The 129,227-nt window shown below is 34.6% G+C and overlaps 4 protein-coding genes and 1 pseudogene across 6 annotated transcripts; 3 read left to right on the top strand and 2 right to left on the bottom strand.

Moving 5' to 3' along the window:
* The first annotated feature begins 34,327 nt into the window (after positions 1 to 34,327).
* LOC104600028 (Serine/Threonine-kinase) lies at positions 34,328 to 44,368 on the top strand. Its single transcript, XM_019198206.2, is given in 16 exon segments — positions 34,328 to 34,703; positions 35,176 to 35,214; positions 35,390 to 35,443; positions 35,625 to 35,688; positions 36,018 to 36,076; positions 37,543 to 37,580; positions 37,582 to 37,665; positions 37,778 to 37,837; positions 39,850 to 39,880; positions 39,882 to 39,909; positions 40,629 to 40,708; positions 40,953 to 40,991; positions 41,478 to 41,540; positions 41,622 to 41,669; positions 41,780 to 41,908; positions 43,830 to 44,368. Coding segments are annotated over 16 exon segments (1,032 nt in total). The 5' UTR covers positions 34,328 to 34,535; the 3' UTR covers positions 43,878 to 44,368.
* CPR5 (protein) lies at positions 42,923 to 52,162 on the bottom strand. Its single transcript, XM_088888956.1, is given in 5 exon segments — positions 42,923 to 47,122; positions 47,125 to 47,989; positions 48,114 to 48,188; positions 48,420 to 48,454; positions 51,695 to 52,162. Coding segments are annotated over 2 exon segments (813 nt in total). The 5' UTR covers positions 47,770 to 47,989; positions 48,114 to 48,188; positions 48,420 to 48,454; positions 51,695 to 52,162; the 3' UTR covers positions 42,923 to 46,954.
* An 8,092-nt stretch (positions 52,163 to 60,254) lies between these two features.
* Positions 60,255 to 61,491, bottom strand: LOC104600030 (nuclear transcription factor Y subunit B-1 pseudogene; annotated as a pseudogene).
* Positions 61,492 to 80,460: 18,969 nt separating this feature from the next.
* On the top strand, positions 80,461 to 104,496 carry LOC104600031 (histone acetyltransferase of the MYST family 1-like). Its single transcript, XM_010262826.3, has 9 exons — positions 80,461 to 80,820; positions 83,777 to 83,865; positions 95,980 to 96,039; positions 96,286 to 96,495; positions 98,124 to 98,192; positions 98,599 to 98,760; positions 99,570 to 99,663; positions 101,333 to 101,475; positions 104,031 to 104,496. Exons 1-9 carry the CDS (start codon positions 80,532 to 80,534, stop codon positions 104,232 to 104,234), a joined length of 1,320 nt encoding a protein of 439 aa, XP_010261128.1. The 5' UTR covers positions 80,461 to 80,531; the 3' UTR covers positions 104,235 to 104,496.
* A 7,038-nt stretch (positions 104,497 to 111,534) lies between these two features.
* On the top strand, positions 111,535 to 116,533 carry LOC104600032 (somatic embryogenesis receptor kinase 1-like). 3 transcript variants are annotated; one of them, XM_088887538.1, is made up of 7 exons: positions 111,535 to 111,766; positions 112,547 to 112,679; positions 112,812 to 112,883; positions 114,524 to 114,667; positions 115,805 to 115,830; positions 115,953 to 116,059; positions 116,147 to 116,533. In XM_088887538.1, the coding sequence occupies exons 1-7, from the start codon at positions 111,625 to 111,627 to the stop codon at positions 116,153 to 116,155; spliced, it is 633 nt and encodes a 210-aa protein (XP_088743664.1). In that variant the 5' UTR covers positions 111,535 to 111,624; the 3' UTR covers positions 116,156 to 116,533. The 3 variants fall into 3 exon arrangements, with proteins under 3 accessions (XP_088743664.1, XP_088743663.1, XP_010261129.1); XM_088887537.1 differs by having other exon boundaries at positions 111,536 to 111,766; positions 115,988 to 116,059; XM_010262827.3 differs by having other exon boundaries at positions 111,540 to 111,766; positions 115,805 to 115,876; positions 115,988 to 116,059.
* The last annotated feature ends 12,694 nt before the right edge of the window (positions 116,534 to 129,227 follow it).

The following is a 129,227-nucleotide window of genomic DNA, read 5'->3' as shown; positions in this document are numbered from 1 at the left end:
AGAAGTGAAGGTTTTGTGGCTTCTAACTTCTAAGGGGCCCATATGGAAATTTCTGAAACTATGTGAAAATCTGAAAAATTTAATAGAATAGACTCCGAAATCCGAATAACAATCGCATTTATGGCATCTACAACACAAGGATCAATTTTTCAGATTTTTACTAAATACAACTTCTGTAAATCCTATGTAACGCTCAGTTGGCCCTCCCAAACGGACTCCAGGCTTTCGTTACAAATACAATAACTGTCCCCCCAGCGGGGCCTTGGAATCAAATCCGAGTGTAACTAGGGTTGGGGTTCGATCTTAAAGTTGGAAAAAGTACAAATGACATTCTGTATAACCAAATGCACGTGCACTACCAGAATAGTAATTTGCGCAATCAGTGACACATTGTGGGTCCAAAGCAGTGGAAGATATTTTCAGATCGAAGCACATGTGATTGATACTGAGGAATATATTAGTAGTAAGCTTGTATATATATATATATGGACCTCGTTGGCCGGGGGAGGGGGATGTTTCAATATGATTTTAATTACTCAACACTTTGGCCTTCTTTAATAATCCCTAGAAAGGGACACCAAGAGTCACGATACTCTTCACATATTTAAGGGGTCTTTACAGAATATAGTGTTTTGAGCATATTTCAATCTTTTCTGTCGTTTGCAAAAGGTTTCTGAGATTTTTCTATTGGTGCCCAGTGGTTTGTCTCTGTTTCATCATTGTTCGGTTTTCTACGCATTTGTAAATGAAATTTGCCTTTTCAGGCTTTAAAAAAATAAATGTCTATATACATACTTTGCTTCAGGACAAAATTACCATGTTCTGAGTGGTTCAGGCCCAATCACAATTACATCAAGATTTATTTTGATATCTCTTGTTTGAAGGGTGGCAAATGTGCAATTGATTGTATAGCTAAAAACCATCAAGGCAAAATCCTAGAGTCTAAAGCTATTGGAATTGGAATTACGACTATCAATCTCCCAGAAGCTTGGGAAGTCATTAATATGACTATCAACTATAGAGATCAGAAAATCATCATAGAAGGTGACTCTAAGTTAGTAATCGGCTACCTCAATGGTAGACTTGTGCCTAGGGGTGGCAACCAGCCGAGCTTTTCACAAATTGTTCGAGCTCGGCTCGATTTGGTTTCAGCTGAGCTCAGCTCGTGAGGCTTGCGATATATATATATATATAATAAAATTGTATAAAATAATATATAATAAAAATATTATATTTCTTAATTTTTTAAATATAAAATAAAAAAAATTATATATAATTTTTATTTTTATAAAATATTTTTTCTAAATATTTTTATAAAATATAAAGCGAGCCAAGCCAAACTGAGCTCGAGCTTATGAACTTTTGACTTGAGCCAAGCTCGAGCTCAAGGTTCTGGCTCGAATCAAGCTCAAGCTCGAACTCGAGTCGGGTACTATTTGACTCAGCTTGGCTCGAATCCACCCCTACTTGCACCTCTATGGAGATTGGAAAGTGTTATCAAAGAATGTTAGAACCTAGTGGACTTCTTCAACTTAAATATCAAATTCAAGCATGCGTACTGGGAAGCAAATCAAGCGGCTGACTGGTTAACTCGTAAAGCTCTTAACAGCAAGGGGTGATAAGGAATTCAGGTTTAGTGATTTTCTTTTTATTTGTGATTTGGATGTAAGGGGAAGAGCTACCCCCAGGTTTGTGTAGCTCATCTTTTCCTATAAAAAAAAACTACCATGTTATAAATCTAATTCATTTATTTTCTATCACAATCATCTAATAGAAAATTGATTAAATCCATTATAAATTATAAGTGGTGTTTTAGTAAAATGCTAACTATAGGGTAGATTTTAATCAATTTATGAAACTATAAAGGGTATTTGAATAAATAACTCTTTCTATTATTTAGCTTTCGCTTAACAAATTCCGTGCATCGCACGGGTCCCCGTTAGTATATAATAATATCTGAATCTTTAAATTTATACTTGTATCTACATAAAGTTGCTATATAACTATTAGTAAAGTTGGTTTTTATGTTGTGTTCACTAGAACCATAAGTTCAAGTCATCAAGTGTCGTTATTCATAATATTTAATACAAAATTGATCATTTTAATTATTTTATTACTAATATGTAAATATTTTTATTATTTTAAGTTTAATTTGTTGATAACAAGTCGGAATGTGCTGAAATAGATTGTATTGACTACTCTAGATCTCCTACCCACAAGGACTCTACCCACTACTATCCACAAAATACTACCTCCATGTATTCGGAACGTTCGGACTCTTAATTGATAGGAGATTGATCTGGACTTTCTGATAACATATGCAATATCTCATTTCAATTCTAACCAAAATGAGATGAGATTTTAAATAGCATCAAATCAAATTTGGATTAAGCAAATCCTATTCGAGCCGACTCCTAGGGTGGGTTGGTATGACCATATGAAATTAAATATTATCCTAACAATTCATTGCAGTCGTACATTAGGAACATATCCTCTAGTTAGGAAAAGATTTTGGCTCCATATTGGCAAATAGACAAATCATTTAGCCCTTATTCAATGAGAGATGGTAGGTTGGATGTCAATATCAAATTGGACCTAGTTAGAATATGCCCTGCCCCACCAAGCCAAGTTGGGCCCTAATCCAACATTTAAAACTCAAGTCTTCTCCTCATAAAGAAGCATCAGGATATTATTCACGTGAATCGTCAATAATTATTATTATTATTATTATTATTATTATTATTATGTCCATAAGATTAACAACGGAGAATAGTCCATCCCTGAAATCCATATAACCCCCAACCTTAATACAAATAGGTAGGATTAGCTCCCAAATTTCTACTACAACCAGCCGGGGCTTACTAATCAAACAGTTGGCACATTGTTACTACAATTCAATTATGAAAACCAATGAAACATTACTTGGTATAAGTTGTAACTTCTTGGGCTGGCAATTATGAAAATGAAAATTAAGAGAAATCAGCCTATGCAAAGAAAAAGTTGATATCCAGTCTATTCCTTCCAAGAGTCCGGATAGATGGGGCCGACATTGGAAAATGGCCTTTTTTTCTCTATTATGAGGATTAGTCGGTGTATGATCATATGGTTTCAAAAGGGATCATGGAAAGCGTCGTGTCTTTTCTATCATTTTTTTCTCCATAAGCATGAATAGGTTTATTTGACCGGGATTGATGATTCGATGAAATGCTTTCATGTGAGGAAGCCATGTTATATGTTAATCATACTGTGTTCGATATCCACTTGCTCAAATTCAAACAAAAGAAAGAGGGGTGGTTAAGGCAAATCGTATTTTGTAAACAGGATATATTTGTGCGTCAGTGTGTACGCAAGAGAGAGATGGATAGAGAGAGAAAGACTGTATTATGGGTTCAAGGTTGTTCACAAATTTAGCCCAGCTAGTGGGCTCCTCAATGAAAGTATTCTCGTGCTATTCCAATAGGTGAGATGGTCACTCAATATCCCTTTAAATATAAAGCGGATGTTTGGAATCGTGGTTGTTTTTTCAAAAAAAATGGTGCAACGTTGGGATTCACATAGGTGTTTCAACAAACACTCATGTATCTCATTATTTAGTTTAGCCGATTATTGAAAAATTGGGCATGCCTCAAAAGTCGGAACCCACTGATGCATGAAATGTCAAATTTGATGTTTCATGCATCGGTGAACCATTTCCCCCAATAATTGACTGATGTGTGTCTTATGTGGTGCTTGCCTGTCAGCACATACATGAAAAAATAGTAATAAAAATCACCTTATCAAACAACATAATATTGTTCACTGCCTACGTGGCAAAAGCGTTTTTTTTGTAAAAAACGGGTCTTGGAAGTATGAACATTTTTTCTTAAAAATCAGTCCAAAGGTGTAAGATCAAACCCACTAATTGCTTATTGCATTTCACCGTGGTAAGGTCAATGGACCTCATGTGCACCCTGCCCTACTCCTTAACTCTTCGGTTGTATTTGGTTTGAAAGAGCAAAGGAGGACCAGGAAGGGATTCTTGATAAATGTGTGTGTGTGTGTGTTTTTATTGGAAGGTAAAAGGCTAAAAAAGCCCTTCATGAAAGTGTTATCCAAACATGATTTTAACTAATTAGATATTAAAAGTTTATTTTGATCAGAAGGGTGAATTGAAACCCAAGTACCCAACCCTGCAAACAAATTAGGGGTGTTCTAACATGAATGTTTTTGTTTCCACTTATTTTTGAAATTGCTACATGAGCAAAAAAATAAAAAATAAAAAAATCATGGGCTCTGTTTTTGTTTTGAAAGGCAAAAACATGTTGGTTCTGTTTTCAAAAATAATACACAATTTTTTAAACCATCAAAATATTGGTTTTTTAAACAAAAAACATTTTTTAGTGCAAGAACTAATTTAATTTATGGAACGTGTAATTAAATAAACAAATAAAAACATGTATTTGAAACCAAGAATTAAGGCTGCAATTGGTTGCAGTGCAACTTCATTTGTACTATTACAAATATATGGGTGTGCAAATAAAAAAAAAATGCAAACTTTAGTTTAATTTTGTTTTGAGTTATACTTTTATTCTGATTCATGTCTTATTTTACTTCATTTGTATTGCAATAAAAAAAAAATAGTGTAAAATTTGAAATAAAAATAAATCAAAATTTGCACCCAACATTTGCATTGCCATAATTTTGCATTAGTTCAAATAGATTACACTGCAACCAAAGACAGCCTAAAGAACTTTTTTTTTCAGTTTGGAAAACCAAAAAAAAAAACACACAACCAATAGCATTTTTCTTGTGTTTTTGTTTTGAGAAACAATCTATTGCCAATATAGATTTGTTTTTGAAACTGGAAACAAGAAAAACAATTCGTCTTGTAGAATGCCCCTTGTAGGGATGTTAGTGGGTTGGCTTAGGTGGTACCTTACCCTATCAGGTTAGAGTCGGGTTAGTTTTATTGGGCTTTGGGTCAGATTCATGTTGGGTGATCCGACCCAACCCGTTCACATCCTTACCCCCTTACTTTGCTTATTCCAATTCTTTTTTTTTTTTTTAACTACTACTCATTAAACAAATGCTAGTGGGTTTAAAAAAAAAAGAAAAAGACTTCCAACCAATTCATTAAAAAGGAAAAAATTGTTACTTTGTCCCGGAGCAGAGGCATGCTAACAATGCCATGCCTATGAAATGCAAATCATGCCTAGTAATCATAGGAATTAGTGGGGACCCGTGTGATGCTTGGGATTTGTTAAGTGAAAGCTAAATAATAGATAGAAACACACAAGAGTATACAATTGTTTTATATTTTTAACTTTTTAAATAACTAATAAGTATTTGTATTTTATATATTACTTTTAATCATTTTTTTACAACACAAAAATAACAATAATTAATTCCAACTATGGTTGTTCATCAAACTGATGAAACTAACCAACCCAACCAAGTTAGATCAAGTTCGCTTTGGCCATTTATAAACCAACTGAATATATAATTTAAGCTATGATATAATTTTTATAACCTACATTTAATTTTTAAATTTATTTATTTGATAATGGCACTATAATTTTTTAAGTTTAAATATTTTGAACAAACCGACCAAACCAAAAATTGACCCAAACCGATACCACCCAAGTTGGTCATTTTTCACTAATGGTCAGTTGATTTCGGCTGACCAGGTCGATTTGATTGGCCAAACAACCTACAACTGAACCACACCAACCCATGAACACTCCTAATTTCAGCTAAACTAATAGTTTAGTCTCTAATAAATAACAATAGTTTAATCTCCAATAGTTATTGAAAATTTATAGCAAAAATACACAATTCTTGAAAATATATTGATAATGAAAATACAATAAATAACTAATAAAAATACAATAATTACAATAATACAATAAATACTAAAAATATATTAAATTTGTCAATAAATAGTGTAATCTCAAATAATAGTTTAATCTCTAATAAATATTAATCAATAAATTATAACAAAAATAAAATAAAGACAATAAGTACAAAAAATTAAATTTAAAAAGTTAAATAACAGTAATTTAATCTCCAATAATTATTTAAAAGTTTCTGTTAAACAATGAAACAAAAGTAGATTTATATATAATTATTGATATATTTATCACAAAATATAATAAATAATTACTGAAAATAAAATAAATATTAATTTTCATATATATAAATATATAATAAATACAGATTAAGATTTTAAAATTATTTTTTTAAAGTTATTTTCTATAATTATTAATTGGTATAAGTGAATTTTTTTATTTACAATATTATTTAGTTATTTAAATAATATCATTATTTAAATTGTAAAATATTAATTATTTATAGAATTTAATAATCCATAAAATTATAATTTATACTATTATTACATAATTTCGTTACTATTTTTGTAATATATTAAGCTATCATTAATTTGAATATTATGTTATAATTATTTTTCTACTTTTAAGAATTTTTTTTAATTTATTACATAATTTTGTTATTTTAAATATTTAAAATCTATCTATGTTAAATATTTCATTATTTAAAACATTTAGTTATTTAAATAATATGTAAAATATTTAATAATTTCGTTATTTGATTTATTTATTTTAAATATATTACATAATAATGAATATTTTGTTATATAATTATTTAGCTATTTTAATATTTTTTTTATTTAAGATATTTAGTTATTAAATATTAAAATAATATTTTATTCATTTAATGTTAATTATTATTATTTGAACAATTTTTAAATTAAAATATCTAGAAAATCATAAAATTATAATTTGTTGTTAATACATAATTTCATGATGGATTTTGTAAAAATATAAATTGTTAATAATATGAATATTATTAAATCTGTTATAATTCTTTTGTATTTTTAATAAATATTTTAAAGTTATTATATAATTTCGTTAAAATATTTAAATAATTCTTAATTTTTTTAATTCAAACTTTCTTTAAACAGACATAGATAAAAAGTGGGGGAGAGGATAAATATGAATCAGAGATAGTTTAGGAGATAAATAGAAATTAGAGAGAATTTATGAGAAAGTGGGGGAGGTAGTATAGGAGAAAAAAGATTATTTTGGGTAGGAACGTGTGGGAGAGAGAGAGAGAGAGAGAGAGAGAGAGATTTTGGGTAATTTTTTATGGGGAATGAGAGCATCTCATTGGTTATTAAAAAAATGACATGGAATAAAAAATCAAAAAATAAAAAAAAATGAGAAAATTTCTAGACTATTGTATATACACACTAGCGGGGACCGGTGCAATGCACATGCTTTGTTAAAATAATTTGAGGCAAAAGGAGCTAAGGGTGAAAGTTGGGTGGACCCAATCCATGCCCAACCCTACTCAACCAAAACTTTTGCATAGGTTGGGCTTGCTAGGCTTGGGCCAAAAAGCTTAGGCCTAACTAAACTCGAAGTATGCTTAGGTTGAGGCCTTGGGTACTGAGCTATGCTTTCTAAGCTTGCCCAACATTTTATGTTATATATATCTATATATTACTAATATATTTTACATGGAAATTGAGCTACAAAGATTAATATGCCAAAGTCCAAGCCTAGCCCAAGCACGGATGGCAACAAAGTGGGTTCAAGAAAGGTCTTGTAAATTCTAGACTCTACCTGCCTCCATAAACCTCCCAACCCGTATCCACAACAAAACCCATAGTGGGTTGGATTTTGAGAATCCAAACCCTCCTTGCAAATGAAAATGTAAAACCCTCATCAACCCCACATTCAAGGATAGGGGTGATAGGGTTTAGAACCCACATCTAATTTCCTATTATTTCTTGTTATATATAACTAATAAATATGTAAAGTAACATAAATAAACAACAAAGTTTCCAAATATTTGATTAAGACGTAAACACACACACACACATAAACTATCAATTATTCTTCACATCAAAATCAAATATATTATTAAATTCAACACCTAGTATACAAAAGTTTATATGCTTTCCAACAATATGTGGGTTGGGGATGGGAGGGTCAGGTTTAGCCTATTACCATACCCTACTTGTAATGTATGGGTTGTAGAATCCCAAAACCCGACTTACCCCAAAACCCACCCCATTGGGGTGGGTACCCATCAGGTAGGTAGAAATTGGGCCTAGGTTGGTAAACTCGAGCTTAACCTTGAGTTGGGCCAAGCCTAAGCTCAAGGTTTGAGACTTAAGATTGAGTTGACCCTTAATCCGACCCAACCCACCCAAGTTGCACCCCAAAAAAGAGGACTGTGACATTCGTAATTGTATTAGTTTGTATTTTTTATTACATTGTTTTAACTTTTACTAAATTTTTATTTAGTATTAGTTTTTATTATTTTAAATGGATTAAAGGATTTTAAATTAATAATAATTGAATGTAAAACTAATATTTTTATTACTTTTTAAATTTTATAAAAAAATTGTAGTATCATTATCAAATTATAAAATTTATTTTTGAAACTAAAATTAAACATGTACTAATTTGGATTTACTTTCTTTTTAAATATAAAAACTTGTATTAATAAAGATTATTAAAATATTTTTATTCATTTGTATCATTTTTATATATAATTTTATATGGAAGAAACTTAATTAATAATTTGCTACTTTAACCAATAAAAGTAGATTAGCTAAATAAAAGTAAATTATTAAATAACCCAGGTTAGGCATACACAAAGTTAACTAACTACTAATTAATTAGTTTAACTAATTAACTTAATTTAATTAAGCTAATGAAGTAAATTAGTTAAGGTACTCAAGTTAATTTAATTTAACTAACATCTCTTTGATCCTAGCATGACCTACCAATAAAACAGAAGATCATGAAGAAAAAAATACCGACCTTCTAATGGCACTAAGAAAAATGTAAAACTTTACCAGAAAACCTTTTAAAAGAATAAAATGAAACATATCCTAAATTGTGCTTCAAAGAACAAAAGAATAAAATGACAGAATGCAACAAACAAAATGCAAATGTAGCACCAGCTATGGCACGTCTTCCCTCCATTGGATTTACCTGATCACCTTATATCAATCAATTGCTAAAAGAGAGCAAGAATGATAAAAAGAGAAGGAAAGAATACAGTAGAGTGAAAAGACGTTATAGGAACGGAACCGAGAGTATCGGAACTGGAGATTAGATAGAGGTGTAACTCAATTGTAGAAAGCTTTCCTACTGTATTGAAGATAAATAGAGAGAATAGATTGTAGAGTTTCAAGTGTGGAAAGATTTCCTACTATATTTGGATAGAGGTGAGAGTTTGAAAGGTGGGAAGATTTCCTAGTATATAGGGATTGGTTTCCTATTATATTGGGTTGGATTCCTAAAATCATGATATATATTATACGTCTAATTACTTGGGTCCAAAGAGAAGATTGTTAATTAATTAAATAAATTAAATTATTAAATAAATACCATAACGAATAAATATGGTATTTATTTTAAATTTTTAGTAATTATTATATAATGATTTCAAAATAACTATTTTAAATTTCAGTAATATTTTAAAATAATTTCAAAATAAATTTTAAGTAATTATTTTAAATTTCAGTGCTTTTTAGAAATTTTATAATTTTTGATAATTTTTAGCAATTTTTTCAGAAAATATATTCAACATTCTCTATTAATAAATATGGTATTTATTTTAAAATTTATTAAAAGATTAAAACTATTGAAAATATTAGTGAATGGAAAACATAATTTTTAAGTAAATAAATTAATATTTTTTATTAAATAGTTTACTGTAATTATGGTAAACAAACCTAGCTTAAGAAGTTTGTTTGGGATTAAAGTAATTAAACAAAAATTATTTTAAAAATTATTGAAGAACACAATAACAAAAATAACATAGTAACACATTAAATAACATAAAATGGGTCGGATATGAGAGGACAAAGCAATGATCCGACCCATTTGAATAATCTCTAGTACCCACTTTGCATCTATAGTGATCGCTATAACATACCTCTGCATATGGTAGCAAAATACCAAAACCGGTGCAATGAAACAACCCTTCTTCCACTACTACTGTGAGTCTGTGAACTGTGATCACCTAAATCAACTTAATGTAACAATGACAGTGGAGGGATGTTGGGGAAGAACTAAATGATTTACAGTAACGGTGAAATATAACAATAACTGAATGATTAACAAAGTGACTCACCTGTGAGGGAGGTTTTAATTGGTAGAGGTATGTTGGCAGTGATTTCCAACTGAACTTCATGAGAATCAAATTAAATGATGATTGAACTGCAAGAGGAGAAGATGGTGGTGTAGAAACATGATGGGGCGGATCCCTTGCTTTGCTACTTAGAAGAAGAAAGATGATTCCCCTGTTTTGGCAATAAGTTTTGCTTACTTGTAGAGCACAATGGGTTGGACTTTGTCGTGTCACTAGTATACCTTTTAATCCAATTATGGTTGAACCGCAATAGGAGAAGACTATAGGTTAGAAATACAATGGGGTGAAGCTCCTGTTTTGTGGCTTATAGGGGTGGATTCGAGTCGAGCTAGAATATCGAGCTCAAGCTCGATTTGAGAAAAAAAGGTTTTATAAAAATAAAAAATTATATATAAAAATATTTATTATTTGATATTTACAAAATAAGAATTATAATATTTTTATTATATATATTATTTTCTATAATTTTATTATATATATATATATATATATATATATATATATATATATATTCTACCTCAACTTGCGAGTCGAGCTCTATTAGGCTCGAACTCGGCTCATTTATTAATCGAGCCTATAAATTGAGCTCAAGCTAAGCTTATGGCCACCCTAGTGGCTTAGAAGGAGAAAAATGAAGAAACAACTCTTGCCTTACTTGCAGGATGGGTTCTCTTGATTTAATAGTTGGCTAAGCTGGAGAAAAGAGAAGATGTCGGTGTTTCACTTGGAAGAGAAAGACCGTTAGGAGTCCGATTTTGGGTTGAATGAAAATCACGATTTAGAATTGTGATTGATTCCAACTTTATTAAATTAGGAAGCCTTAATTGATATTTTCCATTATTGATTTGCCACATGGCCTAATGAAAATTTGTGAGTGGATTAATTAGAATAAGAGTAGAAAACTAAGAGGAGTATTGGCCCTGTTCTCCTACCCTATCATGCCTCCTCTCACGATTTGGAGTTAGGGAATGTGAAGTAGTGGGTCAGGCATGACAACATGGTTTCGTGAAAGAGGGAAAAGACATTGATGACATGGCTTCATGAGGGAACAAAAAAAACTAAAATGAGAGGGATTGAGAATTATCTATTAAAGGAGAAAGCTCAGGCCACCTACGTGGCACCTCCTACTTTAATATATATATATATATATATATATATATATATATATATATATATACATCCTTGGAACCTTCGAATATGTTTGGAACTAACAAAAGACCAATGGAAGGGGTGTTCGTCATCTGTATTATTTTTTTTTTGAAAATTAATTGCTGATGCGTCAATTGTTTTTGTTTTCAAAACAGAATCATAAGTTTCGACCAGTTCAGATCTCCTACCCACATGAGAGAGAGAGAGGGAGGTAGGTTAACGCCATGTATAGGTGCATATAAAACGAAGGAAGATGAATGGTTTTTTCAAAACAATGTTTATTTATTTGGTGAGAATGATATTTAGTATGAAGACTTGCTATTTGTTTTTGTTTTCAAAAACAAAATCATAGTTTTGCTTTTAGTTGCATATAACATTAATGATTTTTTAAAAATAATGGCAAACACTGAGTTCCCGTAATTAAATGAAGGAAAATGAATGATTTTTTTTTTTAATAATTAGGGAAAAACTGAGTTCCCGTAATACATTTTTTGGTAAAAAGTTCCCGTGATGCTGGAAACAAAAACATGGTACCTAAAAAACTTTAATCAACAAAAGCCCATATGAATTTGAATGAATATCAATTGATTTGTCACCAATTAGTTCAGCCCAACTTGGTGAACGTCGGATTTGGTCCCAAATCTTCTCTAAAGCCTACAACTAGCAAGGACCTTATCAGTTATCAACCAAGCTAAGTTTGCATTAGGGCTGTCACGCCGTTCCAAATCAATTAAAATCCAAAACAATTATATAGTTAATAATACAAAAGTTTTCTGGTTTTCTTATAACTTTTGTTATATTTATATGCAAAAGGGTGATTTTTGTAGACCGTATATAAGAAAATTTTGGTTAAAATACTTGTTAACAACATAATCATTTTTTTTATCAAGATTATATTATCAAAAATAATTTTAAATTGCTATTATCATAAGTAACTATATCAGACCCAATTGTCCCATTAGTCTGGGTTTATCATATTCAAATAAGGGTAAAAACATTATTTCTTCCTCTTTCAGACCATCGAATAAATCTCTCTCAAGATTAATAAATATTTTTCTCATCTTCCTTCTGCCTCAGCCCTGCAATGTGAGTTTTTGGATGTGATTTCTTCCGTTAAATGTGATTTCTTCCACTCAAGATCTTGAGTTGTTTCTTTGTACTCATTTTAGAATAAATCAAGATCTGAGTCATTATTTCTGAAACCAGAGATTGGGGGTATACCCCAAGAGGTGGAAGCAAGATGGGAAACCAGAGAATAAATCAACCAGAGGTGAAAGCAAGAGAATAAATTTTCTCTTCCTCTTGGGGTATTCCCCCAATCTCTGTACTTGCTCCAGAATAAATTTTCTCAGATGTTGGTCCAATCTCTGGTTTCCAGAATAAATTCTCACATTTAACAAAGAGAATAAATCAACGTAGTCGTCTACGACCTACGTTCCAGAATCAATTTTCTCACATTTAACGAGGTGATCTGACCAACATTTGATTCTCTGTCTCTCAACTCTAGATCAATGTTGCCGGCTTCATCTGGGTGCAGCTCATCGGTGATGGAGTGGGCTGGGTTTTGTTTGTTGCTTTACGCCTGGAGGAATTAAATTAAAAATTAATTGGTACATCCTCATATTTTCCTTCTGGTTTCTCCTAATATTATTTAGATTCTTAGAACAAAAAAGTAGAGATGTATGTTTAAGGGGTGTTCATTTTTCGGATTTTGAGAGGAGGAAAGTTGGTAAATGGGATTTTGGTTTTCATTGACCAACAATCTCATGTTCTTTTTTCAGATTTATGTGGGGACCAGAGAAAATTTATTTATTTTTGGTATCATTTATCCGGATAAGTGATATTCATCTCCTAAGTGGGTAAATAACTTTCCCACCTAGGGGTAAATAACTTTCCCCTTTTAATAATGAATTTTTATGGCTAAAATGAGTATTGCCTTATTTACATGAGAAATAAAAGAACATGGGTAAATGCACTTATTCGGGTAAATGTTTCCTACGAAAAACTTACCCAGATAACTACCTTTACCTAGGTAAATAACTTACCAAAAAATGAATGGAGCCTAAGAGAGATTTATTCATTGGTTTGGAGGAAGAAGAATATGAACGGTATTTTTACCCTTTTTTGATATATTTTTAAAAAAGTTAACATATTTTAAAAATTATATAAATAAGACTATTTTTATTGATATTAGGACTCAAAAATTGCCCTTATCAACTATGATCCCTTATAATAATTGGTTTGGAACTGATAACCTGTCCTGAACCAGAATGGAAATCCTTTCGGGCTAGCTCCAGAACCCAGTCCAGAGAGTCCTGGAAGAACTCACCACTTTCTCTAAGACCTCTAGCCACAAGGCTATGGCCGGCTATATTTGCTGCTCTATTTACATACGAAATAACCAGACTCCAGTTCTTGACATACACAGAAATATCCTTGACTAGAAAGCATCCCTGGCTGCTTCCTCGCTTCCTTGATTTATTACATTCACCAAATTCTGACAATCACTCTCGATCACAAAAGATGAAGCCTTCCACTGGCTAGAATCTTCAGGCCTTGTATGATAGCACACTCTTCAGCTTGGATGAGGGACCTAACCTTTAACTTCCCAAAAAGGGCTTCCAGCACAACCGGACTGGTCCCTCGCTGTGACCCCAAAGCCAGCTCTACCTTCGCACAGAAAGCTCCCATCTGTGTTGATCTTTATAGAGCCTGGACCAGGAGGCTGCCAATAAAACAATCCGTTCTTCTTTCTGGGCAAGGGAAGAAAGCGACCATTCTTGTGGGGAAGTCAGGTTCTTCTCCCTTCTCATCCTGACAAACAAAGAGATGATGACAGCAGTACTTAGCTCGGAATTTTCAAAAAAATAAACCTGTTTCTGCTCTTCCAGATGGCCCATAAAAGTAAGGCTGAAACATGAAGGAATAAGTCTTTGTTTTGTCCCAGAGACTTCGTCTCTTCTAACCACTATTTGAACCAATTTCTGAAAGAAGAAAAGACAGGGAAAGACTCTATTATGACATTTAGAACACTAGCAAACCAGGTCGCTTTAGCATGCTCACACAACAAGAGAGAATGAGTTATGGTTTCCTCTATCACAAAGAGGACAGTTCTACAGGAAAATTTTGATTTTCGGGTCTATTTTTAAATTCCAGAGTTGTTTCAATGCTGTTTTGCTAACAGCCCAGAAGAACTTCCTGTTGGCTCTGACACATTCCGTTTTGGTGTTGTAATTTGTAAGGAAAAATTCTATGTACATTGTGCCTAGTGTTATTTTGGTCTTTGACTTTAAAATAGGACAATTCAGTATCCAAAACTTTCAAAACGTGACAATTTAGTACATGCCTTCAATTAATAGTTAGTTTGTCATTAAGTGACATTTGAAAAGGATACAAAAGCCCTCGAGTGTCATTTAATTTTCTTTACCAACCATCTAAACATTGACAAAAATTTAACAGTCATAAGTCCTTGTTTTTTCCATTTAAGAAAGTTGTGTTTATGTTTGAGTGGGCATTTTGGTGTCCCCAACTTTCTTGAATAGAAGAGGCAAGGGTTTGGGACTAATTAATTTTTTTTGTCAATGCTTGGATAGTTGATAAAGAAAATTAGATAACACTTTAAAGGCATTTGCATCTTTTTAAAATGTCACTTAATGGCTGATTAACAGCTAGTTAACGACGAGTACTGGATTGTCATGTTTTGAAAGTTCGGAGACCAAAGTGACATTAGACCCAAAATATAAGGTGATAATCGGGAATTTCCCCTTTTTGTAATTAATTTTTAGGTAAATTGATGAAACCTCTCTTCAAGTCTGATAATTGCAATCACATCACTTGAACTTTTTGACATACTTGTAAGTAGATCCTCCTACGGTAAGAGGCATTAAAATGTCCAAAATACCCATACAGTTATTTTTAACCAAAATGTTTATTTTATAAACTTTATCTTCATATGAATTACTACCACAATTGATTTATTTTTCAAATTTACCCTTCATATCAATTGTGCAAAGGTAAAGTTACAGCTTTGAAATTTCCTTTTTTTAGTTGTTCATAAAATTAATATTGTATTATATCCAAATCAGTCTCAATAGTAATTGCATAGGTATTTTAAACATTTTCATGACTCTTATTAAAGAATTCTAACAACAGAATCCAATTGCAATTATATCAAAAAGTTCAGGAATGTGATTACAATTACCAAACCTCAGGAGATGTTTCAGCAATTTACCCAATACCACATCTATTGGTACCATAATCTCTCACTCCCTCTATCTCTCTCTTAACCAATTTGGTACCATAATGAGACTTAGTGGAGAAATATATAAATATCACAAGACTCCAAGAGAAGACACAATAACCATCCGAGACATCAAGTCTCCTCATAATTCTGTGGTCGATTAATTATTTCCTTTTTCTTTTTCTTTTCTTTTTTTTTAATTCATTGCTTCAGAAGATACATACAAAACATCGAGTCCAGAAAAAAATTTCTCAACCAGTCAGGTGGTGTCATCATATAAGTACATTTGTGATCCACTAATGTTGAGTGCCATGAGGACGGGAAGGAATTCATCAAATGAAATGAGTGTTTTCATTCTGGTTGGTACCATATACTAACGAAATCCTTGTGTGGATAGTCAATTGTAATAGTCTAACCCACCACATAATTCGTGCAGCGTAGGAACGAAAATACTTATAAGCTGGTCCCAAGAGCATGATTCTTGTCCACCAAACATCGTGTCAGAACTACCTGTGCAGGTGAAGAAGAGATGGCCCCCAAGCCTCTTATCAATTTCGATTTTCAGACACAAAAGGTTAGGTCCCATGGTTCACATTCAGAAGTCAGGTCGAATTTGGATTAGATTTGGATTTAATTATAGTCCAACTTATTATATGACTAAAATGAGTATAAAAGTTAAAACTTTCAAAATTTTTATTTGCATTTTAATTAATATAAAAATAATAAGTCTACATAAAATGTTCAAGTTATAAATTTTATATAATAGTTAATGTTTACATATATATATATATATATATATATATATGGTCCATATCACCATGCCTCTCCTTGTTCTAAACCTTCATTTCTAATTTCTTATCTTTTTGAATTTTTATATTTTTAGTTCCACATAATTATCCATTAAACCGACAATGAAATAATATAGGGTTAACTATTTCTAACAACCAAATTTGCTTTTATAATGTTTAGCCAGGTGCACCAATTTCCCCCATTTTTTCCTAAATTGTCTCTAATACCTATTTATCTCTTAAATTATCTCTAATTTAGTAGAGAGATTGATTCTCTCCAAAACTATCTTGATTTCCAATTTATCCTCTCCCCCATTTTTTATCTTCATCTATCTAAAGAAAGTTTCAATTAAAAATTTTCAGAATTACTTAAATATTATAACGAAATTATATACTAACCTTAAAATATTTATTCAAAACACAAAATTAATTATAATAGATTTAATAATGTTCATATTATTAATAATTCTATATTTTTACATAATTCATGAAGAAATTATGTAGTAATTATATAAATTATAATTCTACAAATTATTCAATTCAAATGATTCAAATAATAAAAATTCATCATTAAAAATAAAACATTATTTAAATATTTTAATAACTAAATATCTTAAATAACAAAACATTGAAAATAGATAAATAATTATATAACAAAATATTTAATATTACACAATAAGTCTAAAATAAATAAAATGAAAAAATTAAATATTTTACATATTATTTAAATATTTAAAAAACGAAATATTTGACATGACTAATTTTTATATAGTTAAAATAATGAAATTATGTAATAAATTTCTTAAAAGTAGAAAAATAACTATAATAGGTTTCATAATATTCATATTAATAATAATTTAATATTTTATAAAATTAATAACAAATTATGTAATAATATTACTAATTATAATTTTATGGATTATTAAATTTAATAAACAATTAATATTTTAAAATTTTAAATAACAGTATTATTTACATAACCAAATAATATTGTAAATAAATAATTTCACTTATATCAATTAATAATTATAGAAAATAGCATTCAAAAAATTAATATTTATTAGTAGTAATTTTACAATAATATTTTATATTCATTATATATTTATATATATTAAAATTAATATTTATTTTATTTTCAGTAATTATTTATTGTATTTTTGATAAATACATTTTCAATAATTATTTATAAACCTATTTTTGTTTTTTTATTTAACTTAAAATTGTCAATAATTATTGGAGATTAAACAACTATTATTTAAATTTTGAAATTTAATTTACTGTATTTATTGTATTTTTGTTATAAAATTACTTTTAGTAGTTATGTGTTTTTTAATAATTTATTGGTTAATATTTATTAGAGATTAAACTATTATTTGATATTACACCATTTATTGACTAATTTAATATATTTTCAGTATTTATTGTATTTTTATTAGATATCTATTGTACTTTCATTATAAATTTATTTTCAATAATTGTGTATTTTTGTTATAAATTTTCAATAATTATTAGAGATTAAACTATTTCTATTTATTAGACATCAAACTATTAATTTAGCTGAAATTAGGAGTACTCAATGATTGGTTCAGTTAGGTTGCAATCTCTGTTTTGCCAACCAAATCAACTTGGTCAGGTCAGGAGTTTGTCACCTGAAACTAGACCTGTTCATGGGCCGGGTGGCCCGATGGGCCGGCCCGGCCCGGCCCGACCCCCGGACGGGCTTGAACATGTATATAGGCCTGCGGGCTTAACCTTGGACCAAAAAGCCCGGCCCGCAATAAATTCGAACCGGGCTCGGGATTTGCCAAAATAGCCCGGCCCGACCTATAACTAAACCTAAAAACCCTAGTTGAATACCCCTCTTTTTTTCACCTCTTTCCCTTCTTTTTTCCAACCGAATTCTTCTTCTCCACATCCTCTTTCCCTTCTTTATATTCTTTTTTTAATATAAATAAATTTTGAATTTATATATTTTTTAATGTAAATAAATTCTGATTTATATTGATTATTGAATAGGGAAAATTTCTCATTTTTTTATTAGGTCAGGCTTCGGGCTTTTTATTAGGGTCGGGCTCGGGCCCAAGTTGTAGGCCCATTGGTCGGGCCGGGCTCAGGCTCGGGCCTAACATATTTCTGTTAATGAAGAGTAAAAGCCCGGCCTGGCCCTGCCCATGAACAGGTCTACCTGAAACTGACTAACCATTAGTGAAAACCCGCCAACACGGATTTTGTCGGTTTGGATCTATTTTCGATTTGGTTTGTTTGCTCAAAAGATTTAAACTTAAAATTTAAATTTAATTCAATAAATTACAATGACATTATTAAAAAATAAATTTATGATATAAATATTTTAGACTAAGAAATATGGGAATTTCCCACTTTCATATATTAAAAATTTATATTTAAAATATAAAATATTAATATATATATCTATGGTCAGGTCAGTTTAGTTTTGGTCAGTTTACAAATGGCTAAACCGAAATTGACTTAACTTGGTCGGGTTGGAAAATTGCTAAACCAAAGTCGGTTGAAAATGCTAGAAAGCCGACCAACTTAGGTTGAGTTCAGTTGAATTGGTTATTAAAAAGTTAAAATATAAAACAATTATATACTCTTATGTATTTCTATTATTTAACAACTTTAGTTTTCGCTTAGCAAAGCCCATGCATCACATGGGTCCCCGCTAGTGTATATATATATACACATTAACGTATGGGCCACTACTTTGCAGGGGCAACTAAGAAAGGAAAATGCATCTCTTAGAAAAATAATGTGAAAATAAGAGAAATATTTGATAGTAGCATATGAAAGTTGGTAGAGTTTAAAATATTACAGGAAACTTGTAAAATATTTAGCAACTTCAAGGCAACTTTAAGTTAACACCATTGTTCCTTGAAAAGGGGTAACCTATAGCAGAACTCTAATACAGGTTAGAGTTACCTATATTACCAACAACTAACATAGTAGCCAATAACTCTCAAGTGTAGCTGGAAACATTCATTAGTTCAAAGTAAAAATTAAATGAATTCATTAAACAGAGAACAAAGAGAGACATGCAACTGTAAACATATATATAGCTTGAAGTACTAAAGGATGTAAAAAAGAGAGACCGCTAGCAATCGCTTAAAGAGTAGCCAAAGGAGCATTTGATAGGACCAAGAGCATCTCATTCAGAAGTACTACTATCAATCACCCGTGCTGCCAGTCGACTGAAGAGATGGTACTTGCATGACATAAATTTAATAAAAGATTTATGAATAAATGGAGTTTGGATTAGCATCAAAGGCCAACACGTCCTATGACCTGCAAAATTATAATCAAATTACAATTATAAAAATCGGTATGCAAATTAATAGTGAAGTTTTCCATGTAATTAATAGAACAATAGTAATCAAGTTTTTTTTTTATTAAACATTTAGATCTAATAAAGAATTACAATAATCAAATTACAAAAATCAACCTAAAATCAAGTTTACAAATAAATCAAATAATAATAATAATAATAATAATAGCAATCAGATTGAAAGAATGAAATTAATAAAATATAAATAATCAAATAATTTTCATGGTTAACAAGCAAACCAAGAAACCAAAAATCACCACCAAGTCCAACCCTCTACAAAACCTGAGAACACAATGAAAAACCATCAAACAAATCACCAAATCACAAATCATCGGTAACCAACTACTTTCATGGCTACGACTCTGTCTTTGCCTCTAGCAACTGATCTGCAAGAAAAAGTCCTGAATCATTTGGGTTTGCACCAAATCCCTCTATTGAATCATATGCTTTTATCCACTAATCTATCCATTTCCCAAGAATCAAGTTATAAAGGCAGTTAGACTTTGATCTTAAAATTTCAATTTTAGAAAAAAAATCTAAAAATCCTCATTTTGCTAATTTTCAAGTTTTAGGGTCCATTTGGTTTGCAGGAATAGGGGTCTGGAATTGGAATCGGAATGAGCTATTCCGATTCCAACTGTTTGGGTGGGTGGAATTGGAATCCCATTCACTGGAATGGCATTCCCCTATTTGAGGGAATGGCCATTCCCTGCCCCTCTCTTGGGAATAAAATCCCATTTCTGCTGATTTTAATTCTCATTCCCATTCCTGTCTAAACCAAACAGACTATGGGAATATACCATTTCGATTCCGATTCCAATTTCGACTACGAACCAAATGGACCCTTAGATCGGAAAGCAAGCACCAAGCTCATCACAATATCATAATAGAAATAGTACCTAATTCCCATCTCCTGTCTTTGGATAAAGTCCCACTTGCAAATGTAATTACATTATCAAATCAAAAAAGAAAAATTATTGATCACAAAAAGGAAATATTATGAATGCATAGAGAGAAAAACAGAGAAGAGAGGTGAAGTGGAAAATTCATTAACCCACAATGAGATTATTGGTTGGTTTAGATGGGGCTCTTCTATCTCAATAGAAGCTGAAGTTGAGCCTTTTGACATTCTAATTTAGAACCCACATGCCTTCCTCTAGAATCAATGGCTTGAACCACTGCAATAATTTCCAAAAGCCTTGATCTATCTCTTTATGTGAGGAACTGCAACCCAAATGATCAATCTACAAACCAAATCCAAAAAGGTTTGAAGTTGTAAAATGGTTTCAGACGTGAACTACTGAATGATAACAAGGGAAGAAGAAGACATCTTTTTCATTAAATGAATAAAGTATTTATAGATACAATAATCACAGGGGTGAATGGAGATCAAGTTCAAGAAGGTTCGTCTCTTGTAACAAATCGACAGTCTGTTGTGACAAACCGATAGCTGTAACAAATCGACAACTGTAATATTTTCTAACACCCTCTTCAAGTTGGAGCATGGAGAAGTCGAATGCCCAACTTGGACAAGAGATGATGAAAGTGATTAGAATTGAGAGCTTTAGTAAACAAGTCAGCAGGCTAGTTACAGCTAGGTAAATGTTGGGGATGGATGGTTCCTCATTGAACATGTTCTTGAACAAAGTGGCAATTGATCTCGATATGTTTTGTATGTTCGTGAAAAACTAGGTTTGCTATAGTATGCAAGGCAGCCTTGCTGTCACAGTGGAGAGGCATAACATCAACAAAGATGGTGAGCTCAACAAGAAGTCATTTGAGCCATAAGAGTTCAGAAGTTGTGATTGCCATGGCACAATACTCAGCTTCAGTAGAGGAGTGTGAGATGGTATGTTGTTTCTTTGTTTTCCAAGGGATGGGAGAGTTTCCAAACATGGTAATGTAGCCTGTAGTGGAGCGTTGTGTTAGTGGGCAGCTAGCCCAATTTGAGTCACAAAGTCCTCGAAGAATGAGATCATTTTGATTTGTCATGAAGATACCAGAAGAAGATTTGCCTTTATATAGTGGACAACTCGTAAAGCAGCACCAAGATGTTCTTGCTTGGGGTCATGCATGAACTAACTTATGCAGTTAACATTAAAGCACAAGTCTAACCTAGTGATACTAAGGTACACTAGTCGGCCAACAAGTCTACGATATTAGGCTGGGTCAGCCAGAGATGGACTAGAAGAGTCAATAAAGTGTCTTTCGTACTCCAAGGGTGTTCATGCAAGCTTGAAGTCCATCATTCTTATATCTTGAAGTATCTCACGAATATATTTTTGTTGACTGAGGAATATTCCAAAATCAGAGTGGGTTACTTCAAGGCCCAAGAAAAAACTAGGTGGTCCAAGATCCTTGATTCCAAAGTGTTCATTGATGTAAGCTTTGAGAGAAGAAATATGAGAATGATCATTCCCAGCAACTATGACATCATCAACATAAACCACGGCAACAATGTAAGAAGTAGCATTTTGTTTGGTAAACAAAGAATAATTTGTCATAGATTGAGTAAAACCAAGGGAAACAAGAACTTAAGTGAATTTATGAAACCACATGCGAGAAGCTTGCTTGAGCCCGTAAAGGGATTTCTGCAATTTGTACACTCTACGATCACCTTGTTTGGCAAAACTAGGGGGAATAGTCATGTAGACTTCTTCATCAAGATCCCTGTATAGGAATGCATTATTGACAACTAGTTGATGAATGTCTTAATTTTTGGCTATGGCAACAACAAGTAGGAAATGCATCGTAACTAGTTTTGCTACAAGAGTAAATGGGTCATGAAAATCAAAGCTTTCCACTTGGTTGTAGCCCTTGAGCGTGCTTTGAATCGCTTGATGAAGCCATCAACACGATATTTAATGCGATAGATCCATTTTGAGCCAATAGCTTGTTTGTCATGTGGCAGTTCTATAAGGGTCCAAGTTTTGTTTTTTCCAAGGTTGTAATTTCATCATCCATGGCTTTTTTTCCATCGTAGATTAGGGATTGCTTGAGCATATGTAGTAGGTTTAACATCTGATGGACAGGTGGCATTATGAATGGATGATGTTGGATTGCAGGATGATGGGAGAGAATGTATGCAATCTTGTAATCGGGTTGGAACTTTGTGAAAGCATTGTGGTCATGTGGAAACAACTGGGCACATAGGTGGGTTCAAGTTTAGGTTCATAGAGATTAGGACTTGGAGGGATTAAGTTCTAAATAGATTCCACAATGATTTCATTGGAGGGCTGGAGTATAGTATCAATGTGGGTTTCAATGGATTGTGGTAAAGGAATGACAGAGGATGGCTGAGGATTCTGAGGCTGGGAGAAGGGGAAAATATGTTCATAAAAACTTACATCCCATGAAACAAAAATGCGACTAGTGGCTAGGTCAAATATACGGTATCCTTTCTTACCATGTGGATAGCTTCCAAAGATTCATTAAACAACCCTACTTGCAAATATTCATAAGATGGATGTGAATGAAATAATACTTCATAAGGAGAGCGCCCCGATAATAGTGTGGGGAGAAGGTTGATAATGTAAGTGGCTGTCAGCAAACATTCTCCCCAAAAAGTAGGGAGTGAGGCCTAGAACTTCAAAGCACGAACAACTTCCAGCAAATGTCGATGTTTGCGCTCAGCTATGCCATTTTGCTGGAGGGGAATCAATGCAAGTGGTTTGATGTTAGATGCCATGAAGAGAATATTCTTGTAGTGGGCGTGACATGAATTCAGAGCCATTGTCAAATGTCAAATATGATAGTTTGAACTAAACAGTTGAATTGCCTATGCACCATACGACAAAAATATATAAGAGAATTGAAGGGACTGCCTCTGATTTATTTCATAACAGGTATATCCAAGTACAACGTGTGTTATCATTTACATTTGTTAGAAAAAAATGGGTGCTAGAATGTGAAGGAGTTCGATAGCCTCCCCATATGTCATAGTGGAGAAATTTGAATGGTTGAGAAGCACATACAAGTTGTATTGATGGGAAATGGTACCCAAGCTTGTTTGGCGCGGTGGCAAGCATCACAACAAGAATTTCAAGAGGTAGGTTGAAAATCAAGAATAGAAGAAATACAACTATTAGAATCATGGACAAGTCGCCTATGCCATATGGTGGAATTATCTTTAGAGACAACCGAATGAGCGGATGAGGGTGTGTGATCCACAAACTTGAAGTGGTAGAGACCGTGATAGAGTTTACCCACTCCAATCACTATCTTGGAAACAAGGTCCTAGAGGACACAAAATGTTAGAAAGATCAACACCACATAGTTTAATTGAACAGTTAGTTTACTAATAGATAGTAAATTGCATTTGAATTGAGGCATGTATAAAATGTTATGAAGAAAATATCCATTTGCTAGAGAAACATAGCCTTGTCGGCTAGCTGGAACTATGTCACCAGTGGGCAAATGAACTGGTTTGGTGTGGCTGCAGTGTGGTAAAATTAAGGTCTGAAGAAACCACGTGGTTAGAAGCACCATTGTCCAAAATCCAAGAAATAGGGGGAAATGCATTACCAGATGCATTTGACGTTGCAAACTTAGGGGATCTCATATTTAGTAGAGAGTAGTTGTGTATATTGCTGCATGGTAAGGCCATTGATTAGAGAAGTATCAATAGTGTTGCAAGATTGTGAAGAAGGAGAACTGGTTGCAGCTGCACAAGAGTTCGATCCATTGCTAGACGAAGTAGTTGAGGACTTGCTGGGAGCATTTGTTGGGAGGGTGTCCATTTAGTTGGTAGCATTTGTCTTGGGTATGCCCTTGTCATTAGCAATGATCACATCGGATCTTGGTTTGAATCGAGCCATTTGAAGTACAAGGTGGCGGTTGAGTAGAGTCTTGTAGAGTCGATGCTTTAAGAACAGGCAGGCCACGAAGGGAAATTGATTGTTGATGGGATCTTCTTGCAGTATTAGTGAATACGCCTTGTTGAGATAGGGCAATGGATCAGATCCAAGAATGATGGACCATATGGTGTTGTAATTTTCATGTAATCCCAAAAGGAATTGATGCAACCCTTCTTTCTCTCATTCAACTGCAAGAATCTTTGTAGTAGTGCCACATGCACATTCTGGATATGTGATCAGAGTACCGAGCTCATCTCAGAGTGTTTTCAATCTAGTGAAGTTGGTGACAAAGAGATCAACCTGTTGTAACATGGCCAAATCTCGTTTCAGTTGGTGAATTCATGGAATATCATCTGAGAGTATCGAACTTCCAATTCTTTCCATATGTCAAAGGTTGAGTCTACGAATGCCACACTGTCATAGATTTCTTTTATCAACGAATTGAGGATCCATGCCACCACCATGGCATTGCATTTTTCCCAAGCAATCCACTTTGATGAAACACGGTCAGGACGCAACAAAGATCTATCTATGAAGTAGATCTTGTTCTTGGCCCGAAGTGCGTTTCTCATAGCCCTTTGCCAAATTGGAAAATTGTCGCTGGTAAGTGATTGTGAAACCAGGACGTTTCCTGGACTGTCGGAGAAAAATAGGAAGTAAGGAGAAGATGGATCAATGACTATCGATAGATGCTGTCTTGACGGAGAGACAAAGGGATATAGAGACTAGGTCAAACAAGAAAGCTCTCGATGATATTGTCTTGAGTCTTAACAGTGTTGCTTGTAAAAGGAGGAGATGACTCTTGAACACCAAAGAAGAAAGCTCTCAGTGATGTTGTCTTGAGTCTTGATAGTGTTGCCTGTAAAAGGAGGAGAAGATTCTTGAACACCTGTCAGAATTCGCACATTCAGATTGTTATCGCTGCAGTCTTTATCTACTCGTATGAGTAGATTCCATTTTCTGCACGAAGAGCATATATATATATATATAGCACTAGGATTTTAATTGGATTGGTGGGATTAATGGGATGCAAGTTCTAACATGAAAGTTGGGATAATCACATTGAATATTGATTCAGAGTGTCAAACATTCAGACTTCATTGACAATCCTATCCACATGGTTTTTATCTCAAATGTAACTCTCTTATGGAAAACATCAATGTTATTGAGCTTTTTTAAGGCTAAGTTTGGGAGTATTTAAAAATAAGTTTTTATTTGAATGAGCACTTATTTTGGACCGGGACCACACCAATAACTGTTTATTTGCGTTGGGGAAGCATGTCCAAATAAATGCTTATTCCTAAGAATAATCACTTAAAAACGAGCTCAAATTCGGAACTTATTTTAAGTGATTATTCAATAAGTGCTTCTTTTTTTTTTTCTTTCTGGCTTGTCTTAGATGGCCATATCATTTTGAAAATACCTATACTACTCCACTTAAAATAAGTGCTTTTCACTGAATGCTCATAAACACTTGTTAGAATAATCACTTATTTCAATAAGCATTTAATTTTCAAATAAGCACTCCCAAATTTAGCCTAAATCTAAACACGGTTAGCTGCTTAACATTTCCATTGGCTATGCATGATATTTAATTTCTTTCTATACTATAAATCTGCACATCAGTTTGTAGAGCGACTTTACTCGGTCTCAGTTTCAACATTCATGGAAGAAAAACCAGAGCATCACCTATAGTATACATAAGCCATCTCCTTACCTATTCTGTTCTTACGAGGCACACGGGACAGGAGAGATGCATTATGACAGACTATGAGTGGAGAAATCAGGTGCATATCATTGGATTGAAATTACCTTTTCAATGGGCCAAGCATATATTTATTTATTAGAAACCGTTGGAGGCAACATGGTCCAGGACTAGGAGAGCACTACAAAGTATGGGTGCCCATGGGCTGGCGGGCCCGCCCCATAGATGGATAAGCCTTTGAGTCTTTGACGGGCCGAGCTGAGCTGTTATGGGCTGGCATTGAGCCTGATATTGAAGGGGAATTGGGGAAAAAAAATAAGCTTCTTGCTTCAATCGTTTTCATTAAAAGGCTTAATTAAGAAAGAGTATAAATATAAATATGCACAGTACAAAGATATACAAAATATAAGTTTTTGCGCTACCTTTTCTAAATTGAGCCGAAGTGAGAAAAAAAAAAAGGGGACAGTGATTTAGGCTCAGTTTGGAAAGAGTATAAATGCAAATATGTACAATACAAATAGATACAAAATAAATTAAATAATATAAAATATCAGATTTTGCACTCTACATATTTGTATTTATACTCCTTCCAAACTGAGCCTAAAAGCAGTATAAATACCAATATGTACAGCATAAATACATACAAAATATAGAAAATATAAGGTTTTGCACTCTACATATTTGCATTTGTCTCCATTCAAACTCAGCCTTAGACTCAGTTTGAAAGAAGTACAAATACAAATATATACAGTACAAATACATATAAAATAATACAAAATACAAGGTTTTGCGCTTTACGTATTTGTATTTGTACTCCTTACAAATGAAGCCTTAGGGGTAAAGTAATCATGTCAACATGCCATGCAGCACTGCAGGGCCCAATCCAAATCAACCTCCAAAAATTCATTATCTGTCTAATATATTAGGAAAATCTTTCAAACTATCCCTGAAGCCTCCTTAGTGTTTCTTGGAAAATACTTTCCAGGCAAGTAGGTCTTGTTTGGAATGTTCTCACCTGTTTCTGTTTTTTAGAAATTTGTGCTAGAATAAAAATTTTATTTCTTGTTCCTCAGGAGCAACAGAGGCGTTTGGCTAATTTTTTTTGAGAACGGGTTTTTGTTCTACAAAAATGGAACTATTCCTTAACATCAGTTTTGCATATCTATCCACATTAAGCATAAAATTAACCATACAAAACATGCGTATGGTTAGTTTTCGCATAATACTTGTGAAATTGGACTTGAGAGCAATCAAACAATCTGTTAACATTTGTTTAATTTTTTTCTTATTATTTTGAGGACTCGGGGGGGGGGGGGGGGGCGCTGGAGGCCAGGGGATCTAAATCAACACTCCAATCACTTCTTGAGACAAGATTTGTGCAATAGTCGTAGATGTTTCACCAAATCGGCATATAGTAACTTGAGTTTGTACGTGAAGATAACAACAAAGAAGGAGATGTGTTTAGGAAGAAAAAACAGAGCATGGAAAATTTTTTAAGACAAAAAATAGAGCATACAAAGTTAGAAACGCCAACAACTAAGAAAACCTTACCTATGTATGAGATTTTGATTAGAAAATGGTCGTCAGAGTTGATAAACTGGTCATTCGCCATTTGTCCTTGACGCACAGTGGGTTTGCAGCGGGAGCATCGGGAACAAATGAAGAAGATTGCTCGAGGACTAGGGCTTGGAGGGGTGGAGAGTTTATGTCATCAATGCAAAATGACGATATTGCCCCTTTTCTCACGTGGGAAGGGCGAATACGTATTCGTAAATAAACTGGGATGATGTGGGAATCGTGCATTCCTTGAGAACATGTTCTCCGGGAGTGTCGATTTGTCACTCCCAAATAATACATTTCTTGGGCGTTATTTTCACTTGGGAATGACTTGTTTCTCCTGTTTTTTTTTTTTTTTTGCCAAACATGTTTATATTCTATAGGAGCATTGAGAACGAGAGAAACACTCCCGTGGAACGTTGCCAAATAGGCCATTTATCCATGTTCTTTTATTTTCAATTTTTCGCGTATCCCACATAAATCTAAAAACAAAAAGAACATGAGTATCTTGGTTAATGAGATCCATTTGGCCAACTTTTTCCCAATCTCAAAATCCAAAAAACCAATAGGCCCTAAGTTTTAGGAAATGGGCTAAATTACCCTAATTGTTTGCAAAATCTCTTAAGGCTACATTTGTTTGAGGTGTAAATTCAAAATTTACACCATGGAAAAAATGAACCAATTTAGTGATCGGTGGAAATTAAAACTGGTTGATTTTGAAAATTTACACCTACCTTGTTTGGTTGTCAAGGTGTAAATTCAGTGAGATGGTGTAGAGGAGGAGAAGACACTCTAGAGAAGAGGAGGAAAGCAGTGGAAGAAGAAAAAGGAAGAGGACAAGACGACGCGGTTCTGTTCGAGGAGGCTGGTGATAGGGGTGTAAACGGATTGAATTCGAATTGGATTAGGCAATATCCAAATTCGAATCCGATTAGAAAATCCGATATCTGAATTCGATTCGTTATCCGACGGATATTGAAAATTAATATCGGAATTCGAATCCGATTAAATATTCAAATATTCCGATTCAAATTCAATTAATTAATAAATATATAAAATAAATATTTTATTGATATAAAGTATATAAATATATAAATTATTTATATAACTTAATTATTATATATAAATTATATAAACTATTGTATATATTATATATAAGAATTAAATAATCGGTTGAATTCGGATATTTATTGAATTGAACAAGGTCATATCCGAATTTGAATCTGATTAACTATTCGATGAGAATAGGATATGCGAAGTCGATGGATTAGATATTCATATTATCCAAATTTGATTCGATTATGTCGAACACTCCTTTTTCAGAGCTGGGTCGATCGCCATAGTGTCGAAGGTCGAGGGATGTGAAAAGGGTACAGACGACCAGAGCCATCCGTCTTCATCGGCGGAGTGGTTGGTGTACACCTTCCTCTCTCTGTTTTTGAACCTGATGACCTCAGCAACCTCCATTATGTGTGGGATGTAAGAAGATTGAACCCTGTGCTTATACTTGTGGTGGAAAGAGAGCTCGAAGTATTGATTCTCTTGGGGTTTGGCGTAACCCAGTCCACTGGATTTCTTCTCGACACAGTGGAAGGACCACTTGACTTTGATGTCCTCGAAGGTCTCCTCGAGCTTCTGGTTGGCATCCATGGAGAAGGTGAGGTTCTTGGAGTTCCTGGATTTGGAGAGTTTGAGGACCTGAGCTGCGGAAAATCATTTGGAGCTGAGATAGAGCTGGACAGAGTCGTAGATGTTGTTGTTGTAGGAGTTGTCGTACTCTTCAATAAGAATGGAGATTTTGGGTTGCAGAGAAGTGAAAAGGTTTAAGAAGAGGCGTTTCAAGACTTGATAGACTTCCGGAGGGAGGAAGTCATGAATTGCAGTTCGGAGGTGGGTTTAGATGACGGAAAGAGAAAAAAAGGGAGGAAGAGGAAGAAGAAGAGAGAAGGAGAAGAGAGAGATCACTTGCAACTTCTGCGTCCTCTCCGGCTCTCCCTTCAGAGGTGGGTTCAGATCTGTTGTTGCCACTGGTTGCAGCGGCTGTGATGGAAAGAGAAAATAAGGGGGAAGAAGAAGAGAGAAGGAGAGAGAGCGAGCGAGAGAGAAGGAGAAGGAGAAGAAGAAGAGAGAGAGCGCGAGTGAGCAAGCGAGAGAGAAGGAGAAGAAAAATAAGAGAGAGAGAGCGCGATGTAATAAATACATCAAAATTTTCAATATATTTATTACATCGATATCGATGTAATTCAACGATAACATATAATTTACATATTTACCAAATGCTTGTAAAATTGATCCGGGGTATAAAGTTTACTCTGGTTCGATTTTACACCTCTACCAAATTCAGCCAAAAATAATAGGTTTTCTCATAATTGACTAACCTTATCACCGCATTCTGTCCTTTCTTAAACCCAATTTTGTCCTTCCAGCTTTCGTATGTGATTATGCATGACCGAAGTCTTGGTTAAGGACCTTTGCAAGGCAATAAAGCCCAAGTCTCAATCTAAACTTGGAAATTACTGCTGCTTTTTTCTTCTTCCTCTATGTGGATGGACAAGACAGGGCTTCGTCTCTTAGAAATTGGGTTATCAACAGTACCAAGATGGCCAGTCTTCATGATCCTACGAATTTGAAATGCAATTATGTATTCTCTGCGATTCAGAACCACTACATCTGGAGCGGATGATGAGTTATCTAGCTATTAGATAAAAAAAACTTTTAACAGTCACCTTGATACAATCCAAGTTTAAAGCATCCCTACCCACTTAGAATAGAGTTGTGGCATTATCCCTTAGGAATGGGAAACAATGCTTATAAATTTGTACATTTAGTCCTTGGTGCTGTACTTTCATTTGATCTTTCTTGTTTGTACTAAGCAAACAGCCATTGCACGATTCTCTTATGTGTTAGAGCACTAGCTGAAATCTCTGTGTGAGTGAGTGCATGGGATACCATCAACTATACTGCTAACCACCAACTAGTGGTGGTAGGATCTAATTCATTGTAGTAGACATTTGGGATCAAATTCCACTGCCACCTGGGTAGGGATGACAATAGGGCGGGTTTGGGAGGGTTTTGTAAAATTTAGACCTTACCCACCTCCTTAAACCTCCCAACTCGTAATTGTCCCAAAACTCGTAGCAGGTTGGATTTTCAGAATTCAAACTCTATCCGCACACGAAAACACAAAACCCTCCCCATATTCAAGGATAGGGTGGGTTGGATTTAGATCCTGTATCTAATTTCCTGTTATTTCTTGTCACATATAAATAATAAATAAGTAAAATAACACAAATAAACAACAAAATTTTCAATTATTTGATTAAGACATGTAGAAAACACATGAACTATCAATTATCTTTCACTTAAAAGTCAAAATAATATTAAATTCAAACACTTGGTACATAAAGTTCATATGCTTTCCAACAATTTGTGGGTCAGAGAGGTCGGGTTTAGCCTAATACGTACCTTACCCGTACCTGTACGGGTTGTAGAATCCTAAAACTTGTACCCGCCCGAAAACTCGTTCTTCAAGCAAAAAAACCCACCCCATCGAGTAACTATTAAATTAAGTAATAATATTTTATTACTGAAAACAATAATATTTTCAGTAATATTATAAATTCAGACTTATTGTAACAAATATTCAGTATTATAATATTTAATTATTCAGTATAATAATTAATGTTATTATTGCTGAAAATAAGTATAAAAACTAAATATTCAATAATCATTACTTATTTTAAATGCTTATAAATATTAAAAATTTGGTTATTATTATTAATAAGTGATGATTATTTATTAAGTAATGTAATTAATAGTTATTTAGTTATTAATTATTAGTTAACTTAGTTAAATACGTTATTTAATTGTTAATGTAATTAATAAATGCTAATAAATGTAATTAATTAATTAATTAAAATTTAATAAAACCGGTGTAAATCGGTTTTAAATATCATTCATTAATAATTAATGATCAATTATTAATTAAAGTAATTAGTATTAAATTATTATTAATTAACATTTTATGTAGAGTCATCTACATCAGTTCAAGAAGTCTAAACTGGGCTGGTTTAATATCGAAATTGGCTTGAAAATGTGCCAATTTAATAATCGATCGGAACCTGTGTAGACCAGTTTTATTAATAATAATGGGTTGGATCTATGTCAGAATGCACATAATCCAATCCGAATAGTTCATCTTCTTAACCCGGATAGATGAACAGTGGTATTCGATACAGTCGAGGTTAACCGACCGTGGAGTGAGTTCTACAGCCGGTCTTTCTGTCCCATTCAGGCCAAAAACATGTCGGAAAAGTCTTCGGCGACTGTAGATAGTGAATGAGTGTAAAAGTTGTAAAAAACAGCGAGAAAATGAAAAAAAAATGGCACCATGTGAACCTAAACACAGTGGCAGGAAAACCAAACTTGGGGTGAGTTTTTGTATCCATTTCACTCCCAAGAATACGTGGGAGAACGTCTACAGTAGAACTGGGAGTCTGAGAACAAAAAAAAGTTTGAGAATACCTACCTATGTTTGAGTTTAAAATGGCGCCCAGTGACTCAGTGAGTGAGATTTCAGCCGACCAAAAATGAACGGAGATGGTGATCGGTCCAAAAACGACCGAGAGCTAAAGCTGGAGATTCCAGCCAACCACTTCCTAGCTACCTAAAGGGATCGCAACAATCATCCCTATTTTTGCCTGTTAAATTAAGTTTCAAAACACAGATTTAGAATATGAGAAGGAATACTGCAACAAACAGTGCAAAGAGAACACTATACATACCTCTTGGAGTGAAAATAACATAGAGAAAGCGGGTACAGGAAAACAAAGCAATTGGAGTGAAAATAACAAAGAGAAGCTGATCTGATGAAAAAAAAGACATAGGAGAGAAAAAATGTAAGCAATGGTGGAATGGAAAGAAGAGAAAGCTCATGCCATTACTGGAATGGAAAAAAGTAATAGATGCAGTTTGGGTTCTATTACTGTAATGGACCGAAAAAAAACTAACAGTTTGGGTTCTATTACTGTCAGAGGAGAAAGCAATAGATGCAGTTTATCAGCAATGGTTTCTAAACAATATACTGACCCGATTCTCAGACTTTCAGAGATGTACAGTTCGGTCATTAGCAAGTTCTCTGAAGTTCCAAACGAATCTGATTTGCAGATTTCTCTGACTTGAAGATTTGCACAGTTCTCTCGTTAGAGACTTCTCTAAAGTTCCAAAATAATCTGAACATGAAGAAGCACTCAAACATCAGTTTTATGACACTTACATAAGAAGAAACATACATTCTTGGGAGATCAGGAACTAAATGAAGAGTTCTCAAAGTTCTCTGAGTTGCAAAGTTGTGTGACTTGCAGATTTTAAAAGTTGCAGTTCTTTGTGAAAAAAATTTCTATTTTGGTGGAATGAATTGCAATATCACAAATTTCCATTTTTTTAGGAAGGGATTGAGAGTGGGAACTTCCCACTTATCATGTTGCATGGTGGTGGATCTAAGTTTGCAACTTAGCGGTCTCTTTTATTGGAAGGACAGTTGTCTGAATATAAGGGGGCTACGTGTATGACTGTAGGGGGCTTTGGCCCGAAAGCCTTCCTTTAATATATATATAGAGATTTGTTAGGTCCCATTTGGTTCTCAAAAATATCGAAATGGACTATTCCAATTCCAATTATTTGGTTGGGCAGAATTGAAACTCCTATCCCCCATTTGAGTGAAAAGGGTCATTCCCTGCCCCTCCCTTGGGAATAAATTCTCATTGCTGTTGATTCTAATTTCCATTCTCATTTCTATTCCCGTCTGAACCAAACAGATTATAAGAATAGAATATTCTGATTCCAATTTCTAATTGTGATTCCAATTCCAATTCCCACTATAAAACAAATGGACCCTTAATTAATTTACTAGATATTAAACATCTATGTATGAGCTGATATCTATTTTGTATTTATTTTCTCTCTTAGGTTTCCTTTTTTTTTTCATTCATTAATAAAATTTAATGGTGGCCCCCTTCCACTGGGAGCAAAGTTTAAGGGGATTAAAAAAGGTATTTGGATTTAATTACTACCTATGGAACCCAATACAAATTTTCACTTTATAAATTTATATTATATGGGTTCGGCTGATACTGGAAAAGACATCATATCCAAAAAAAAAAAAAATTGTAACCAATTAATCAGTTATCAAAATTTACAGGCGGCTTTGATTGGTCATTCACTTGTAAATGAATTTCTAAATTGAGCCATAAAGCCCAATAAACATAACCAATACGAAAAAATATATTCATAATTTGTTTCAAACTCAACCAAACCACCAAACCGCTCAAGCCTGACTGAGCCTGGTTAAGCATGGATTGGGATTGGATTGATAAATTTGGACCTCGTATTGGGCCAGGCCCGAGCCCGAGATTACACTTTTTAGGGTTGGACCTGATTAATCCTTGACCCGAACCAAAGTCCTTACGTTGTTTTTTTCGAATCCTCGCCTCGCTCAATTTGAAATATTTCAGAGCTTGTCTCGACACCATAAATAACAACACTCACCGCTCTCTCTTTCTCTCGCTCTCTTCCAGTAACCTCTACCTTCTATTTCCTTCAATTCCGGACCGACCACGTTCTCTTCACGCCGCAAATCCGTTTTCTCTTCTCTCTCTCTGTCCGTGTCTGTTCTATCTCTTTCCATCTCTCTGTTGCTGTCTCACCTGTCTCTATCTCAATCTATACGATGAGGAAAGGTTTGAAGAGAAAGGCCAGCAAGAAGGAAGAAAGCAATTCACCTGAGGAGTTTCCAAAAGGATCGACCAAAGCATCGAGCGGAGGAAAGCGAGTTAAAGCTCCTGCTGCTCCAAAACCTAAAGAAGAGCCTGAATTCTTCCCTGAGAAGCGTAATCTGGTGACTCTTCTTGCTCCTCGAGCCTTTCGACTCTCGGTGTTTTTCATTGTTCATTTATTTGGTCTGATTTCATTTGTGTGCGTTAGGGATTTGTTTTGTAGCTTTGTTTTTCTAATTTGCGGATGATTACGCTCTTTTCTATGTTAATATATTGGTTTTGAAGTCTTATGGGGAACGCGGAGCTTGAGTTGAGTTTTTTCATTGTTGACTTCGATTGTTTGGTTCTTTTTCCGTGGAGTCCAAATAAGGATTCAAATACAGTCTCCTTTCAATTTTTTCTTTATTTAACTCTGTTTTCTATATATTTTTATTGAGCTAGAAACTTTTCTTCTTCAAAATTATAGCACATTAAGTCGTAAGACTTTCAAGTAATATTGATGGAAGTAATCAATTCAGTAAAAAAGGAAAATGGTCCCGTCGTTGACATGGATTTTCTGTTATTCTGATCCAATTTCCGGCCTCTCTTTTGTAGGAAGATTTATGGCAGGCTGCATTCCCAGTTGGTACAGAGGTTTGACGTGAGATTTCCTATTTTATTTATTTATTCAATTCCATTATTTTATAATGTCTATACGTAATCATCAATTGCTTGAACTAAATTTTAGAACATAAGCAGAAATTTGGAAATTCACACTGTTCTCCTGTGTCTTTCTAGCTTCTAAGAAATAATGATGTATTAATTGCAGTGGGATCAATTGGAATTGCTTTATCAGTACAAATGGGAGTTTTCAAATTTAGAAGTGAGTTATCCCATCTACTCTGTAAGCATTTTTTGATGATATGAATCCAACATTGTATTCCTTTTGTTGCCTGAGTAATTGTGTGGATGGCAAGTAATGGTATATATCTCATGCTCCTTGCATACCCAAAGGGGAAAAGACCACAGAATACATTAATAATAATCACTCGTTTTGTGATCAGAATGCATTTGAAGAAGGTGAGGAACTTTATGGGAAGAAAGTCTACCTTTTTGGAGCTACAGAACGTAAGTAGTTTAGAGAACTTAGTCCTTTAGTTATTCTTCTTAGAGTTTGTGTTTACTTCATCAAAGATAACTAACATTGGGTGGCATCTATAATGTTGCATTTGATTTATGCTTTGCCTCCAGTTTTTGGCACTTGACGTGCAGCTCTTTAACTTCATTGGCCATTTTTTTTTCTTTCATTTTTTTTCTCATGTTTGCTTCAAGTTAATTTCTTTGGAAAAAGATGCATTTTTATCCACTTTCAAAACTTCAAATCTAAAATAATTGGTATAGCTCTTTTTATATTTCTTTTCTTAATTTATGTTGCTTATATTTTCTTTCTTCCCCAGCTCAAATGGTCTTCTTCAAGGGTGAAGAAAAGTTAATCTGTATTCCTGTTGTTGTGGCAGTAAGTTTACTTACCTATTGTTGTTTTCATATCGGTTTAAGACTTTTAGCTTTTCATCTCTGTTTTAGGCTTAAGTTAATCTAAATGGTCTTGAATTGCATGATAGGTTCTACTGAAGCCCTGATCTCCAGCTTTTTCGTTGACAATATTACTTCCCCCCCGGATGATAAAAGCCAATACTTTTAAAATGACTTTGGCTTCATTTGGATGCAATTGAACCGAGTCATTATGGATATGGAGATCTTTTGATGGCATGACTGGATGCTTTTCTCTTGGCTCCTATTTTAGACCTACACCTACATCCCCTTATCTAGGGGCCATTACTTGGTGTAACGGTAAAACTTGGAGCTGTCAAAGAGTCTGAATGCAGCCACTTTGTGCGAAATAATGCCAAAGGTTAGGACCGTATCCAGTCCGCCACTCCCAAGACCCCAGATAGCTGGGACCAACATTGGGTAATGGCCTTTTTTATCTATATCTCTTTATTTGGGCAATCAAGGTTTGCTGCATGTTGACCTTATGGATGAAACTACCTAATTATTTTTTCCTTTATTGTTAGAATTTACTACTTGGGATTATATGCTTATTACCAATATTTAACTTGAAAACCGAGCATTGGAACATTTATACAAGTTCACTAGATAGGAATATACTTACCACCATAATGGTAGAAATTAAAACTTGTATTTATTCTAAGAATGATTTTTGTGTTCTATGTGTTTATTCGATTTGTATCTTTTTTTTGTTTTTTGAGAAGTTTTCAATAGAAGTTTACTGTTTCAAGGGAAAGTTTCTCTTTCTCCTTCCTGAACTACTTTTTCACATTGGCAACATGTAAATTGCTATTATCGACTCCCCAAATCACATGATAGTATGTGCATATTTATGGTATAAATGTATGCTATGCAATGCTTATTCATTTTGTATCTATGTCCATATATGTCCGGTTGTGAATGTAGTAGTGGTTAAAACCATAATTTTATCATCATCATCCTATCCTTATCCCAACTATATGAGGTGTTAACTCTTAAAGAACCATTCAACCTAAAAGCTTAAGCTGTTAGGTGAGGTCCTTGAATAGGTTGATATTCTCTAACACGCCCTCTCACATGAGGGCCCATTGGGCTTGAAGTGTGAACAAGCACAGGCCCACCCATACTTTATGCTGAAACTTAATTAATTATAATGGGGGTAATAAGGATTGAACACTAGACCACTTGGTCAAAGTGGCTCTGATACCATCTTGAAGAACCATTCAATCTAAAAGTTTAAGCTGTTAGGTGAGGTCCTTGAATAGGTTCATATTCTCTACCATCTTGTGACCTGGACACTTATCTGCATGCTTGCTTATCCTTGATTGCCTGGATTGGTTCTTCTTTAGTATATTATGATATGGTATAATTTGTTGCATTAGTAATTTATAGGTAATTCTCTTCTTGTTTTATCCCTCCCCCATTGTTAAACAGGTTGTATCTCCATTCCCACCTTCTGATAAGATTGGCATATTCAGTCCAAAGAGAAGCTGAGGAAATAGTGCCAATGAAGAAAATGAAAATGGATTGGGTTCCATATATCCCTTTAGAGAATAGGTTTGTTCTCTTCATTAGTTGGTGCCTTCCTAGATTATTGTTTCTTATGGAGGGGGTTTTACCTTTTTGAATGATAATGTCATTATGTAGTTTCTCTTGTGCTATTTTGCAGGGATAGTCAAGTAGACAGATTGAATTCTCAGATTTTTATTTTAAGCTGCACCCAGAGAAGGTGCTGATGCTTTTTTTGTTGTTTAAATTTTCTCATGCTATATTTGCTAAGTAATGTATTTTATGTCACTTGCTAAGCTGCTATACTGTAGATCATGATGGTTGAAAATTTCAACAAAACGAAACAATATGGTTGTGAATAATCCACTAGGATTAATTTAATCTATACTTGTTGGCATGCTATCTTATTTTGCCACTAAATATGGTTACTTTTTTCCCCTAATTTTGTTTCTGTATGTACTTGTAGTCTTTTCAACAAAATCTCTAACTTGTGAAGTTCACTGTGGCATATCCAAGCCAGTGTCAAATATCAGCATATCATCTAGCTAAACTTGAATTTGATGTCCTGTAGCTTTATGACATATTTCATGATGTTAATATGCCCTGGAATTTGCTGTTTAAGCTTGATACTTGTGTTAATTTGCTAACAGTTGGCTAACTACATTCAGTGCAGTGATATTCTTACATGGTTATGGATATTGAATTTCTTTGAAGTTTTGTCTGCACTTTATCTGCTTGTACAGAATAATTCTGAACCCACCGTTTTATTTGTTGATGCTAGTGACCAATAATTCCATCAATATCTCTTTTCTTCCCTACTACATGGATATCATCTTCTGATAGAACACGAAACTCTGCTCATGAAATCTTTTGCCATTTTCCTTCCAATAGTTCCATGTGGAAACTTATAGGTTTCTTTGTGAGATGTCTAGAAAAGGAAAAGGATGGACTATGTTTAGTGATTTGCACTAGAATGCTGCTAATATGATAGTATATAAAAAATGAGCTAAAATGGTTTCATTCCTTAAAAAGAATTTTCTTGATAGTGAATTATTTGCTAAGATCCTCTTTTTTGTAACTTTTTAGTCTTCTTAACTTATATGGTGTACAATTATCTGAGTTCATGGACAACCATGTTGACTAGGAACTACATTAATTTGAGACTTCATTCATCAGCCAAAGTTTTGTTAAAGCAACCAAATCAGACCTCTTTTTTTGTCTTCTGTTAGCATTACTGCATTACTGCATTACAAATTATAAATAAAGCAGTTTAAACATGGTTGTGGAGTTTGTTCTGGTAACTCTCCAAATAGTTCCATTAAACTTTGCGAAGATGGTGGGCAGACTGGTTATAGCCATATGATTACATTGTATACTTAACTGTAAACAATAGCTCCCAAGTAAGAGCTTTATTAAATAATCTAGATGCCTCCCACGACTTTTGGATGCTCAGTATGAAAGGATTGTATGTTAGAATCTATTAAAGAACTTCATTATTGAGTATTAATCATTTGGCAGAATATGAAGGCAAGACACTTGATTAAATGTTCCTTCTAGAGGTCTATTTTTAATCTAAAAATAGAAACATATAGATATTCTAATTTTGGTTGGAGTTGAATAGGGAACTCTTAGTCATAATCTTGGGCAACAACTTACCTTGACGACCCAAAATGCCTAGGTCTCACCTAGATGCCTTGATTACACTGTAATAATCAAAGCTCTCAGCATTCAACAACAGCTAATTGTCTGAGCCTCTGAGGGTGGTTCTGAAATTCTAAATATGGATCCATCCCAATCCGCTCCAATTAAGGTCTGAATCAAATAGTGTTTTTATATGCATTTATGTGTATATACGTTTGTACATAAAGTGTTAAGTTGTTGCATGGAGCCTCCCAAATGGATGAGGTGTCTGTGTTGGATAAATGTCAGATTAAGATGTATGTATTAGAAGTGAACAACTATTATTGATTATCTCAACTCAATCCAACTCATCCTTAAACCTAACTATTTGGGGTCAACCATATGAAACAAGTTCCACCATTCTGCCATATCAAGAGCGGTGCTTCTTTAGAATGATAACTTTTTAGTACATAGTGAACCATCCATAAATATTTTACATGCTTGGCTGCATTCTTTTGAGGGTTATTTGGGTGCTGATGGGTCTTCTAACTTTCTTTTGTTGCCATATTTATTTTGTGGGAATTTTGTATTTATTTGTTCTGTTTTCTGCAGGGCTGCTTTAAGTCACCTGAAATTTGAATATTGTCAAGAAATTTGAATATTGTCTTCCTTGTGAGTTATTCTAATTCTTCTACCTGATATGTCTTGGCATATTGACTTTACCCTAACCTTCACCTAATGGTAGTCTATTGTTAGTAATAATCTTCTGTGCTTTGAAATTTATTTGTGTGAAATTCTTTTGACACTCCTTCCTGAAAAAAGTAGATAAACGAATAAATACAGTTATACTTTGTCTGGTGTTCTTCATTCATAGTGTCTGACTTTTTTATGATGTTGATGGTTTCTTTATATGATATATTCTGAGTGGGTAAAACAATTTGCACCCCATTACTTTTATCTTTTTTCCCCCTTTTTTTCTCTTGTTTGTGTCTTATGCAATTGAATTTCCTTCAAAACATCAAGATGTGAACCACTTCCTTGGCATCTTATTATCTTTATCAAATTATATCTTACTTTGGAATTAACTTTAAACAGCTTTTAATTAAGTAATTATTTTATTGATGCAATTTTTTTCTTATGTTGCCTTGCTTGGGCAGCGATTTTTCTTTGAGATATTTGGCATTTTCCAATAATGAAAAGTAATTGTGTGGGTATTGTAGAAATATCAATTCCTGAGTCCTGATGTAATTTATTCTTCCATAAATTTGTCCTACTTCTGCTGCATCTGAAATTGAAAATTACAAAAAGTACACATACCAATTCCTGAATCTGGTACTGATTATTTCAATAAATTCCTGAATCCTTATATGTAATGTTCTGCTCTTTTGCAGATTTCTACCACCCCCTGAAGGAAGATGAATTTGAGCAAAGCACTGAAGTTAATATTATTTTCCCAGTGGAACCAAAACCAGTAAGCATACACTGTCTGCATGATATGTTATTTTCTGAGCTTCTGCACTTTTCCTTCCACTTTTTCTTTTTCTTTTTTTTTTGACTTCCCCATGTCCTTTTACATATGTTCTTTTTTTGGCAATCCTTTACTGTGTTTTTTAACCATCTGTGAATTCCATCCAAAGGACTTGAGTAAGGTGTCTTCCAGAAGCTTTGTATAAAACAAGTAACTGATGGCTGGTTCTGCTCATTTTCACCTGCAGGTTGTATGCCAGTTCGATTGGGAGCTTGATGAGCTTGAGGTACAGATTGGGTCTCTTTTCTGTTTGCCTGCCTTCTAGTATAACACAGTTAAACTTGGTTAAAAACAAAAGGTTATAGACAAGTTCTTACAAATCATCTAGATTGTTAGAATTAATTCCAAGCAATCTTCATAAATTTCTCAGCATCCAAAAGAATTGATTTTCATAATATGGGTATAGCTAAATGATTTGGAGATTTCATGGGTCTCTGGATTGTGGGTTTACCCTTCATCTCTCTCAGATCATTGCCATTTATATATTGTTTCTTTTGATGAAATCTTAAGGGGCTAATATGCCTTAATGTCTCAATACCAATCAAAAAAATAATAAAAATGAAATCATTAGGGGTTTTCAAGAACCGAGATGTTTTCTGATTGATTACTTAGTAAGGTGCAAGGTGTAATAAATAATAATGGTTATGTAGCAACCATTATCATATCATGTTTACCTAATCCTTCTCTTAATTGTTGTTTATGCAATCTGCAGGAGTATACTGACAACCTAATTAAGGAGGAGGAATTATCTGAAGATCAGAAGGATGCCTTCAAGGTATATTTAGTGAATGATGAACGTGAATACTTAGCACATTCTCTTCTATGACCAACTTGATACATCTTTTCGTCTTCTCAGGAATTTGTTAAGGAGAAGGTCAGAGAAGCAAAGAAAACTAACAGAGAGGTATTTATTAAATATATGTAGCTCAATCTCATTTTTCTTTTCTGATTGAAGGTTTAAATGCTGTGTATATTTGAACTGAGCATTATTTTTCAAATTTTTTTTTCGTTTAGGCAAGGGAAACTCAGAGGAAAGCCCTAGAAGAAATGAGTGAGGAGACTAAAGCTGCATTTGAGAACATGCGGTTTTACAAGTTCTATCCTGTGCAAACTCCAGATATACCAGACATATCCCAAGTGAAGGTAAAGTTCTGATTACTACTGCCCTACATGTTTCTTATAAGCAATTGATAAATTTTGAAACCCAAATACTTTAATTTTTTTGAACTATAATTGTGTTTTATTAAATTACCTTTTTCAGTTTGTTTTTTGAGTACAAACCAATCCTGAACTGATTTTTATGGACACTGTTGTGTACTATGCTGTTCCTTTTGGTCCTGTTTTGTCCCCACTTCCCACTGGTCTGGGATTAAAACTAGGTGTGTATTTTTCAATTTTATTTGGTTTTATATTTGTTGTAATAAACAATTCAGTGCATTTAGGGGGTGTTTGAGAATATGGTCGTTTTGTTTTTAAAAACAAAAACAACTGCCAAACCAGAAAAAAAACAATATAATTTTGCTGATGTGGCTGTTGTTTTTGTTTTCAAAAACAAAACCAACCATGTTGTCGAACACCCCCTTATATTATTAAGTTGTATGCATTTTCATCAGCGTTTGTATAATGTAGTCATTTTTCTCCTCTGTGGTCATATTTCCAGAGAAGTTATGAGGTATTTGATGGGTGTAAGTATCATGGAAGAATTAGCAAAATGTCATCCCCCCCCCGAAGAGTCATTGTTATCACTGAAAACCACAAATCTGTTATTCGTTTTGGTCTTTGGTTTCTGTAGCTCTTCTTGTATGCTGCTACATATTTCTTCCATCCTATAATGAAAGTTTAGCTTCTATGGTTCCTAAAACTCTAATCCCTTAACAGGTGTTGAATAAAAAGTGTATAGGATCAAACATGCTCCTTGATGAATTCATTAGCAGCTTGAATATGCTTATTCAAATGGGTGCCTAGAAGTTCAAATGCTACTAATCACAAAAAAAAAGAAGTTTGAATGCTGGGGCGGATTCATTAGCAAGGACAGGAGTTGTAAGGGAGCAGCTGGAGTGGCCTGAGTGGGGGTGTCCAGGGCCAGGCAGCAACTTGTAACAGCTTAATAGTTGTTTGTTTCGGGCTCTCCATTTATAGGAGCTGGCATTTTAGTCATTTAGCCTGCTGCCCACTTTGGTAGGCAATTAGGTGATTTGTTCCAATGAAATCTTAGTGTTACTTATCAAAATAGGAAAAAAAAAACTCCTTGACAAGGTCTCTAAGTACTGTTTGTCCAGACTAGTTAACTATATGCCCTTAATGAAAATTATAATTATCTTAAGTAAACTCAATTCTTTCCATCTTTCTGTAGATGCAATCTAGCCATGTGAGCTGTCCCTCCAAGTCTTCCTAACCCTGGTCAATAAGCTCAAAAAGAAGAGCTGAAACGGCTAATTTATATCTTGCTGGAACTGCTAATTTCTTGGGGTTGAAGGTGCTTCCCCTCTCCCTATATCCTTTTTCTGGGGCTGCAAGCAGATGGGATCAAATTGGATTTGCCTATGTATAACTCCCCCCCCCCCCCCCCCCCCCCCCCCCCCCCCCCCCCCCCAAAAAAAAAAAAAAAAAAAAAAAACAAGGAACTGGATATGCTTATCTCCATATTTGATTTATTAATATTTAGATTTAAATCAAATCTTATCTGTCAGATTCAGATCGAGTATAGTTGAGTGGGGGAAGAGGAAAAAAAGGGTTTTAGCTTTTGGGATGCTTGTTTTGATGTAAGCCAAGGCAAGTATTGGGATGCTTGGGTCAGATTGTGGTTTATCAAATCATAAATGGATTGAATTTGTATTCAAATTCTGACAGATGGATACCATTGCAGCCCTGTCCTTTGCCAGTTACCCTTCAACCTTTTAGTGCAATAGAAATGGAGATACATGCGTTAGGAAACCTAAGATTGAGGTTATTGTTGATTCAGGGAGAGGACTTTCTAATCCATTCTACTAACATTCTTGATTGCAGTTTTGTATTGTATGGTATGCTAATCTTTGAGCATTTGCTTGGTGGTTTCATGGTGCAGTCTCCCTTCATAAATAGGTACTATGGGAAGGTCCATGTAATTCTTTGATGGACCTCTTCAAGTAGTAGTAGATATCAACTTCAGAAATTCTCTTCCAAGAGATTGTCTTGCTTTTCAGCTGTCAAAAAAATTGAGCAGAAGCTGAAAAATTTTGATGTTTGAGAAAGATTAGGTTGTGATCTTCATGTCGTTGATGACCTGATCCCGTGATCAAGCTGGGCATTGCAGGACGAAAGCTGTACCCTGTAATTCATTAGATAATTTTGTAGGAAATTCTGAAAGGCTTATAATTCTCGAGGCCATTGAGATTGAGTGTTCCAGAGCTTCTATTCCAAAATTCCCCCTTCAAGTGTTGTTTGTCAACCTTTCTTTCAACACTTTTTTTTTTTACTGTAAAAAGAGATAAAAAATACAAAGATCTCTAGGTTTACCAAAAAGATTACATACACTTGTCTATGATATTTCTTGTGTAACATGTGGGATGTGGCTGTTACGATAAATAATAATGGTCTACAGATATTTTTACTTCCAACCTCAAATTTGGGAATCTACCAGTATACAGTTTATATTTTCTACTTGATTTCATATATTTCATAACCGAATCTGAGGACTGAGATGTCACGAGTATGTACTTGTATAGTATTCGCTTTGGTGGTTGTCAAGTTTGTCATTTTGGATGGAGACTGGGTATTATGGATCTAGTATTTCTTAAATTTAGGAGGAGAACGAAGAGTTTCGGGTTATGCCAATCCTATGTTTGATTGGAGCTTTGATTGAACTGTATTTATGTTGGCATGGTTGGGCTGGAGTGGACGGTTGGACCATTGGAACCAAAAACTAGCTATTAAATTGGCACATTGGGGTGGCTATGGCATATGAGCCAAGCTTTTCATGAGTTATTCGATCTTGTCTTGTGAGGTTCATGAGGTTGATCAAGCTTTTAAATATGTATGAACTTATGAGCTTTTGACTCGAGCTGAATTTGAATTCAAGTCTTTAGCTCGAATCGAGCTTGAACTCGAGCCTCATAATGTTTTGGCGAATCAAGCTCGAATGACAAGATATCTGGCTCGGCTCAGCTCGGCTCGAATCCAACTGGCACAGCATGGTTTTATCCCGCATTGTAGCAGGCCATACTAACATGGCCCATGGGCCTCAAACACCTAGCCCAAATAGAACCGGGCCATGCTGGCCCGAAGCGGCATGATCCGTTATACACCTATAATATGAAGATGAAGGTTGTACAAAGAATCAGTTAAGTTTTTGGTGCTGGACACCTCAAAATTCTTGTAAGACTGAAAAGCTAGGTGTACTGAATGACCTTGCGTTTCCCATACTCACCACTGAGAGACGTGAAAAATGGAAATCAATTCATTTTCAAACCGGACCTTCACAAAGCCAGTAGTACACTAGAACCCCCAACTATCCACCTCCCAGAAAAATTAGGTAGTATAACTTAGAGGATGCTTGGGATAGTGGCCCCACAGAACGCATCTGAATTGTCCCCACAAGTTTATCTAACTGATTTCTTTTTGCAAGATTGCATCAATCTAAACAACGGAGGAATCTTGCATAAAACTTGTTAAACAACTCCTCTCTTCACCCTTTTTCCTAATGCCAAATTGCCAATGGTTGAAAAAATATTCAGAAAAAACATTCTCGCATCTCCGAAGTCATTTATCCCTGAACAGCAAACAGTAACAATAACTTTAAAGGATAATGGCATTCAAATAGGGGTGCAAGTCAGATTGGCCCGAGTTAGCAGTTTACACTGTTTCGGGCTTAGGTTTTGGATTGGGCCCCGTTTGATTTGTGGGAACAAGGGTCAGGAATTAGAATCGGAATGGACTATTCCAATTCCAAGTGTTTGGTTAGATGAAATCAGAATCCAATTCCCATTCCTGCTGGAATGACATCCCCAATCTGAGGGAATGGCCATTCCCTGCCCCTCCCTTGGGAATGAAATCCCATTCCTGCTTATTTCAATTCTAATTCCCATTCCTGCCTGAACCAAACAGACTATGGGAATGGATCATTCTGATTCTGATTCCATAGGATTTCAATTTTAATTCTGACTGCGAATAAAATGGACCCTTGATTTTTTTTTTCTTTTTTTGGATAAGTAGTTCTCAAGTCAAAATGCAAAGAGGGGCCATGCCTTATATAAGTTATAACCATGTGTTTCTGTTTGCAACAAATGATGGCAGACTACACGATGCCAACTACCCTTTGTTCTTTCTAGTTATTGACATGATCCAGAAACGCTAAATCTATAAATATAGAAGCAAACCATTTACAAACCCACTCCATTAATGCATATAAACAGTGACTGCATATATTCACATAACCTACAACAGTATCTAACCAGTTGTGAGAAGTGATCTTTCCAGTCATTGGGACTCCTAATAGCAAGAAGTCACCGGCATAGTCTGGTTTGAAGCTGAAGAACGTTGCATAAACAAATGTGCAATTGTAATAATCATGAATACACCAAACAGCATCCAGCTCACAACAATAACCTGGCATCATAGCATCTCTAATCCAGAGTAGAAAGATGACAGTCTTTGGGATCCACCAAGATTTAGATTCCTAAAAACAGAGGCTCAGTTTGGAAGAAGTACAAATACAAATATGTACAGTGCAAATACATAAAAAATAATACAAAATACAAGGTTTTGCACTCTACATATTTGTATTTGTACTCCTTCCAAACTAAGCCAGAAATAAAATCATGATATCATTTTCAAACCTCAAAGGAAATGTTGGGAGGCTTAATCTGAGGAACTGCCTACCACGGATGATATGACCTAGTCTCTCATCCTTTTAATGCAGCATGTTTTCATTGATTTGGTTAGCTCACATTCATGGACAAGTGAAACAACTCTAGGCAAGCCACAATCCAAAAGTTGCATATACACATAATGGTCCAATTGGGGAAGCTTCTCCTTGACATGCATTGGTAATTAATCAAATGTTCAGTATCGTCCAGTTGACATGATGGCAGCTACAGTTTACTGGTTGGGATAAAATGGCTTACTCAGCACATATAAAGTTCATTCTTAGACGAACAAGGTCACAGCATGCAGGGTGTTATACAATGCTATTATATAATGTTTTTAAGCAGTTCAAACTGCACTAACCTTGGGAGAGGAAGTACAGGATTCAGTGGCCTCCATGATCTGTTCATAGGAATAAACATAAGCACCATATACAAGAGAAGCCAACATGATAATCAGACCAGCTATGAGACAATCCACACACTTCTTGAGCAGCTCAGCAGCTCTGCACATCTTATGTCTTCCAACTGATTCTTAAATTTCTTGGCATTGAAGGATGCTTTTGAAATACCCATAGATAATTTAAACCTCTCTAAATGATTTGACTCAGAGTTGAGAGCCAGTTGTGATTTATTTAAACCTTTCATAATCAGACCTATCTCTAATGTCTTCAGGTCATTGAAATGGGCTTGCTCCATGACAGATTTTTCAAAGGTGCTAAGCATAGACTGATTAAATTGAGAACCCATTGTGCTTGAAGCAGCACAAGCTAGCTGGTAGTTTATTTGTCCATTGAGAGCAAGCTCCTGCTTCATAGAATCTGACATCACAGTCTCTTGTATTTCCTCAACATCAGAAAATAGTTTGTACGGAAGGATGGCTTCAGAATGACAATTTTTCATGTCACTGTAACAATTGCTTAAAGGATCTTGTTGCTTGTTAAAAGAAGCAGGGTGTACCATTTCAGGACTACAATTTTGCATACTTGAACCAGTTAAGTCATCTCTTTCTTTGTTGAGAGATGCTTCACTGAGCTACTGTAGGGTCCACAGGGTGCTCCGAAATTATCTGTCAAAGTTCCTAGCAAAACTGTCAAACTGTTTCTCAAAAATCTGCCCAAAGATGGTCCATACAATAAAAGCCATATGGTATAGCTTCAGCATCTAAAATGCTATGACACATCAAGTGTTTGACACTAAAAATGTAAAATTTAACTAAAAACCTAAGAACATGTGGATTATCCAGCAGTTAAATTCCCTTCCACCCCACCCCACCCCACCAAAAAGAAATGTCTACCAGAAAAAGTAGATGGATGAGTTAGCAGTTTAGGTTCTGGTTTTGCCTTACGTTGGCTAAGGATTCCTTCAATGCCAGGGTGAAAATCTGCAAGCATATTAATATATTCAAGTCAGTTGATATGCCGTACTTGTCAGATCAATAAAATTAACGAGTGCACAGTCATGGAAAAAGAAGTACAGAGAAACATAAGGTGGGAGTGGGAAGCAACCGTGACTTGCAGGCTTCATCTTTCAAAGCACCAATTATTTCAACAATCTGGATAGAGAACCTCCTGGATAGGCAGCTGAAAAGAACAGCAGCTAGGTGATACAAACCATCCAATCTGGTTGACCCTTGGTCAACAAAAATGTACATGACATCCACTAGAAATTGCACTAATCAAATCAATGTGATATATGCAGAGCAATCCAGCAGATCATAGTACACAAAATGCCCTTAATTGTTGGCCAAAGATGAACTTGTAGGAACCAAAAGCAATAAATACAGGTATTGAAATAGGGATCAAAAAGAGTACCTTTGAAAGGTGATCTACAGAAATCCTATCCCCTGCTGCATCATTAGTATCCAACACCTAAAACCAACATTAGTAATGTCCTCAGAATCAACAAAAATGACATTTATTGTGTGTGTGTGTGTGTGAGTGAGAGAGAGAGAGAGAGAGAGAGAGAGAGAAATCGTTTTTCTTTTTTTGATGAATAAATCAAATCTAAATCACAAGGAAGGTTTAATCTTTAAAAGGCCAATCTCAGGGGAAACATTAGCCATTTACAAAGGAAAAAAAAAAAAAAAAACAGGTATTGTTGGAAATTTAATGTCAGTATATTGTAAAAATTGTGGGTTTTGTAAACACTGCCAAACCTATAAAAATATTCAATAATGTCATAATGATTTAATAAATGAGGAAAGAAACATAGAGATGCACTTTGAAATTACTATATCACTCTAAAAGTGCCTAATAAAGCTAAAAACAGTTGTCAAATAGACAAAAATACTTGTTATTTATAACCAATGTGGCAAATACTTTCATTTTTTATATCAAAGGAAAGTCGTAGATATTAAAATGATTTTATCATGACATATTTATTTATTCTTTTATAGGAATGTCTGAGATAATGGGAAGATGATGCCACAACTAATTAAATTATGCACATATTACAAGAATATTTCAGAAAAAAAGGAATAACGTTTTAAACTTATAGCTTTAAACAACAACAACAATAAAGAGGGAGTCTTGCAAGCTTGACTCTTGAATATAATTGTTTAGACAATGTTTCTCTCCATGTAGACCAAAATATGATGTTTGTACAAATAAGAAAGTAAGTCATCAGAACAATAGAAAACAAATCAAAGTGTTAGGGGGCATGTCCAAAAGATATGACATGTATGATAGTTTTTAATCTCAATTTCTTCATGCATGCCCTTAAAATTTTTTCTTAATTGATAATACGGGATTGTGTTAATTGGACATATATATATATAGTGTGTGTGTGTGTGTTTAAAAAGCTGTACATTCATTGTGAAAACATATTTATCTATAGAAAAGTCACCAATACTCTTCTCCACAAAATTTTTCCTGAAATAAACCTTTCAATTTGATAAGAATGTCATCTTACATACCAAGTTACACCCCTATACTTGATCTATTACTGTAATTCTATGGGCAATATCCTTTTTCTAAAGGAAAATATAGAGTAACTTGAAGCTCATAGAAGATGAAATCTACAGTACAAACAAAAGCATGATAACTTGGAAATAGAATGATCACTATATTTTTCATTCTTTAGATTTTTATAGCTATGTCTGAAGTTATCACTTGAGGTGCATGAAAGAAGTGGAATCTCTAACTATGACCTGCTCAGGTCAGTGCAGTTCACCACACCTCATAGGAGGGTATATCCCTCCCTTTCCTTTCACAAAAACATTCCCTGCCTTCCTTCAATAACCTACATAGCCCCCAAATGGCTAAGAAGGGAACCATTCGTAATACCAAAACAACACAAACTACTAAACCTGATCACTTTCTAGCATAGGTAGCACACATTTAGTAGGTTACAAAGTGTAAGAAAATGGACATATAAAATAACATAAACCCAAACTGATCCAGACCAATCCAACCCATTCGGCCCAACAAATATAAAAATAGGGATACACGCTCAAATGGGGACCCAAAACCTAAGGAAACCCAAATTCTCTTCTCTCTAGTCTCTACAACCACCATTGCCTTGAACTTTCGGAGGCTTGACCACCACCTCTTCAGAGTTGATCCTCTTACACAAACAAATACACTTTTGCTTGGCTTCAAACCCACCTCACCCTCACCCCTCAACAAAACATGCACACAAAAAGTGAAGAACATTGTATTCAATTAACATATCCTATACATTTTTTTGAATTGTAATATAAAGTATTTCATTAAATCAAAAAGCCAACAAAGAACCCCTGTACATTAGGTTTATGAAAACTTATTTTCACTTTTTTGTTCCTTTTTTCCCTTTTTCCTCTGTGCTTAATACATCATGCTTTATTCTTTAACAAACACAGTTCCTCCATAGTTGGTTAACCTTGGCCACCTAATTTGAATAAGGAGATGAAGGATCTAGAGACATTAAAAAGGAGCAACACTTCTATTTTTTGCCATTTGCTTAACTGTAAATAAGAATAGATTGTAAGTAGGAGGATACTAATATCATGAAGCATGGAACAAACTAAACAAAAGATACTTCGGCACATACAAAGAGGTTTACTTAGACATGAGCTGTAAAAAGCATAGGGGAAAATAATGATGAAACTATTTTTATTATAGTGATATTCCTGTTACTGCAGTAAAAGTCAATCACTTATGTATAAATAAAGCATTTTCTTCTCAAAACCACTCTTTTATGCTTAATGAAATATTAAATTTTTCTTCTCAAAATCTAGAATAAGTTTTCAGAACTCCAGTCCTCCTCGGAATGGTTGTGGCTGGATGTGGTTTATCGGATTCAGGAATTTGATAATCAGGTTACACATGCTTGTAGATGAAACAACAAAGGTGGTGGAGATAATCTAGTGGTACTCGAGCTGCAACATTGAGAGGGAACTAGATAATTAAAGAGTTAAAACCAACAGCTTTCTTGATAAATTGGACTATGTAGTTTTCCATAGTTTTTTACTGTCTGTAGGGACTCCAGGAGTTTCCAATCATATGCTAAACTGACACTCTCAAAGTTAAAACCAACAGCTTTCTTGATAAATTGGACTATGTAGTTTTCCATAGTTTTTTACTGTCTGTAGGGACTCCAGGAGTTTCCAATCATATGCTAAACTGACACTCTCAAAGTTAACATATTCAGTTCAAGGACCATACTGTTAAAGGGATATGTACATAACGCAAATTGAATAAGAACCTAGACGGCTAGACCTGGAACATATTTGCGCCGATCTAAGGATTTGACAGTTCTGTCTTCAACTCTTTAAGTCTTTATACGTCCTTTAATGTGATTCCAATTTAAAATAAAGTATAACAAAGCAAAGCCCGGACGAACTCTGTTTTCTTCAACTCTGCCCAACCAAAATGCTCCCTATGTTTGTATGACCATAAAAGTTTTCGCGTTGAAAGCTCTTTTTTTTATTCTAAATTCATCCCTATACCAATCTCCAACGATAAGTATAGTCTCAAGGAGCGAAAAAGAGAAAGGCGTCTTCAAGAGTATATGCAGAGTTGCAGACAACATTAAAAAAAAGTGCACTGATCAAGATTACAACCTTATAAATGTTCTAAAACAAAAATGAGACCTAGAATATTCGAACCTACAAAACAACGGAGGCAATCGACATCCCCAGAGGAAGCGCCAGTGCATCGAAATAGTTCTCATCGCGCCGACTACATCGAATAAATGCTTGAGGAGTTCAGCTTTTAATTGTGATGCGCAAGCCTTTCTGTTGGGATGAAAAAGAAGATAGAGAAAAAGAAGAACTAGAGAAATGTCTCGATTCCTTCTTCTTCCTGACAATTTGTCCGCCATTATCGATGCTCGAGTTCCGACGAGGAGGCGAGGGGAGTTCCGGGTTTGCATTGGCTGGGGATAAATCAACTGTCCGATTCGAGTGACAAGCAGTCGACTCGACGGTAAGCAGTGAAACCAGCACGATTGGAACCAAGCGCTTGCGAAGGAGACGAAGACGAAGACGATTGGAACCAAGCCTACCTCTACAGGAAACGAAGAGTTGACTTTTTGAAATTTGTTACTTAAACTACCGCTATAGGAAAATTGTCCGATTAGTACCCTGTAATTGGGGTTGGGCCTACTGCCACTTTGGTGTCTCAACTTGGCTGTGTATGGTTTGAAGGAAAAGTAGGGAAAGGAAAGAAAATGTAGGAAATCTTTACAAATCTTGTATGGGTTTTCCTACCTTTCCTTTTTTTTCTTTACCTTTTCCTTCAAACCAAATATAGCCTAAAATTCGTCGATTCAATATTTGAACTTTCAAAACGTGTTAATTTAGTATTTTTCATCAATCAGCCCGTTAATCAGTCATTAAATAGCATTTAAAAAGATAAAAATGCCCTTTGAGTGTCATCTAATTCTCTTTATCAACCATCCAAAATATTGATAAAAAATAAACAGTTCCAAATCCTTTTCTCTTCTATTCAAAAAAGTTGGGATCACGACTCATGCATTAGTGGTTATTCTGGTGATCCCAACTTTCTTGAATAGAAGAGGCAATGATTTGGGACAATTCATTTTTTTATCAATGTTTGGATCAAGGTTTTAAAAACCGATCCGAAAAAAAAAAAAAAAAACAACTTTGACCACCAATTTCTAGGTTAACGGGTTTAACGATTTGGGCAAGTTGATTTATTTGACCTATTAGGGTAAGAGGATGATGCATATATTTCATTACTCATTTTATGAGAAAAGAGAGAAGTTGTTGTTGGTCGGGAAAGGAAAGAAAAGAAAGAAGGAAAAGGGAAGAAAGAAAATGAGGAAGGAAGGATGAAGAGGAGTTGGTGGTTGTTCACCGGCAATGGTAACAAAGTAGCGGTAATGGCGATGATGGTACCAAATAGCGGCGACGGCGGTGGCAATGACGTTAACAGACCAATAGCGGTGCAAATCTCTCTCTCTCTCTCTCTCTCTCTCTCAGTAGTGATATCAGATCTGAAATCTCATATCTGAGATCTAATTTCAATCCCTCCCCAATCTCTCGATCCCCTCTCAGTACATGCTCCCTTAAAAAATTAAATAACAAATATTTTATAAGACCATGAGCTGATATTTGGGTCGAACAGTTTAACGGTTTGATCGCCCAAGTTAGTGGTTTTCTAACTAATTCAATGGTTTGTTTAGAAAAAAGCAGTCCACTTGAAAACTGGACCCAAAAGTATGATCATTCTTGGGTTAAACGGTTCAACCGCCTAGTCTGCTCCGGTTTTCAAAACAACGGTTTGGATAGTTGATAAAGGAAATTAGATGACACTCAAAGGGCATTTGTGTCCTTTTCAAATGCCACTTAATGACTAGTTAATAGCAGGTACTAATCGGGAATTTTTCCTTTATTTTCTAGAAAATGGAAAATAAATTACCCTATTGTTTCAATAATTATTTAAAGAATTCTTAAGTTTTTTGACAATTATAAAATCATTCCATGTTGTTCAATGCTCTTCCAATATAATGTGATTTATATAATTTTTCTTAATTCCAAAATTATCCTTTGCGATCAATTTTGCCCGTTATTGTTCTTCAAATTTTCAAAATAAAACCGAAGGACAATGATAAAGAACCTTACACTAGATGAAATGAGAGAAATTAATATAGAAAAAGAGAAATTCCATCCTATATATTCAGGTTGGAACAAAGTAAGGCCTCTTAAAGAATATCGTCCAAAGGATTCTATGTTTAAAATATTTAGAAAAGGTCCAAACCCCAAGGGGGGGGACCCATGTATTTCCCTATCCCTATCTTCTCCTATTTAAAACCTCTAACACCGTTAAGAGAAAATAAACACATGTAGTGTGGGCCGTGCTGTTCTGGCATGGCACGGATTGAAGGCAGCCCGGACACCACCCTCTCGAGTTCAAATCAGCCCCCCACAACATCCCACAGCACATCCCTGCCGTGTATTGGGAACATCTCCCGATGATGATATTATTATTTTTTATATCATCATCGGGAGATGCTCTCAATACATGGCGGGGATGTACTGTGGGACGTTGTGGGGGACAATCTTGTGGGAGGCTGATTTGATCTCCACCCTCTCGCTGTTGATGCTACTTAACATGTGAAAGTCTAAAGGTATTTGAAACTTTTCATAGTTCATGTAGTAAAGTAATACACCTCCCATATTTGTGGGGGGTTTGGAGTTTACCCTAAACAAGGAAGAAGGGATTCATGTCTTCGCAACCAGGCCGAAACTCTAGAAAAGGATAAAAGCAAACCTTGTTACCAAGTGAGTAGCAATGTTGGTATGAATCCCATTATTTAGGTGGTGTTTGGCACAATGGTATTGTGTTGTTGTTTCATTTTGGGCTGATTAATACAAATTTGTGAGAAATACGTATTGCCACATTATATATAATTGTCATTTCAAGTAAAGAAATGCATGTGCTTGAGAAAACATAATATTAGATGTTTTAGAATAAAAATAGCAATTTATATTGATAAACTCGAACGTTTTCAAAACATCTCTCAATTTTGTATTGATCAACCCAAATCAACGTAAACACAACACCACTATACCAAATACATCTCCTTAAGATAATATCGGGTTGTTATTTATAAATAAAATCTGATTTGATCTTTTAAATCAAATAAAAAACCTAATCTACATGTTTAACTTTGTGTTTTCAACCTAGCGTTCACTTGATCGATTTAACTGTTAGAATAGTCACTCCTATCTTTGGTTTTGGTCCTCTTAAAACCTGACATTTGATAAAAATGTTAATCTGATAAAAAATTGTCCACCTTGGGCAGTTGAACCATTGACCCATTCAACAAAATCAAAAGTTGCATACTTAATGTATGTGCAAATTTTCAGAGGTCATAATTTTGCACTTAGCTGTCCAATTAAGGTGATTTTTTTTGGGGGGTAACTTTTCTAGATCCATGCATTGCAAGGTGCCAAAGCCCTACTTATTCCCCCAAAAAACCACTTATTTGGTCTCAAATTGTAATTTTTAATATTTTTATAAATAAAAAGTTAAATAAATTAAAAAATATAACTTAAACATAAAATAATATTTATATGTACATATACTACATCTACAAAATATTTGTATTTTTTATTGATAAAATACAAGTTTATACACATACATACATATATACATGCATACATGTTTTGTTAATGTGTTATGGTCTGACCAATTCGACCCAAACGGTCGAACCGATGACCTACAACCTAGACGCAAGAACAATTTGGCCTTGATGCTGGTTTTTAAAACATTGGTTTTAGTTTAACACTAACGGGGACCCGTGCAAATGCACAGGATTGTTTTATACATGTGTTTTAAGCAAAAGCTAAACTATAAAAACACATAAGAGTATACAATTGTTTTATATTTTTAACTTTTAAAATAATTAATAATTATTTATATTTTATATACTACTTTTAATAATTTTTTACAATACAAAAATAACAATTAATAACTAATTTTAGTTAGCTAGGGCTGTTCATCAAACTGATGAAACAGACTAACCCAACCAACTCGACCCGAGTTGGTCAGTTTTCTAGTATTTCCAATTGGCTTTGGTTCAACAACTTTCCAACCCAACCAGGTTGGATTAATTTCACTTTTCCTACTTCTAAATCGACCAAAATCAAATGACCTAACCATAGATATATTAATATTTTATATTTTTTATATAATTTTTTAAAACAGAAAAGTGGAAAAATTCCCATATTTCTTACTCTAAAATATTTTAATCATAAACTTAATTTTTAAATTATTTCACTATAATTTTTTAAAATTTAAGTTTATTTTTTAAGTTTAAATCTTTTGAACCGACCGACCAAATCGATACAACTCGAGTTGGTTGATTTTCATTAATGGTCAGTTGGTTTCAGGTGACCAACTCCCTAACCTAACCAGGTTGGTTTGGTCGGCCAAACATCCTACAACCGAGCAGAACTAACTCATGAGCACTCCTAATTTTAGCTAAATTAATAGTCTAATCTCTAATAAATAATAATAGTTTAATCGCCAATAATTATTGAAAATTTATAGCAAAAATACACAATTATTAAAAGTATCTTGATAATAAAAATACAATAAATACTAAAAAATATATTAAATTAGTCAATAAATAGTTTATTCTCAAATAAATATTAATCAATAAATTATAACAAAGATACAATAAGTACAATAAATTAAATTTAAAAACTTAAATAATAGTAGTTTAATCTCCAATAATTAGTGAAAATGTTCTACTAAATAATAAAACAAAAATAAATTTGTACATAATTATTGAAAATATATTTATCACAAAAACAATAAATAATTACTAAAAATACAAAAAATATTAAGTTTAGTATAGATAAATATATATATTAAGATTTTAAAAATATTATTAATAAATATTATTTTTTCAAAGTTTCTTTCTAGAATTATTAATTGAATAAGTGAAATTAGTTATTTAAATATTATTTATTTAAATAATATCATTATTTATATTTTAAATATTAATTATTTATTGAATTTAATAATCTGTAAAATTGTAATTTATGCTAATATTACATAATTTCGTTATTAATTTTGTAAAATATTTCATTATTATTAATTTGAATATTATGTTCTAGCTATTTTTCTAGTTTTAAGATTTTTTATAAATTCATTACATAATTTCATTATTTTAACTATTTAAAATCTAGTTATGTTAAATATTTCATTAGTTAACATATTTAGTTATTTATATATTTAAATAATATATAAAATATTTAAAACTTTTTGTTGTTTGAATTTTATTTATTTTAAAGTTATTACATAATATTATATATTTTGTTTAAATAATTATTTAGTTATTTTTATGTTATTTAAGATATTTAGCTATTGAAATATTTAAATAATATTTTATTGTTAAATGTTAAATTTTTATATTTAAACAACATTTGAATTGAATAATCTGGAAAACCATAATATATATTGTTAGTACATAATTTCGTGATGAATTTTGTAAAAATATAAAATTATTAATGATATGAATATTATTAAATATATTATAATTATTTTTTTGTATTCTTAATAAATATTTTAAAGTTATTATATAATTTTTTAGAATATTTAATTAATTTTTAATTCAAACTTTAAATAGATATGGATAAAAAGTGGGGGAGAGGATAAATAGGAATTAGAGATAATTTAGGTTGCGTTTGGAAACGATGCAAATAAGTGTGAATGCAAATATGTAGAGTGTAAAACAGTTCATATAAATTGCAAAGTTGGGTTAGTTTTGCACTGACAAATTTACCTTCTTACCAAACAGACTTTTAGCTGTAATGGATGCGAACATGAATTCCAATAAAGTATATGTTTTTTGTTTTATCAAAAGCCCATTTTAATGCAAATTTACTCCTTTTTTATTGATGTACTTTTACATCTTATTATCAATGTAAATATACATTGGATTGTCATTTGTCAATGCATAAATGTAATGTTGCCAAACATAGGCAAAAGTAAACCAGAGTGCAAATTTACCCTAAATAGGGATTTACACTCCATTTGCATCATTTCCAAACGCAACCTTATAAGAAAGTGGGGGAGGTAGTTTAGGAGAAATTTTAGGAGATGATATTATTCAGATTATTGGGAACGTGCATGCGTGGAATAAAAAAATAAAAATTCAAAAAAGGAAAAAAATTCTAGACTGTTGTGTTTTAGTGTGTGTGTGTGTATAGAGAGAGAGAGAGAGAGAGAAAGAGATAATTGGTTAGAGTCTAACATAGATAGTGGGTCCCAAATAAAATGAATATATAGGAGTAGTTTTCCCCGTACTCAACACAATCTGGTCAATAGAACAAAGCTGGAACAGCCCAAATTAAACTATTCAAGAAAAGTCACTTATGCTAGTGCAATGTAAGTTCTTTAAATCCAGCATCCAACTTGCACCCAATACCTGATGAGTTGGATCAATATAACCTTACTCCCACTCTCCAAAGGTGTGCTGATGTATAAAGACCCGCAATCCTTCCATGAAGCACAACTTATACTGAGAATTACAATCCAAGAGTTTTCAACATTGAAGAAAAAAATATAGTTCCACAATGTATGTATTTGGCACCGCGGGTGTTTATTAACTAAACATTTTGTACTTGATTTGTTTGAAAAATCGAGAAAAGCAATGATGAACCCATTTATTGACACTTAGGCGCTATTAGATGCCACATCAGCAAAATAGTGAATAAATGACTACCCATTTGGGGAAGCGCTAAATTGAAGCTTTTCCCAATAATAGGCACGCACATAAACCAAAGTCTACTTTTGCAAGTCCCTATGCGTATGGATTCATATAATGGGGGAAATGTTGAAGTGGTGCCTATGTGGCAGCGTTTTTTCAATAAACACCCACAATTCCAAACACATACAACATTGTTAGTGAAAAAACTTGTATACAATATTTTAAACCTTATATTTTGAACTATACATATTACTATATTTTTAAACCTTTTATTTGTATCGTCCATCTTTGCTTTTCTAAATTTTACAAGTGTGCATGTACTTTGTATGTGAGAAATTTTGATGATGATGATGATGATAGTAAATTATATGTTTTCAAAATTTTCTAGAATTTTATTTTTATTAAGCACACTTGGTTTTGTTTAATATGATAAATATGTGCCTAAATGTCTTTTACTTTTTTTTTGTATTGTTTATACTTTTGTTTGTTTTCATCCTTTTTAATTTGTATTATTATTTAATTATGACATCAAGGGCTTACACATTTAACCTAAAAGGTTGAATTGCTGACTCGCTACCAAATAGGGAAACAACTCCATTTTGGGCTGATTTTAAATTTGTATTTTATTTCTATCATCAATAAAACAATTATTCTTTGGTACACTTATTTTTCTTTTTTAATATGGTCAATTAATATAAAAAAAAATAAAAAATGGGAGTTAATACCCTAAATATAAGACTTAATGAGAGGGAATTGAATGAGGAAAAATGTAGTAGTTAAAATTACATTTTATGCCCTCATAATTGGAGAGACCAAATTCAAAAATAGGGGTATTCTACTTAAGTATAGAATTCAATTAATGTTATTGGGAATTATTATGTACCTTAAATATAAGACTTAATGATAAGGATTCAAATGAGAAAGAATGGTTACTCAAATTACATTTTAGTCCTTGCAATGAGATAGGGTGCAAATTAAAAAATTGGGGTATTTTAGGCGGTGTTTGGCATCAATGCTGTTTTCTAAGAAAACGATGCCACATCAATGCCATGTTAGAAAAAATGATGCTTAAAAAAATGGTTATAAAGCATTGGTACCAAACAAAACCAGTGTTGTTATCCCATAAAACAGCCTATGTGGTAGCATCAATGCCAAACAAAAAAAGGAGCCACTTTCTAAGAAAACGGTGCAACAGACCCTCTTGCATACAACACTGTTTTCTCATAAACATCTTTGAAGCAACAACATTGATGCCAAACACCTACTTAATCAAACAAAACATTTCACTTCCATTCACACTTTTAATAATAGTATAGATGCGGTCTTAAAGTTTCTATTAATAAATGTTGTTCATCTGGTTTATTATCTCAATTAAAGCTTTTTTATTAAAATATAAATTTGCCCTCATATTATCTCAAGATCAAAGGGTAAATTCTATCCAATAAGAATAAGACCCATTCACACTTTTATAAATAATATAGATATAAATATAATATATAGACTGCAAATACAAATATTGTATAAATATAATATATGGACTGCAAATAAAAATCCATACAGTGCAAAATCAAGATTTAAAAATATTGTATACAAGTTTATGCATCAAACATATTTGTATTTAATTTGCATTCCTCCTAAACCGAGTCCAAGGGATTTTACTTTGTTTTCTCTTAAGGGCCTGGATGGGTCCATAATAGGAAAAAAAAAAAAAATTCCCAGACCAGCCTGGCCCAGGTCCTGACGAGTTGCTAGTTTACCAGTTTACCACTACTTCGTTCTTTGTTCCATTAATTTCCCTGGCCAAAAGGCCCAAAACCCATATAATTGCAATGCCATACTACTAATATAATCTGAAGATAAACGCCTACTATCTCATAGAAATCCCTACAAATCCCACCATCGCTACTTTCCCTGTAAACGTCTAAACCAGAACTGATAAATGCAGTTTGAAACATGTACAGAATAGCAAGTAAACGCTTGATCTCACCCAGCTGGGCTCCTTTAGTAGTCCTCTCTTTCTTTTCATTTTTCTTCTTCTAAGAAACACAGAGAGACGAAGAATGTCGCAATAGAAAACAGTAGCAGAATTACAAGATACACACAAAGTATTGAAACATCAATTAATTAATACCCACATATCGACTAATATGTCGAAACATATGCAGTTCCGGCTATGAAAATCTCCATATATTATATTCCACCAAGTTACAGAATGGAGAAAAATGAAGAGAACCCTTAATTTAAATCACCCCTACTCAACCCCACGATGATTTTACTCTATCTACCTCCAAATTTTCCTAGATTTTACCAGTGTAGAGAGTACCCATCCTCGAGTTGTCTCCATAGTCAACCATTCTCCCTTCATCTCCGTAGTTCTTCGCAGCTACTTGAGCCCCCAGCGAATAAAACCCGCCATTAAAACTCTGGAAGGTCGCCCTGCTTGCCATCGGATCAGTAACGACCTTGTCAAGTACAGTAACAGCATAATTATTATTGCTGCAGGTATTCGCCGTCTCCTCAGTTGGGGATTGATCTCCTTGTCTAAGCATGGAATTCTTCTCTCCTTCGATCTCCCGATACTTGTTAAGATAAATCTTCAGAGGCCCGACATAGTTCTCGAACCCCAGAGTTGTCATGGCCCATAAGAGATCGTCACCGTTTATAGTCTTTCTCTTCTCTCTCTGGCACTTGTCCGAGGCTTCGCCGGTGATAAAGCTGATGAACTCCGACACACATTCTTGCACGGTCTCTTTCGCTTCCTTCGATATCTTTGCGTTGGCTGGGAGCGATTTTTTCATGATACGGCTCACGTTGGCTATGGGGAGGAATCGGTCTTGCTCTTTAGAGGAGCTATCCGATGCATTCTCAGTCATGGCTGCAGACTCAGACCCAGATAGTTGGCTCTTGACTGGGCTATTTTGCTGTTGTATTCCTTAATTTCATAGAGGAGAAGGATTTTATAGAAGAAGAAGATAAACAAGAGGAAGGAGATAGAAACAGGGAGATGGGGAATCAGATAATCTGATAGGAGAAAGAGAGAAAAAAGAAGCGGAAGTCGGTCTGATGTGGACGGAAAAAAGAAAGCTCACTTGTTAATAAGAACCATTGCAAATGAGATTGTAAGAGGCATAGAATATTGGAGGAAAAAGTGAAGATATGTAAGTGTGTCTAAATAATCCTGTGCATGACCATCCAAACTAGAATCTAGACTCAATTGCATCGGCCATATACTTGTCTGAATCAACTCAGTTTGTGGGTGGGTTCCATTGACTCACAACTTTAAGAACTGGATGGTAAATGGGTAATGCCCGCATATCCAAGTTTTGAATTAACTAATTACAGATTTAGAGGAGCCTTAAAATGTGATCGAGCAAGGCATAATATGAAACGTCCAAAAGAGTTCACTTCATTAACTCTTCTCAATCCCATAGGCCAAGTCAATGAATAAAACTTTCGCCATTTGGCTAGATGAGAGATAGACTCTAGGGATCACTTGAGTAGATGGGGACTACTCTGAATGATATTCATCCAGGATTCAATGTGAGTCTAGTCCTTTGAGCGAGTGAAGTCAATTGCCTTCATTTCATGTGTTGTCAAGTTACAGTAGTTGAAGTATTATTTTACTCATGAGTTGTAGACTTCTGGGGTGTGAACTGAAGGAAGAAGAAACACTTCCCCAGAATTAATCAGATGTATTCAGGGAACCCGACTCGGCACTGGATTGGTGGGTTCCAACTAGCTATCAACCATCCATGGAAGCTGGTTCATTATCTCCTGCTAGGAGCCAACCCCCAAAGCAGGTACTCCCTAGCTAGTCTCTATCTCTTTTGTTATATTTGATTTTCTAGGGTTTTTAGTAGGGTTTTGATCTAATCAACCTTTGCATTATTTTTTACCCTTTGACAAGGTATCTTGAATGGCCAAAGGAAGGAAGAAAAAAGGTGGTGGCACATATGCCTATTATCCTGTCATCTTGCTTGCTGTGTGTCCAGGATTCTTCTTGTCACATCCATGGATATTTGAAGACAAAAAAGTATCACAAGTCCATGGTTTACCTTCATTCACAATCAAATATCATTCTTAAGGTGAAAGTGAACCAGATTTAAAAATAAAACCTCAAGGAACATTTCAAAGAAGTGTATACAGTGACAGATGTGTCTTCACTTGGAACTACCCTAACCCACATCATATCACAAAGTACAAATATACTTTATATGTTTAAATATGTATTTATTTTTTTACTTGGTCTACCCTAATAAAATAGATGCTAAAGTCTCAATTTGTAAGCTAAGACTATTTTTATTAAATGGGTTTTCCTCCCATCACTCATGAAATTTGATACTTCAAAAAAAGAAGGAAAAAAAAAAAGAAAATGCTGTTGATTGATGAATTGGGTTTTGAAAATGGATAGAAGCCTCTAGGTCAAGCATAAAATTTTTCTCTTTTGGGGTGGTGGAGGGATGATCTTTCTTGAACAGACATGCTTAGCTATATAACATGTAATTGAGACAGGATGTGGCCTGTCGAATATAGATATGTAGAGGTGGATCCAAATGAAAAAAGATTGCTCACCTGGGACAAGCGCAGGCTAAGCCTACTACAGTCACATGATACGATGGAAATGGCTTTTTCCTTTCTTCCATTCTCTCACTATCATCTGAAACTTAAAAAGTAAAATAAGAGTTCTCTGCAAACTAGAAACTGTACTGTAGAAGATTCTTTTTTAGTAACTTTCTTACTAGTGTACATGTACATTTTTTTTATATGTATGTAATATAAGCTATTGGAATTTATTCTTTTAAATGTTCTTTATTTGTATAAAGGAAAGTACTTGTACGCCTAAATAGTGTTCTATCTTAAGGGATGGAATTTCTTGTCTTGAACTTCTGAACCTGTTTGATAATTGGGTATTTGGGTCAAGGTCGATTTAGGATCTTTGCTCATTGAAAAACTGGCTGATCACTCATGATTGACCCATTTTCAAGTTCTGCCTAGAACCCTTAAATTAGACCAACACTGGATCAGATTTGGTTGAATGTTTCTGATATAACCAAATTACGAACGCACATAATTTGGTTATCTTATCATCATCTGAGTCATGCTCGAACTATATGGAGTCAGTTATATGAATTTTGTTTCACCATTCTATAATTGTTTAAGACAAACTCATAGTGATAGAATTACCAACATAACTTGTCAATAAAATTATAGTTGTTGAAGCATGAGAGAGATGGTTTAACAAATTCATGGGCAAATCACCATCAACGAGTAAATGAATTTAACCAAGGGAAAATGTTTAGAAGATCTCCCTGTCGGCTCATTAGGTAGCCTTGTTACAATCATGCATGCAACATTTTTGGATTGCTTCTTTGAACCATTTTGCATATAAAGGGACTGAATATCTGTTTACCAGTTCTTTTCTAGTTTTCTTTCAATGAAAAAAAATAAAATACATAATCTTCCATTAAGGCAAGTCCACAAGTAACTGTCTCTCCATAATTGTCATGTGAGATGCCCTTCTCCATGTCCACAATATGCACTTTTTTCTTCAAAAGAGTAGTAGAAGGAGATTCAATATATATATACACACTAGTAATTAAGCACATGTGTTGTACGTGAGAAATTTTTTTTATATTAATTACTTGAATTTCAAATATTTCATAGTTAAAATAGAAATTAGAAATTAACAATATGTTCAAAAATAAACTTAAATATTTATTATTCAATTATGACATCACGCATTTCTTTGAAAAGTTAGATCATTGACCCACCATTTATATAAGAAAATAGCATTGCTTTTGGATTAATTTTAAATTATGAAAAGTTATAGTCGGAGCCGGCTGTACATTGAAAATTAGGTTACGAGTTGGTCCATAATCCAACAAAACTCTAACAACCGAGTCTACGTTTTAGGTTATAAAAACCCTTGCCATGTCATTGGAGGGTTATGTGGCTATTGCCGACATGAGACTCTTAATCCATATTGGACACAACAAAAAGCTTATACTGAAATTGTCTTTAATGTTAGGTGATTGGAAAACAAAAAAAAAAGGTTTTTAGTTTCTCTCTCTCTCTCTCTCTCATTTTTATTTGCTCAACGGCTATGTGATTTAAAAATAAATAAAAATGTTTTTGGTTTCTGTATTTACATTATCTATATCAATTTCTCTCATTCTCTCTCTCTAATTATCGTTCTCCCTCAATCTCTCTCATTCTCCTTCTTGGTCAATCTCTCATTCTCCCTTAATTTCTATCGTTCTCCCTTAGTTTCTCTCCATTTCCCTCTCTCATTTTTATTTTTTTTTATTTTCTTACACGTTTATATGGTATTAATTAGATTGTATAAAAGAAAATTAGAACAACTTGGTATGGTTAAAAAATTATTACACCAATTTGATAAAAATTCACAAGAAACTCTTGGCTATGAAATTTACACCAACTAGAGAATGATAGAGATTGAGGGAGAATGAGATATTGATTGAGAGGGAGAGTGAGGGAGAAGAATCAAAAAAATTAAGGGAGAACAATAAAGAGAGAGGGAGAGTGTGTGTGTGTGAGGTTTTGATTTGGCTATAAACCGAAGCTGAGAGAGTGGGAAAGACAGAGGAAGGGTGAGATCAAGAAATGACTGTGAGAGTGAGAAAGAAGGGAGGGAGATTGAAAGACACAGGGAATGTGAGAGAAATTGAAAACCTATTTTAGATATAATTTTTTTTATTGTGTCCAACATGGAATAAGAGTCCCATGTTTGCAACAACCACATAAGCCTTTAATGACATGGCAAGGTTTTTATAATTTGAAATGTAGAGCCGATCGTTAGAGTTTTGTTGGTTTCTAGACCAACTTGCAACCTAATTTTAAATGTATAATCGACTTTGACTATAATTTTCCCTTTAAATTATATATTTCATTTATATTATATAAAATGTTTTTCATTTATCACACTTAATTTTTTTTTGTCTATGGTATCATTTTACTCAAATCACTAACCCACCATCTAAAAATAAAAATTGTTTCATTTCTAGGTTGACATTAAATTTTGTATTACATTTTCATCATTGATAAAATTATTTCTTATGTATAAAACTTATTTTTGTTCAATATAATGAATGTACAATATTATAGATGCACCCAATATTTTATTTTTTGTAAATATATAGCATTATATATGTGCCAAAAATTTTCTCTATTTTTTTTTATTTTTGTGATTCTTTGTATGTTCTATTATTAAAAATTTATTATTTGACTATGAAATCATTTAATTTCTTAGTAGATTTTGAATTTGGCATTCCATTTTCATCATTAATAAAAATATTTCTTACATTTCATAGTTATTTGTTTTAGTTTTTTATTATTTAATTATGACATTATTTATTAATCCATTTGACCCAAAATGGTCAAATTGCTTGCCCACCACCGAAAGGGAAGAAAATAGTTTTGTTTTCAAAATATTTATTTTTATACATTAAAATTAATATTATGGATTTAATTACAAGAATTTAATGATGAGAAAAATATATCTTAAATATATGATTTAATGACAGAGAATAGGAAAATATTTTTATTTCCAATTGGTTTTAAATTTTACATTCCATTTTCATAATTAATAAAAACATTTCTTATTTATCATACTTATTATTGTTTAATATGTATGCTAAAAATGTTCCCATTTTTTTAATTTCTATTTTTTTAATTTTTTTATATTTTTCAATTTTATTATTTAATCGTGGCAACATGGATTAACCCATTTGACCCAAAATGATTTAATTTCTTACCACCATTTAGATGAAAACACTATTTTTTCTATGTAGATTTTAAAAGTATATAAGCTTTTATGTTATTGGAATTATTAATTCATTAAGTATGGAATTATCTAATAGAACTTAATGATGAGAAGAAATAAAAAATGACTTAAATATATGATTCAATGAACATGAATGCAAGTTAATAACTTAAATATTGGATTTAATGAGAGAGAATTAAATGCATTGAATATCTTTAAATTACCTATTTTCAACTCATCATTTAATATCAAGAACCGGTTACCCTATTTGCCCTCATTTTTTATCATTAAATTTAAATATAGAGGGGTAAATATTGTCCTTAGAAAATTCCAGAAATATTCTTGAGGTCATACTTTTTAAAGTAGTATATATATATATATATATATATAGGAATATATAAGATCTAGATGTTGAATGATCATAAACAATTTAAACTTTTAGCTTAGTTCTCTTTAATAGTTTGAAATTTGCTTCTTTTTGAAAATGCCATTATCCAATTGTGGTCCCACTCCCAGCTATTTGGGTAGTTCACATCAGCTAGGGGTGGATTTGAGCTGAGCCGAGCCAAATAGTACGAGGCTCAAGCTTGGCTCGACAAGGTTGTACAAGGCTTGAGCTCAACTCGAGTCAAAAACTCATAAGCTCGAGCTCGATTTGAGAAAAAAGGTTTTATAAAAATAAAAAAATTATATATAAAAAAATATTTTTTATTTGATATTTAAAAAATTAAAAATTATATATATTATTTTCTATAATTTTATTATATATATATATATATATATATTCAAGCTCAGCTGGCGAGCCTCATGAGCCGAGCTCTATTAGGCTCATTTATTAATCGAGCTTATAAATTGGGCTCAAGCTCGACTCAAAGCTCGGTTGAAACTGAGTCGAGCTGAGCTCGAGTAGCTCATGAAGAGCTCGGCTCGTGGCCACCCCTAACATCAGCTCCCCACAACACCCCACAGGACATCCCAATTGTGTATTGAAACATCTCCTGATGACAGTATGAGAGATGATGAGACATCATCGGAAGATATTTCCAATGCACAGTTGGGATGTGCTGTAGGGTATTGTGGGGCACTAATGTGAATTCCTACTTGGGGTCATGGGAGGGATAGATTGTATACAGTCCTAACCTTTGACATTTTAAATTAGTATAATGTCCCCTCAAACTCGAATTTGCATTCTCACACTTGCAAGCCTAAGATTTTATCATTACATCGAATAGTGTGCTTCTTCTTGAAGTAATGATAAAATTATTCGCGGTTCAAAATAGACAGCTACAAATAAATAGTGGCTTTGAATTAGAGGTATCCTAGACCAACTCTTGCATGCTGGAAAAGACAAATTGCTTGCTGTCTCGTTGGAGGTAAATATATACCCATCTAGAGGTGAGAAAGCAATAACTTATTAGGCCAATACACACACTCAGTTGGGAAAGTATTAGAATTAGAAGATAGGTTCCATTTTGTTGATGCAAACAACACTGCAACACTCACATTCCTCGTTTAGTTTGAGAGGAAAGATTTGGAACACTATAATCCATATGAATGGATCACTTGTTCTAGACAAAGCACTATAATTCATTCGTATGGAGATTATCATTTGTCTTAGGTCATTGGCAATATTATCAACACTACTGACAAGAGAAAAGTATGAACCACGAAAGGTATGGGAGAATCTGATTCCATTAGAGTCTATGTTGATAAACAAAAGGTTCCACAGTAGTAATATTTCGAGTCCGGATCTGCTCCCAAAGAAAAACACTTCCAACACGTTATAGCATGATTTATATCCACACATCTCAAACATATTTTGTAGAACTTGATGAAATATGTTGAAGATGTGCAGGCAAAGATCATGTTGGAAGCATTTTTTGTTGGGAGCAGATCCAGACTATAATCAATTTAATCATAGGAAAAGTATGGACAGGTCCAATGCAAATTTCTGATTTTCACTGTAAAATTATAAATATTCAAAATGTCAAAAACCCCACTTTATACACCGATGCCACCCCAATTATACTTTGGGCCTAAAAATTCTGACCCTGAGCTGAACCGTCATTCTCCCATTAAACTTTAGATGTTAAACTAGGCAGTCATCCACAACCACAAATTGCCAAACTGCAAAGAGGTACTTGGTAAATTAAAATTGATGATCATACTGAGTAAGCACACAATCAATGCATGACACTTGTCCAACGCTTTTGTTTAAGTGATGGCATAGGTGAATCCGAAGGCATGCTTGTGGGACATTGTGTCGTATACTTTTATGTGTGTGGGGTGGGTGAAGAGTCGTTTACTGATTTTTTTTTTTTTTTTCTGATACAAAGAAAGATACTTACTGACATCTAGAAAAAGAACACCCTAAGGCGTCTAGAGGGAAACAATATATTCTAAGTCTAAGTGAGTGGCCTCCACTTCCAAGATGTTGACGCCATGGCCTTCATTAGCCAATCACAACTTGATTTTCTTCTTTGTGAATATGCAAGTAGCCGACCTTGTACCATTCAATTATGCCAATCAAAGCTCTAAATATCGATACAGGGGTGTATCGGTCTGTATTGAATATTTTTTTTTTTATGCCGATCTTACTGTAGAAACACATCAAGAAAACCCTGATATAATACATATCAGTTGATATGAGCTGAACGATATTTTGAACCTTAATGCCAACAAAATTGGGTTGTACTTACATTTTTTGTTTTTTGCCCATAATTTTAACTCTTATTTGATGAACTTACAGATTAGGTTTTAGGAGTAGAACATGATGAACTACAAACAAAAACATGTACATGGATTACGGAACCAATCAAAATTGAACATACCAGTGTTCACTGTTCAGTACACGCCTTTAATGGACTTATCTTGATGTAAGATTATGCTCCTTTTGGTAAAAGGAAGTCTAGCCAAGCTCATAATGACCGTATTATTGTAAATTGTAATGTACTAGACTAGTACATTTGGATCGGGAACACTGCCCGAACCAAACCCGACGTGTTTTCCCTTTCTGCTTCACATTGATCCAACATGATGTCAGAACGAGCCCAATAAATAATAGAATGGGTTCCATTTTTTTTTTCCTATAAACCATTGAATGGATTTTCTCTAAGCCCGGATGACCGTCTTTAAGTGATAATAAAGGAATCACATAACTGCCATGAAAGTTGCCCTTATTCATATTCACAATATATACCTTTTTCTTTCTAAAAGGAGCATTAGTATAAAGCATGGTTTTTAAAATCGAACCGGTCAGGGTTCAGTTATCAGTCGAACAGTCCGACCATTCGGTCCTAATGGTCAGTCTGTTTTGACAAAAAAATAAAAAAATAAAAAAAATGAAAAATGGTCAAAACCGTTCGAATGATTAACCAGTCGGTTTAACGGTTTGTTGATCAAAATCAACAGTTTTGAAGAAAAATGAAACCAATCAAATGACTGATTCCCGGTTTTTCTGGTCCAACCTGGTTTTGAAAACCATGATATAAAGTAATATGAAGTAGGCATTTTCTTTGATCTAGTACAAAAAAAAGTTAAATCCAATTATCATGTATTATATATCACTCTTGATTATTCATAAGAACTCTACCTGTACCTACCCACAAAGCACTATAGCCATGCATCGAGAACATCTCCCATGCATAATAACATACAAGCAAGGAGATGTTCCCCTGTCTGGTTGTGATGTCATTGTGGGTAATTGTGGGTGTAGAGTTCTTATAGGTAAGTGATCCAAGCTGGTCAATACTTGCACACATGCATAACACGTACTCTTACAGTAGCAGAGATGTGTGCTATGCATGGATTGATGTTAAAAGTATGTCATCCATTCAATTTCTTAATTGAATTGGTTGTGGGTGACTTTGAATGGCAGTATATTTATTTTTTATTTTTAAAATTCAAAAAAAAACATCACAAAATTCTAAAAGAATTAGGAAACAATATGAAAAAAAATCTTTTTTTCCCAAACTTACTCCAAGTGGAGGGGTGGCCACCTAAAACTTTTTGGGGTTTTAACTGTTCAGTCCACCCCTAGAAATCTTAGCTTCACCCTAGGGGTGGAATGAATCTGACCATGGATTGATGTCAAATTCACAGGCAAGATCCGATTTATAGGGGGGCTAGTAGTAGATTAAGAGGTGGCTGTAATTTCAGATTTCTGAGGGGGAGTACAGTCTACTTATCCCAAACTTTTTTATTAATCAGCCAACATCAAAAGGAAAATCATTTACAAGGGAAGATGTAGCCCACCTAGCCCCAAGACCTAAAATACAAACAGACTTCCTTTCCCACTCAACCCTACCCAACAACATTACACAAAATAGAAGAAAACAAATAAAAGACCATAAATACCTCATTAATCAATTCTAATTCTTAAGATTGGCAGTCGCATGCAATCCTCCCTCAAATAGGTTAAGAGATCACGAGGAAGCTCAATGGGGGAATTAAACACATGATCGTGGTTTTCAAAATTGGACTAGACCAGACGGTCAGACCGGAAAAATCGGGAACCAGTTAGGTGACCGGTTCCGTTTTTCCCCAAAATCAGATTTTCTTCAAAAACCGTTGATTTTGGTCAGCAAACTGTTGACCTGGACAATTAACCGTTCGAATGGTTTTAACCATTTTTATTTTTTTAATTTTTTATATTTTTTATCAAAACAGATTGGCCGTTCAACCCAGGAACCAAACCCCTGACCGATTCGTTCTCCAAGTCAGTTTTAAAAGTCTTGCACCATGATATCTCATTCCTTCAATACCCAAATTTGCAAGATAATCTGCACATCTATTACCTTGACGAAGAGTATGACAAACTTTATACCTCATAACTAAACATATAAATCTGATTTTTCTTAACATATAAGTGATACACCAAGGAGGCGACAGGATATTCACAAGAATTTTGTTATCACTTTCTATTTCCACTTCTGTCAATCCCTTTCTATAGCAACGATTTAAGCCAGAAGCGCCCAACACATGGCCTGCATTGATGTGCCATCACCATAAAAGTTATAAAAAGCGCAAACCATTACACCATTGCTATCTCTAATAATCCCACCTCCAGCACAATCACCTGAGTTCCCACGACAAGACCCATCAAGTTCAGTTTAAGGGGGAATTTGTGCTAATAGATCCACGGAAGTTTTCTTTCCTAATAGATCAAATAGGAATGTTCAAGTAATATAAAATATATGGATTGATCTCACATATAAAATATATGGTTTGATCTCATGAGAGTCGAATTTACCTTATGACAAGTTGATCTCCATTATCCATTTACAAACTTGCTTAACGAGCATAGTAGAAGGAAGCTCTTTACCTTCAAACCTTTTTTTGCATCTTTCTTTCTATTAGTAAATGTGTACATGCATTTGCAGGTGGCAGTGCCTTTGATGAAGGTAGATTTGTTTTGTTTTATATTTTCATGCATTTTATGTGTTTATTTAAACATTATCTATCTATTGATGATAATGTATGGGGGCTGTAGGTGTTATTTTTCTTTTTAATCCTCGTAAAGACTCTTTAGTAGACTTTTTTTTATATATGATTATAAGTGGGCAGTTTCTAAATGGTTATGTGGACAATTTCTGAAGTGAGAGTAAATGACATATATGCCCTCTTTATGCCCATTGTATGCTTAGAAAAAAGAGAAAAAAAAACATCTAGTGAAAATTCCAAAGAAAAGAGGCATTCACTCTTTTATAGGTAGTATAGATAACATCCAAAGTAATAAAGAGGGGAGAACTCTCTTAAGATATTGAGGTTCCACCACAACTAAGTCCTATTCATTATATTTTGATTGAGTGATGATGATAGGAACATCAAAGATGCTATTAAAATAGGTCCAAAGTTTGTTTGCAACAGCGCCATTAATGAAGTCATGGCCTCAGAGTTTCAGCGCAAGACTGGCCACAACAGGAGCACTTTGAAGCAAGTTGAACACCTCGATTTCTTATTGGAGAAGTACAGATTTGTCCAATGCAAATTTCTGATTTCCATTGTAGAGTTATAAACATTTAAAAGGTCAACAATCCACACTCTATGCCCCAACGTCCATCCGTGAATTGGCATCAATTCCGAGCTGGCACCTACCCCAATAATACTTTGAGCCTACAAATTCTGACTCTGGACTGATCGATCATTCTCTCATTTCTTATCACACTGTCAACAGGAATCGCACCATTAAAAAAATTCCACATGAAAATAGAAACTTTAATTGGAATTCCAGACATCCAAACATAATCATGCCAATGCACATGTAGGTCTTGAACTCTAATCAAATTGGGAGCTGGAAAAGACAAATTGCTTGCATCTATGTGGAGGGTAAATAACTAAATATCGGTATGGGTCTAGAGATGAGAAAGAAACCATTAAGGCCAACAGTACACATTTAGCTAGGCAAGTGTTAGAATTAGAAAAGAAAATAGGTTTCATTTTCCTCATGCAAACGTGACTCGCATTCCTGGTTTAGTTAGAGACTTTAGAGCAAAGATTTCGAACACCATAATGCATATAAACGAGATCATTTGTCTTAGACAAGCACTATAGACCATTCTTATGGAATATGGAGATAATCACCTGTCTTAAACCCTCGGAAATAATATCAACATTCAACAATATACTATCAAGAGAAAAGAATGAACCACAAACGGCAGGCGAAAGAGTCGTCGGTAACCTTTACACCCTAAAGTTTACCTACTTGTATTAAACGCATGCATCCAACCATAAGTTTGGTTGCCAGACTGCAAAGTGTTGTTGGTATATTAAATCGGTGAGCATATATACTGGGTAAGCATACACTCAGTGCAAGATACTTGTCCTATATGTTTGTATAAATGATTGTATGGGTGGTTTTTTTAAGGGAAATTGTCTAAAGCTCTTCATGAGTTTTCAACATTTCTCTTAAACTCACCACAGCTTTTCAAAATGTTTAAAACTCATCATGTCAAACAGTTTTTATTTTTCAAAACTCACCTTCCGTTAGTACACGTTAATGTTTCTTAACAGAGGTGTCCATGTCAGCATAAATAACAATTTTCATGACCAAATTACCCTTGAATAGTGAATTAGAGGAAAAACGGTCTTTTCAGTTTTCAATTTTCTTGTTTCTTTTGCATTTTTAATGTTTTGTTATAATTTCCAATGTTTTTTATAATTTCTGTTTTTTAACATTTTTCTATTTTCTACAATCTATAAATTTTCCTGTAATTTTGTTATTTATTTACAATTTCTGTGTTTTCTATATTTTTTTTGTATTTTTCTACAAATTTTTATTTTCCAATTTTGTTTTTCAATTTCTATAGTTTCTATAATTTGAAAATAATTTTTTATTTTGCTTTCAGTTTTTATAATTTTTTATATTTTTTGCAATTTCTATGTTTTTATGAATTTTATATTTTAAAATATTTTTTTAAACTTTTTCCTTTTTTCATGTCTAAATATTAAAATGGTATTATATTAATACCCGTTAATTTATTTTGTATATATTTTATATTTTTTATGAAGGTTAAAATGGTAATATATTAATGCCAGTTAGTCTGTTTAACGTGAAGTTAGTGACATGGTGAGTTTTAGACATTTTGAAAAGTTGTGGTAAGTTTAAGGGAAATGCTAAAAACTCATGGTGAGTTTTAGATAATTTCCCTTTTTTCAATTGATTTACATGGGCGGGTTTTTGTTTAAGTGATTACATGCTTACCACTTACCAAATGCATGTGTCTATCAAATTGAGTTGAGCTACAATTTTTTAGGCTATGTTTGGTGATTAAGTAGTTATTAAAATATACATTTGTTTTACAAGTGTTTATTTTAACAACCATTTAAGGCTGTTTGGTGACCCATTTGCCAAATCATTAATTGGGTTTTTTAAGCACTTATTGGGGTGGGGATATTTGATGAGTTACTATCCCCACAAGTGCTTATTTTAACATAAATGACAATGTAACCCTCATTTCACCAATACGTATAAATAATGTTTTTCACACATATAAACAATTTTAGCCCACATGGACTCAAATAATAATAATAATGATAATGACCTAATACCAATAAATAATAATAATAATAATAATTATTATTATTATTATTATTATTTGATCTAGGTTGTACCTTCATGTTTATATTATAAATCAAAATTGATAAGAATGTAACCTAGTTCTCCTTTGTCAAGCTAATAGAGTATATGTTCTAGTTCAAAATTGACCTAATACCAATAAATCGGGCTTAACCTCAAGCTCAGTCTGGGCTCGGACCTTATGTCCAAATTTTAGGGTCAAGCCTGAGTTAACCCGCGCCACTTGCACCCCTTAATTCAGTATAATCTTTTAAGTGCCTCGTTTTAGGCGATAATGTGCTTCCTACCAAAGTAATATCCATAATTCCCAAGCATAAGCGGCCAAACTCCCTCTGCTTCGATTAATTACTTCACTCGTCCAAATTATCCTATTGTGTTTTAAGTTCAACAAGCCAAATCAACTATCAATTCACTATGCATCATTAATTTATGGTTGTTATGAAATATATGCATCAACCGATTCAAGGGCTTATCCCACAAGTCATCGCATGTGAAATGCAAGCTGCAAAGGTTGTAAACTTTCAAATCAAGCCTGCAGAAGATTTTGTGTTCTTTTCTATCGATCCTCTGAGAAGTTCTCACTTGGCACATGGCAAGAGAAGTTATCAGTCCTGCGCGACCAACTTTTGCTTGATAGACTTTGAATGTTGACATAGAAGTAGAAATGGAACAAATAACTTAGGAGAATCTATAAAGTTGAAAGTGGAATTCGAAGTTGAAACATTTTTTGGGAGATGCTTCTGTAAGGAAGCCTTTTTCAGTTCCACCAAATTGACAGTAGTGTGGGGGTCATGACTCATGAGGATTCTTCTTCACTTTGCAGGTTCAGTGGGAGGTCATTATCAGTTGGCTCAAATGGTGAATCACTAGCTCCCATAACTGGTAAAGATGTTAATATTAATGCAAGGACCATCGCTTGTGTGGCTAATGTTTTCTTTCGGTTCCAACGTATTGACAAATAGTTCTGTTAAGTAATTAAAGAGTCTTATTTTTAGTTGTTTTGAATACTCTAATTTCTTCAATGTAATAGTATTGAAAATTATTAATAAAATCTTATGGTGATCACCCATCCACCAGAGTAAAGTTTGGGGTAAAAAAAAAAAAAAAAACAGTATTGGAGATACAATCTAACCAGTCAAGGCCAATATTGCATTACTAGTGGACTAGATTATTTTTACTTGCTTAATAAGAGACTTATTTTCAAATACCGTGTTTAGAAAGCTATAATTGATCAATAGAAAAAAAAAATAAGGTTTGGTTCGGAAGGAGTGCAAAACCTCGCATTTTGTATTATTTTGTATGTATTTCTACTGTACACATTAATTTGTATTTGTGCTCTTTCTAAATTGAGCCTAATTAATAAAGTGTGAGAAAATCTTATTACATGCTTAATTTTTTACCTTTTTTAGTGACGAGTTATTTGTTGAATGTAAAATGCATTCTTTTTTTTTTCTTCAATCTCTCTCTCTCTCTCTCTCTTGTCAAATTATTCTCTATATAGTTTAGCCTAGGGGTGCAAGTCAAGTGAGTTGGGTTGAGTTCTAAAGCCTGAACTGGAGGTCAAGCACAAACTATTCAACTTGAGCCCAACCTGCACAAAAGTTGACACACTCGGGTGGCTTATTGACTAACCCAAGTCCAGTGGCCCAAGCCTGAGTCCAATCCAAGTGCATCAAATTTTAGTGTGACCTAGGCTCGAGTTGGACAAATCCAGCCTGACCTCAAGATCAGGCCTTAAGCCCAATTCTAAGGGTTGGGCCTAGGTTGAGCTTAATTACTATACAATTATTTTCTCTAATTAAGTAAATAAATGTGAAATTGTTTAATTATTGTGATGTTTTACTCAAATAACTAAGTAATTTACTTTATTATTTTACATAACAAAATGTTTGTAAATTCACTAATTTAGTAATAATTTACTACTAAATTACTATCATTTTAATTATTGATATTTTACGAGAATAATTCACTAAATATGGTAATTTACTATTAAATTATTTTTCCAAACAATTCAGTAACTAATTAAGTAACTTAATTTTCATAAACTATGGTAATTTTCAATAATAATTATCATATTATTAATTATATTTATATTTAATAATTCAAGTAAATTGCAATAATATTTTATTTATAATTATTGTTATTTTAATTACTATAAAATCATTTTATAGTAATTAAAATAATAATTATAATTTAAATAATTCATTAAATATGGTAATTTACTATTAGATTACTTTTTCAAAAAAGTTTGGTAAATAATTAACTATAATTACTTATCAATTATTAAGAGTAATTTTTAACAACAATTAATTAAGTAATTAATTATCAACTCTACTTAATTAATTAACTATAATTAAGTGAGTCTTTAATGAGTAATAACAATCATTTGAGAATAATTAAATCTACTTAATTAATTAACTGTATTTAATTTTGTAGTTGCATCATATATAATTATAATAAGATTTTTAATTAATTATTGAATGTTTACATTACTTTTATTATTTGTCTTATTGTATTGTTATTTTTTTCTCTTATTATTATTTCAATTTCTTACTCATTATGTAAGTTTAACTTAAACTGTTTTCAAAAAAAAGTTTTAAAGTTAGACATTAATATTTTAAAACATTGATGATAAATTAAATGCATGTATTTGCAAGATAGATATATATAGGGATGGAAATAAATCGAAAGATATAGGAATTTGGCTTTCACAACCCCTTAAATTGGGAATGTCTCCCCATGAATAACAGCGTATAAGTATGGAGATGTTATCAATGCACAATTACAAAAAGGTTGTGAATAAACCTGTTCACTGGTCGGGCCAAACCAGGTTTTGTCTTTTTATCAACAAAAAATGTCAAGGCTTGAGCCTGAGCCCGACCCTTATATAAAGCTCGAAGCTTGGTCTATACATAAAATGCCCTACTTATAGCGTAATTTAATAAATTATTTTTCTATTAATTTGATAATAATGTATATATATTTATTATATATAATTAATGCATGTTTTTATAATATGTAGTGATATTGCATCAAGAGGGGGGAACCAATGAGAAACCTCAATGGTTTAATTTTTTAAAACAAAAACAATTGTCACATTAGCAAAAAATATATATTTTTTGCATACATGATGATTGTTTTTTGATTTAAAAAACAAAGCCATGACATTAGTAGCCCTAAATTTGCCATAGGTTCGAGTTTGATACAAGTTATTTTTAACTCATTTTGTTCATGATAGAAGTATGTCGAACATTGAACTTGAAAAAGGGAGTCGTTCATGGGCCATAGGTTCATTTGAGGCCAATACACGATAATATAAGACACACACACACACACACACATACATACATACATACATACATACATACATACATACATACATACATACATACATACATACATACATACATACATACATACATACATACATATGTATATTAATTTTGTATTTTTTATATATTCAAAATACATATTTATATTATGTTATATATATTAGTTCCAATTTTGTCACTTGAGCCAAAGTACAAGGTACTTATTGAGAATTTTCCCTAAAAATAAATATTTGAGGCCAAAAAGATATTTTTTTTTTGCCAAAAATAATAGGGCAAAAGCACGTTTGGCTAATTGGGAACACATGGAGATTTTAGAAAGTTACCAAAGATAAAAAAATATCATTCAATCAAACAATCAAGTGTAATGCTATGGCTTACGGAAGTTTGCATATAAGGTCAAATAAAAATGATAAAAAAAACCAACCAACTACACAAAATTGGGATTGGTTCATTGGTTCCTAGATTGGACCAATTGAGGGGATGATTTTAACCAACTTTTTGGTAATATTGGTTTTAGGGACATGACTAAACCCATTAGATGCCCAAGTCACAATTTAACCAATTCGACAAACTAGTTCTCTTTGATTTTTCTAAACAGTATGAAATAAAATATTGAAGTCTTTTTTTTTCAGATTAATTTAAAAATATTTTTTAATTCAACTTATTCAATTGTGCATATATAAGTAAAGAGTAGGGATATAATTTAATATTATATAATCAAGTTTTTTTTTGAAGAAAGTAAGGTGTTGTATATAATCAAGTTTTTTTTTGAAGAAAGTAAGGTGTTGTATATAATCAAGTTTAACTTTTACAACTACACCAAACTGAACGTCCACTTTATATAATATAGATAGATCTATTAATAATATTTTGTTATTTTTGTTATTTTTAATTGAGAAAATTCCATATTAGCACACTATACTTTAGGGTAGCCTCTATTTAGTACCCGAATTTCAAAACATGTCACTATAGTACTTGAACTCTCAAAAACTATTAATTTAGTCAAAAATCAGCGATCGACTTTAAGTGGCATTTGTAAGGACAAAAATGCCCTTTAGGTGCCATCTAATTTTCCTTACCTACCACTCTCGCATAAACCAACTTAAATAAAACTCATCCAGCCAGAAATTATGAAAAATAACATAAATTATGAAAAAAACCCAGAAATTGAAGAAAAATAACATAAATTATAAAAAACAAATAAATACATGAAAAATAAAATAAATTACAAAAAATCAAAGAAATACATGGAAAATAATATAAATTACAAAAAAGTCCAGAAATGAAGAGGAAATTTCGCCTCCACTTCAATGCCCAAATCCCTCCAGCTTGTCTCCAGATTTAAGAGTTGGGAATAATTCCTCTTGGGATTAAAAGAAGATTTTAAAAATTAAGTAAGAAAATATCAACTTAAAAGGCCAAATGTGAAATTCCTAATTTCAGCAAAATATGTAGAAGTGAAGAATGAATTTTTGTCCAAAAAAAATCAAAATAAAATGCAGAGAAAAAAAAAAACAAGTAGAAAAGGAATGAAATGTTCCAACCTCGCCAAAATCCTCTGCTTATATACAAGTGATAAATGAACAGTTGCAACGAGTTTGAGAGATGTGAACGACTTACTAGTAGTTAGAGGTGTAAATCGGGTCGTGCCGCTCGTGGCCTGGCATGATAGTCCACAGGAGCTTGGAGTTTTAAGTCCATGGGCTGAGCTAGCACGGCACGACCGAGTGGGTCATGCCGCCTGTGGTCCGCGTGCCGTTATGACCCATATATTATTTATATATTTATATAAATTATAATTATATAATATAATAATATATTCTATAATATTAATAAAATAAATATTTTTTTAATTTTATTTAATTATTGTGTACATCAAAATTCATATAAAATTAAAATTTAAAGTTTTTTTGTCAATTTTTTTAAATAAATAACTTTGGCCTGATGCACGGCTCGACCTAGCCCATGAGCCAGCCCGGCCCAGCCTAGCCCATTTTACAACTCTACCAGTAGTTTTCACACCAGAGTTAGATTTCTAGCACGGACTACGACTTCAAAAACAACACTATCATGTTAGTCTCGAACTCCTTGTACTCAATCCGAATTTCACCGATATATTAATAGAACCTCCGTCTTCCACGACTGCAACAACACCAATACTGTTCACATCACCATAAGAATCAACGATGCACTCTAATGTAGAAAGTAATGTTCTCTAACGATTGCAGTAATTACGAAGAAATGTAAGTATTGGCACAAAGAAAGAGAGAGAATTGTGGAAAACGGGAGGAATAAAGCTCTTTCCAAATAAAAAAGAAAGTAGCCTTATTGAATGCTCGTTGGATGTCCATGACCCAACCCATTAAAAATATTTTTATTGAATTGACCCATCCGCTAAAGACCCAGGATTAACAAATACAACCCCGCTAATAAATGGATGGGTTGGGCGGGTTGAATTGTAAATTGCCACCCCTAATGTCTCCTTTAGAATAATTTTGATATTTTTAAAAATTTGAAATCTTACATATTATCACATAATATATATAACTGATAGACCATTAACGCACGAACTAAATTAATATATTTTAGAGTTCAGTAGATACTAAAATAAGAATATCAGACTACCCTTAAAATACATGCTACCAATATGGAAATTTTCCTTTTTAATTTAATACTATTCACCGACTGATATTTGGTTGCTTCAGCCTTCAGTTGATTGACTTATTAAGGTAACAGGGGATGAGCTACTACCCCGTTGGGTAGCCCATGAAGAAAAAGAAAAAAGGTTTAATACTATTCAATATCCGGTTGCAATGTGAATTAATTTGAATCCGACGATGAGATCCGATTCGAACGAACATATATCATATTTCATATATGGGAAAAGAAATTTGGGTCTACACATATCCGATCCGATTCGATCAATCCATTTGCAAATTTGCAGCCCTAATTTGGGGAATTTCAGGGGCTATTAAGCTATTTTGGTATCTGGATAAAACTCCTCGGTTAAGGCCGTCATATCTCCAATCGCCGGCTTCACTCCTTTCGCGCTCGTCTGCTCAGCATGGGTTCAATGGAAGCGCGAACGACATCAGAGAACGGCTCAGCCCCAAAAGGCAACGAAAACCAACAACAGCCCGAAGATGGCTCACAGGACCGAGTTCTTGCCGGAAACCCTCCTGAAAATGACGCATCGGGGAAGAGAAAGGCGGGAGTGCTCCCTCTCGAGGTTGGGACGCGAGTCATGTGCCGTTGGAGGGACGGAAAATTCCACCCTGTCAAGGTCATTGAACGACGCAAGATTCCCTGCGGTGTCCCCAGCGATTACGAGTATTACGTCCACTATACCGAATGTGAGTTCCTTTCGAATCTCTTCCTGTTCGAAACATAGAACGACTTGCAAATTAGGTCAAAATTCACTGATTACTATGGACACTCTGTGCGTTACGATGAACGAAGATGTGCTTTTTTTTCCTTACTTCTTCTTCCTCCATATTGGTATTATTTCTTCATGCAAATGCCTTTATATACTATAGTTATACTTGGAATCAGCAATTTGAGTTAGAGTGCTGATCCGAGAAGAATCTCTTTTATAGTTAATTTTACCTCATTTTTTATGAAAAAAGATAGAGTAAGCACCAGGGCAGTGATTAAATTGATACAAATATCAATAGGCACATTTTATTGCTCTTAGATGTATGATTCTGTAGTCTATACTGTACTTTGAACAAAAAGAAGAGAAAGTAAAGAGTAAGAGATTGGTTCTAGGCAGAAGAAGACCTCTTAAAGTTCCTACAGAGAAGAATTTTTTCAATTTTCACACTTGATTACCCTTCAACATACTATTTGGTACGAAACGAATCCTCTCCAACAATCTTCGTTTCCCTATTTTATAACGTGCTAACATTGCACATTTACTGATCGAGCTATTTAGGAAGGAGCCCTTGGGTAGACATTTTTTTGAGGGGAGTGGAGTCGATGTGTATTGGTGTTATCATAAATGATGCACATTTATTGATAGAGCTATTCATCATAGACCTGGCTGCTATTCATCATAGACCTGGCTGCTATAGGAATCTTCTATGTCCTTGTCTTAGGATCTGACTAGTGTTGGAGGGATGAAATGCAATAATCTTGTGTTTGATGGAAGAGATTCTGGGGTATTAATGGACACACTGAAAGCATGAGGGAAGGTGAATGGGTTATTGCTGCAGTAGTCCACCAGGAGAGAAGAGACTGAGTTAGGGATATGCCTCACGTGTCATTTCAGTGGCAGTAACTAGGAGACCGGATCCTGGATTGGGTGCTAACTTTCCACTACCCACTAGAGAATGACCCCCTTACTAAGTAAGGGGCAACTACACCTATATATTATTTTGTGTTTGAGATTTACTATTTATATAGTATATTTAATTTGAGTTATTTATTGAAAAAATTACAGGTTTAATTTGTAAGTGATAACCTATTTCATCTAAAAGAATTAGGGGTGCAAGTCGGGCAGGTTGGGCCGTGTTTATGGTCAATCCAGGCCCGGCCCTAAAATTTGGGCTTAAGGCCCGAGCTCGGTCTGAGCTTGAGGTCAAGCTCAATTTTCCCAACCTGAGCCCAGACCACCCTGTAATTTGATGCACTCGGGTTGGGCTCAGGTCCGGTCCGGGCCGGGCTCGGGTTGGTCAATGAACCCACTCTAAAATTATATTATACATATATAAAAGTATTTATGCAAATATATACATATATTTATGTATGTATGCAAAACATCTATACCAATGTTATATATACAAATATGTATGTATATATATGTAAATATGTATGCAACATTTACATATATACACATATCTATGTGTAAATGTATATAATTGGGCCGGGTTCGGGCTACCTAAGGGCTAGGCCCGAGCTCGGCCCGACTTCTTGGGCCCGAGCCCAGCTCGAGGACCGAAAATCCAAGCCCAGCCTGTGTAAAATTTTGGGTTGGGTCGGTTCGGGCTTGGGCTGGGCCAGCCCAAGTTGCACCCCTAAAAAGAATGGATCCACACCATTGAAAGTTTTAAAATGAGTCTTTGTGTTATCCAGCCAAAAAAAGTGTTTTAATAAGTCTTTTATTTGAATTAGGAAGTTGAATCAAACACATTAATATGGGCCTCATATCTTTTGAAATGGGTTATTTTTGATAGATAACCACCTCTCTGAAGAAGTTGGCACTTTTTTTTGAAAGTGGGGTTGACTGCTCTTACTATATATTAGATTTGGCTCTTGGAGGCATTTCCATTAGGAATTTGGGCAATTTTTGCTACCATTTGCTGAGGCTATAACATTCCTTTCCCTATTTGAATTTGAATTTTGTTTTCCCCTTTGCATCTGTTGATCTGTAGCAGTTGTTGATGGCTCAGGTCTTTCTCTTCAGCTTTAGTTTGGACCCTTTTACTTGCCTTCTTGTAATAATGTGTAACCTCCTTAATTGGTTTTTAAGGATTTGTTGTTAATTATTTAATATCTCTATCCCTACCTTCAATACATACCCCACTTTACCGATGAGCCTACATGGTTTACCCTTTTGTACACCTGCCTCCACAAGGCCCCTAGTTACATTTGGTTGTCCTTCTCACTGAGACTGTGAGACCAAATCAAACCTTGTGCTCCTTCAAAGGGATCATTCTGGGAATGGCTCGAATACTCTTTCCTGTAATCTTGTGAATGAATCTCAGGACCGACATATTTATTGTCTTTTTATCCATAGCTTCCATACCCTGCATAAAACATCAATCAAGGTAAACACTCTCTATTCTACAAATGGAAAGTTGTCCTCTGGCTTCTAGCCACCCATCAAAACCCATATATATGCAGATACAGATTTAACCTATCCAAGATACCAAAATCAAGCCAAGCAGGTAGGTTTTGAGTTGTTTTGACCATTCAAAACCAGGTCACAAGTAAAGTGACGGGCTTGAGAGTTGAGATAGGTTTTTTTTGGACAGGTAATTTTTCTTTTTGATAGGTACAGACTTGAGATAGCTCTCCATCCATTTTTGGTTTGAGGTCTAAATTATTCATAGGCAGCTTGGAACATTATCTCCTTTGTGTTCCATATCACATTGTCTTTGTTTTACATATTAAAAACTACATCTATAAATGCTTGGCATTATCATTCATAATTTGTTAACTTTGATAAACATATTCCTTCATCAATCAGTTTTTGTGAGTCCTTTCTGTTCATCTTTCTGCTTGTTATTTACCTTTTTTTCCTCTCATTGTCTTTAATTCTGGAGCTGGATCATTTATCATCTATTTGCTTTTTGTTATTATGCACAGATAATAGGAGACTTGATGAATGGGTGAAGCTTGAACAACTCGATCTTGATTCAGTAGAGACTGATGTTGATGAGAAGGTGGAGGACAAGGTATTGTTTTTTATTTTATGATGAAGGTAACGGGTAACCAAGTGTCTTTTGTTAATTATTAGAATTCATTTACATGTATGATTCCTAACATTAGGATGCCATCCAAGAGATCACTCCCTATACCAACCTATCTATTATGCTTGCCAACTTGTCTACATAAATACTAACGATGTCAAGGTGCCTAGGCATTTTTGGCCTCCCTAGGCATGGGCTACAAAATAATGTACTCATTAAATTTGGATAATGAAATAAAATAGCCTATCCATGGAAGAAACAACTACAGCATGGCATCATCCAAGCCTTATCCCAACTATACGAGGTTGGCAACATGAATCTTGTTTTGCCATTCTATTCTGTTTTAATGCCATATCCATTGTTAAATTATGGCCGGTTAAATCATTTCTAACTACAAAAGACTATAACATGGCATGGAGTATATAAAAAGTAGCATTTTAGAGTATGGGGAACTAGGCCCATTAACTATTGATGGCCAGCTAATAGTTTACCGGCAGTACAGAAGACATTGAACATTAAAGCTATCACAAAATATCCTTCCCCTTTGGTTCAGGATAAGAGAATTTGGTGGCCTTCTGTGGATGGTCAGTTTTCCACCAAATCCTTTCATGGTGTGTTGGTGTCTAGGACAACTAACTCCCCTTCCCCCCAATAGAAAGATTTGGCTCTTTGCGGTCCCCTCAAGAATCTGCTTTTTTTGTGTGGGAGGCCTATTGTGGCAGCATCAATACTTGTTATATGATCTTAAGGAAGAGAAAGGGACACCTTTATTGTTTCTCCTCACACTTGTGTTATGTGCATGAAGGATGGGGAGACATTTTGCCACCTTATAAACTGTGAAGTAGCCAGAAGTCTATGGCAATTCTTTTTGGAATCTTCTACAGAGGTAACTTCCACTGGGTTCCTTCCAACTCGGTGTCTGAATTCCTTTTGCAGCCTGGGTGAACCTTGACTTAAAGAGGTAATCTTTATGGGAAAGCAATTCTCCATGCGGTGTGGTGGTGCATTTGTGTAGAGTGTTCTCCCTTGGAAGAGTTAAAAGGACGGGTGATTTTCTGGATCGACTCCCGGATGTTCTAGTATTTTTAGAGGCATATCTATGGAAGACTTAGAAATCTGGGGCCGGTTCTGAGTTCTTCATGTCATGAAATAGCTCATTCTTCTCCTGTGCCCCCCCAGACCCTGTACTGAATTCATTCTCCAGGTTGATGGCAGCTGCCTAAGCAGACTTGGTCACAGAGGTCAGGCAGGGATAGGTGGCAGAATTCTTACCTCAGGTATTCAAGTTTGGGCCTACAGTGGGGTCCATTGGGGAGACTGAAGCTGTTGAAGCCGAGGTGCAGGCCTTGCTGGTGGGGCTGAGGTGTGTAATGTCCCTTATGGTGGTGGAAGGAGACTCAGAAGTGGTTATTAGCTGGATGCTAAACCAGCAGGAGGGGCCATGGAGATTCTCCCATCAACTCAATGAAATCAGGGTCATTCAATTGCAGTGGTGGTGGAAGGAGACTCAGAAGTGGTTATTAGCTGGATGCTAAACCAGCAGGAGGGGCCATGGAGATTCTCCCATCAACTCAATGAAATCAGGGTCATTCAATTGCAGTTAGCCTGTGATTTCAGGTGGGTTCCAAGAGACCTAAACTCAGTGGCAAGGTTCAAAATATCGATACAGCCCGATACACTGGTAGGGGTCGGTCCCCCTTTTTTTAGTGCTTTTTTTTTGTGAACCTGGTTCAGAGGGGTCGGTCTAAGGATCTTCTACCCCCTGAACCGGGTTAAACCCCGAAGCACTCCCTGTAGGGGCGTATCAGGAGGCTTCCGATATGCATCGAAATTTTGATCCTTGCTCCGATATGCATCGAAATTTTGATCCTTGCTCAGTGGCATATGCTCTAGCTAAATCTGGGGTGGGCAGGCACTTTTTGTATAGTGATATAGAGCTTCCCTCTTTTTGTTAATGGAAGTTACCTTTTCTCAAAAAAAAAAAAAAAATCCTGTCATTCCAAGGTGTAATGATAACAAGCCATGCAGGTTAAGCATTTGCCCAATAAAAAAAATCACTTCTACAAGAATTAAATATGAAAGACATCAAAGAACAACCTGATCTTCCAACCTTTAGCCTCTTTATCTCAACAGATGTGCTTGTAAGGAGCAGAACAAAAAAATGTATGCTTATAATATCTATTTTATACATGCAAGTAAATAACTTATCTGAATTTTGAAGTTCTAAATTTATAACGTAGTGTTGTAAGATATGAATATTCTGTTTCTAATAAAATTACTTTACGTATAAAAAAACATAATGTTGTAAGATATATACATATGATTTAAGACAGATTAGAGGAATTGAATAGAACTAAGGGGTTGATCAAATTATGGTTTAATATACATGGGAGTTGTGTTGAGACAATTGAAGCATGATTTAAGACTCATTTCATTTTGGGGATTTAATATTGGTATGGTCTGAAACTAGGGTCTATTGGCTATATTTCTTAGGTTATACAGAAAATTATGAAATTTCGATGTGCAATAGACAGTAAGTTGAGGATTGTGTAAATATAGAGCTTGGGATGGAGAGGAAGTAGCAGAGTATGATATTGGAGACTGAAATTATTATAGCATTGAAATTAGGTTGAGTGGGGTGGGCTTTTGGATCAGGTTTAACAGATCTGGAATCAAATTAGGGTTTTTAAGAGTGCAGAAACTTCAAGAGAAATGGATTGAAACTGGAGAAATAGAATCCAAGGTGGAACCTGACTAAATGGTGCAAAAGAAGACATAAGGTGTGGCTATGTTTTTGTTTGTGTCAAGGTTTTAAGGGATTTTTAAGGTAGGTGGATTTTATCTCTAGGAATTCTCAAGGTTTGGTTACACTACTGAATAGCGCAAATTGATGAAGATCTGTAAGATACAGTTTATCACTCAAATAACGATCTTCAGGCAAAATCAGTAATAATTGCCTGAGTAAAGAACAACAAGGTTTTGTAGGAATTAATAATAATAATAATAATTATTATAATTATTATGAAAAGATCCATTAGTAGAAGAAATAAAAAATAATAATAACAAACATGGGACATTACATTTAGAATAACAACAAAAATCTCACTTGATTTGTCCAAAAGAAACTAAGAACTTGATTAGTTTTTTTTTTCATTGAACTCTGTTAAAATACTAAGAAAAACTAAATAATATTTGATTTGACTTATTGGTTTTTCTTTTTTACTTTTTTTTATTTGGCATATAATTATTGAAGTGTTTTTTCTATATGCTTTAAATTATAAAAATGTATATTTTTTGCATTAAATCACTAAGTAATCATTGATACTTGAGGCTTACGCCTTTTTATGCCTCAGGCTATACCTCATGCCTTAAGGCTTGGGGCTTACACCTCATTCTGACAAAGGCTTAAGCCTCACATCAAAGTTGTGAGGCTTAAGCCTTTTAAAACAATGCTTCTATGTCAGTTAGGTGAGGCAATTGGCTTTTGCCCACGTAATCCAATGAAGTTGAACCTATTGTAAAAATCAAAATATATTTAAAATTACATATATATACATATATTTGTTCTGTCAATATTCAAAATACCATTGCCCCTTATTAAAAATTGAAATGGGGTTATAAAATTGTACATCAAACACACTAAATATATATGATCTGGGCTGGGCTGGATTTTCTAGGCTTGAGGTTTTAAGTTCGCAGCTCAATCTTGCATTATGTGTAGGGTTGATGCAGGTCTGGCCAGGCCAGGCTTGGATTAAAACCTTGTGCATGGGCCCAGAAATTTCCGGGCCAGGTTGGATTTGATCACCCTTATTATTATTATTATTACTATTATTATTATTATTATTATTATTATTATTATTATTATTATTATTATTATTATTATTATTATAGATCAAATTAACTAAGTTGTTTCTTTTCTTCTAAATTGGTTTTTTTATATGAAATGTAAAATATTTATAATTGTTAGTTGATTAGTTATTATATTATTTAATGCTTAAATTTCAAAACTTGTTGCTTATAAACTTATAGTTTATGGACATGTATACTTTCTATCTTTTTAATTTGGCATATTATATGTTATTTTCATCAATTTACAAAAAAATAATTAATTTTTCCTTAAACTTTGAGGCTTACACCTTGAGGCTTACGTCTCACCTTTTTGGGTCATTATACCTCAACTATGCCTTTAGCCTTTTAAAACCTTGCATAGAAGTGGTCTCGAGCATATATTTTCAGGCATAGGTTTTGGATGGGTCATGATGGGCCTGAACAGCTCAACATGCTCTTAGACCCATAAGGTGAGGAGGAGATAGCAAGAGCTTTTGTGGAGCATTTCAAATCCATTTATGACAACCCAAGAAGAGAGAGAGAAGAAATTCCTAACCTTGATTGGCTTTCAGGGAATAGAGTTGATGGATCAACTAGAAAAGAATTTTGAGGCCCAAGAAGTAAAAGATGCTATTTTTTCAATGGAAAGATCTAGAGCCCTAGGCCTAGATGGTTTCGTGATGGCCTTTTACCAAAATGGCTGGGATATTATAGGTGGTGATTTAATGGAGGTCTTCTTGGATTTCTTTGAGAGAGGTAAGATAAATTCGGGTGCCAATGCTACTTTCATAGCTCTAATTCCTAAAAAGGTAAATGCAAACCACCTAAAGGATTTTAGGCCCATAAGCCTAATTGGTAGTATGTATAAGGTAATCTCAAAGGTCTTGGCAGAAAGAATCAAAAAGGTACTACCATCCTTGATTTTTCTGAACCAAGGGGTGTTTGTGTCAGGAAGACAAATTATTGATCAAATCCTTATTGCTAATGAATATGTGGATTACAAAAAAGACAAGGAGAAAAGGGCCTGATTTGCAAATTGGACTTGGAGAAGGCCTATGATTTGGTGGACTGGGTTTTTTTACTTGAAGTATTGAGAATTAGAGGATTTGGAGAGAGGTGGTGCATGTGGGTTAAGGGTTGTATCTCTTCATGCCACTACTCCATTCTAGTTAATGGGGTAGCCAAGGATTTCTTCCTGGCAAAGAGAGGTTTAAGACAAGGGGACCCTCTTTCTCCTTTCCTTTTCACCCTGATAGTTGATGTGTTGAGTGTCCAGATTATTAGAGCCGATGCTAGAAATTTGCTTAGAGGGTGGAGAGTAGGGAGGGAGGAAATAGTTGTAACCCACCTTCAATTTGTTGATGACTTGATTCTTTTTTGTGAAGGAGATCCGGAGGAGTTGGAAAATTTAAAGGTCTTGGCAGAGAATTTTGAAAAGGTCTCCAACTTGAGAGTAAATTGGAATAAAAGTTGTGTAGCTGGAATTAATATGCAAGAAGCAGAGGTGGCATCTTTGGCTAGATCTTTAGGTTGTGAGGTAAGTGATTGGCCTCTTAAGTATTTAGGATTACCTTTGGGAGGAAACCCAATGTCAGATAGCTTTTGGTCCCCAGTTTTGGAAAGATTCTCAAAAAGACTAGCAGGTTGGAAAAGGAACTACATCTCTTTAGGGGGCAGAATCACTCTAATTAAGTCAACACTAGCAAATTTGCTAGTGTATTTTTTGTCTACCTTCAAATTGCCTGTTAAGATTGCAAACCGAGTTGAAAAAATAACGAGAGATTTTCTGTGTGAGCCTAGATATATCAAAAAGGATCATAGGGTAAAATGGGAAGTGGTGTCTAGAAAGAAAGACAAAGGGGGCTTAGGGATTGGTAATATTAGAATAAGAAACATAACTTTGTTAGGCAAATGGTTATGGAGGTTTCCTAAAGAGCAAGAGAGTTTATGGCATAAGGTGATAAGAAGTATTCATGGAATGGCAGCAAATGGATGGGACGTTGGAATCGACCCAAGGGCTTCACGCTTTTCCCCGTGGAAAGATATTGTTGGTATCTTGCCTGTCTTTTCTCCTTTCATCAGGTATGATGCTTGTGTGGGTAATAAGATTCTTTTTTGGGAGGACTTGTGGATTGGGGAATCTCCTCTTAAGGATAGATTCCTGAACCTATATTCCCTTTCTTCGAAAAAGTTTCAATTTATCTCTTCTTTTTGTGTTTCTGGGGATTCTTGGGATTTAGGACTAAGGAGAGGTTTGAGGGACTCAGAAGTGGGTTTGGCAAATGATATTTTTTTCTCTTCTAAGCTCAATTTTTCTAGACCACTCTTCTCCTAACAGTAGAATTTGGACTGAAACTTCTACAGGTAGTTTTTCTTGTTCTTTGTTTTACAATGCTATGGTCCTTCCTTTTAACCCAGTTTCCTCCTTTCTTGTTAAAGAAGTATGGAGCGCTTCGGTACCCCCAAAAGTAAGGGTTTTTTGTTGGGAAGTGATTCTCCAAAAAATCAATACCTTGGAAAGTGCTTCAAAGAAAGAGACCAAATTGGTGCTTGTCCCCTCATGTCTGTAGCCTTTGCTTGAGGAATGGTGAGACAGTGAATCATCTATTAATTTCTTGTCTTTTTAGTGCTCTAATTTGGGATTGGTTCTCCTTTCTCTTTGATTGTAGGTGGACTCCTCCCACAAGCGTAGTGGAATTATTTGACCCTAGCCTTTTCCAACAACCAAAGAAGAAAGGAAGGGTGATGTGGAGAACAACGAGGGCAGCTATCTTGTGGGCAGTGTGGGAAGAGAGAAATAATAGGATTTTCCAAGGGAAAGAAAAATCAGCTCCTGAAGTTATTGAAGGGATCACCATCAAGGCAGTACATTGGCTGAACATTCTTGACTTGTTCAAGGATGTCTGCATAGATGATTTGACTAGAGGTTGGAGTATTTTAGCAAGGTCTTCTACTTCATCACCTACCATAGGGGGTGTGTTTACAGATGGCAGCTCTCTTGGGAACCCTGGACCTTTTGGAATAGGGGGTGTGTTTAGAGATGCGGAAGGAAAAATCCTAGCCATGTATTCTGGTCCAATAGGTTTGGGGGACTCGCTTAGAGCTGAAGTGTTGGCTCTCCTCTAGGGGCTCAGATGGGCCAAGCAATTGGGTTTTCAACAGTTAGAAGTGGAGGGACTAGGGAGATTCAAAATTAGTAGTAGGTTGGCTGCAATCAAATAGTTTGGGAACGTGGTCCCTTGGACAACCTGTAAGGGAATTATTGAGCCTTACAAGGGAGCTGGGTGAATCAGGAGGTTTTGTTTTGGGCAGTGTTGTAAGTTAGTTTTTGTTCAGGGGTCACCTTTCACTTTAGAAGGTGACAGTTCTTCTAGTTTTATCTAATGAAAGTTTCCGTTTCCTAAAAAAAAAGCTCTTGGACCCATATGAAAACCCAACCTGGTCTAGTCCATGATAATCCTTGTCACCATGTATGAAAATGAATGACATAAACAATAGTACAATACTGACCCTAAATTATGGCTGCACCGAAAGTAGGGGGGAAGAAAGCTAAACTTCCCTTAAAACAAAAGAACCAATAAAGAAATATTGCATTTTCTAGTTTAACTTAGAATGGTTGCGGTCATGAGAGAAAACTTTATAAATGAGAGACTATATTATGCTATATAAAGTGTGTAAATGCAGCACTAATCTTTTGCATTTCCATGCTGATCTTGCAAAACTATCATTTATGGAGTTTGGCACTCACAACTGATTTGCACCAACATGGTAAACACTCAGAGGAGTGTCTCTAATCCCATTGAGGTAATTGATGAGTCTCCATGCCTTTTTCCTTGTCATTTTGGTAGTGCTGTCAATGAGTCAGGTCTGGGTTGGGACAGGGCGTCCCATCCCAAACCGATTATTAATCGGGACAATATCAAGGACCCAGAACTGTCCCTATTAATAATCGGGATACTGACATCTATATTTATGTATATAAATAATAACTTAAAACTTGAATTTTGACAATATAGCCTTAAGTGCTTTTAACTAATATTATCTTATATATTATCTATCAAGTTTACCATTTGAAGCATAAAATATAACAAAAATTATAGGAAAACTAGGAAACCCTTATGTATTTAATAAAATAATCATTTCGGGTCTGAATCGGTTTAAAAAACAAGAATCAGAACTGACTCAATTATTAGTCGGGACAAAATCATAGAACCAGAACTGGCATACTTGGTTCAGTTCGGTTCGGTTGGTTGATCAGAACCGATCCATTGACAGCCCTACATTTTGGCTCATCTAACGAAATACATTTAGTTTTTCTTAATGGGCAAGTAAGAATGACACAAGCTTTAAGTGATCTACAAGACAGTTAGAAGAGCAAACACATCAGTCTTTGTGGTACTGACTTCCCAATTGGAATGCTGACTGCCCAAAATATTGCCATCCAAATTGATGAAAACTTCAGTGATTTTAACTTTCCTTCCCTGTTATTGCCAAGGGAGCTTCCATATAATACAAGGTTAAGCTCTGTTGTGATGCGAGGAAGGGGTGAACTTCTAGGAGGGGAATGCATGGGGAAGACTGAAGGACCTCTTTTCCTTGAAAGAACACCTTGAAATTCTTTGGAGAGGCCATGTGATGCAAGACATCTTTGATGCCGAATTGATGTAAGATAGCTCTTGCAGTTGATGTGCTCACAAAAAAAGAATAAAGGAGATGGCAATGCTAGGTATTTTCATGCTATTGCAAATGGTAGGAGGAAAAATCTCATCTCTAATTTGGAGATTGATGGAAGGGAAATTGCAGATCAGGTAAGGATTGCTAAGGATTGTTGGGAGATCATTAAATCAGATTTGCTTAGAGTGTTTAGAGAAAATTGAAGGGTAAAATCAGTTCGGGAATGAATTCTACCTTTATAACCTTGGTGCCCAAAAGTCTAATCCTACTCACCCTAAGGATTTTAGACCTATCAGCTTGGTTACTAGCATCTATAAAATAATCACCAAGGTGTTGTCTTTGAAGATTAAGAAAGTTCTCCCTTCGATAATCTCTCATTATCAAGGGGCCTTTATCCAAGATAGACATGTAGTGGATCAAATCGTCGTTGCTAATGAATTTGTGCAGGCCCCAAGGAGATCTAAGGAAAAGGGTGTGGCAATTAAGTTGGATTTGGAGAAAGCTTATGATTTAGTGGATTGGGAGTTCTTGATTAATATCATGGGATCTTTTGGTTTTGGGGATTTTTGGTGTAAGTGGATTAAAGGCTGCAAACTAGTCACTTCTCAGTGATTGTGAATGGGTCGGTGGTGGACTTTTTTGGAGCAATTAGAGGGCTTAGACAAGGAGATCCCCTTTCTCTTTTCCTTTTCATCCAGAAGTTCTAAGTAAGCTGATTACTAGAGCCAACTAATTGTAGTTTACTAAAGATTGGGAGGTGGGTAGAGATAGAATGATGGTCTCCCACCTCTAGTTTGCAGATGACATTTTGATTTTTTATGATGGGGAAGATAGGAATAGAGTGACAAACCTGAAGTTGGTGGTGAGCCTTTTTGAAATAATGCCTAACCTAAAGATCAATTGGAATAAGAGTGCAATGGTTGGTTTAAATGTTGGGGAAGAGGAGCTTGACTCATTTGCGGAGATTCTTGGAAAAAGGGGTGTGGTCTTTGAATTATACCACTTGGTGGCAATCCAAGGTCTATAAGATTCTGGACTCTAGTAGTTGAGAGATTTGAGAAAAATTAGCTGGGTGGAAAAGGAAGTACATTTCTCTAGGAGGGATAATCACTTTGATAAAATCAACCTTGGTCAACCTCTCTATCTACTTCATGTATGTTTTTAGGATGCCTCAAGCAGTTGTGAAGAGGGTGGAAAAGCTAATGAGAGACTTTCTGTGGGAACCGAGAGATAGTAAAAAGGACCACTTGGTGAAATGGGAAAAGGTGGTTAAAAGGAAAGAGGAGGGGGGTTCGGTATAGGTAACATCAGTAAGAAAAACCTTGCCCTTCTAAGTAAGTGGTTGTGGTGTTTCCCTTTAGAGAATATGTGACTGATTATGGCATAAAGTGGTCTCAAGTATTCATGGGCTGGCTAGGAATGAATGGGGCATGCTATCTTGCCCCAATTCCTTGAGCATGTCAGGTATGATCTGGCTTCTAGTAATAGGATAAGATTTTGGGAAGATGTGTGGGTTGGGGATGTTCCCTTGAAAGATTTGTTTCCTGCATTGTATGCCCTCTCTAATCTAAAGGAGAAACCTATGTCCGATTTCTTTGGGTCTCCCTCCTCCCCTAGGGCGGCTGGAATTTGGGGCTTGTGACAAACCTTCTAGAGTCAGAAATTCCATCTGTATCAAACCTTTTTAAATATTCTGGATGGCCTTGCCCTTGATGTTTTAGCGAAAGATAGTAGGGTGTGGTCTCTCAAATCTCAATCCCTTTGGGTCTTTTAATTGTTAACCCCTTTTTTCTTCTCTTGTGTGCACCCCCATTCCCCTTTCCTTTCCTGTTAAAGAAATTCGGAGTGCCCCTATCCCCCCGAAAGTTAGTGCCCTTTGTTGGGAAGTTTATCATGGGTGCATCAACACATGTGATGTGCTACAAAAGAAAAGGCCAAATTGGTGTTTGTCTCCTAATTGGTGCATCTTGTGTAAGGTGAATGGTGAGAATGCTTTCCATTTTCTAATTTCATGCCCCTTTGTTTGTTGTATTTGGGAATGGTTTTGCTCTCTTTTTGGTTGCAGGTAGAGCCCTCCTGGTAGCTTGGAAGGTCTCCTTAGTCCATCTCTTCTGAGGAGCACGAAGAGAAAAGGTAGAATCCTTTGGAAGTGTGTAAGGGCAGTTGTGGTGTGGTGAGTTTGGGAGGAAAGGAATCTAAGAATCTTTGAAGAGAGAAAAAAATAATGTGGCACTAGTGGAAATTGTTACAGTAAGAGCTACACATTGGGTGAGAAAATGTTCTCAGACTTCTCAATGGATGGCTTCTTCCGAAACTGGAGGTCGATTGCCTTCTCCTCTTCTAGGAAATATAAGGTCTTGGATACCTGGAGCCCCCCAAGTGGTGGGTGGATGAAGCTGAACTTTGATGGAAGTAGATTTGGCAATCCAGGGTCTTCTGGAATTGGAGTGTTTAGAGATGAGAATGGGAATATAAGCATTCAGGACCTATTGATCAAGGTGACTCATTGAGAGCTGAATTTTTGGCTGCTATTGTTGGGTGCAAAAAGCTAAAGATATGGGAATTACTAGGCTGATTCTTGAAGGGGACTCTAAAATAGTCGTTGGCTGGTTGAAAAAAGGTGAAGGGGTTATTCATAAAAAAAAAGGTGAAGGGGTTCTATGGCAATTCAGAAATGATTTCAGAATATTCAAGATGATCTCAAGAAACATGCAGATCCATGTAAGATGGGTTTGGAGGTCTGCAAATGGGTTGGCGGATGGATTGGCTAAGGAAGGAACTCATAGGCAGCATTTGTTTTTGGCTCAATGTTAACCGTGTGTGGGGATCTTTGCTGTAAAGGGTCTTCTACCTAACAACTTCTTGTTGTACCTTTTTGTTCTTTAATCTTAATAAAATTTTCTTGAGTTGCTGATAAAAAAATAATAACAATGATAATGAAAAGAACTAGAAAATTAGGAGGAAATTGATAGAAGAAGCAGATAGATAGAGGCCTATTTGGAGGTACCTTGTAAAATTGGAACAATATAGAGAGGAAGATAGGGGGATTACCCTCTCTTTTTGATTTTTTTTTTTGTTGGAAATGGTGACTTCTAATTGGTAGATTACAAAAGACAAAGACATCCAAATTCTAGGGTGCTAATCCCACAATGGTATTTTCTTGTTACAAAGAAGCCCCAAAAAGTTCTCCCCTATTTGTCCCTTGTTAACCTAAAGTGTCAGCCAAACCTTTGGCTGATCTTCTACTTGATCTGAAGCTGATACCAATCTCTCTTGATAAACAATTGATCTCCTGGTATGAGATGTGATCACCTGGCATCTAATGATATTTGATACTTTATCTTTTTCAAAAGAAATAAAAAAGAGGAGATGTGTTTGAAACATAGGAATTGATATGGATAATTACCAATAGTTATCATTATAACTATTCTGTTTGTACTTTGTAGACTGTATTTTGGTTTCTTGTTTTATACCCATGATTGGGGGTATACGCTTTGTTTGCTTTTTCCTGTGATTTACTTTTACTAGAATGGCTCATAGAAAGGAATTCTTTTGTACAGCTCCCAAGAAGTTTCTTATGCATGATATTTTCAGGCAACAAGCTTGAAAATGACGCGCCACCAGAAACGAAAGATTGATGAGACACATGTAGAGGTATGTGCAAGTTCTTTTTGCTAATATACTATTTTATATTGTCAGTATTATTATTGCCAGGACTCTGAAGTGAAGCCTACATTTGGGAAAAACATTTTGCATTTAACATTAATTGTTGGATAGTCATTGGATACATTTCTCAATTGTCTAAATGTTCATGTTTGATGCTTTTCTCTTTTTTCTCTTTTGTATCACCTTGGACATCCCTCAAAATTAATTTGAATTCATAGTTTCATTCATATCCAGGGCCATGAGGAGCTTGATGCTGCGAGTTTACGTGAACATGAAGAGTTTACTAAAGTAAAAAATATAGCAACTATAGAACTTGGAAGATATGAGATTGAGACGTGGTATTTTTCCCCTTTTCCTCCAGAATATAATGACTGTTCAAAACTGTTTTTTTGTGAGTTTTGCCTCAATTTCATGAAGCGCAAAGAACAACTCCAGCGGCATATGGTAAGCAGTGAGCTACACTTGAAATTCCACTAGTTTCACGTGAATCGCAATGCTTAGTTGCATTATGACATTTTGTTTAAAAGTAGTTCTGGTTTACCATTATTGAGTTAGTAGAGTTCATCCAATTGCCTTTAATGTTTTTGTTGTGTTAGATTTTGTAAATTTACTGCCTACTTCTTCCCTTTTTATACTTTTTTTTTATGAGTAAAGAGAAAAGATTCATTAATAGAGAATTAATGCAATTACAAGCTTCCCATGGAGAGGCACAAGCTGCATCCTCTCCTAATAGCAGGAAGAAAGACAAAGGAAAACAGATAACAGAAAACAGAAACCAGGAAGCAGATTCAATCTACAATTGAGCCCAATATAAACTTTCCCTGTTTACCCCTTGCTTTGCAAGGCCATCAGCCATAGAGTTTGCAGATCTCCCCACCCATTGTATTCTCACTGTCAAGCTCCTTGTCAGGCAGTTGAATTTTTTAATTTCATTCTTAAAACACCACACTATAGAGCCTGGGTTTTGTAGCCATCCCACCACCACCTTGGAGTCCCCTTCTATTATCAGATGTTCCACACCTATCTGCACAGCTAGCTGTACTCCTTGGATAACAGCTGCAAGTTCCGCCCTAATGGAGTTTCCAGCTCCTATTGGCCCCGAGTAGATAAGAACCACATTCCCAGCCTCATTCCTCAGTACCCCTCCCACCCCTGATGGACCTGGATTACCAAGACTACTTGCATCGAAGTTCAGCTTCAAAAAATTCTCAGGAGGGGGTTCCCAAGTCAGACTCACTTTAGTCTTTCTAGATGAACAATTAGCCACTGCTAACCAATTCCTCCAAATATCACTAAATGAGAAAAGATGAAATAAGTCCAGTAATTTTAGCCATAAGATTACCCTTTTTATACTTTTTTCCTGTTAAATCTCATTGAGATATTGCTGTAATTCTCAAAATCTAAATTTCAGTCCCCCATAATCATTAAGTTTGTTTTATTTACTATCCACCTTTGCCTATTGGCCTTACCCACTTAATGTTTTATACCATGCTGGTGGTTTAGAGTTTGCCTTTGATGCATATGATTTGTTAGATGGATGATTTTTAACTTTTTATATGACGTGCTTTCTTGAACATGAATGGTTAGATGGAAATATTAATAGTATGAAATATTGCAAAAAGATGATGTGGAAGAATGTCGCTAGACCAAAAAAGAACAGACCATGAGCCCTTTCTCTTATCTAATTGCATTTGAGGAATCTCCTATAATCAGGTTGGATGAAGGGTTTAAGGCCATGGAAGCCTGTGCCCCCCCAAAAGAAAAGCCATCATATCTACCTTTGTGCATTCTTCCTTGCCAATGGCACCATTGATGCTTGTTAGACCTACCTATTTGTAGGTCCATGATTAAGAAAACGGGCTGGACAACTCATCACTGCTGGTCATTGTTAGGAATTTCTTCTTCATTTCTGCTCCTGCATTGTTCATACTTTATCTGAAGAAAAAGACTAGTTTTTCATCAGTATGTGACTTGTGACATAATTATTCTTTGTTCCTTAAACATTTTTTTTTTTTTTTTAAATTTTTGGGGATCTTTTAACCTTTATGCTGTTTCTGTGTTGTCTTGTATAGAGGAAGTGTGATCTCAAACATCCCCCAGGTGATGAGATCTACCGCAATGGCACACTGTCAATGTTTGAGGTAAGTTGTCATGGATTTTTTTAGTTCAATCTCTGAAGTGCAATGATGTTCTGCTAATTGGTTTGAGTTACCATGAAATGTTAGGTTAGGAATATCTCCACCAATTTCTTTAGCCATACATCTTAACCATTTACTGTATGCCATATTTAGTTTTGTGTAGTGTCTTGTTTCTTGTTAAAAAAACTGTGTACAGTTGATTGAACCTTCATTTTTGTGTTTAAAGTTCTTAATTATAATTTTATATAAGTTTCAACTTAATCTACAAATATATATTTCATATTTGCAATTTTAATATTTTTTCTTTTTTCTTGCACTTCCACTTTATGTAGTCTTATTATGTTTCCATAAAATCAGATTCTAGCAGTGAACTTTACATATAATCTAAGAGCTTAATGATCTGATGCAGGTTGATGGCAAAAAGAACAAAGTTTATGGTCAGAATCTTTGTTACTTGGCAAAGTTGTTCCTTGATCACAAGACACTTTATTATGATGTTGATCTGTTTCTATTTTACGTTCTATGTGAATGTGATGATCGAGGATGTCATATGGTTGGATATTTTTCTAAGGTAGGTGCTTCTGTGAGATATATTTTTTTTCTTTCTAGTTATATGTTGATTATTCTTATTTTTTATTTTTCTGTGAGTTATTTGTTAATTGCAAAAACATATATATTTCGACACCAGCCTTAGAAGGTTTAGGCTTTTTTTAGTATTTGGAACAGTTCAAATGGGCTCTCTGGGTTACCATGTTAAAGATTCTCTGGGTTACCATGTACTGTATACTGAATCACATGTAGATAAACAAATGCATATGAATCTGGAAACCGAACTCTTGGTCTGTGGGAAATTTTCTTATTCAATATGGATGTGTATGATAGTGATACAGTACAATGTGAACTTTCTGCATGTTAGGCCACCCATTGGATAGGTCATAGGACAAAATTATACCACTATTTGATTCAGATAGTCTGTTAAAGAACATCTTCTGGAGTCGCTGATAATTTGGGGTACAATTTTGAAATTTGCCGGTCAACATAATCTGAGCTGGTTATGCTTCATGAAAGTTATTAGACTTTCTATAATGTCCTAATTCATAGTTGTAGCTAGGTTGAGACTTGAGAGACAATTTAGGTTGCTACTTCATGTCCTTTCATTATGCTTTGGTTCTTGAACTGGGTATCAACTGAAGAGAATAGGAGATTAACCCATTTTTTGGTTCATATATACTCAAAGCTACATTCTATCACATTGAAATTTTGAAGCTGGGTTTTCTAGTTTGGACAATAAACCTTTTTTTTTTCTGATTTGTGTTTCCGTTCTATATTCTTTATGCCAAACTTGTATAACTCATTGTTGAGGTTGTGGATTTGTAACAGGAAAAGCATTCAGAAGAATCATATAATTTGGCCTGCATCCTTACTCTGCCCCCTTATCAAAGGAAAGGCTATGGAAAATTTCTAATTGCTTTCTGTAAGTTTCCTTTATATATATTCCCCCTTTTCTCTTTTTTTTGCTAGTTTTATATTTGAAAGGGAAAGTGGATGGATAGAATGATCAACCTGTTGATCCTTACCAGTGGATTTAACTTGTTCCTGGAAAGCCCTCCTTGCACAATTTATTAATATACCTTGCAAATATTTATATGGTTAACTAAATAGACATGAATTTGGATAACTTGATTATTGAAGGGGACTCTGAGGTGGTGATGGGTTGGTTAAGTAATTCAGAAACTATGGTATGGACTTATGGGGGGAGTAAAGAAATTCAAATGATTATCTAGTAATATGACCTTAAGGATACAATGGGTGCAAAGATCGGCAAATGGGCTTGTCATAATTTGGCTCAGTCATAATTTGTTTATTGTGATGTGAGAGGTTGCCACTTGCACCTCTCTTAAGGGATGCTTATATTGTATGTATGGATTTCTGTTCCATTTTTAATAAAATTTTGAAGTTGTCAAAAAAAAAAAACTATTTAGTTTGGATCTCCCATAGCAGATTAGATATCCAGGTATAAACACTCATACAGGAACTGATGTGGAAAACATGGATAAGACCATTACTTATAAGTCCAAGATATATTATTACTGTGCTTTTACTTCTAGTTTTTCATGATTTTTTTTTTGTAAAATTGAATTGGTTATAGAAAAGCACATATAAATTCTTTTTTTCTACAAGAACCCAGTGGTGTTTGGGGTCCGTTTTGGTTTTTATTCAAGCAACATAGATATGCTAAGTATGTTCATGTATCTAGGTATCACAGCTCAAGGAAAGTCTTTTTTTTCCTACTCTAGCAATTTTTTAGTTTGATCATCGAATGTATGCCTCTTTTAATCTCATTCTTAATAAAAGTTTCTGTTATTTATCAAAAAAAAGTATGCTTCATTGTTGTTCCTTAGCTGGTCCTACGTAATGGTATTTTACTTGGTAAATATTGGATGATAATATAGAATCTTTGCATCCATGCAAAGAAAATATGTAGTTTTCAAGGCGCCAATGTGAGGCGAGGCAATAGGGGGTTCCTTGTTGCTTGAGCGATGGGATTTTTTTTTTTTGGAATAAAAACCATGAATCCTAGGGTAATTCCCTAGGTTCCATGGCAAACAGCAACCATCGTTTACTAAAATTGTCAGCTATCTTCATAAAAAAATGTATAAACTTTATATAAAACATAGAAAGTCAACAACTGATCAAAAAACATAGAAAGTTAACCTATTCATGAAAAAAATGGAAGAGAGAAATATCGGAAAATAAAGGGGCTGAGCTTCTATTTTTGTCCTAGGAAAAGAAAAGAAAAGAAAGGAAACATGTTAAGCTTCCTTGGTGTTACTTGATTGTGACAGTAGGTAGTATATCCTAGAGGTAGTTTCTATTTTATTTGGTAGTGGGTTGTTCTTGTATGGTTTGGTATAGCAAAAGAAGGCATGCCTTCACTGAGTTATTTGTTTTTTTCATTTGATTGATAGCATCATGTTTGTGTTTTATTGGATGGTTGCAAGAAATTGTTCTGACTTTGTAAACTCATGAAAGCCAAATCACCCAGGCATGCACCCACTGGGATTTTGGTTTATCCTTTGACTTATAGCATGTCTCTTGCACTCTTGCCAAATTCTTATTTATTTGATTCTATCACTGAACAGCATATGAACTTTCTAAGAAAGAAGGCAAAGTAGGGACACCCGAAAGGCCACTTTCTGACCTTGGACTAGTGAGCTACAGAGGGTACTGGACCAGGGTCCTTCTGGACATCTTGAAAAAGCACAAGGGCAACATTTCCATCAAGGTATGCATTTTACTTGTCATTTCTAATTTTCTGATTTTGTCATTTTCTTTGTCTTCTTATAACCAATTTTCCTTCGGGTTCTCATTATTTTCCTTTTTAAGTTTTCTTTATGTTACTAAAATACCAATATTTTGTCTTGGCCTCGTTGAATGTTGAATAGGCTGTGAGAGAAAGGGGTCTAAATGTAGATGAAGATTGCATGGTTTGTGGGGAGTGGGAAGATTGTAATCATATTTTCCTAAACTGTGAATATGCTAGTCAAACTTGGAGACTGTTAGAGAATTCAATTATGGTACCCTCAAATGTGGATAACTCAATTTTAGACTGGTGGGTAAGAATCCAAAAATGATACTATCTAGGAAGTAAGAAATTTGAGATCTGTTTAAAAATAGGTCCCTCTCTCCCTCGATTTTCTTTGATAAAGCAAGAGAGGAGGCTGTTGAGTTTAAACTTTAAATTGCTAAATGAGGAAAAACCTGGGGTTACATAACAAAATATCTGGCTAAGATGGGAACCCCCGAGGACTCCTATATCAAAATAGGTTTTGATGCTTCTAGAAAAGCTGATGGGTCCTAAGCTATTGGCTGTATTGCTAGGGTCGAAAGGGGTCACATTCTCAAAGTTGTTTACCAATGTCTCATGATATGGCAAAGTTGTTTACCAATGTCAACATCATGATAGAAGGTGACTTGAAGCTTGATATAGACTGTCAAAGGGTTGGGATATTCCTCCTTGGAGTATAAAAAGTATCACAGATGAATGCCATTCAATCTGTAGCAGATGGAAGTCAAATTTTCAATACACCCTTGGGAAGCAAATTTTGCGGCAGACTCTTTGTTCTCTAATAGGCCCTTTCTCTTATTTGTTTTAGTGATTGCTGGGGGAGGACTACTCCCTGTGTTGTGTAGCCTGATCTTTCCTCTTAACCAAAAAAGAAAAGGCTGTGAAAGAATGGCATACATCAGCATACTTTTGGCCCAGTTTTCCAACATTGCTTGAATGCTTGTCATATCTACTTAATTACGTCCATTCATTTTTGGTAGCATGCACAAAAAGATTAGATGAATAGGAAAATGAATCAAGAGAGAATGGAGGACCTGCAAATGAAAAGCAAAGCTAATGCAAGGATCTCTGACCATGTGTCTATCCATCCATATCTATCTATATCTGTATATAGAAGTTTGTTTTTTTTTTTGGTTTAAAAAAATTATACATTTAGTTCTTTGCCATGAAAAGGTATACATAAAAGGGTGGAGTTTCAAAATCTAATAAGAGATGGGAAAACGTCACATCACATGTAACAGCATTTAATATCTAATTTTCTTTCAAGGTAAAATTGTAACACAAATTTATGATAAGAACTTGTTATTGCACTAATAAGTAAGCTGTATTTAATGTACTATATGTTTAAATGGAAAATATATTGAGAATCATAGTGCTGCTCCTAAGCTGGATAAAATTGTCCTTTGAGAATCCAGGAAGCAATTATTTATGTCATGCTGCTTTTTGTACAAGGTATTTAAATACATAGAGATCATTACTAGTGAGATTTTCTTTTTCCCTTCAGAATAATTACATTTTCTAAATACTTGCTCTCTCTAATATTCTTTGAGATATTGTATTTGCTTGCTTATAAGTAGTTTGTTTTGACAGTATTGGTCTGAACTTACGAAGTTACTTCGTCAATTAGTATTAGAGTTGTCAGAGGCTGCCTGCACTTTAGAAAAAGCTTGGGATTTAAATAAAGCACTGAAGTGAGGTGTGGTGAGGATACAAGCTGGGTCAAGCTCAACCCAAGCATGACAGAAATGGTTATGCTGACCTAGGCTGATGTCCTCGATTGAAGGAGCTTAATCTGTTTGTCAGTTGCTTTTCCTTTTCTTTAGGGTCCAACCAAGAAGGTGGGGAAACCCACACACAGTCATCATCTGAGAGTTTGGCCTTTCGCACCACAAGATGGGCAGGCCTAGAAAAGGTTTTATGAATAATATGCAAAAAGTTAACAGAAGTAAAAGAGTGAAGTAATCTAGAAATTTTGTCCAACAAAGAACTACACTGCCAAAGAACAGAAACATTCGACTTCTGCAAAAAGAAAAAGGCTATTAGGTTCACAGCATCAGACAGGACTACCACTTTTTTCCATCCTTCCTCCAAAGCAAAAGAAAGAGCTTGCAAAACAGCACCGCTTTCAGCTTCAAAAGGGCCCTTTACTGGACCTAACTTCTCACCTGCCGCAAGAGTAAAGGAAAAAGTATTATCAAATACACAAAAACCAAAAGTATCATTAGACTGATTGAGTACACATCACAAAGAAGGATAATATCTTCGGAATTTAAGGACCAAACCCAATTTCTCATAGGAGGAGAAGATAGAATGGTGACCGGTAGTTGATTCCCCGCTTAATAGCCTATCCCCCTACTAGATTGTAATTAGTAACAAAAATTGTTATGCTGAACGTGGGCCTATTTTTTCTGACGTACTCTTTTTTGGTTACCGTCTAATGACATAATCTGATGGATGATTCAATTCTTACTTTTTCACATCTTCTTTCTTAGGAGCTGAGTGACATGACAGCCATAAAGGCAGAAGATATCTTGACCACCCTGCAGGGACTCGATCTGATCCAGTATAGGAAAGGGCAGCATGTCATCTGTGCAGACCCTAAGGTTCTGGATCGTCATCTGAAGGCTGCTGGCCGTGGGGGACTTGAGGTTGATGTGAGCAAGTTAATTTGGACTCCTTACAAGGAACAAGGTTGATGATGTTAGCAAATTCGTCTTGAAGACTCACCTTGTTATGAAGACCTATGGTCACCTGCCTATACTCTGTACAAATGTGTATTGTATATTCGTATTATAACTTAGAACTGATTTCTTGGCTGTTGTCTCTCTGATTTCTATAGTTTAACAGTTGCATCGATGTGTTCTACTAACATATATGGTTGATGTAGCTATTCTAACATAAGCAAACCTAGATGTTACTTATAGGCTAACTAAAATATGTTGCATTTTTCTGATTTTATGCCGTTGCTCACAAATAATGCATGCTGGATTATAGCTACGGGGTCAGTGGAAACCAAGTAAAGGTTTCTCTGACACATGGAAAAGAAATAATATTTGGTTATGGAACACTTCTTATTTACTGGGTCATTGTTTGGTTTGGCTTTGACCGTTTGGTAACTTCCTTGGGTCGGTTTAAATTCTTGGTAATTGGAATTTGTTGCCATCCAACAAGTAGGGGATATTTCTGTCTTTGTTGTTGGAAAGATTTCATCTGCTGAATAAAATGAATGCTAGTATGTCGAACTTTATATTTATGATGAGTTTAAAGCGGGTCGGGAAGTTGATTTGGTCAATGATTTGTTGACCCTGACCCGGGCAATTGAACCATCAACCCATTTCACTCGGATAACTGTTTTTAACTATTTTTATTTTTTTTATTTTTTAAATTGGAATGGGCCATCCATTCGAACTGGATGATTGAACCATTAACCCAAGAAATGGTGGTCAAAGCAGTTTCAGTTCTGGGTCAGTTTTTAATACATTGATGACTTGTGCATTGGTATGTTTTAGAATCCGTTTGGGGGGGGGCTTCAGCTTTGATTGAGACGATGCAGCATTGAATAAACCAATAACTTCATTGGAAAGCCCATGATTAGTTTTGGCCGACTCAAAGCGCAGGGCTTTTTGGTAAACATTTCACCAAATCTAAGCTCCAAGGCTTTCTCTTGAAAGCTTGCATGAAAGACCAAAAGCCCTCTTAGACTTTCTTAGAGATGTTGGGGCCGGTACGCGAGCCAATCTAGGCTGTTTCTCCCTCCCTTGATTTGGGGGGTTGACTTGGCACGGCCCATGGCCCGATCCCGTGTGAGCCTGTGCCATGCTGTGGGTCTGGGCCAGGTAGGCTGTAGATAGGAAGGCCTGGACTGTATTTTTTTGTTGTTTTTTCTAACATTTTATTTATTTTTATTTTTTTGTTAAGTAAAACTAAAATACTTAACTTTCCTTTATAAACAAATTGAAAAAAAAAAATCTAACAAAGAAATGAAAAAATACTTATCAAAATATAAAATGGACAACAAGTTGGAAAAATAAGAATTTTATTTCAAATAAAATATAAAAAAATTACAAAATGAAAATAATAAATTACGTTATTGAAAAAATAACAAATAATTTAAATAAATTTGAAAAAACTACTCCATCTCTCTGACTTCAATCATTTGTTTCATCAGGTGTAGTAGTGTCATTTCCTCCTTTGTCTTGTAATTTATCCTCAACATCCAATAAATCTTTAAAGTATACGTCTTTCTCTTGTTTCTCATGGAAGAGCAAATATTTGCCTAAATGTCCAATACCACTCTTGCTACTGAAGCTAAAGTCAATCCTACATTTTTAGCAAATGACTCTTTTTCCCTTCCCCTCAACCTCTTCTATTTTAAATACTTTTTAAATCATAGCAGTGAACTTACTGTTGGAGAATTGGTTTCTAGAGGAGGAGTCAACCGTTTTTTAATTTTAAAAAAATAAAAATTAATTTAATTGCACTTACCTGGATGGGTGGCTTATCGATTCAGAATTGCAACTTGATTTCAATGGTTGAAGCCTCAAAGGCCAAGCCTCTTAAATTGCAAGTGTATGACACTATGACAATATAAGATGAAAAACTGAGTATGAGAATTGAGAAGAGAGTTGCTGAATTTGTGTGATGAGAACGGTGAATGATATGACTATTTATAGGAATTGAAAATAATTAAATTGCCCAAAATACCCTAAAAACTAATTGTTTTTTAATTGTTGAGAGGGGTATTTTGGTCATTATAAAGTCATTTATCACTTTACCTAAATTCCCCAAAGTCCCAAACTAACTATCATATTATAGGATGTAGCTGTTGGAGGGGCATTATTGTCTTTTTCTTCCCCAAAGCCAAAATACATAAATACCCCCATATATAGTTATTTATATGCTTATACTTATTGATTGAGGGGGTATTTCTGTTAAAACCCCCTAAAAGAAAAGCTAAACTAGCTGTTTGGGGATCTCCCAAGGGTCCCAATGGCTAATTTTCTAAAACATGTTGCACTCAGTCTGTTGTGGCCTGTGGGCAGTGTCTTGTTGTAGACTAGGCTGTGTTGGCACGTGGGCCATGGGTGACACGACACACATAGTCGTGTCGGCCCATGAACCTGAAACCCTCGGCCTAGCATGGCCTACATGATTGTGACGTACCTGGCACGACCTACATGCCATCATACCAAGCCGTGTCAGGCCATGGCCGGCACATCCCAATTTACACGTCTAAGCTTTCATCAAACATAACTTATAAGGCTTTCCTCGTGGGGCCACAATGGAAAGTCAGATGTCTGCGTAAAGCCTTCTCAAGCAGGCACTTTTGAGCAGAATAACATCGTTGTGAATGTGAAATAGGTCAAGATTCTGCGGTCAGGTCGCTTCGATTAAAAAAAAAAATAATAACACAATTCAGAACCTACTTGTTCCCCTCTCCACTTCCAAAGTCCAGTCGTTGCCTTGTGTTCATAAATGATCTATCTTATTTTTTCTGGCATTTATGAATTGAAAACTTGAACTTTTGAACGATGGAATACAAGCCGCCCATTTGAATAATAGCTCATATTTTGAACGATAGCTCATATTTTTTTTTTTTTTCTGGCATTTATAAAGCAAGATAGATTTTTTCTGGCATACCAATTCGCCTCCAAATTATGAGCGTCCCAAGCCCCAGGTAGATTGATGGAAATAATCCCCAAGATGTAAGTTTTGTAGTCCCCTACCTCTTCAATATGGTTCTTAGTAATAGCAGTAATAGAGTTCATCCCATTACAAGAGTGAGAGGCATAAAATTTTATCTTAATAGCGTTGAAATTTGGAGTTTTCCGAATAATGAACTTCCATATTTTTGTTGAATAAGGGAATTCTTTGTTGAATAAGAGAATTCTTCTTTATGGAACTTTTATTTTCCCTTTGAGCATTTAAGGCTGTGTTTGGAAGAAGTGTAAAACGTCGTCTACACTGATGATGTTTTACACTGAACCGTATATAATGACTATTACATTTTGAAAATTGATGTAAAAAAATGTAAAGTTTTACATCGATAAAACTTTAAAGGTGACGAGGTTTTACATCTAGTATCAACGTAAAACTACACTCCATCCAAACGCATGCAAAACTGAACCGAAGTATAGTTTTATGTCGATAATAATTATACCCTTTTATCAAATACATACAAAAGCGAACCAATGTAAATTTTACATCGGTTCTTGATTTACATCGTATCCAAATGCAGCCTAAAGCTCTCTCCAAGATCATATGAGGGGAGTACATATATTATTAAAATTCTTTTGATTTATATTCTTCCAAGTATTCCACAAAATAAAAAAAAAAAGACATTTCTCTTTATTATTGAGACCACCACTTAAGTCACTAGTTCTAACTTTTTCCCACCAATTGGCAAGAGAAGAATCAATATCATTTGGGCTAACAATAGAAGAGGATAATATTCTCCAAATTTATTTGGCAATTTCACAGTTCTTAAAAATATGGTCAATGCCTTCTTCCTCCTGCAGAAACTGTAACCCTATCAATGTTAAAATCTTTGTTTGAAAATTTAAATGTTTATAATAGAAATACTAGACTAAAAAAACAAAGTATTGGTACTTTGAACCATGTTTGATAGACAGATTCAAAATTCATGTGGGTGCTTTGATTTTTAAATTAAAGGTGCTTTGATTCAAAATTCATGTAGGTGTTTCAAAATTTAAAGGTTCTCGCAGAGCCATTTCTGCTAAGTAGGGAGACTAATGACGTCGGTTACATAATCTGTGCGGGGTGCTAAGGTCGGTCCGATTCACTCTGATGTGTGTGATGCAGGTAGGCCAACCCAATGGTCGACTCATTAATACTCTGGATATCTTGGACTAGAAATGGATCTATGTGACAAATTAGCGGACGTGCCTTATAGGTCGCCAATGGTACTTACCATAGCTCGGTCGTTCTCTGAGGTAGGTCGCTCCTTGCCCAAAGCCCTTTCAAGTCGGCCAGACTGAAGTACTCTAGCTCGGCCTAGGCGAGCTGCTACCATCTGACTTGCCAAGATAATTTGCTTACTCAACGCTGAAGTGTCACTTGAAAGCCATGTGTCGTGATGTCAATCAGAGGACCAAATTACCCCTAATCATCTACTATTATTGTTTTTTTGTCTATTTTCTTATTTCTTTTCTTATATGGTGGAGCATATTTTAAGATGTATCTATAGTGTTTATATTAGCATAACCTTTTTTATGTTGAGGTAAAAGTTATAACTGAAATTCTTGTTTCCACAAGATTAACTGTAGCCAAAGGGGACAATATCCCTGGCCAATTAACCATATATCTAGATCAATATCTTTTCAATTGAAAAGTTGTTCCCTTAATTTTCTTGCACTCCATCTTCTGCCTTGTGGAATGGTCCAAATGGAAGAACTCCATTTTTGTAAAATTTCAACTCTGATTCTTCTGTGAATTCAGATTCATACTTTCAAATCAAAGAAAAAATTGAACATCAGAACTCCATTGTGCAAATCATGGGAATTTATTCTTTTGGAAGTTCAAATACTCCAAGGCTTTGTGGTCAAAAATGTTTCAATGATTAGATCACAACATTAAATTCTACCTCATATATTGGAAATTTGAAACATTTTTTGGCTTCTTCTGAAAAAGGCAATTAGAGGCCTGTAAATTATTCCAAACATCATCATCATCATCATAGATAAACATCATCATCATATATCCTACCATGTAAAGGCAGGATCTGAACTTAAGGCCTAGAAAACAGTATATATGATGCAGTCTCCCTCATCATCAAGTCCTAAACTTACACGTGGCTCCCTAAACTATCAGGGGGGGGGGAAGAGGGGGTTGATCATCTCTTAAACACACTGCAAGGAATTTTATGGTTCTTACTAACCATGATTCTCTCTTCATTTTATGTGGGGTAGGGTAAGAGTTGACAAATTAAACGTAATTATGCTCTAAATCCAAACTTTTCCCGGCCCATTGATGTACATAATATGTTTTTTTTTTTTTTTTTTAATGCATTCCATTCCTTGATTCCCATGCTCTCATCAGATTTCAATATGATAAAGTGATAGCTCACTAGCTGCTCTCAGACATGGTGAAAGGTATTAACCCACCTCAAACACCTATTATAGTGGCTAATATGATGAGGTGCATGGTAATAAATTTGGCATTTTAAAAATAGTGAGACCAGCCAAATAGCCATTCTCCCAAAAGCAGTGGAGAAGACAAATATGTAAAAGGCATCCTCCTTTTCCTCTCCAAACAATCTCTTGGCAATCAGTTTGTTACTTGAAATTACAAGATGGTCTTATTTGCCTAGCTTTTGAAAGCATATGCTATGATACAAAAGTAGTTATTCTTCCTCCTCTTTTTGCTTTTTTTTTTATTAATTTTTCTTCTTATTCTTTCTTTCTTTATTTATTTATTTTTCCTTCCTTCCTTTCATGTTATCATTGCTGTGAACACCGGTTGCTATTGTTGATCACCTAGATTCACATAAAAGCAACTTACAAGAAAAATAAATAGATGGAAAGGGACACATCCATAGAGTGTGTGACACGTGGCAATCAGTAACATAGATTTGGGATGTCAAAGGAAACATGGGAGATTGCAACATCCAGTTACTTAGCTTCTAGGCTACATGGGCTGGATGCCATGTGAAATGAACTAGCATTTTCAGTCAAAACAATTACATATCTTCTACCTAGCATTTCCAAAATTAGCTATTAACAGTGGAAATTGGAAAAGAGTGCCAATTGTTTTTGTTTGCATTTTTCTGTTAAAATTTATTATCATTGTGATGATAACTAACAATAGAGAATAAAAGAAAGAAAGAACAATCCTGGTAGTGGATTGGCAAGCTCAACAAGTGAAGATGATCTACATGTCTTTAGCTTTTAGAATCTTTATATTCAGAACATGATCTCGGGTAGGCTACCACAGAGCTTACATTGAATTGGAAAAGCATGGCAGTCCAACGCTTTCTTGAGTTAGCTAAAGGTTCCTGTTGTGATGATGATGGGCGTCAAATCAGAACTGGTAAAATCCGTCTAACACTAGTTAAGCTTTATTTGATTATTGCCTTACTGTGTAATTCATATATGTGCCTTCTGGGCAAGAAAATATTTGACAGAAACCTTTTGGACATGTATTGCCAATATAATAACTGCAGTTATTGGAGCCAGGTTCCTGTCTATGGTATGGAGTGTTGGACAGTTGGGATGGATTGCATGGCCTATTTCCATGCTTTATTTGGCACCTGTCACCTATCAGATTGTTACAGATCTCCCCACCCAGTAACAGGAACAAGAAACTACAGTTACATGGGTGCCAGTTAAAGTGAACCTGGGTAGAAAAAAAATGATAATAAATATTAGGAATGGGTCGCACAGGTCATTAGGCCACACAAGTGAAGGGAACGGTCATTTTTGGCAAAAAAAAAAAAAAAAAAAGAGATGGTAATCTGCGTCCTTATAAAATAGGAAGAATGACGGTTCAGCTTAAGGTCAGAATTTGTAGGCCTAAATATAAAGTATTGTTGAGGTAGGGTAGGTGATAATTGGGAATTGATGCTAATTAATTTATGGGCAAGCGTTGGTGCATAAAATGTGAATTATTGACATTTTGAATATTTATAATTTTATAATGAAAATCAGAAATCTTCATCAAACCTGTCCATACTTTTTCCTATGAAATATCTAAACAGTCACAAATTAACACCCTTATTTTGCATCAGTGGTTGCCAAACAAAAAATGTGTAAATTGAAGGTAAAATCCGATCTACAATTGCATGCACCTGAACTGGAGGACTTTTGCATTTACACTTTCAAAAATCGTAAAGGGCATTTATGTATTTATTGAGTGGCACGTATACTGAATTGTCGCATTTTAAATTAACCTAAATTACATCATACTAATCGGGAATTTTCCCATAAAAATTCAGTTAGAAGAGTCAAAAGTCTCTCGGGAATTTTCCCATAAAAATTCAGTTAGAAGAGTCAAAAGTCTCTGGATCGCCCGCCATTGTTGAACGCACAGTTTCTAAACAACTGCTCTGTTCTCAGTGAACTTTATATCATGTTTCTCAAGCATTTAACAAGTTTCAAAGCAGAAATAAGAACACAGTTTCTTGTCATGGAGCGAGGGATGGTTACCTCTGTTCTTTTCTGCTTGATCCTGGTTTTCCTTCCACTGACGAGTATCTATGCTAATAAGGAAGGTTGTATTTGCTTTTGGCACCCCTTTGTATTTTTGTTAGTATCTCTTAATGAAATTGGTGTATGATGAACTTCTTTATGTTTGGTAATATTGCACTGACTACTGTTGTATCAAACAAAACAGAAGGTTATGTTCTTTCCTCAAGTCAAACGGGCATGCAGAAATGGGTGGATTTTGTTCGCTGATATACTACATTGAGCTGGTTTTTGTTCCCGTTTTTTTTTTTTTTTCACAAAACCCATTGTTTTGGGGCTGCAAATACTAGTCGGTACCTGCCTGAATTCTAGGGTCGTAGTTGTAGCAGAGTTATAAGTCAACACTCTTAAGTCTCCAAGTGATATTAGTATTAGAGATGGGTTTCAGAGCAATACTGACTTCAGTAACAAATTGAAGAATTTAGCATTGGAGAGTTCTTGGAGAACAATGATACATTTCTACCCTTTTGACTAGCTGTTACAGTCTAATTAGGAAGAGAATTTGTTTGAAATTCTATGTCAAAGTAGTCTGAAGTCTGGTTCCTTGCAGTTCTCTCTTGGTAGATTTGGATGTTGCTTCTCCTCATTTGACTAGCATCTGCCTGTTAGATTGCAAGTACAAGTTGTGGCAATTCAAAATGCTGATAATTGTTCAATATCTTTTTTTTTTTTTTTTGCTTTTGAAATGGTAAATTTTCAGTAGTCTATGGTTTGATCTTACTTACCATCAAAATGAAGATAAATCAGTTGTTTTTATTGATTTTTCCCAACCATCAATTGATACTTGTTGTTTTCCTGTGCAACAGTTGATGCTTTATTTAGCCTAAGGGTAAATTTAGAAGATCCTAATGCTGTGCTGGAGAGCTGGGATCCTACCCTTCCTAATCCCTGCACGTGGATTCATGTTACTTGCAACAATGATAACAGTGTCATAAGAGTGTAAGTTATTTCCCTTTTGAATGACTTGTGGTGCTTTATCTGTAGAATTCCAATGGGCATCTGAATTGCTTTCTAGTTTCTTGTTAGCTACCATGTATTATGGTGACAATTGTTTCATTCATCTTCTTTCAGTGATCTTGGAAACGCTTCATTGTCTGGTCAACTTGTCCCACAACTTGGTCAGCTTAAGAATTTGCAGTACTTGTAAGTCATGCATGTATACTTTGAAATTTTTCGAGGTTTTTCTTGTTTTTATATGATTAAGATTGCAATTGTATATCTGCTTTCCCTGAAGTATACTTCTCTTAAAACTTCGCATTACCTTAATTCACATGTTTCAAAATTTTCATTTTCAACAACTCTATCCATGATTCTGCTGGTTTGAGTTTGTGTTTATGATACCTCTGCAGTACCCTCTGCATATTCAAGAATGTTTTGATATTGACTACTTAATATTTACTACCATTTGACCTAATTAATGGATTAACAGGCAGGAAATAGACAGAAATTATCAATTGCTCAGTAAACCTAATCTTCAGATAGTAGACTCTTCTCACCTGTTTAGATATGTATCTTGTTTCGTATGTTACCTTAAAATGAGGCAGAACTACCAATGGTTAAAATTGATGTACGCAGCCTTAGCCCTGCACATACAGAGAGGCTGTTTGCAAGATAGAAGTATGTATTCTGGTATAGCAAATAACTAACTATGAGTATGATGAATGTGATTTTTCCTATATATGGAGGGTAAAATTGATGGCTACAAAATTATGTGTTTTGGGTTAGGGTGCAATGTGTGAGTATGTGTCTAGGAGTTGGATCTGTCTGACTCCAACATCTCGGGATACTGTGACTAAGCTAATAAGTAATCATTGACCAGGCAGAAGTACATAGATATATTGCACATTGAAGAATAACTACATAAGTTTAATAATCTAGATATATCCTGCTACTGATATCCAATAAAGGAACATCAGCAAGAATTGTGCAATAATAAACTTTCAATATGAGAATAACAAAATCAAAGTATAATGATGTGCTAAAAATATGCAAGAACAAAGTTAAAATGGTTATTGAAGTGATAATCCATGAGGTGAGAGCTTAGAATTAGAACATAAGTATAGGTTTGGTAATTCCAAGGCAAATCATGTGTCCTTAACCATGCTTTGTCATGTGAGATAATGAAGGACCATAGGTTGGTGGCTATATTTGTGGGTAATGGAACTTCAAAGGATATTGATTTTTCTCTCTTCCTCTTGCGTAAACTATCAAATTAATCCTGAAATCTAAATTGCTTTTTGTTGTAGATACTTTGGTTTAATAATTGGCTGCATCTTTAGCCCTGCAGTTTGTTATAGTGGAGTTCTAGTAGTTGCAGATGGAATCTTTTTACCTCAGATCAGGAAAAAAAAGGAAATGTATTACTTATGTATTTCTGCATGTATTTGCAATGCTTTTCCTCTCAATCTTCAATTGTTTTATATTGTTATAGCTGTTTCCAGAATCCTTACCTCATCATAAAAAAAAAAAGAATGTATTAGTTACCTATAAGTGCATGTATTTTTATTCCCAAAGGTTGCATCTTAATCTCAGATTTGTTTTGGTATGAAGTGCCTATTTCTATTAATAAAAGGGTAATGGATAATGAGTAAGTTGTCCAATCTTAAGATGTTTATCACAAGGGATACCTTTATGTCATCCATATCACGGTAATTATTTTTAACAAAAAAATGGACATGGTTACTTTTAATAATGTAGATGATTCTTTTTACTAGAAAGGCTTTATTGAGTTGGTGCAGTTCTTTCTGATTCACAAATCATTGAATTCCTCTCATTTATGACAGGGAACTTTATAGTAATAACATAAGTGGACCAATTCCTAGTGAACTTGGTAAATTGAAAGGTTTAGTGAGCTTGGATCTTTACTGGAACAAATTCAATGCGCACATTCCAAATACACTGGGGAAGCTGAGAAAGCTGCGTTTTCTGTATGAATCATCCTTAAACCTATTTTTTGTGAATAACTATGTTTCATTGTTTCTTTTTGTTTATGGTCTTTTATTCTTTTGAGATAGCACTAGTCATCATGTAATATGGTTTGTCATTTGCGTACATGGCAGAAGGTAAGGCTAATATGTTTACAGAATTATAGTTCTTTATCAACCTACAGAGTTATAAAATTTAAAGAGAAATATTATCAAGAAGAAATTTTGTAGTCATTTTTCAAATTCATAAGAAGAATTGATCCTTTTATAGGTTGACATGATACAGCTATAGCATATTAAGTTCAATGTTTAAGATCTGTCAACACTTGGATCATATCTGGGCCATACAAAGTTCAAATATGACAAAAAGGTTTCTTGGCTGTGCTCTTATCTCAAGTGATGACCGCAATGTAAAGCTAATAATGTAGCCAAAACTCCCTCTTTCCATTCATTAAAATTTATCCTAAAAGGGAATTTATAAGAGTCGTTTGCTTGATCATTGTTGTAAGGATCCTTGATATTTAGAAATGGTCAAATTAAGTGTTTGCTACAAGGGTTTTGACTTAGCACAGATAGGCAGTAGTTATTGTGAACTTGAAATAGAGATGGATTATGATGATGCAGAAAGTTGCTTCATGGACAGAAAGGCAGTAGTTATTGTGAACTTGATATAGAGATGGATTATGATGATGCAGAAAGTTGCTTCATGGATAACTGCATTCAATGATGGGAAGTCGCAAAAATGTTTTCATCATTCTCTCATCGAAGAAACCGTGTGATCATAATTTGGGTATATTCTACTTGTTAGACTACCCTAGTTGGACAGTAGCCACATCAATCTATATCTTTGTATGCAGATTTTCTGGTGAATAGCTTTGTTTTGAATATTGAAAAGAATTTGCATACTTTTCAAAAACCTGGTCAATCAACATTAAGTTAGCATATTTAATATCATATACTAGGAATCTAGGATTCATAGAATGGCATATAGATTGTTTTATGGCTAGCCCAAGGAGTAGTGCCGTGCTCAAAGCCTCAAAGTATGGTTGGTGTCTGCCTATATGTTTTTTCAAGTAATGTTACATTCTGATTATTTGAAACTTAATATGATTTTCTTTTGGAATGTCTTTGTAAGGATAGCCGGCTTAACTCCAACAGGTTGACAGGTCAGATTCCAATGTCTTTAACCAATCTCAAAGCACTGCAAGTTCTGTATGTACAAAGCTGATCTCATTTTTCATGTCTTAACTTCTCTCTTCACCCTTTATGGCATGCTTTTGGTTGCAAGGATGTCTCATTAACAGTTTACAATGTGGACTACAGAGATCTATCCAACAACCAACTTTCAGGACCTGTTCCAAACAATGGCTCCTTTTCTCTGTTCACTCCAATCAGGTGTCTTGCTGATATTATTTTTTCTAAATGTAGTGATCTTCTGTTTTGAATTTTTACATTGACTCACATGTCTTTTCCCTTTTGCAGCTTTGCTAATAATCCAAATCTATGTGGTCCACTTACTGATCACCCTTGCCCAGGATCTCCTCCATTTCCCCCACCTCCTCCTTTAGAGACATTACCACCTGTCACTTCTCCAGGTCTCTCTCCCTCTCCATCTCCAACAAGCCCAACCATCTAGGCAAGAGGTTCTGAGGTTTGTCAGTTGGACCAGTTGATTGACCTGGTTTTGTATTGGTCATTGCTAAAATTTTTGGGTCTTGGTTGGTCTGTCAATTGGATCTAAGATAGACTTGTAGAATGGTTAATTTGTAAGCATTGTGAATGTTTGAACTTATCAATTACTTGGATACTTTCAAAGTTAGAGATTTAAATTTTCATTAATAATAATAATGTTATTTATTGTATGTCAAATTATGAGCGTAAGTGGTTTTTTCCCTTTATATTGTTGGTGGATGGTCTTATATTCCTTTCTTCTATGAAAGATGTCACCCATTTATGCTAGTATATAGAAGTTACATTTTACAATCACACACACAACATCTTATTCTTTTGTTTTCATGAATTAATGTTGAAGTTGCCAAAATATCTTCTTCTTCCTGTGAAATGGTCTGTCTTTTGATCTATAAAGATGCAGAGAAACTGTGGCCTAACCATAGAACCCCTTAGGAATGGTCTTGTAGCCATTTTTTGTTTTCTTATAACAAAACCAGTCTAATTTTCAGTCATAATCTGAGTATGAATCGTGGCTGTAGATTGGGTGATTTGTTCATTATTGTGAGATCAATTTTATGACCAGCTAATTAGGCATGATCAAAGTGTTAGAGAGAGAATGGGAAATGTACATTTCTAATGTGCAAGGTGTACTTATCAATTATCTCACACTCTGAAAGTTTGGAGTGTGAACTCTTGTAATTTGATTATCATAGTGATGCAGGGCATCTCAATACAACTTTGTTCCCATTGTGATTGCCTCAGTGAATTGGGTGAAGACCTTTTCATCAAACCAGAGAGCAAAACCAACTATTACAAGAGACAAGGAACAGTGTGTTTTGATAGTACTGTTTACCTTTAATGACCATGAAAGGTATTTGTGAATTTCTTTTTTTTTTTTGTGCTTTCATCTAGTAGTTATTCTTTCCCATAAATGGTGTTTCTGTTTCATCTTTCAGAATCTTTCCTTGAGGAGGATGATTTCTTAGCTGTTCTTTCCCTGGTTTCAATAGTTTAGCACGTCATTGATGCCTGTATTGACACATATAACCAATGCAACTATCTGACTACTCATAAGCACTAGGCATTATTGCAAGTTTGTGTCTGGTTTTTCATGGATAGAGGACAGACAATCTCTTATTCTGGGTTGAAATTAATAGTCTGAAAATGAATATGTTCATCCATATTTGATCCACTGTAAGTTGAGTTCTACATCTGTACAATCCACTGTAAATCAAACCATGGGTAAAATTCATAAATCTGTTAATTAATGTAAGGATGAGGGATGTGTTGCTCTTACTTATTAGCTTGTTAATGTCATAGAAGTTGCAGGGTTCCATCCTCTTCCATGTTGAGAAAAACAAAGAAGGATTTCTGAGCCAGACAAAATAAAAAAAAAAAAAAAAAAAAAAAAAAAAAAAAAATAGAAGGAATTCTAATTCTACTGTTAGGGTGATGACATCCTGTTGATGTTAATTGTCGACCTAAAGCTAAAGCCAAAGCCAAAGCCAAAGGAGGGGGGCCAGCCAATCAGGAGCCGTTGCAGTCTCCAGTCCTTGATGTACCATTGACTAAAGTTACGAGCCAACAACCAGCTAAGCCTCCAAGTACGTACTTGGACGCTTCTTGCAACGGTAGAGTAGAGATTATTGGGCCCCACCCAATTCCACCACATAAGCATTTTGGCTTTACTTTCTAGAAATCCTATTTGGTTGCGCTGCAGTATGTGGTTTATACATATTGTATCCTCATGAATTTAACATACAAGTACGGGAGATAATCCATAGAAACCCAGGATCAACCTTACTGCCACCCACGTTGGGGGGTTAAGGGAGGGAGATGGGCTACCCCCCTCCAGTTGTGTAATCCCATGAAGCAAAAAAAATACAGGAGATATTCCGGAAAGTGGCCCAAGTTACTCGACGTAAGCATGAGCAGGGGGGTGTCGAGTACGGAATCAACCAAGGCTGAACTACAAATTAAAATACTGATTCAATGTCCGTTTCTTCATCAGGAATATGTCTTTTCATTTCTTATCCCAAATGCCACTATTAATCTTAACTAGTAAATAGTATTCTACACAAATCATGGACAGAATATGCTCTTACCGAGTCTCTCAATAAATATTTAATGCAGAAAAGTCTACGTCTCTCAAGGGATTTGCTGAATGCATGAGTGGAATTTTAGAAGTGACGAAGTCATCAAGATGCCCTTTGTCTAGAGGCCTTATTCAGTCATTCTCTCTCCCCCTCCTCTCTTTCTCTCTCTACTTTTTTATCTTTTTTAAGCTTTTCAACACCCACACGTGAAAGCCGAAAATATAAATTTCCACTTGGCATATTGTATCCATTTTCTAGAGAAAGGGATGGTAGTGTCTGGACTCTAGAGACTACTTCCTTTCTTTAATATAAAAATCAAAGAGAGAAGCTTCTCTCTCTCTCTCTCTGCAAGGGATTAGAAACTTCATAGTAGTTCACACAACATCCTAATTGGCTTATCCATCTTGTCCATTCAGTCGGTGGTCCAATTCCTTGGATAGCACGTGTGGATGACAAATAGGCCAATAAAAATGGGGATTGGACGTTCTTTTCTCCACCAAACCACTCTTCTATTGGCTTAATACACATCATTGATTGAGCAGTTTCTTATCACTTGTCGGTGTATATGTTTATATGTGCACGTGTGTTTGTTTATTTTATTTATCATCTCATCCACATACGGGATTCAATGCACCTGCATAGCCATGGCCGGAATAAAAATGGTTGTACTTGGTGTTTGTGAGACACCCATACAGACAATAAGAAACTTATTTAGTGACCTTATCTAACAGCTTAAACTTTTATGTTTAAGTATTCTTTGAAATGGTATCTGAGCTTATTTGATCAATTGGTTTAGTATTTAATCCTTACTTTCTTCTCATAATTAATTAAATTTAAGTAGAATGTATGAGTGGGTCTGTGCTCATTCATACTTTAGGCTTGATGGGCTTTTACGTGAGAGGGTGTAGTAGAGAATGAAAACCTATTCAAAGACCTCACTTAATGAAAAATCTTTGGCTATTGTTTTGGGAGCCTATAAATGACATCTCATAATAAGTGGGTAAAAATAGTATTTAGACTCAATACCTTTTTAGTTGAAAAGAGAAAATGAAGAGCTGAATTAGCTAAGGTGTCATGTGTATAGACTCCCAAAACAGCCCAGGCTGTTTTTTCCAAACAGCCAAAGTGATCTCTCACTTAACAGCTTAAACTTTTAACTTGAATAGTTCCTTTAAGTCACATCCAAATGGTGTTTGGTACGGCTTCCATTTATTTGAAAACTGTTCTGACTCATTGCCATGTTGGTGTTTATCCTAAAATGTTATTTGATAAGATTGTTTATTAAATAAATATTTGTCATGGTTTATGTTCCCCCAACACCAAGATGTTTATTTACAATACAGTTTATGTGATGCTTAATAGCATCTAAAATATTAACCACTTTTTCTCAATTCTAAAAATAAATCAAATACAAACATTTTTTAAATAAATAGAAGCCATACCAAATATCCCATAAATTATTAATAACCTTGCGAGAAATAATCTAGTTCAAAACTTGAAATTTGGAAAAATTTTAACCCATGAGAATAACCCCTTTGAATTTGGCGATGTGTATGTATGAGATCACACACACAACGCCTATAGCACACTGATGAGTAATTCTTGAGTAAAGCTACAAAATCCTAGCATTTACCAAGGTCAGGATGGCTGGGACCAGCATTGGTAATGGTCCCTTTTTATTGTTGACTCGGCCGGGTGAGTCGCTTGAACCAAGATTCATTAGACTTTAATCCTGTATTATTATGACTAGATTAACTGGGAGTCATGAGACAGCTGGTGCATTGGACTGCTCCAACCCGTGACCGGTCAGCCTTAGCAAACCTCCAAATCCATTGAACAAAAATGTTCTTTTATTAGTTTGTGGATAAGCGAAGGGACCAATTTGCATTGAGAGTGCTGTCAAAGAGAAAATAAAATTTTGGACAAATTTTATTGGATTTTTCTAGGGATGGCAATTTTTTTCATTTTCCCCGATTCTTAATGGGACCTACCTTGGATAGGGTGGAGATGGGGATGATTTTCCCCCCACAGGGATGAGGATGGGGATGGGAAAATTTTTATCCCCATTGGAGGGACAGGGCGGACCCCTACTCCGTGGGATCTTCACTAATATAAGCACACATGCATTTATATATATATATTAATATGTTTAAAAATTTGGTTTAATATGTTTGAATCTTTTTTTAAATAAGCTTGTAAATTTTAATTATTTTATTTTTTTATTTTTAAATAAAATAGAAAACAAAAACAAAATAATTGACATTATAAAAAATCATGGGGAGTGACTCCGTTGGTGGGGACAGGGATGGGGAGCGACTCCCCGTCCCCCACCCTGCCCTGTCCTGTTGCCATTCCTAGCTTTCTCTCATACTTCCAATTTCTTTTACATGATTATATGAATCCTTTTTCATGTCCTTTTCCAATCAAGTTGTATGAATAGTTTAATATGCTGCATCTATTGATACTAGGGCTATAATCAAGTCAGATTCAGATCGAATTCAGTTACATTCGAATTTGGTCCAATTATTAAAATTCCAAATCCGAATCTGATGTGAAATTTATTGGATTCGGATTTAATTTAATTTCATTCTATTTTTATTAAAATAAAAATGTATATATATATATAATTGGACTTGAATTTTTATCAAATTGAATGCGCTATAGGATTTTCGAAATCCGTTGACAGCCCTAATTTATACTGTTCTTGTTCACACTCCAATCACATTATCAGTCATCTATTTGGAATTGGAACCTAATTGACCTTAGTGACCCATAAGGTTTTGAGAATTGTGACTTAATTTGGGCAGATTTTATTAGAATTTTAAAATATGCATAATTGGGTTAATTAAATTATTGGTCTAGATTAACCTGGCCTGGTTTCTTTTTAGGTTCCTCATCTATACCATATAAAGTGGATACTTGCCTCGGTTGTGGTATAGGTCATAAAAACTAAATTTAAATTTACAATATTAACATCTTTACCCTTTACTTCCACACTTTCATAGCATGTGCCCTAACACTAGTCTCCATGATATTAAGATCTGTGTTAGTCTCCAGATCCCAATTTTAAAGTGGACAAAACAAGTCCTTCGAATTTGGGTCCAATAATCACTCATCTTCTGAAAATAAATGAAGTTTTTTTTTTTTTAAAGGAGGGTTACGTCAAATTGGCAGCTGGCACTACAACTTTTGCCAAACTCTCATGGTCATAATCCTAATTTGTCTTTGATGGATTTGATACTAAATAGAATGGAATGGCAAAACATCATTCATAAAACCGACCCCATATAGTTGAGAAGATAGCAACAAGATAATCAAGTTGGGGCCAAAACCCATCACCAACATGAAAGATGAATAATCAGTTCCAACAAACTAAATGAAAACTAAGTGGCAATTCCATTAGAGAAGACTATATAGAGTTGTAATGGTAGTTACATTCCAAAGAAGGATCATAGACTAGCAGCAAAGAGGCTGAGGCTAACCCATTAAAACTCCTTTTGCAAAGAAGCTTTTCAATGCCAACAAGTCTGAAACTCTCTTAAAACATATTTTTCAATAGAATTTTGTTGGTATGCATGAGCAAGGTTCTCAAATTATAGAATCTGTGCTGGAGCGTGGCCAATGGAATATGAGAGAAAATGTCAGATTCAAAAGGGATAAACAGTACTGGAATGGACCTACTAGATACAGTAGGATGAAACCATGTGGATGGAATGAATGAACTTCTGGCCACCAGTCTAGAGGTTCCCATGTCTGATAAATGGCTTGGATTGACCACATCCTCCTCTTCATGGCAGTTATCAGAAAATAAGCTTGATAAGAGACCTAATTGATCTAATTTCTATTCTAGAATTTAATTAATGAGAAAGAACAATCCCTCCCCCTTCCAAAGAAGTAATCATATATCAGAAAGGTGATAACTAATAATCTTTTTCATTTTCCAAATAAATCATACTTCAGCCTCCTCTGTTGGTTAATTCTCCATTCCAGTAATACATGATAATTCTTAAGTTTCAACAACGGTTTTGTATGGTTCAGTTCCAGTATGCCAGTATTGAGAAATTTAAGTTTCTTTCTATTTTTTCTATCTTTTTGATATTTGGCTCAAGTCAAAACCTTTGTGCTGGTTCTAGGCATGTTTGATGAGCTTTTACTGAAGAACTTAATTTTTTTTGTACAACTTTTGCCAACAGTTAAAGGTTTAACTCAAGTTCTATTTTAAAATGTAAAAAGGATTTTGTTTTCCAACTTTAGACTGTTCAGGTTGGTAAAAATTTTCATTCAATATGACTAATCTTTAACTTTATGTTACATGTGTTTCTTGACCATTTAAAAATTATCCAATCTTGGAAGTGATAAAAAATTCCAGCCCAAATTGAAGATAAGGCTCAGTTTGGAAGAAATATAAATACAAATATGTATCATACAAATGCATATAAAATAATACAAAATACAAGGTTTTGCACTCTAAATTTGTATTATACTCTTTCCAAACTGAGTCTTAGGTCCACAAATGAATAAAACAGATTAATAAAGATGTGCAAAAATTGTATGATATCGACCATTTATGGTTGTATCCACGTGTACATGTTTATGTGTATAGATACATGTTTTGTTTTGTGTTTTGCCCACATTTATTTGGCCAAGTCCTAATAAAATTCAAGGTTTTTTCCCCTCTTTCTACCATATTTTACAAACAACTGTATCTCTATACAAAGATTTTCCTTTCTGAATAGCAATAATTTTTGTCAAGAATTGAGAAATGGATACTTGGTTTCTGAACTTCAGATATTGTTTGGATTCTTTGTTTCTTCTTTTCTTCAATGTTAGGTGTCTATGATTTATCCTGGTGGTAACAAGGGAAAATAGTGTTTTTTTTTTTTCTATAATAATGGTCGACCTTGATTGTTTCTATAAGAGGATCAACCGATCAAGTAAGGTAAGGGTATATTGGATGGAATCTCAAGCAAACCTCATCTCTCTAATAAATTCTTACAAATAATTGAGGAAGTTTAAAAGATGGGATAAATATTTGAGACTAATGAAGTAGGGAAAAAAATTATTTGAGACTAATACAAGGCCAATTGACAATAGGTAAAACATATTTGAGACTAACAAAGTAGGGAAAATATTATTTGAGTAAAGATGCCTTAAACCCATTTATTTTCTTTAAACCATAGCTTTCAAATCATTGTTGACTTAGATAGTCGGACTGTTTGATCCGGACATAGACTATAACTAGTTCCATTTCACCCCGAACCATTCTTTTGCCCAAAACTGTTGATTTCATCAGTAACCCACTGACTTAGGTGGTTAAACTGTTAATCAATTCATGCATAACAATTTTTGGCATTTTATTTTAATTATTATTTTTTTTAAATTACAACAGACGGTTGAACCATTGACCCAAAAATCAGTAGTCAAAGCATTTCTGATTCTGCATCAGTTTTTAAAACATTGCTTTAAATATCTGCCATCAGAAGCCATTTGGTAACAGCTGAAGTAGCTGAATTGATTGAATTATTGCTTCAGGATTCAGTAAATAAGCCATTAAGCAGATTATCAGTTCTTTTAGGCTATGTTTGGTTTGAAGGAAAATGTGAGGAAAAGAAAGGAAAGGTAGGAAAATTCATACAATGTTTGTAAAAGTTTTCCTACCTTTTTTTTCCTTTCCCTACCTTTTTCCTTCAAACCAAACACAGCCTTATTTCCTCCTCACAATGCTTTTATTTAAAATAATAACCAAAAAACAATTTAAAAGGAAAAGAAAGAAGCACTACAAATATTTTCTTTTTCAAAATCTAGAAAGCAAAAGTACTACTTGGATCCTTCTCCCTCTCTCCATCTCTTTTCTATTTTTCTCAATCCCAAATTGAAAAAGCGTGCTCCCATTACCCACGTGCTACAGTTACAGCCCAAAAACACCCGACTTTTCCTTTGGGTTTCCCTCATCCATTCTTGGAGACTCGAAATCTGACCACGCCCACCTCCATTACTTCACCTTTTTGGGTGGATCAAATCAACCCCCCAGTACACCATTACTGCTTTTCTACGACTTTAATCCCCCTCTCTTTTCCTACATCACGTAATTTGCACTCAGACTAATCTCCGGCTTCAGCCTCCATTCCATCCCCTTTTTTCATATTTCCCAAACAGTCCCATCAACTTCGCCTAATTTGTGAAAATTTTCAACCTCAAAAGCAGTGCCAAATCAAGCTGGCAATTCCATCTCTTGCCAACGATTTTCAAATTCGGGTAAAACCCAAAAACATGCCTGATTGTAACAGATACCCTCCTTCAACACTTATCCAACGGATATTTCCCTTTACGGAAATAGGCCTTACAGAGACAACCAACTTATATCCATCCAAACAAGGTAAATAAATTCCAATTGATTCGAGCATCCAAAAGTCCAAAACCAATGAGATACAAACATATCAAGGAGAGGTCTACACGTGTCGGTATCATAACTGACGTACGCAGAAAGCATCTTTTCTCAGCCCATGTAAAAACCAAAAAGGCCTTAGACTTTACACGTCCCGCCCACCCACCACAGGATGTCCCCAGATTGTGACCAGCCCAGTTCTCCCGGGGTTGGATACCGGCTTTCCCGGTTGATCACTGGCTGTATCCACTTGTTTATTTTTTAGCACAAAAAAATCACTTTTTAGTACCCAAAAAATATTTAATAACTTTTTGATGCTTGTTCCAATGTTCCTTTCTATTTATTAATTATTATTTAGTACTTCTTAGTAGGGGTAGGCGCAGTAACCAACGCCAAAAGTAGCTGAGGATTTGGAGTTTTCCTTTTCCCCAAATTTAGCGGCTGCTTCGTTCTGATGCGGGGGGCCGCCCTGCCCGCCGTGATGTTGGCCCCACCAACCACCATCAGTGTCCGGCCATCATTTCATCGGAGAAGAGACGTACGCCCATTAACTCATTAACTCATTAACTCATTAAGTGTCAATCCGTCATCGACACTTCAACGGTCCGTTACGGCTCCGTATCGTATCGCTCCTATACTTTTTTTCCGATATTCGTTTTAGAATTAGCGATTCGCCGAACCCGTTACCCTCTTTATCCTTTGGATAATATAACGGTAAAATACAAAAACTTTCCCAGAAGTTTCTGAAATCTCCCTTGTAATTTTACTTTAGCAAAAACCTTTCTTGAACTTTTAAAAAAATTGACAAAAACCTCTCTTTCGTTACTGACTCAGAAGGAAAACATTTACCGATGCATGATTTTTTTTTTCCAAATACTCATTTTACCCCTTTGTAAAATGGGTAGTGAAATAACTAGCCGATGAAGAACGGATTACGCCGATCAAAAACAATCGTCGATGAAGAACAATTGTCGGAAAACATACTGGCAAAAGGGAATATTCCGAGTTTGATCTCCGAACGCCATGATAGGCCTGTCTGGGAATATTCCAAATACCCATCTTCAAGGCCACGATGAGATCTCCGAACGCCAGAGTTTAATCTCCGGTCACCCTCCAACACCAAGGCGCGAAGCCATGAATATCCTCCGAAGGGTCTCTTCTAGTTTCCCACACGTTTCATTCCCGTTGATTTCGTCATTGGCCAGAACCATCCTCACTGCACCGGCCAGAGACCTGAATGCCCTTCTCACTCTTGATCGATGGTGCTGGCTCCAACGGTGAACAACCATGGGGAAACGTTGGAAATAGAACCAGCGTCAAGTCCTGAATTGCCAGGAGAGGTGATCACAACGATGCCGTTCTTGACGGCATGGAAGGCTCCAATTGAAATGCCATCTTGGAAATAGTTGGAGGGGGCTTCACCGAGTACCCTGTGAACGAGCCCGTTGCAACCACAAACTTTCGTTCAGACACTTCAATTCCCGGTCGGGCTAGGAGCAAACGAAGTTCAGGGGAGGTTTTTGTTAAAGTAAAATTATAGAAAAGGTTTTTATAATTGTCAGAAACATCATAGGAGAATTTTGTATTCTACCCAAAATATAAAATCTCCCGATTTCTGACAATTATAAAAACTTTCCTGAGGTTTCATTTTCACAAAAACTACCCATATAGTATTGAAAGAGCTTGTAGTCATCTCCTTTTGTTATTTATTGTCTTGGAGGGAAAACATTAGCCAAATGCATTAGTTTTTGAAAATATCCATTTTACCCTTTTATCCATCATTTTAAAGGAAATTTATTAAAATATCCTAAAAGAAATTCCCACTTTTAATTAAAATATTTCCCCTACTAAATTAAAAAGAATAAAATAATTTTACTTCTATAAAAATGTTTGGTTTAGTGAAGTTCAGAGGGGACTGTTATTCTATAAAAATCTCGTATTTTGAATTATATTGAAAATTACCTTAATAAGTTACAAAGGTAACTTCATGACTTTGAAGTCTCCATTAATGAGACAAAGATGGAAAGGAGGTAATTGCAGGTTTTTGTAAAATCATAGAAAAGGTTTTTGTTAAAGTGAAAATTCAGGGACTGTTATTATGATTGTCACAAACTTCAGGAGGTTTTTATGAGTAAATAGAAGGAAAGATATAGGAGGAGTTTGGGGTCTAGATGGGTCCAGCAGTCAATGGTCAACTTTTTGAATGAAGGGTTAGTCCCATCTGTTTGATTTATTGCCTAAGATCGATTTCATCATGTTTGGATTTGTTATAATTGGGAGGAGCTGATCTAATGATGGCATGGTAAGATGGATTTCCCAATATACTACCTCCAAACAGTCCCTACATTGGCCAACTATATTTAACTACATCCATCGGTCCCACCACTTATTCCAATTCAAAGATGGTGATTTGTTGGAGATGCGAACATGGCTTTTATGGAAGTTGTGACCTTCGTTGATGAATATAATAAAGGTCACATAAGGGCTAATGATTATTACCAAACATTTGCATACATGCTCGTATAAGTGATGTTCCCCAACATCAACATGGTTGATTTGTTTTGCTGGACGGATTTTCAGGAAAGTGGGCTCATAATGTGATTTGATTTTTAAATTGTTTTTTGTAGTGGTGGAAATGTTAACATGATGTTGTTGCTTATTATGAATTTTAAATTGTTTTTTGTGGTGGAAATGTTAACATGATGTTGTTGCTTATTATGAATTTTTGGCTTTTTTTTTTTTTTAATCCAATGCAAGTTTCATTTTGGTGCAATCGGTAATCGGTTTTGAAACTTTCAAATCGAAATAATGAACCACCTATGAGTTTTTGGGTTTTTTTGGGTTTTATTATTAATTTTGGCCATGGCTGATAGGGATAGCAATTTCTATCCTATTCTATTTGATGGGTATCCACCCCTATCAGTCCTAATGGGGTGGGGGTTTTTTGTTTGAAGTGTGGGTTTTGGGATTCTATAATTCGTATATGTACAAGTAAGATACAATATTAGGTTAAATCTGGCCCTCTCAGCTTGTATATTGTTTGAAAGTATATAAATTTTATATATTAAGTATTGAATTTAATAATATTTTGAATTTTATGTGAAAGATAATCCATGGTTTATATGTTTTTTAAATGTCTTAATTAAATAATTGGAAACTTTGTTGTTTATTTATGTTATTTTACTTATATATAACAATAAATAATGAGAAATTAGATGTGGATTCTAAATCCAATCAGCTCATACCCTTGAATGCGGGGAGGGTTTTGTATTTTCATATGGAGAGGGTTTGGATTCTCAAAATCCAATCCACTACGGACTTTTGGGGCAGGTATGGGTTGAGAAGTTTAGGGAGATGGATAGGTTCTAGAATTTATAAAACCCTCTTCGAACTCACCCCTAATGGCTAACAACACTACCTAAAATTAAGGTAATGTTTGAAACATGTGTTGTTTTTAATATTCAGAGAACTAGACCGAGCATATAATTGGAGAAGGGAGAGATTCACGGGTCAGAGGTTCAATTAGGGTCAAACCAGAGATTGAACGGTAATAGCATGGCATATACATACATATATGGTGTATGAATGGCAAATAATTAGGGTTCAAGTCTCATAATTTACATGTTCTTTAAAATATATGTATAATAAAATAAAATGTACAATAAAAAGTCATTAATTAACACAAATTAAGAAGTGAATTAATAGTAATTAAATAATATATGAAAATAAGAGCTCATGGATTTGAATCTTATTAAACACATTTTAAAATTTCAATTGATTAAAGACCCGGGAGATTTCATGAAACTGAACCAGTCCACCGGTTTTCCAGTTAAACTGGTCGGTCAGCCGGTTTTTTAGTAAAAGTGGTTATTAAGATAAGAATGAACTAGCTAAGGTCCCAGTCACGGCTCAACTGGTCCGGTCTGGTTTTATTAACACTTCAGTACGTGCTGTATTGGTAAGTTCTTTTTGCTGTTTGGGACTGCTACTGCCACATAGGCCATTTTTAATGCCACATCAGTACTGTTGCTACTAATAGTATAAAAACCAGAAAATGTTTTCTACTCCACCTTTTCCAATTTTCAATATATACTCTGAGAAAATATTTTACGAGGAAACACCCAACCGAATAGTGAGGATTTCTTCACAAAGCAGATTTCAGACATGACACTGTTTTTTAAGAAAACAGCAAATGTTCCAAGCATTACCTAAATCAGTTAACGTGTGTTTCATAATCTCTGTCATGTGATTTCAGTTCCGTTGATTAATAAAATCAAAATTATTTGAAGGGTTAGACTATGAAATTGATGATCACCATTCACCACCTCACCTTAGTTTGAATAGTGGTTAGGTTTATATGTAGGCATTTGGCAAGGTCACTTCGGAATCCTGAAATTTTGAAGTGTTTGGT

This window comes from Nelumbo nucifera, chromosome 5, assembly GCF_055504915.1.
Source record: "Nelumbo nucifera cultivar China Antique chromosome 5, China Antique-T2T, whole genome shotgun sequence".
In the NCBI taxonomy this organism is placed as follows: domain Eukaryota; kingdom Viridiplantae; phylum Streptophyta; class Magnoliopsida; order Proteales; family Nelumbonaceae; genus Nelumbo; species Nelumbo nucifera.
The sequence above is the reverse complement of the archived record's forward strand: the minus strand, read 5'-3'. Positions and strand labels throughout refer to the sequence as shown.

What these genes read in the sequence shown, in the direction of transcription:
- LOC104600031 (XM_010262826.3), top strand. Translation starts at nt 80,532, where the DNA reads ATGGGTTCAATGGAAGCGCGAACGACATCAGAGAACGGCTCAGCCCCA. An exon ending in TTACGTCCACTATACCGAAT is followed by an intron (nt 80,821 to 83,776) that starts GTGAGTTCCTTT and finishes TATTATGCACAG; the next exon opens with ATAATAGGAGACTTGATGAA. An exon ending in AACAACTCCAGCGGCATATG is followed by an intron (nt 96,496 to 98,123) that starts GTAAGCAGTGAG and finishes TGTCTTGTATAG; the next exon opens with AGGAAGTGTGATCTCAAACA.
- LOC104600032 (XM_010262827.3), top strand. Translation starts at nt 111,625, where the DNA reads ATGTTTCTCAAGCATTTAACAAGTTTCAAAGCAGAAATAAGAACACAG. An exon ending in GATAACAGTGTCATAAGAGT is followed by an intron (nt 112,680 to 112,811) that starts GTAAGTTATTTC and finishes ATCTTCTTTCAG; the next exon opens with TGATCTTGGAAACGCTTCAT. An exon ending in TCTCTGTTCACTCCAATCAG is followed by an intron (nt 116,060 to 116,146) that starts GTGTCTTGCTGA and finishes TCCCTTTTGCAG; the next exon opens with CTTTGCTAATAATCCAAATC.